Consider the following 144,179-nt stretch of genomic DNA (forward strand, 5'->3'; position numbering starts at 1 on the left):
ACAATGCTAGTCGATTTCACATTTTATGTTACCTACAGAAGGTGTGAATTATCCTTCATGCATACATCACTTTAGATCTGAAATCGACCAAGTAATAATGACACACGCACAATTCTTAAACAACATCTTTTGCACAGAATTCAATGGGATTTGAAAAGTAAAGTGGCAGTTGAAACTCTTGTGATAACACGTTTGCAGTGCATGATGGGGCTTCCTTAAATCATCCTCTGTTGCCATAGTAACATCGCATTTTGTATTTGCAGCTCTTAGTCAAAAGTCAAACACAATTCACTTAGATCTTATGACCATTATAGTCTTTCACTTCATTTTGTATGTATGATGGTTTTGTTTTTGTATTATGCCGTACATTGTGACAAGAAAAGAAAGAAATAGAACAGTTTTAGAAAGACAAAAATATTCTTACAACAACAAACAAAAAAGAAATTAGAAATTATTCTGCTGATTGGGACGTTTTAAGAATTAAATAATAACGATTTCATCCTAAATGATTATTACAACAAAATTGATTTTGTTTAGACTTTGGAGAATAGTTTGAAGATTGCTATATTTGCTAATATTCATCACACAAATGTATAAAATGTGATTAAATCCGAATTAACCATGTACCTTGAAGCTCTTAGATTTCATTTTAGACTGAAATATCATGCATGTCATTGCAGCTGATCCGTGTTTTTATATGACTGTCTTATAAAAGCTTATAGCTTATTATTTAAATGCTTCATGCTTTTTGAATAAACATCCAATATTATTGAATCGCTAGCTTGCCAAATGCAATAAAAACAGCAAATCCAGTGAAACATTTCCGAAAATTATATAGGCCTACACGTGACTTAATTTCAAAATATGATTCAATTCTTTGAGCATTGTATTTCTCTTTTATTCAGTGTTTTGTTTTTGTTACTTTTGATGGTAACATTTCTTTGTTAATATATATAAAGGGTGACTTCCTCTGGCCGTACTGGCTTTGGTTATCTCCTCAAGATTCGTTGCTGTCATTAATTTTTCTTTGTTTGTTTTTAGATTTATACTTGTGAGATTTATGTGAATTAATAAAATTATCTTAATTGTATCTTGTATTAAATAATATTACATAATGTATTATAGGTGTCAACGAAAATAAAGAAGAAAAAGCGTTTTTCTCGTTCTTTTTTTCCTCACAAACTTGTATACTTTCGTTTTCTAATTACAAATAGGTTTGAATGTTTCAGTGTAAAACACAATAGGCTTAATATAATATGGAACATGTGTCACGGTGAGGACAAGAAATGTAAGGTTCAAATCCAATAACTTTATCATATTGGACTGAAACTCATGCCTATATACATAGGCCTATCGTGACAAAATTGGAAGGTCATGTCAAGGTCATAGGCCATTTAGAGGTGAGATCTTCAACTCTATTCAATGGGTACATTAAAGTTAATTTAAAAATAATGATGTCGAAACTCATACCAAGACCGGCACGCCACCAGACCAAATATCGCCAATTATAGCCACCACTTGATTTTGTGTGTCTTGAAACACTGCAGCTCTAGTTATTTCATTTGAATCACGGCGGCGGCATACCGCGACAGAGGGGATTGGTTTTATGTGGAAAGCCGGAATAAGGAAATTTGCATTTTTCTAACGTAGGCCTACACGTTATTTTACTACAACAAAGAATTCGGGAAAACATGTTCCAAATATGGGCTATGCTTTTTTTACTAGAAAAAAAGCTGTTAAGTGCTATGCGCCCATTTTTTAGTTAGTTAGTTAGTTAGTTTAGTTAGTTAGTTAGTTAGTTAGTTAGTTAGTTAGTTAGTTAGTTAGTTAGTTAGTTAGTTAGTAATAGTTAGTTAGTTATAGAAAAAGAAAGAAAGAAATCGGAAAGAAAGAAAGAAAGGAAAGCCAAACCATTTAAAAATGTAACAAGTTAAATTAGTAAAAGAGAAGAGAAAAGAAAAGCAACAAAATTAATAGAGATAATGTGGCGAAAACTTGGAAAGATGAACAGATAAATACATAAAATAAGAAGAAGAAAAAGAGGAATAAAAAGAAACGAAAAGTTAAGTAATAAAATATCAAAATATCAAAAAATAGTAGGCCTATAATATTTTATTCATTGAGGAAAAAAAGAAGCCAAAGGAGAAATAATTATAGAAACGAATAAACTTTTACAGCATATGCCTCATATTTTGAAGGTTTATATGCAGAAACAAAGGAAGCATGATCGACTTTCGCCCTCTCGACTTAAAGGGTCACCTTATCGCTCCATACGTCATTTGCAATGAGTAATGCAATATAGCTGCGAACCTGCGAACTTTCACCCGCTTGATTTGCGCTTGAATAGAGTTGTTGCTTATCGAGGTGACGTTGTGTGCGACCTAAAATATTTGTCTATATATTTGCCCATATTTTCAGTATTTACGTACTAATAGCGAGAAGGATTGTATTGTACATGTACATAATTTTATACTGTGGTCCCGGGACTGTGGTAGTGGACTGTGCATATATTTTTGGAACGCGGATTGTGTCTGAAAGAAGGTAATGTAATGATTTTTGTCTCTTAATATTTTTATAATAATTTTTATTATAATATAATCCAGGTCTACCTCTTCTTTTTTTTAATATTTGGTAAATTATGTATTGTTTCTGGTTCTGGAATTCTGTTGAAGCATGATATATATTTAATTCATGTGCAGTATACGTATATGTATTAATATTTCTACAATATATAAATATCTAGACTATAATGTAGGCCTATGTCTTTTATAAAATATACATTTCTCATATATATCTTGATCTTGGATGATATAACCTCCTAAATACTCCTGCGGAGTTTAAACTGGAGGTGTACGTTCATTTCGATTGTTGAGATGAGAGCGTATTTTCATGATAGGATGATTCGGGGATGATTCCCGGTCCTATAGATTAAATTGCTTTAATTTAATGCTGATAGGCCCAACCAGTTATTTACTAAAAGCATATGCTAAGTAGCCTACATGTACATGTACATATCCGAGCCACGGTATCAACCTGGAATATCAACTTTGAGGCCTGCCTGCTTTGAGTGTACAGATTATGTGCGTGTTATACCGGAGTAAAGGGCGGGGCACCTCAACGTGCTAAGTAAAAGATGCGGCCTGTTGTCGGTCTTCTCTGGCGGCCGAGACCGCGCCAAGGTTTATTTCAGGTACTAGGTAGGGGCCTACTAGGTACTCAGGTAGGCTATAATCACAAATCTTTGTCCCTCCCCACCGTTGGCAAAAATTTGGGAAGCCATTTATTAGACAATTCAAAATGTTAAGGGCTGTGCAATAATTGTGAGCCCGGAAAGCTCCCCCTCCCCATCGGCCTGACAAAAATCGACCCCAGCACATGCTAACTTTTTGGGATTCCAATTTGCATGTTTACTTTTTTTTTAAACAGGAGATGAGTGTCAAACCCCCCCCCGCATGCAAAAAATGCTTGCCCTCCCCTCTTTCATGTTTCGAAATTCTTCTTCCATCCCATGTTAGGCCGTGTAAAATTAATATTTTGGTTCTCGTCACCTCCCTCCTCAATTTTTGGGATTTGTCAGATTTTTTTTTTTTTTTTAGATTTTTCAATTTTTTTAGACTTTGGAATGATTTATGAAATCTTAATAAATATAAATAAGTTTATTAGAGAACAAGCATCACTTTAAAAACTTTTTGTGGTACTCTAGGGGTTTATCCTCAGAATCTCACATTTGAAAAAAAAAAGGGCCTCATCGTTTCCTCTAGCACTGTTGGAGAAGACCGAAAACTACTGACAATGCTAATTTTACATTGAAAAAAAAAAAAAAAAAAAAACACCTCCCTCCCTCATCAATTCATGAAAATAATCTGGACGAGAACCAAAACATTAATTTTATACGGCCTAATATGTTAGCGTCCTCCCAGGGCTCATAAATTATTATATTATTATTGAATTAATGTTCTATGATACCCCGGGTCTATTACCTATAGGCCTAGACTAAAACGATGGTATTAAAACCCAAATTGCAAAAAACAAAACAAAATATTAAAACGTTTATTCAAAATGTTTTATTTAAATGTCGGGTTATATGAAAAATATGAATACGTTTTTAAAACGTTATTCTGTTTAATCTGTTAGAATATTTTGCTCAATCACGTTTTCAAAAGTGTTTTATGAATTATTATCATTCAAAATAGGTCCTATGACACAACATCCAATGGGGAATAACATAAACGTATAAAGTTAAAAACTATTTTAACTTTGTTTATACGTTTTGTGAATCGATGTTGTGTCATATTTTCCTGTTTTTAATTGTGAAGGGTTACTCATTCTTTCATTTTTCTTGACAATTTTTCATTTGCCCGCCCTATTCCTTTTAAAGGAATTTTTATTTTATATAAACCTGACATTTAAACATTTTCTGTAAAACGTTGTGTGTTTGCTGGGTAGTAGCAGAAATTCTGCATTATTTTAATGTTTCAGCGGTTTACTTGAAAAGTGCCCCATAAATGTGTGCCAAAAATTATTTCAAAATTGTATCAAAAATAGGCCTATGGTCCACACCCCGCCCCAAAACAAAAAATCCTAGCTACGAGCCTAAATTCAATATGTCCTCTTTAGTCTTATTATTTTGTCACCCTCCAAATGCTAGGAAAAAATGCTGGTGCCGCCACTCTATTATTTTTCACCGCACATTTTATTTGATAATAATCATAGTAAAATACCCGTATATGTACGGTTTATTAAACTGGATCCAAAAGCTATCTATATAATGTAATGTATAGACGTCATAGATGCGTTTGTTTTCATTTCGCTATTTATATATATCTATCGTCGAGATAATGGGTTTTTAAGATTATAGCAAAATACCCGTATGTACGGTGTATTAAAGGCCTTTACTGCAAGATACAAAAAAGTGAAGGATAAGTTATTAAAATTGTCATGGTATTTTAATTCAAATTTGGCAAAAAAAGGAAAACAGCAGTAGACCTATCGGCAAAGTAGAAGTCCCATTGCCATTATTATGTTTCTCTAAAAGGTCTATTATAAATACAAACTAACCAGGCAGAACGGAGTCAGTCGATGGCTAGTGTTAAACAAAAAACTTGCACTAAAAGACACAATTTCGTGCCCAATTTTAACACCATGATTTTTTGAAAAAGTATATATCCAGAGCTATATGTTTTTAAAATGACAACACGACAAATGTTAAAACATTTTTACACGCTACAAACGATGTTGAATGCACGGTCGTGCGGCCTGTTATGCATAGGCCTACTGGCTACATAATACGTACCTGCGCAGCATTTTCCAAGTCGGGTCAATCGATAGTCAAGATCCCAATATACCGTCTGATAAACCCCACAATCCGATTCTCACATCACTATAAAACTATGCCAAATATTTTATCTGATTAAAAAACTTGCATTGTTCTCAATATGAACAATATGGTCAAAAATATGTGCGGAAGTGGTCCTCCCAGAAGAAACCTTGTAGAGGGTTCTCTAAAGAATCAAACATGGTTCCAAAACCATCGAAAATGGCCCCAAAATGTGATATAGAACCGTTTTCGGATATTTAGAGAACCTGTAAGGGTTCTCTAAAATTAAAGAACCTTTTTAGAGGTTCAAGAGGGAGGGTTCTCCTGAGAGGACAAAAAAAGGTTCTATAGATCTAGACTAGAACTTTTATTTCAATAGAGTGTTAAGGTTCTGGGGAATGTCCACGGATCAATGAGGTATAAGGTTTTTATATAGCCATGGATTTAAAGATTATTTTATTTATTTATAACATTCGGCCGAAGCCAGGCTAAACCCAATGCTCAGAGCAATTCAAGGGATGTCATCCGGATATGACGGGACAGGGATATGGGAAGAGGTCCGATTTTAGATGCAGGAGGAAACCCGGAGCACCCGGAGAAAAACCTGCGAGGACGAGCATGGATCGGCAACCAAACTCACATGTGGCACACCGCGGGGAATTGAACCCCGGCTACAGTGGTGAGAAGCGAGTGAGAAGACCACTACACTAACCCGCCCTCCGGGTTATATCAGCTTCGCATTCCAGATCTTCGGAAACGAGTGAAATTATTTCGAAATTTTACATCTTCTAAATTATTTTAAATTCAAAATCTCTGAATATCCCTTTAATGGAAATAATATGGTATTATCATGATCATCACTGATCATTGACAGATGTGTTCTAATAAAACTGATAATAATATGATGTTATTATGATAGCAGAGCTTCACATTAATATTATAAATGTGGTATCGTTTACACTGATCCAATTTCCCATTATCATGATTATTTCCAATAATGTAGGCTACACTCTAAATAAAAGATATAAAAATTACTCAATGTTGAGTAAAAACGGAACATAGTGACAAAATTAGCCAAATGGAACTCAATAATCATTGATTAAATTTTTACTCAATTTGAGTACAATTTAATCAACATTAAGTTTATTTTGTTGCTTTGTTCCCTTTTGTATGCCTTTTTACTAAACATTGAGTATTTTTTATTTAGAGCGTAGATTACTATATATTATTGGACTGACACATTGAATTGAAATATTGGTTTCCATAGTAAATTTCAATATGTCTAACATCTATACAGACTTTACCAAAATGAGTGTTCTCCGTCCATTTTTGTGGTGTTTATAAAAAAATGCCTGCCTCTTCCTATTAAGCACCATTATCAACCTGAAATCAACAGATATTCAAATATTATGATAAAGCATCCAGTAATGGGCTATAATTCCAAAAATTAGATGCACACTCCCTATTTGAGGAGTTCGGAAATCTTTTTGTCCAGGCGTGATCGTTGAAAATCCTGACTTTTAAAGCGTTGAAAGGCGAAAAATCCAGCAAAAAATAGTTCAGAATCAGAAATCGTTAATTTGAGAACTCATTTTGATTTTAGACATTTCCGTGAGCTTTCATTTATTTAATTGCATTTCCAAGCTTTTTCAAGTAACACATATTAATCTGCAAGCCCTCTTTAGCAAAGCCATAGTTCATTGAATAATTTACAACCGTATGACAAAACAGGCGAAAATAGTAACTTTTTTCACAATATTTGCAATTTAAAGAGAATTGGCCATTGTTCATAAAATGAAGCTAGTACCTGGACAAATTATATCATATAAGTGTGCTCTTTCATTTAATGACATAAAATCTGAAAAATATTGTAAGGATCACTTGAGGTTTTGACTTTTAAAACCTACATTTTGGTCAAAAATCGTGCTTGAATATGTCGTTTTCAACAGATTTACCACATTCGCCTTGCTATAAACATTGAATTCCGTTCATGTTGATCTAATGAAAAAAAAAAAAAGTTATTAGGGGGAAGTGTTAGCTTTCGTTCGATATTAAAAAAAAATTCTGATTGGATGAAGGGAACACTTGAGGTTTTGACAAAAACCAATCACAGATGCCATTTTCCACTTAGAATCTCACACATCTCTTATGATGCTATACGCTGTGTAGCGTAATCAAAGACCGTGTAGGCCCTATGTAGAGACAATTCACTGCATGCTTGGAAGCTCTTGGACGAAATTGTGTGCTCACTGCTCAGGTGTATCGAGGTACAGTGGAAACTGTGCATAGCCTATAGATGGTTTATAAGAGAATCGTTTTTGTAGCCAAACCTACAAAAAATTTAAAAAATTCGATCTTTGCGCGAACTGGCCTGTTTATAGCAAAATTCAGCTTCAATTTGGGCTAAAATGTCACGCGCAAATGTCCTAGTAAAATCTAAAACTTGGCCACTTGAGTGCACATGCCTTTCTCCCGGTGCGCTTTGGGGTCTGGCCCAGGGCCCCCCAAAAGGTAAATCCGGCCCTGCAGAAAAATGGTCTTTTAGCGGAATTTTGATCACGTTTGGTTATGTTTCTGGAAGGAAGTGGGGGAAGGAAGGGTCGTCCGAGAAACGAAACTTGTTTCGTTTACATCTAGCATTGTTCCATTAATTTTTGTATACTTGATTCATTTATAGACAGATAAGTGACAGAATCTGATACAACACAGCTATGGCAGATCAGAAAGCTCAAGAAGCTAATCCCGCTTATCCCCCACAACAAGCTCAGGGGGCACCACCAGACTATCCGGGTCCTCCATCGGGACAACAAGGATATCCACCACAACAACAAGGATACCCACCACAACAAGGATATCCACCACAACAACAAGGATACCCACCTCAAGGTAAAGTGCATGGTCAAAAATTGGGAAAATTTATTTGTCCAAGCTCCCCTTCCTCCGCCAGAACTGTCTCAATTTTCGAAATTTCCGACTTTGGCGCGAGTGGATCAGATCGGGTCACGTTTTCATATCCTTCTGCTCTACAGACTGTACTGGGAAACTGATTACCACCCGCGAGTAGCAGTAGCGTAGTAGATTTCTTTTTGACATGGGGAGGGATGAGGCTGGGAAAATTTTCTTGAAGTCTAGTGAAAGCTAGTGAATGAAGCACCTTTTAGCGACAGAATAAGGTTATGATACACATGCGCTAGAAACTTTGGGGACCGTCCACGTGGACTTCTACTATAAATTGCAAAAATCCAGAACGTGTATACACGAAAAATGGTAGATGTAGCACGTGCAGCCTGGCGAGTCAAAATCGATATATTATTGTGCACGTATGAGAGGCCCATTTATTGTCGGATTTCTGTATGTAGAACAATCAACAATTGAGTGCTAATACACTTTAATGTTTTTAAGCAAATAAAATTCCAAAATATGGTACGTTTTCTGTCTTTGCTTGTCACGTGGTAGGCTCATACAGTATCTATGATAGCGGCGCGGCGTGAGTGCGAGTCCCACCTCTGCCGAATTTTATTTTCCTTTTTTTAAATTTCATATTAGGGAAATGTGGCTGGGAGAATTTATGTATGGCGAAAGTAGGAGTGGGCCTAACCAATATTCCTTATCATCCATGCAGGTCAGCCAGGTCCACCTCCAGCTGGCGTGACAGTACAACCAGCCGCTACCACGACGATCGTGACAACTCAAGTTGCCAGGTCACTCGGTGACCAGCCAGCAGTGATACAGTGCCCCAACTGTCATAATACGGTCACTACCAATGTATCCAGAGAAATGGGCTTATTGGTGTGGCTAATTGCTGGAGCCTTGTGCATCTTTATGTAAGAAAACCATTAGATATTTGCATAATTAGGGCCTATCTATAATAAATTACTGAGTTTGGCGAATTGGTAAGGCTAAAAACTTTTACGGTTTACATGATTTTGGAAAACGGACTTTTGCGATGCGAAGAACAAGGTCGTTCGCGCTTCAATAAAACGTCGAATTTTGTTTTTGTTTATGTTAAGGGGTCAAATTAAGTTAATTATTTTTAAAAGCACTGAAAGGGCCTTTCGGACTAAAATAAGGTTGTCATGTTTTTCACTCGCATATGACTTTTTGGTCTCATACTCCGGTCACTGCATCAACTACATCACACAGGAGAAACTCACAAGTAATTAACATGTATTGTTTTGTTTATTCAACTAATTTGTCAACTTTAGCATGTATTCAGTGTTCAAAGGGTGACTGTTTTTATGGAGAACCTATTGTCAACAGTCTAGTGTTAAAAACCTTTCTCATAAGTAGAGTGTTTGTTTATTGAATTAGTTCAAGTGTTTGATGCTTTTGTGTTGAAGGACAAATTAATCAGGGTTGCCAAACTCGTGGTTTGGTAGCCTAAATGGGTGACTTTTGAAGATTTTCTCTGAGACTTTCGACAATTTCCTGTCCCATATAACAGATGGTTAAGAAAAAAATGGGTGACTTTTCAGCAATGCAGGTGCAAGTCTGGTAAGGCTAAGCATTTGGATGTCTTGAAAGCCTACATTTATTGAACGAAGGGACTGTGCAATAAGTAATTATGAACCCTGCTCAGACCCTGGGAGAGGGTTTGTCTGATATCATACAGGAGTAGCTGACAGGTAATCTGTCTGTGAAAACTATTTAGGCCCATGTTGAACGTATTAAAGTGTCCTACAAAATTTATTTTGATTGTTCTGAGACTGCACTTCAAATTGCGCTGTATCAGGTGAGATTGCACCACAACTTTCAAAATGGGTGCACCTCATGCCCCATGACAAGGTAAACAAATAACTCAAACACTGAAATCGCACCTGACCTTCTCAATTGTAATTCTAAATAACAATATCCTTTCACATCACTAATCACATTAAGAACATTAAAAAATATATGATCAGTACCGCAAAAGACAGTGACCGCGAAAGACGGGTGACCGCTGTAATATTTTAGTTTAAAATAATGTTCATTTAAAATATAAACTGGGCGGTTGGCGCACCAACGGGCTATCGGCAGCCCGGGGGGGGTCTTCGAAAAAAAATTACGGGGATGTGCCACGCAGACTTTCAGATGCTGACTCCTACGTTTTGATTTTTTTGCTACCCATCAGCATGATCAGTATACCAATTTTTCACAAAAAGCACCCAAATTTGCCATAATTGGGCGCTTTTAGGGGCACTTTTGCCCAAATACCCATCGATATAGCAAAATTGCTGAAAAGGTACCCCAAAACCGTGGCACATCCCCGTATACCTTCAACCAGGGAGAATCCCCTCCGGGATCGGCAGTATCACACTGCAAGTGTTGAAACATTAAACATGTTCGATATAGAGTAGGCTACACGCTCTTTAAGTAAAAAATAGTAAAAATTACTCAGTAATTGAGTAAAAGGAAAATAGATCAACAAAATGAGTCAACTGGAACTCAATATTGAATGCTGTAATTGTTTACTCAATTTGAGTACAATTTCTAAACATTGAGTTCTATTCACTCATTTTGTTGCCCTGTGGTTGCCTTTCCTCAATTGAGTAATTTTGTATAGTGTATTGACGTATAGGCCTAATGTTTAGCTATTGAACTATTGACGTTTAGGAATGATATCGCTTAGTATATTTAGCTTATAACTCTAAAATGTGTTTTATATCGCCAATTTCAACAAATCAAAATTACTTTATAGCCTATCAAAAGGACATTCCTCGTATATTCAGATTGCAATTCGATTATGTCCGATGTGCACTCGATACTAGTACTCTGTGACTCATGACCATGTCCCACAAAACTATAGGCCCGAGCATATGTGTTTCAGGGTTATGGTTTGAGTAAGGGTTTAGAGTATAAGGTTAGAGTTTGGATCAAGGGTTTGATCCAAACTTACTTTATTTATTTATTTATTTATTTATTTATTTATTTATTTATTTATTTATTTATTTATTTATTTATTTATTTATTTATTTATTTATTTATTTATTTATTTATTTATTTATTTATTTATTTATTCTTACATACATTTATGTTTTTCTTTCTTTCTTATTTCTGCAGGATTTGGCCGTGTTGTTTGATTCCATTCTGTATTACTGATCTGTATGACGCTAAGCATACCTGCCCAGTCTGTAGCTACCATCTGGGCATACACAAAAAGCTCTCGTGATTTAATATACTGCAGGCTATGGACTATAATCTGATGCCATAAAAAGACATATATTAAAAAATTCATATTTGAAAACTCTATTTATTCAAACATATACCAAATGGTACATTTTTATATTTAATGTCTCTAACATTGTTCACCAGCATTGACCACATGAAGGATTTAAAGCGTTGGTCAATTACAAAGAAATGCTACAGTAAATATATATTTAAAGGGCTTCATTTTTATTTTATGCCTTTCTGTGTTTTCCTGCGATTGTTTTTGGACAGTCTAACCCCGGGGGGCACTTCCATAGTGGATACGCATCATGTGCCTCAGGAATGACCCCTTTTTCAAACCGGCTTGTACCCAATGACCCCCTTTTTGTGTTATGGTCCTACCTATTACCCAATGACCCCTTTAAAAAAATCCATGTACTCAATGACCCCCTTTTTCTATTTCCTGCTATACCCAATGACCCCCCTTTTAATTCCCAAATTTAGGTGGTATTTGTGTTCTCCTCCAGAAATAATGAGATTTTTCACATTTCCAAGGTGGCCAAGTTGTTTTTACGCAGTTTGACACTGATTTATGTGTACTTAATGATACTCTTTTGGCAATCCTGTACCCAATGACTCCCATTTTACTTTTTGTTACCCCAATGACCATCCTTTTTTCAAAGTTTCATACCGAATGACCCCATTTTTATTCAGGTTGTGTACTGAATGACCCCATATTTTTGTAATTGTACATTTGACCTGAATGCCCCCTACTTTTAACATGGCCGAGGCACATCCCTGCCATTTCAGATAGGGAGTGCCCCCCCGGGAGTCTAACTCTGCATGCTGGCCTCTCTGGCCCTGTCAGATAAAGCTCAGAGAATTGAGAAAGCATCCCAAACTCCGAGGTATACATTATACCTTAAGCCATTTATTTGAAATACGCACGTTTTTAAATTCTAGTTAACTATTACGTAAAAGGGATCTCTGACCAAAAAGAGATATACTCAAGTTATAATACTTCATAATATATAGTGTGAGACTGTCCGCCGGTTCCTCGAAGCATGCGCTATACAGTGGTCAGGCTTCCTATGTATATATAGTGCTTTACAATAACATGTCACATCCGCATCGTATAGGGAGATAAATCAATAAAATGGATCCACATTGGTAGGGCTTAGGAAGCCTGAACACTAGCCAAGCTTCGAGAAATTGGACCAAAAGGGAATAGACCGCTCAAGAAAAAACCCGACATTCGATGGTACCAGCCAGTATATTACTGATATATGCATATTGCATAGAACCAAAGTTCTTTTTAACCCGTGCACTGCAGAACCTTTAAAGCATTACATGTTTAGGTTTAACTGATAGGCCTATATATAACCCATACCTCATTATGGAGGGTTATGAATGATGTTCAATGAAACTGCTTTAAATTTTTAAACAAAATTAGTGTGATTGTTTTAGCAGCTGAAATAGTCGAAAATCCAAATAACCTTCTTCGGATTTGATTCTCGAAAATAACAGTATACAATATGTACATAAATTATTATTATATTAAGTATGGGGTCTACTCTGTATGGACGGATTTATACGCGACCAATCAGGGGCGGATCCAGATTTATATTTGGCATGCAATCAGGCGTAGATACTAGAATTGGCTGATTTGGCGTGATTTTTTCTCGATTTTTGATTAATTTCCTATAAGGTTTGTGGAATTTAAGTGGGGGAGGGGGGGGGGGCGCCGGATTCTCTCCTGCTTGGACCCGCCCCTGCTAAGGATAGAGTGATAAAACCAAAACAATCATCTTTTATTTGGGATATCAGCTAATGAATATTTATACACAATGTAATAAATATATAACAGTAATAGGCCTAATATAGCAACGCAGCAAATAAAATAATGTTTAACGTTTTGAACCTTTTGACAACATTAACATGTCTAGGCTCCTCCGCAGCTTAGTTCCGCTCCCTCCACATGTTTGTGTGGAGGGAGCGGAACCAACCTGGCTGCTGAGCAGTCGTTTTCGAAACGTGTTTCTTTTAATGAAAAACACTACAACAGAATGTTATACAGCAGGCTTTCACAAATGTTTTTGAATCTTATTAAAATGTACGCTTTTTTTTTGGGGGATTGGGCCTATAACCATGATAACCCGACATTAAACGACGTTTTCTGTCAAACCTTTTCTGTTTACTTTTATGTACAGTTACAAAATGTATGTATTATCCGATTACAGCACTGTAACATTATATGCTATACACTTGTTATTGCGAAAGTTCATTCATTTTAGAACTATTTATAATTGAAGTTATAGCTCAAATAGGGCAGACCTTTTATAGGATATGTTGGATGTAGAACATCTCCAGTAATATTTCCAGTAATGTTAAACTTCTAACGAATGTTTGATGACGATCATGACGTAAAATGTTATAATTCAGTGTCTGGTGGAAATTATAGGGGAAAACTAGTCATAAGTCATGACTGTATAAACTTGTCCGACAGGTAAGGGACTGTTCACAAACACTTGTTGGGGGGGGTCTGATGCAAAAAAAAGTTTCATCGCGAAAACCCCATAGAAAACCATCATATAAACTCAATTTTTCCCGGAAAATTTGTGGTCATTTTTTCAGGCCCCCTTAGGAGGGTCAAAACTTTTAAGCCCCCTCCCACCAATTTTGCACCAGCCCTCCTAACCCGCTAAAACTCACTAAATGGTCACTATAACTGCCAGTACAATAATTACCTAAGAATAGTCGCATTTTGGCTGTGATTATTATAATTTATAATAATTGAATAGACCTTGTATTTCTTAAACATGTGAACGCACACGTTATGTTATGACTGAATTTTTTATGAGCCGTAAATTGTGACAAAAAAAATAGAACAATTTTTACAAGAACAAAATATTGTTATAACAAAAAATAATTAAAAAGAAACTTTGTATACTCTTTTGGAACATTTTTAAACGCAAATTATTATCGTTGTTGTTTTTGTTGTTGTTGTAATATTTTATTTTTGTAAATATGTGCCTAACTAAAATGATTATCACAGCAACAGTTAATGCATTAATTTTGCCTTACGAATTATTGTTAATCGCTAATGCTCATCAAAAAAATGCGATTCAACATAATTATTTGCAATTGATGTTTTTATTATGAATTTCTTATGGTAGATCTAGATGCGGTGTATAATTTGAGCTTATAGAATTTGTAACAATATTGCCTTCATGCTCTTGAATAAACTTGTATACATTCGTTTTATAAATTACAAATAAGTTCGAGTGTTTCTGTATAATACGTATTGCGGAATATTTCAGCTAACTCTAACCCTATCCCTAATCCCAACCTATGCCCTAAATCATAACTCTTGATGAAAGCTGATGTAAAAGGATTCTACCATAGCAATAGGTTAAAACAATTTTTGAATATTTCGCACTGCACCAGAACCACTGTACACCAGAACGTTCACCTTAGCGGTACCTCTCTGCAAATATCGAACCATAGGTTTCAAAGATCAGGATAATCGTAATTCTACAATCTTCATAATCATGTTGATCACTCGCACCTGTATTAGATTAGTATGTTTAAAAAGAGCAGTTTTGTATTCAATCTATGATTGCCGACATGCATACACAGGTGACGAGTGCAACCTGCTTGGAGTGCAGGGCGATATATTCAAAAATTGTTTTAACCTACTAGTTAAGGGTATGAACGTTTGGACAGTATTTATTGTGGGACATTAGAGCACATCAGACATATCGAATTGCATTCTGAATACGAAGAATGTCCTTCTAATATCAAATAATTTTGATTTTTTGAAATTCGCAATGTAATACACATTTTATGGCAAATGATTAAAAATTGATATTTTTGATATTTAACAGTACTCGAAGTAAACGTTATAAATCTGATGATTTATACTTAAAGTGTATGTAGCCTGTAGGTGGGATGAAAAGCCGACCATCAATTGAATATTTTTACCTTTCGTATTGAAGATATGGATTTTTTTTCCCAAAACACAAAAAAAAAATTAGGTCGTTTTGGGAAAAAATCCATATCTTCAATATGAAAGGTCAAAATTTTCAATTGATCGTCGGCTTTTCCTCCCAGCTACATACACTTTAAGAACATGTCATTAGATTTATAAAATTTACTTCGAGGACTGTATCAAAAATGTGAAAAATATCAAATTTTAATAATTTGCCATAAAATTTGTATTATATCGTGAATTTCAAAAATTAAAATTATTTGATATCAGAAAGACATTCTTCGTATTCAGAATGCAATTCGATATGTCTGATGTGCTCTCATGTCCCACAAAAAACTGTCGAAACGCCCCGCGAAACGCTCAAAACGCTCATTCCAGATCCTTTAACCCTCAGATGATGCTTTAATAATTGATGTGCAGCAGATAAACGATGGCTAAAAATACGAATTTTCTCGAATTTTCTCTCCCATGTTCTTTTCTCGACAAAACAGGCAATTAGTATTTCTGATGAAAACCCTGGGATGCCTTTCATCATGCTTCGGTTGCATCAGCCATGCCAACTAATAAATCGTAAATAAAATCTCATTTACGTAAAACATGTCCCTTTAATCTTTTCAACCAATCAATTCCTGACAAAGTGACGTAGTGTCCAATTTAGTCAACCAATCACATAAAGCCACGACTCCCATTTATTCACATTGACGTAAAAATGTGTTGCCAAGTTGTAGTGTCGGACTAAATTGATTGTTATGAATTGTTTTCAGAATCAAAATACCGTTGGCAAAATTCTGTGTGCTAGCTTCATTTTGTTCTCTTATCACTTCATACACATACTGATAGGGTGAAAATATATTAATGTGGATTTGAATACAAATTCTTTACCTTTTTGAATATTTTTATGACCTAAATTTAAGGTAAAATTCATAAGTGAAAAAGCAAATAAATGCTTTTGTACATTTGCGTAAGTGACTACTAGTGTCATGAGGTAACATTAAACTGGCAACCATGCTACGTGGTATATTTTTCAGCTGATCAGGAAAACAAACGCAATGTAGTACGAAGATACGCGAGCAAAAACACGCAAAATTAGCCTGGAAAAGTGGCTGTCACCATTTTAGTGTGAAGGAAAAGCAAGATTTCAATCTTTAGAAGTCCATAATGGCTCCAACAAAGATTTACATTACATCTCTTGCAAGAACGCAGCCCGGGAAGCGTCCACTAACAGCTATAGCAATGCCGGTTACTACAACATCAGTAGATACCAAACCGGCGTATCTGGACGCACCGGCTCCACCGAGAAAACGACAGCGGCTGACACACTTATCACCAGAGGAAAAACTTATGAGAAGGTTGGTTTCTTCTTAAATATCATCAAGAGGATATATTTTCAACTTTTATTATGTTGATAACAGAACTTCAGATTTATGTACAATACTATGAAACAAGACAAGATCATATTGAGGAAGTGGAAAGTGACAATTGCACTCTGACATATGTTTCATAAAAATGCATGGCTCAAAGTTGGGATGATCGATACACAAATTGAATATGGACTGCAGTCAGTGTATCAAATTTATCTATTACTTTAACTTATAGCGTTGAATAAGACAAGTTTAAATTTGGAAAAAAAAAAAAATGGACAGGAGCAGAATAGTGGTGGAAGTGTTTTGGTACACACCCATCATGCCCATTGTATAAATACATGAAATAACAACCACACCCCCTATTGATTCATGGCTGTATGGCTTATTGTTCATTGACCCTCACCTTGTCCTTTTGGTTTCCCTTTTCAAGTCATAATATTCTCATTGTCATTTGCATGGTTGGTTAACCTCCATTTTGGCAACCAAGCTCATAAATTTGACCTCAAATGCAGTGGACTATACCTGGTATTCAATTACGAGTATGTTTCAAGTACATACAAACATACAGTAATTTTGTAGTTTTTATATGAACAATTATGAATTAAAATCGCAGGATGTGTTTGTAATATTATTTTTAAACATTTTTAATTGAACTTGAAGATATAAGGCCAAATAAAAAAATAAACATGTTTCACGTCCCCTCCCGCTTCCTTTTTTGAGGTTTTTCAATTTTATTTTTATTTTTTGAAATTCAATTATAACTTTTCAAAAAATATGTCTATGAAGTAGAGATGCTTTCTATAGCTTTGCTAATAAACAAAAAACACTTTTACAAGGTTTTGTGATAGTTAGAGGGGGCCTATCTCTCAGAACAACAAATAAAAAGAGGCCTCCTCCTTTTTCCAGGCATTATTGCATACGCTAAACAGCTCTAATTATGGGTATTTACACTGATTTTGTGATAAAAAAATAAAAAGCCCCTCTTCCTTTTTTTTTCAAAAACCGGACGTGAAACATGTTTTTTATTTTACTTGGCCTAATGCCTTATTTTTGTAATCCAGTAAAAATTGCACTTCTGAACTTTGTCCACTGACAAATTCTAGTTAAAAGAAGTATGCTTCCCAATACATTTTGAGGTCTTTGTGGTAGAATCTGGCATAAATGTGTTCATTGATGGATGGTTTCTGAATTTTTTTCCATTTGCAGAAAACTGAAAAATAGGGTAGCAGCACAGACAGCTCGAGATCGCAAGAAAACTTACATGGATGGCTTGGAAGATAGACTTGCAGCACTTGAAGAAAAGACCAAAAGAGTACAGCAAGAAAATCGGGAAATAAAACATCAGAATGCCCTCCTGGTTGAAGAAAACATTGAGCTGAAAAGAAGGCTGGGAATGGATGAAACTGAAATCCAAGCAACACAGGTAGGCATGCCTTGTGTTTAGATACAAATTTATATTAATTTCTTCATTCCTATTTATAGTCTGAGATGAATGGTTCCCTGGATTTCCTAACACATGAGTGATATGACTCAAACGGATATGATGTAGCAATTATTGTTTTCATTTCATCGAAGTCTAACTTTATTATTAAAATGTAAATTTATCAGTGGTGTTATTTCTCAATTTTTTTTAAAAATTTCAGTGAATATAATTTGTGTACAATATTTTTTGTTATGTTCTTTTGACCAATGTATACTTTGAAAATTGAGATACTGTTATGTATCATGAACATACAATACATGGTTTAAGTATCAAAGTAAATTGACTGAGTTTGTAATTGTTTTGTTATTTTCTTGTCTTTACAGATGACCAAAGTAGGAACCGTTACAAGTGTGAAGAAAGAGTCCAAATCACATGAGTCTGCAGCACTCGATGCCCCTCCGCAGCAGGGACAGGTTTGGGCCCTCTCAACATACCTAACGCTTCTAATGACTATGAGGTAAATATATATGTTTTTGTTTGTGCAACTATAAGTCATTGTAATTTGTAATCTCTTCTCCCCAGCTCCACTTCTGAGCCTAGATATGAGTGACACAAGTCTTCAATAAAATAGTTACTTAGATCATGACCTACCCTCTCTGAGGTGTACTCAACAGGCCAGTGAAACATGGTGGGCGGGCTCTAATGGCAGTCAATGGACTTGACAATCAGTGGATTTGCCCCATGGTTCATACCAGGAGAGGGCAGTTACATGACTTCAGTGATCAGAGGGTTTGCAAGCGATCGCTAAGGGACGCACCATTAGATTCTCAGGGTGGGGGTAGGAAGTTTTCAAAAAAAAAACTTCACCCACTACATGAGCAAAAAAACCCAACTTTCCCCACCAACACTAAAAAAAAAAACTTTCCCCACCTAACAGTGTATAATGCATGAAATTAAAAAAAAAAAATTCTTCCCCAACCCCATTGTCCTGCCCCCCCCCCCCCGAGTATCAAATGGTGCGTCCCTAATGTCATCTTATGAGGGCTTGGGTTAAGAGCTACCCCAGTCAAAAATATTTGTACAGTGGAAACTTGTTAACACAAAATTGACAAGCTGATAATTTTAGTTTGTGTTATCAGTGTGCTAATGTATAAACCAAATCTTCAAACTTACTTTCTGTTATCAGAACTTTGAACAGAGTTTGTGTTGACAAGTTTCTACTGTAAATCAATTTTAAATGCTCAACTCTTTCCTATTCATTCATTTTTGTAATCATTGCTCCGAAATAAAATAAGCAGAAGCAGCTGTTTAAATTTCTTTGCCAAATAAGATGCGTGATGGATAATTGAAGGTATTGCAATTTAATTACAAAGGTACAATGCTAATGCTGAATACTTTGTGTTTAGTTTTTGATCAATTTAAATTGCACTGAAAAGTTTAACGTTTGAGTGAAAAAATGCAAGTTGATGAAAGATAATTAATGATGAATTTTTATTCCGTTTGATTCTTTGCAGTCTGATGTGTTGCTTGGACTCCTCGATGGTCTCGAAGAGCAAATTGCCATCAAGTCTCAAAATGGAACTACCACAAATGGCACTTCCCGAATCCAACTCGGACAGGAGGTCGATGCCACCGTGGTGGGGCCCACAGCAGAAGAACTGGAATCCCTCAAAGAACTGATCAAATTTGACCATGAGTATGTGAAGAAACCCTCTGAGTTAGCCAAACAGACTCTCAATGTTATCACAACATGTAATAATGTCAACAAATTTGCAACAGGATTAACGAACACTCTAGTGAAAAGGGACACTGATAACGATGTGCTGTTAACCCCAGAAATTCAAATCCAAACCTTGGACACCACCGATTTGGTACCAAGTCTTATGGATACGACGGAAGGTAGCTTTGACTGTGACCTTGCGGACTTACTGTCACTTGATCTGAATAACTGCGATGCCAAGAGCGACAGCGGAAGGAGCGATAGCTCTGGTGGAGACTCTGCATTTGGAGATATGCCAAAGTCACCGTTCAGCGACGATGTGTCAATGTCGCCAGGGCTTGGGGATGGAACGTGGGAAGAATCATTTACGGAACTATTCCCATCCCTGGAGGACTTGTGTTAGCTAGCTGAAAGCTGACCTTGATGTATATTTTCAGACTGATATAAAGACTTTGTTCTGCCTTGAAATTTTAAGTTGAAAGTGTTGTTCAAAATGATCAAGATTTAATCCATCTTGGATGAGATGTCTTGTTTTATTTACTTAAAAGTTCAGTCAGTTTCATCTTATATCTTCAATAATCGTCACCTTGGCAGGGCCCATGTACATTGCCAGCAGTGCTATGCAAATTGAAATTTAAGTATGATGCACAGAACAAGAGTTTTACCTTGCCTAATTGTGTTGGCACTGCTTTTATACAAATGTGTAAAATTTAATTAGTTTACATGCAAGATAAAAAGCAGTAACTATACTAAGTAAATTCCAGAGTTCAAACATGCTTACTGTGCTGGCTTTGTACATGGATTAAAAATTGTAAATGCAGAGAATCCAAGATTTCATTCAGAGTTATTTTATTAATATATTGTACAGAGGTAACTATGTAATATGTTACGATTATTTGACAAGTAACAGAGTGTTTAAAATCAGAATATAATGGGTTATTCCAGTTGAAATCCACACACTCCCTACATGACCTTGCTCTTCCAGATAGATAGGTTGTGTGAATTTTAAATGGGGTTACCTGAATGGTTAACTCTAATTGAATCAACACCCCTTATATGGGAGATTAATGTCATGTATTCCATAGGGATATGGATTTTAACCAGAATAGACTAATGTATACTAAATCTGGTAAAAAGTATGGGGTTTTAAACATCGTGTTAAGCGTGCACCTTGTTGGTGTCCTATTCTGGAGTATTTGAGTCTGTTGCAAATTTGTAAATACAATATCATGTAGTTGTAACTATTGTGGGTATTTGTCTGGTAAACTAAAAATAAATATCTTCATGGATATATTATAGAGGGTATAATTCAATAATTTTGTTGTGTGATTTCTTTTAAATGAAGAGTTAGAAGATTCAGTACGTCCTACATTTTTTACTTCTGATATTCTTACAAAACGAACCGGTCTGTTAATCTTTTCCAAGATTTTGTATCTATTTACTAGCATCTAGTTTTTATGCCTTTTCTATACTTTGTCCCGTTCTAGTTTGATTGTCAAAGATACAGAATTGCTTGACTCGAACGACGGTTCAAGCAATGGAATGATCTCCACACATTGTTAAAATTTAAACCAGCCATGATAGGGTTAAGTTCCGTATAGGCCCAACTTTTTACAATATCCTGGAATGGCTAGGGTCAAACCCAGGGGTCAAGCAGCAGAGAAAAATTTACAGAAGCAATAGCCTAGGATAGGAAACTACCACATATTACCCACGGTCGGGATTAGGGATTTTCTAATGCACTACTTGACAAAAGATGTCAAAAACGTGGGTGGGCGTACATATGCATCCTGCAAAATCAGAAAAAAACGGCAAAAGCCTAGGAACGTCCAAGTATATTTTCGTATATATATATATACGCCGAATGGAACTGCTTAATTTGCATAAATCCAAAATGGTCAATTATCTTATCGGTCTTATTTTTGGCACACGTTTGGGGAGGTAGAAAGAAGAAACTGGCTCAACGAATAACGGAACCCATTCGCTAAAAGGCACCCTCTGTCTTAAAATAATAAGTGAATACACTGCCACCACTTTTCTTTATAGTGCTGGGCAATAATATTCTGCAATACCAGCTCACACAATCTGACATTTACATGGGGAAAAAGTGCAACTTGGACCCTTTTTGTATCCGTCAGTACCGTAAGCAATGTTTAAGTTCTATAAAGAACCTTGGCATAGAAGTTAGGGCACCGTTTCTCAATTCCACGCCCTAAAACGGTGATGTAGGAAAACGTTCAAATATGCAAGGTTTTTAATCTGGATTCACACAAATCTTGCAAGTGTAAAGGGGGAGGCAAATGTTTTTGCACGCTAAAAGGAGGTGGCAAAGGTTTTTTTTGGCGTGTCAAAGGGGAGGGGTGTTTTTTTTGCACTAATGCCCAAAGGGGGAGGGGCGATTTTTAGTGGCGGACCATTTTGATAATTCACCAAAAAGTCCTTGACATGCCTACATAAGGCTAATGAAATGAAATGATTAGTTTCCCGTCACTTTTTTTTCAGTGAAATATGAGGTCATGATTTCATCATTATTTGGGCAAATTTCATTATTGTCAAAACTTTCATTTATGGCTATTACCGTATTGGTCCGAGTATAGTCCCACCCGTTTTTTAGGTGAAAAATTTTCACAATTGGGGGGTGGGATTATACTCGAATTTCAAAAAAAAATAACAGTCTCTAATATGTATTGTATGATGCAACTGCAATTTTTTTCGTCTGTGCCCCAAAAATGTTATTTTGGCCCCCCCCCCCGACCAAGAAAGCTGGCTACGCCCCTTGGTGTAGGCCAAGTAGGCCTAAGGATCATGCCAAAAAACTGGTTCCACTAATCATGTGCTAATAATTATAGGAAAACTACTTTTTTAAGTAAATGGTCAAATAGTGCCCTAGTTTGGAATATAGGGGCTGTCATTTTCTTCGGAAGGGGGCGGGGTCATGAATATACTGGGGGGTCATAGAATCTTTACAATAAAAATTTTAATGCACTCCCAGTTTCTTCGCTCTGTGCACTCCTTGCCTTTGTCAGTTCCGGCATCGCAATGAATAGTTTGTCTTAAGTCTGTGTAGGTGGAAGGGAGGGAGGGGGTGGGGGTATAAAATTAAAGAAGGTGCGCGGAGGGCGTAAAATTTTTGCATAGATTGTGCGCACATTTCGATTGTCAAGTCAAAGAATGCGAGCACTGCGAGCGGGCGAAAATTTTGAGTCACCAGCCCTTAATAATATTTTGAGTGTTACAAAAATTATAACCCCCTATTTTTGGTCTGAAAATTCTATGACCCCCCCTGTATTTTTGGGACCCCCACTCTTCCGAAGAAAATGCCAGCCCCCATGTCCTTCTTCATAGAGCAACTCAACTAGGCTATTGGGATTCGATGTACCGTAATGCAGCATAATTATGATAACGCCCATCCCTATATTAAAAGTGCATTGAGCCTTGAATGTATGTTGCTGCAGGGATTTGCTTGCGCTTGCTCAAAGTTGATGCAGGACTGACAACATGCCAGGTACGTATTTTGTAAACAAAACATTTCCCATAATGTTAATTAATGATAATTACTGTCCATGCATGCATGACATCGATGTCGTACCCCTGATCATTTGTGATGGTAGCCCGACACATCATGGCCCTACGACTATACTAAAATGCAGCAAACCTTTTACGAGCGCGACTACCGTGATGTTGCAAATTCGGCGCTAACAACGCGTACGGCGCACAGTTCATTCATAAATTTCCACTCAGCAACAATATATCGCCTTAGCAGCCAATCAGAGACAAGTGCGTGCAACGCAGTATATACGCGATGTATCCTTACAATACGCGCTCGTCTAAGGTTTTCTGCATTTAGTATACGTTGCTCCTTCCTCACAGTAAGGCGGAGAAGGCCAGTGGAAATCGTAGTACAGAGGTGTGAGTACCTCGGGCTATTGTTGTGATGGTGCCGTATGTGTTAATAAATGCCCCGAAATGCCATTCTCTCTCGGTCGTGGTTGTTCTAATTGCTGCAAATCATGAAATGCAATTATTGGGTCTTTATAGTACTTAGTAGTACAGTTTCACGCAGGGCCGTAGCAAGGTTAAAAAATGTGGGGCGGCCATCACAAATGTGGGGCAGCCAAAATACAAATTTATGCCCAAATTGAAATAAGGATATAAAGAAAAACATAACAAATTTCACAAAAAGTGGGGCGGCCATGGCATCCCCGGCCGCCCCGCTTGCTACGGCCCTGACAGTGAATGAGTGATTTTTATGAGCAGCAGTTTTGAGGACGTTTGAGGACTTATTCTCAAGTTGTAGATACCCCCGCCCCTTAGGGTGCCTCCAGGGTTTTATTTTGACAAGTTTGCATTATCATTAGTCATGTTAGTATATCTAGTAAAAATAAAATACTCACTTTAGGCTAATGAAAGTCGATTCCTTGTTTCCCGTTACCCTACTCCGCTCAAAACCAATTGCTGGCCAAATATTTCATTATCGTGAATACAATGTTGATTTCTAACAAACTTTAACATGTACCAATAAATAATTGTGCTTTTAAATATATCATAAATCTCTTTCTGTTGATTTTCAGGGATTTTCTTTGCAGTAGGAGCATGGTATATGGTTAATAATGAATTAATAATGAATACCTACTCACTTCTCTGTCCCGCACTTTTTGATCTGCTCTGATCTCATCCCGTAAAAAATATTATGAACCTTTTGATAATAGTTGTACAATCACCTTCATGTGGTTGTAAACTACATCTGTAAACTACAAACTGTGATTTATCACATACTACATGGGTATTTATTGGTTTACAAGTGTGGCAGATGCAATAATGAAATGGTATGAAATAATGAATAATGAAAAATGAAATGGTCACCTACACAGTCATGAAAAATTGTGTAACGGGAAACAAGGAATTGACTTTCATTGGCCTTAGAAACCTGTGTCACTGATGTATTACAGTATGTCATCTGTGATTGCTCAAGTTATTCTACGCATCAGCTTTTGTCCAAAGAAATATTTAAAAAGATGATTTTTGAGTGATTTTTATGAGCAGCGAAAAGTCCACTCCACGACTATGTACAGTGGCGTAACCAGTGGGGAGGAGGGGGGCAAGCTTTGCCCCTGGACCCCACCAGGGGCCCTATGGCGGGTCCCTGGACCCGTCCCCACCCGTTTAACGCTTCGAGGCAAGGGAGCTATCGCTCGCACATAAATACTTTTGATCAAAAATTGGGACATTTTTCAGTCTTGCCCCGGAAGGTCAGGTCTGGTTACGCCCCTGACTATGTACATGTGAATATGGTGATGAATGCACCAATTATTGGAACTAACAGTACACCCATCGAATGTGTGTCATCGGCCTGGTCATCTGCCCTCACCCACACAGTGTCATCGACCCTATATCTTCATGGCAGGAATCGCCATGGTAGGTTAAATCCACAGCCACGATTAGCCATTTGGTTCAAACCTTTAAAGCTCTTTTAAACTAATAATTAGTCGAGGGACATAACTAAGGCTACTCACAATAGCCGGGTAATCGATCTTGGTTGTGCGTGATTAAGCTTGTATACCCCATTGAGGTCAATGGTCATCGACTTTTATACTGCCTACAGGGCCAGAGCCAAAATTCCCGTTTGTGGCGGGACGGAATTTTGATAGGCCTTTTAAATTGTAGCTCTGTGACTGTTTATTTTATGGATTCTTCATGTTCTTAATATAAACAAGTAAGTTACAGACTACATTCACACACAAGAAAAATAGTCTAAAGAATCAACATGTTGCCACGGTAACACAAATTCATTGATGTGGCGGGACGGAATGATAAACTTCATGTATTTGTGAACACAGTACATTTGTTGAATTTTTATCAAAAGTACTGGAATAAAACATTTGTTTCTAACATTGGTATTAACTTCAACTATCCTTCTTTTGTTATGGAAGGAATTATGAAATTTACCCCCTCTTTATAGTAATCACGTTCATCAATTTTAAAAATCATGTCAATGTGGCGGGACGGAATGTGGCGGGACGGAATTTTGTCCACCATGTCAAAATCAAGAAAAAAAACAATTGATTCACTTTAAAACTGACAAAATTGTCTTTTCTTTCACTTCCAATAAAAAATTATAGCAAAATATTGACTGAGAAAGAAATTTTTCATCCCTTCCTGAACTTAAAAAGATCATCTCAAAATGTGGCGGGGCCATGTTTTACACCATAGACCCTGAAAATAGAATTATTGCTGGCATCCTACCACAAAAGGCCTGAAATAAAAGAAGTTAAAATGGCTCTGAGTCTAGCAAAGTTGATGAATTCAATTTTTTTGTACTCAGGAATGTTTATTTCCATAATAGTTGATATTTTGGAAAGTTTTGACTAAAAATTTTTTTTTTCGTCCCTTCCGGAACGTAAAAAAATCACCTCAAAATGTGGCGGGACGGAATTTTACACATATTTTAATTTATTTCTTTATTTTTGCAAAGTCCACTGAAATTTTTTTTTAGTGCTGAAATTGTCTATACAGAAGACCATTATAATACCATAAACAAAAAAAACATATATTTTTTAAATATGTAGTAACATCAAATTTAACAATTCCGTCCCGCCACACCGAGAGGGCGCTACGTGTGTATTTTATTGCTTGCATTCCGAAAATTGACGAGCAAATTTTTCTTTTTTTTTTGCTGATTCATAATCTTTGGTTAGTAGCCCATTAAACCAGAGGAGAAATTCACTCCTGTGACAATTTCTAAATTTTAGGTTGAGTGATGACCATTTTTGGCTCTGGCCCTACAGTGAGTGCAGCTGTACTGCACGCTGTAGTCCATAACACGACCAACGCAATATAAAATGGTCAAATTTTGAGTTCAAAGCGCACGGCCAATTTTCAAAGCGCATTCTAGCGACTATCATATCTGTTCAACACGTATTTCCAAGTTTATGAGACCAAATCTGGTTTCTTGAGAAAAAAATCATGACGGGAGATATTCATCATTTTCTAACCCGTATCAGAAGATTTTCGTCTGATATCAAAATCGTGCATAGCAATTCACGTGTATCGATCCGTGTATTCATTTTAGTGTCCCTTCTGCACCAAATAATTATTAGCCAGGCGGTGTCGGTGTGACCCATGGATTCGATCCGCCATGTAAGTCTTTACCACATCCATCCATGCATCTGTCACTCAGGGATCTATTATACACAGGTATAACAGGCAAACCTTAGTTAACACATTTGCTAGTCAGTCAAATTCAGGTGGCGGATGACATGATCGAGCCGGCAACTTGTGAAACCGCCCGGCCGTATGTCATTTTCCAATATACTCGGTTAGTTTTGTGGGGTTCATTATCGAACCCCAATGGTTTTAGCTTGTATTTATATTATTTATCAACATAGGCCTATTTGTTTGTGATATTTCAAGCGTTTTAAAATTTCAAAATAATCCCTTAAATGCACATATCAAATGCAACCCCTGTCCCTGGGGACCCGGGGATGGCCGGGTCGTGGGCCGTGGATTTTGGGTTTAAAAGTTTAAGTCCCGGGTAAACACCTGGCCAGTCCCGGACCCACCGGGCAAAACTCTCAACCACTCCCGCCCCGGGCGTAACATCCGATGCAAACCCCGGTATTCCCGGCCCAAGTTCCCGCCCTGTGCATCATAGGCCTGGATCTTAATATGGTTTTAATATCGCGGCAATCTTGTCATGCGGGCTCAAAATTCGGCAGCTATGGACTGCCGAGCTCTGGACATGCTGGGTGGATTCAAACGCTTCAAATATAGGCCCGGGGGTCACTCACTACTTGACTTGCTACACACCCGTGTCCAAGAAAAACGTCTAAAAGGGTATGTTTTTCACCACACAGCAGCGTCGACGTATTTATGAAAAAGGGGTATTTTTTTCAAAAGGCATCGTCATTTAGGGGTCCTTTTTCAGCCAAATCCTTAGACGTTTAGGGTTAGTAATATTATTGTTTGAGTGAGTTTGCACTAATTTGATAAAAATCACCTTTTTTTAATTGATTCTTGTTACTTTTGTGCATGTTTTCTTCAGTATCTATATGTCTGCAACATCAAAAAGACACCTTGGGTATCAAATTAGCTCATTTCCCTGTTTACGCCACTTAGGGTATCAATATAGATATTTCCAAGTTGACGCCATTTAGGGTATGGTTTTGCATGTGCTACGCCATTTAGGGTAGGATTTTGCATGTGTTTCGCCATTAAGGGGTGCAATTTGGTTATGTGAAAATTCGACATTAAGGGTGCATTTCAGAGGTGTTCGGACGCGGGTTGGAGGCACTTTTGTGTGAGAGTGACCCCCCCCCGGGATATAGGCCTGCATGTATGTTCAAATACGTCAGTTACTCAGCTTGTTAAGGAACATCTAAAAACGATAAACGAAATTAGGCTACCTAGATTCTTGTCACTAGCGCAGAAAATAAAAACCAATACATTTGGCATAGATAAGCGTATAGCAGGCTCTCGTATGCATATCCAGACGCCAGTGTGGTCTGGTTAACCATGCTAACTTTAGAGCCCCGCTAAATAGCAGATACATGGTCTACTGCAAAATTTGGACACAACAGCCAAGACTTTGTTTTTGGAATGAATTATGAACAGTAACATTAATGTGGCGACTCAGTGGATTATTTATATAGGGGCCTACATCCACGGCTGAAGTACGGCCAAGTGCGGGATTCTCCGGCCCATAAATGCGGGCATCCGTACTATCAAACCACGGTCATGTTCACGGCCCATTTTACTGGTTGGAAACCCCGTGTAAGTTACGACATAATCCCGGCCCTCCCCGGGTAAAGTCCCAGCCCAATTTCCCGGGGTTTTGGCTGATGTCAATTCTTATACCAGTGCTGGCCAACACCGGCTCCCCCCAGGTACATTTTTAGTCAAATCCCGGGTCACATGATGTCAAATCCCGGACCATCCCCGGGTCCCCAGGGGCCGGGGTTGCATTTGATATGTGCATTACACTGTTGACGATGAAAATTTACTGAATTTAGAGAATGCAATGCGGCCACTGCCTGGTCAAATTGGTCCAAAAATACAATACAAATTTATACTTCACTTGACCCAATTTTATATAATTTATCTTTGTGTTATGACTGAATGGAAAGTGCTATGACAAAACGGTTTTCAGTTTTGGCTTTCTTTACTCAAGAGCTTTGATAGGAAATGATGTGGTTTGATGACCAATTTGATTTTCGCCTTTTATACCTATATTATACGATGATTTTTTAATTTTTTTGGGGTGTGCATCACCGGGGTGTATCATCGTATAGGCAAATGACGTTGAAAATACATGTCACCCAGACTCACCCTGTCATGTAACCCAATTCACCATGCAATTGAATAGTAGTTGCGAAACTCCACCGCCTAGGGCCCGGGCTTAGTTAGGGCTGTGCAATAATTATGTGATGATTCTCAAAGTGGTCTGCCAAAAATCGCTTGCCCCCCCTCCCTTTGGCCATGCCAAAAATCTTTGCCCCTCCCCATTTTTTTTTTGACATGCCAATAAACCTTTTGCCCCCTTTTGATGTGCCAAAAAATCTTTGCCCCCCCCCCCCTTTACACACTAAGTTTTTAAATGTTTGGTGTTACCAATTTGTCCGAACATGATAGTTAATTTTTGTATCAATTTTCTTTTTCTATGTTTGAAATTTTATTTGCACAGATGTCAATTTCAACAAACCCAGCCGAATTTGGTTGCTTTTTTAAATTTGGTTAAAATTAAGAGAAACACAGAATAAAAAATTGCTGAAAGCAAGGGAAAACTTAATAAGCATTTTAAGAAATGGACCCTTGATCTTGAAGCCTTTTAATTTGTTTTACTCCTCTAATATTTTTTTTTGTTATTGCTTTTTTAGACCACATCATTACACCATGTACATGTATGTTGTGTTGTGATTGTTGTTTTTGTTTGGTTTGAGTGTCCTCTGTTTTGTCTTGTTTGAGAACCCATATTTAAAACCTTTTAAGGGGGTACTACACCCCTTGATAAATTTGTGTCTATTTTTGCATTTTTCTCACAAACTAATAGCACAGTGGTAACAAAAGTTATGTATATTATTGGGGCAAGGAATCCAGTTACTACACTGGAAATTCAGTGACCCAAGACAAGCGGTTCGTTATTTATGATAAGAAAAGAGGTACCGCTAGAATGTACCTCTTTTCCTATCATAAATACTGAACCGCTTGTCTTGAGTCACTGGAATTTCAGTGTAGTAATTGGATTCCTTGCCCCAATAATATACATAACCTTTGTTACCAGTGTGTTATTATTTTTGAGAAAAATGCAAAAATAGTCACGAATTTACCACAGGGGTGTAGTACCCCCTTAAGGTTAAAATTGTCTTATCATATAATGCGAGTGTAGCGAGCAGGAAATTTTGCATTTGAATGTGTTCCTCATGTTTTCCTACACCTTTTTAGGGCGTTATAGAAACAGTGCCCAAAATATCTGTGTCAAAAATCGCTTGCCCCCCTTTCGACCCGACAAAAATTGCTTGACCCCCCCTTTCGACCTGCCAAAAAATGCCCGCTTGCCCCCCCTTTTGCCAAACCTGCAAATTGCAATCACACAAAATCAGTGGCGTACTAGACATTTTCATTTGGGGGGGGGGGGGGGAACGGGGGCAAACATAATAAATGAGGGGACAGGCTTTGTTCATGATTTTTGGGTTCGTAAGCTCATCAACACCTAAGTCGCACTGGGCTACATGGGGGGAGTCTTGGAATGTGTCCCCGGAACAGAGGCGTAGATTTCTTTTTGACATGGGGGCGGGGCGGGGTTGGAAAAGTTATCTTGAAGTATAGTGAATCCAGCACCTTTTGGCGACAAAAGAAGTTAATGGTACTGACAAATGCGCGCAACATTTTTTGGCATTTATATTGAAGCTAAACTGGTGACATCCCGGGGGTGACATGTTACAAAATTGGAATAAATGCGTGCGAGGTGCGCAAAAATTGGGGCTTTTTTAGGTTAAAATGACCAAATATGAGGTTAATTATAACTCTCAGAAGTAGGCCTACTTTACCTTTTTTCATTGTGGGGGGGGGCAAGCAGGGGATTATTGATAAAAACAATAAGAATGCTTCTCAGAAACATTCTCATATACCACCTTTATAGGAGTATATCATATACCACCTTTAAGGTGGTATATGAGAATGTTTCTGGAAATTAATTTGCATATTAAGATATGCAAAGTCTCTATTTACTCAATTTTATGATTTCAAATTTTTTTTGTGTGTGTGTGTGTAAGTCAACCATGATGAATGATACTCCCAAATAGGGTTGGGATTTTCAGGTAATTTCGTGCCCTGGTACCCGTTTATTTTATGGGCGGGTACCGGTAATTCTAAATTGCAAAAAAAAACAAAAACTTTTTTTTTAAGTTATTTTTTTTTTCGGCTTTGTAGTGTCCCTGGACCTAGTTCTATATGCTAGGATCATTCATGGTTGACTTAAAAAAAAAAAAAAAAAAAAAAAATGTTTTGTGTTTTTAATATGAAAATTGATATTTTGTATTCATGTCATACTCTATTAATGATATCAAAATGCATTCAAATTCAATGCAATTTTTTTTTTTTTTTTGAATTTCGGTATGCGGGCATGGATTTCTTGCCGGTACTAGGCTACAAGGCGGGACTTCGAATTCGGGACTCAGTCCCTACCTTACTCCCAAACCGGAAAAAATAAATAACTTAATTTTTTTCCCGGGTAGCTTGATGCTAACTCTCTTACCCGGATAGTGAAATCTTGGTCTTGTGAAATCTCGATCCTGTACCAAAAACCCGGCCATCGGCCAAGAATGCCTGCCTTAATGTCAGGCTGTGTTCATTCAATTGAAATTTCTACTGTAGTGTTAACATTTTGAGTCCATAGCAATGTAAAACTATCTATTTCCTTGTTACTTGGACCAAGCTAAATAATTTAAGATGATTTTTGCTTTAATCAGAGACTTTTGAAATTTGACCCCTGTGCTAAAGGTCACTGTTCTTTTACCTATTTTACCATCTAAGTCATTAACCAAGCATCCTAGATATGCCATTGACATTTTTGATAAGAGGAAACTTGAATATTTTTAAATTTTTATATTAAAATAGTTAAAGATGCACCATTAGATATAAAAGGGCTGGGTAGTTGAGGTTGTGATAATTTTTTTAGCACCTTGGTGAAGCACATTTTTTTAGCTCCTCGATGAAGCTAATTTTTTTTGTCTACCTCGGCGAGGCAATTTGTTTTACTCAGTGAGACTAATTTATTTATAATCATAAAGTTCTATATTTTCAACAATTTGTTTTTTGGAATTTGTGACAAAAATTTTGTTCATATTTCTTTCCAGTAACTTACATTTTGAAACACCTAAATTTGTGCAACGAAAAACATCAGTATTTTTACGTTAAAATGAGTTCACATCAGGGGCATAGCGACCTTTCTTCGTCGGGGAGGGGGGGGGGCAAAATAAAAATTCATCAATTTGACCCAGTTTTAATGGTGGGATACCGTGGTTTTTTTAAAAATAGAAACTGTATAATCTGTAAAATCTTAAGCTTCCAAAAAGGTCTCTATTGGGACCTATACACATGCAAAAAATTGGTATTTTACACTAATTTTGGTCCATGATTGGGGTGAATTTTGGTGGGAAATGGGCTCCCTACACCTTTTCTTTTCCTTTGCTTTCACAATTTTCACTTGCACTTTATGTTAGGCAGGCACTTTTCTCTTTCATTATCAGGGGGCACTCTGCCCCCTGACCGCTCCTCCCCAGCTTACTACACTACAGGTTCACATGGAGAGTTTCTAGCATGTAGCAGGGTTTTTGAAATTTTTCAAAGGAGTTCCATGTCTTTCTTAGTATGTATGTGAGGATTTCTCACCAAAAAACACATACCCAGATACATCCCCCACATATGGCTCCCATCAGTCATGTGGCATTTCTTTTTGACATTGGGGTGGACTTGGGTGAAAATCTGTGAAGTTGAGTGATTCACGGTCTTTTCGCTCACGGAATAACTTTTCATGAACAAATATGCACAAACTTACTAGTTAAAAGCTTAAATAAATATGTATGATAAAAAATGGAGCAAATAGTCTACAATAACATTTTGACAACATTTTAAAAATGTTGTTGTAGTATTTTGTCATAAACGTTTTCATGACTTTTGAATATTACCTGACATTTACATTTTATTTTAAGATATTTTGTGGTGACGTCACAGAGCAAACTTGTCAAAACCAAAACATGTTTATAACACATTTGTGACATGATCAAGGGGAATGAGTCACACTGTCGGCAATTTTCAATTAGAAGATTTTTACATCATTTTCTGGCTATATTTTGATGCAAACCCCACCAAAATCGGACATCTGGTTGCCGAGTTATGAGCAATTTATCAATGGCTGAAAACCAAATAAAACAAAAGAATTTGAACACTGTTTTTGCCAATATCTCAAAAACAACATTATAGCGACATCCGACTCATTCCTCTTGATCATGTCACATTTAATGTTTTAAAATATTTTTTGTGTTTGCTGGGTAAAATGTCAAATTGTATTCGTATTAGTCATGTTCATACTGAAAATTCCTTCACATTGAATTATTTGTTGCCTGAGCTTGTCTCTAAATCAGTGTATAGGCAGCTCAGATTTCTGGTTTTATTGATGAAAGCCTTGACATCAGTAGTAGAGTCCAATTTTTCATCTCATTTGTGTTATTCGTTATTCTGACAGCAGATTCTTTCATTAGCTGTGATTTCCCATGGCTTCTGGCCTTACAGAAATGCAGCAACATACATACATATATGCTTTGAATACTTGTGATTACAAAATGGAGAACTCCAAAGTTCTATTTTAAAGCTAATCTGAGGCTTCTTTAAAGGATTGGACAGCAATGATTGCACAGTATTTTTTATGGGACATGAGAGCACATCAGACATATCTGATAGGGGGCAGGAGGGGCAACCCCCCTGACAAAAAATGACAGAAAAAAGTGCCCCTCTGACAAAAATAAAAGGTGAAAATCTGGAGTGCAATGGAGAAAAAAAGGGGGCAAGGAGCCGCTTTTCCACCAAAATTCACCCTGATCATGGGCCAAAATATTGTAAAATACACAATTTTTGTGCACTACGCATATTCATGCACATTGTCACAATAAAGCCCTTTTCATCCTGATCATGGGTGAAATAGTGTAAAATACAATTTTTTTGCGCTATGCGTACACAACGCACAGTACATGCACAGTCTCTCTGAAAAATAAAACTGCAAATTTTTTTTCGTTTGTGCCCTGAAATATTTTTTGCCCCCCCCAACTAAGAAAGCTGGCTACGCCCCTGCTGAAATCCCATTAGGCTTTTTTAGCACGTCCATGTCAGCTGAAACAGAAAATTCATTTTTTATTTCCTTTTTTTTTAGTTTTTGCCGTAAAATCTTGAAATTCTGAGACAAATTTGGAAGATAAGTTACTTGATTCGATGACTTGCATTGTGTAGGTATAAAACAAGTAATATTTGTATTAAAATTGTTTAAATCAAGCACAATTTTATCTCATGTACATTGTACTTTAAGGGGGTATTACACCCCTGGCCAATTGTGTGCCTATTTTTGCATTTTTCTCAAAAATTATATTGCATTGGTGACAAGTAAGATATAACTACTGCACTGAAAATTCAGCAACTCAAGGCAAGTAGTTATTGATTTATTGATCAAATATTGGTTTTCCTCATTTTTGACTGTAACTCCACAACTGTTGTCTGTGTTGAAATAAAATTTCCAGTGCAGTAGTTGTAGTCCTTGCCCCTATAATATACACATCTTACTTGTCACCAATGCGCTATAATTTTCGAGAAAAATGCACAAATAGGCACAAAATTGGGCAGGGGTGTAGTACCCCCTTAACACTCAAAAATGACATCTTAATTCAAAATTTAGTTTTACAAATATCTTTAAAAAAAATAAAAATCTTAAAAAAAAACCAACCTCATTCCGCATTCGTTTTTGAAACTTCCATGGGCTTTGAGACATACAATTTTTTTAGCCTTACACTGAAAAACACTTTGGCCATCACAATGAGAATCAAAAAGCAACACTGCAAATCAGGGTTGTCAGTTTCTGAACCTTTAATGTTTTTAAAGTGTAATCACTTTGCCGATTGTCAGACAGGAAGAACTTGAGCCAGTCGGCCAGCCAGGGAGCTTTTAGTAAAATGAAGGTTAAATATATTACTGAATGATACTGATGAGAAGGAAATATATTTTTACACTTCGGTATTACTCACAATTTTTCTGATTTCTGAAATGTTCATGACTTGGTAAGAATGTTGGCAGCATGATGCACTTTTGTGAAGGGGGATTTGAGCGTTTGTTCAAGAAATGTTGTGTGCCCTCCAACTTATCTTCATTTTAACTTTTGTTTAAAAAGTTCGGTTTCTCCATTACAAAAAATGTTGTAAAATGTTTTTCTGATATGATCCAGTAATCTAATTTATAAAATTGCAAGTTACTTATCATTAGAATGTATCAAATAGCAGGTTAAGGGCTGGGGTATGAGCGTTTGGACAGTATTTATTGTGGGACATTAGAGCACATCAGACATGTCGATTGCATTCTGAATCTGAAGAATGTCATTCTGATATCAAATAATTTTGATTTTTTTGAAATTGCAATTTAATACACATTTTATGGCAAATCATTAAAATTGATATTTTTGATATTTAACAGTACTTGAAGTAAACTTTATAAATCTGATGATTTATACTTAAAGTGTATGTAGGTGGGATGAAAAGCCGACGATCAATTGAAAATTTTGACCTTTTCGTATTGAAGATATGGATTTTTTTTCCCAAAACACCAAAAAAAATTAGGTCTTTTTGGGAAAAAATCCATATCTTCAATATGAAAGGTCAAAATTTTCAATTGACCGTCGGCTTTTTCCTCCTGCTACATACACTTTAAGAATATGTCATTAGATTTATATAATTTACTTCGAGGACTGTTATATATCAAAAATTTGAAAAATATCAAATTTTTATAATTTGTCATAAAATTGGTATTATATTGTTATTTTCAAAAATGAAAATTATTTGATATCAGAAAGACATGCTTCAGATTCAGAATGCAATTCGATAGGTCTGAGGTGCTCTCATGTCCCACAAAAATACTGTCTAAAACGTTAATAAACGCTCATTTTAGATCCCTTAATTCAATTTCAAATTTTTGGACTACACAAATTTAACATTCTTGCTTGTAATTTTAAAGTTTCATTTTAGGCATTAATATCCGATGTTTTAAATTGATTTTCTTCTTAATTTCAAAAACGATTTCATAGTTTTGGGCATAATTAGACTTCATGCGACATTAGACATCAGCTAGACAACAACTTATACACAGGTGCATTCCTGCTGTACAGACAAGAATAACATATACGAGGGGGTATCAACAAGTTTTAGATATCGCCCAGAAGTGAAAGAGCTATATCAATGAAATTTTGTCTGTGCAATCACTGGTCCTTATGTACACTATGGTGCAAAAATGGTCTCATAAGTATGTTTACTTTTTTTTACAGGAGACTACCTGCCTATGTAACCGCATAACCAGCAAAATGGAGAAAATTGAGGTATGCAGCATGATTAAGTTCCATTTAAGGGATACAGAGCCCAGAAAATGTGTGATGAAATAAAAAAAAAAAAAAAAAAAAGCGACAGTGACATATCACAATCACCACCGAAGATAACTTTCATTTCATCATCAATTTTCTAGGCACTGCAACCCTTCAAAGGCAGGATCTTAATAATGCTGCTTGCCTCAATTTTCTCAATCTTGCAGTTTATGCGCAGTAACTGGGGCAGCAGGTTATTGGCATCTGGTGCCACCTGTAAAAAAAGTAAACATACCTATGAGACAATTTTTGGACCATAATGTACATAAGGACCAGTGATTGCACTGACAAAATTTCATTGATATAGCTCTTTCACTTCTGGGCATTTCTAAAACTTTTGATACCCCTCGATTTACTCTAGAGTGACACTTTTCTTTTCTGTAAGTGAAGACCCTGGGATATTTTCCTTTCATTTCCGATAAATAACACATACATGCAGATTGGGTTGGTTTTCAGCAGTGTTGTATGATTAAATCAACTATGTATAGTCGCGACTGTTACTACTTTTGTCGCGACTTTCGACTATTATCGTGACTTAATGGTGGGTGACCTGATTGACAGCCTCATCCCCAACTTTACCCTATCAAAATGCTGATTTTGGTATCAGGTGAACGCTCATATTTTTCTCATTAACATATTGAAATTACGCATTCCAAATCGGTATATTTCCGGAGAAATCGTCAAAAAACTGTCGAATTCGTCTCAAATATGGTATACCATATTTGAGACTAATTCGAGCAGTTTTTTGATGATATCTTCGGAAATACACTGACTTGGAACTCCTAATTTCAGTATGTTAATGAGAAAAATAGGATCTTTCATTTGATATCATAATTTGATTTACATAATTGTGATGATTATCATAAAAACACTGTAGACTACCAGTTTTACGCTGTATTAAAATATAAATGTCAGTAATTCCCTGAAGAATTAGTCGCATTTACAATGAACACTTACATGATCTTTTTGCATGAATGCTTGAAAGGGACAACAGTTTATGTATATACATAAGTTTTAAAGAATTTGATTTTTCAAATATATCAGGTCACCTTCCCTTAAAGATAGTCGACACTCTATTGTTATTTGTTTCCTCAAAAGCATAAATAGGGGAATATGTATATATAAAATGCAACTGAATTTTACATTTTATTCCACTATAAATTATTTTATATAGACCTGCGTAAATGTTGTTGAATATGTCTAAAAGTTATTTTAGAGCAGAATCTGAATTTAACAGTGTTTTGTGTTTTCAGGAGGACAGGTTAAAGCGATCTTCTTGCTCGCTTCTCACCACTGTGACCCAGGTTCAATTCCCTATGTTACCACATGTAACCACATTATGGCTAAAATTAACATTCTTATTCCAAGAAGTTAAATGTATCCAGCTTTTACATAATAAAATTATAGAAACAAAAAATGTGCATCAGTGTGGCCCACAGAACAGCTAGTTCATGATTTCTGGGTGATTACCACCAAACTACCATGTGTTTTGTTCATACTTGCCAAAGATCGCTGTTCATGGAGAAACATTATGGTCGCCTGCTCCGCAGCTTAGAATAAAACCAGAATGTGTTTAACATGTTTTAAAAACGTTTTTTTGTATCTGCTGGGCACACACATTTCCGGGATGACGGCTGCCTAGAATAAAATGAACAAAACATATTTTAGGTGTAAAATTTTGCTGGGTTGTGAGAAAAATATGAGCTCTCTCTCTCTCTCACCCATTACTAAAATCTGCATTTTGATTGGGTAAAGTAGCATGTGAGGCAGTCAATCGGGTTGCACTTTTTAGTACATACAAGAGATTTGCGGGGGATGTGCCATGCAGACTTTCAGTATACCAATTTTTCACAAAACGCATCCAAATTTGGACACTTTTGCACAAATGTGCCCAGTGGGTACATTGGTCTCCACTGATAACCCACCCATTGATACACTGAAATTGCTGAAAGGTACCCCAAAACCATGGCCACCTGGCCCCATTCATCTAATTGCAAAAAGCTACCCCTAAAATCATGGCACACCCTGTACACCTTTAACCAGAAGGACCCCCCCTTTCTCGGGAGAGATTGAACCCAATGCTGTGTTTGTGCATGCTTTAATACAGGCACTATTGCCTCTGGACGTGTGTCTAAGACACATCAATTTAATAAACCTCTCACACTAGTATTATGTAGGGTAATGAAATTGTTTGCCTCACCTAATCTGACTGACCTCAATTTGTCTAGTTGTCGGTGTACAAATAAACGCTAATGCAATAATGCTATTATTGGGTCATTCAATTATGCACATTGAATATAAGTGTAACTGTAAGATTGTGGGATGTTTTTAGATATTTTTATCGATAAAATTGCTAAAATGTTTCTGAGCAGGTAAGGAAGTATATAAACCCCCAAATTTCAAAATGGATAATTGATTTGACTAAATAGTGTTTGGCTTCCTCGAGAGAGTGACATCAGTGCTTGTCCAGTGCGAGTAGTATTAAATCATACATGTTGATTCATTTGGTGTGATTACACACGACATCATTTTCTCCCTCATTGGCTCGTTGGAAGAAAAATGTTGGTGCCAATTTCGTGTGAATAAATCTGTAAATAGCAGTGTACTTTATCTTTCCTTTTGTCAGACACTTCTTTCTTGTCTGTCATTGTGCCCTATGCAGATAAAGCTTTCCTCTCTGTAAATTGCTGGCTACTGGATGAAAGCCTTCAAGCTGTTTCACTTTTAGGAAATTGTGATTGTTAGTTGTCATAGTAACGGCACAGTTTATAACTTGCTACATCTGATGCATAATGTGTGGACACGATCTGTGAACATTTTATGCCCAGATATGAAGTGTTTTCTACTGGCTTGTTTACTGGCCATTTATAAGGACACCTTATGGAAGGAGGAAATTTGGACAAGTTAAGACCGTATAAAATTAATGTTTTGGTTCTTGTCCAGAGGATAATGAATTGATGAGGGAAATGATCCATGTTGTCTAAAATAAACTTATTTATATGTATAAAGTTTTCATAAAGTATTTGAAAGTCTATAAATTTTTTTTGAAAAATCTTAAAAAATAAAAATGGGACAAGTCCCAGAAATTGAGGAGGAGGGGCGAGAACCAAAACATTAATTTTATAATGGCCTAAGATATGCAGTGTGTTTCAAGATATTAATGCAACCTTTTTCAAGGACATTCCTGTATCCTGATACCATTGTAACATTGAATGTCAATGTTTAATTTTCTTAATTTTAGGCTAAAAAACAACAACCAAGTTTTTTGCATGAGAACCCAAATGCGAAATTTCTTTTTTAATATCCATATGCCTCATATAACAATACTGAATGTCATATCAGTTAAGTGTAGAGTCAGTTTTAATATAAAAATATAAGTTTTGGGATAATTATAGATGGTATTTCTTAGGATTTGTAATATGATATATTTACTTGTATATTAAAACAAAATGTACAAGAGAAAATCTTTTGCCAAATGTTGTTATACATTTTTTGCATGATTTTTTTCTGGATTTCTAACAACAACAAAAAAACAACAACTCAAAATGCTCCAAAAATGAAAAGCCAATTGTAGGCTTTATGAGAATTTTGCAAATTAAAGAGACTCAGGCAACATGATCTTTATTCTTTAAACCATGATGGTCAAATGAAACTTCATAATACTATAACAGTAATCGCCATTTGGATAGGTTTTAATCATTCTAGGACATTCTATTTGATTGTGAACTAAAACTGAAAAAGAAAAAATTGCAATGATTAATTACTAAAATGAACTCTAAGCTTTTAAAGATTAAAGTAAAGTGTAAAGTAAAAGTATATGAAGCCATCTGCAGTAAATCTTTCCCCGCGTATCTTTAAAGTTTCCTTCATTAAATTATGTCTTGTAGAAGGAATGATACCATCAGTTTAGTGCAGGAATACTGTATCTTGAGGCTACAGCTAACCTTTCTAGATTTAATTTGTATAAATAACTCGGATCTATTATGTGCTCTTGCCTGACGCAGAAATGTTTTGATATTTTCACTTATATCACGAAGTATGAGTAATAGGTGCTATATCAGAGAAACATAGCAGAATTTATTTACAGCAGGCCACTGAAAATTCAGTGGCCTATAATTGTGGCAAAAGTACTGAATTTTTATTTTTTTTTATTTGATTTTTAAAACAATTTGTAGAAGGTTGGATTTTGATACCTTTTGGGCTTTAATGATCAAATATTGATAGCCTGAGAGGGATTTCTTCCAGATATGAACAACATGGATCAGGCCTAACATGCTATCTACATTAGATAGCAGTAATGTTGAACTACTTGGACGGTCCTAACATGCTATCTACAGCAGACAGCAGTGACGTTTAACTATTTGGATAAGTCCTAACACCTAACATGCTATCTACAGTAGACAGCAGTAATGTTGAACGACTTGGATCAGTCATAACATGCTATCTACAGTAGACAGCAGTAATGTTGATCTACTTGGGTCAGTCCTAACATGCTATCTACAGTAGACAGCAATAATGTTGAAGTACTTGGATTAGTCCTAACATGCTATCTACAGTAGACAGCAATAATGTTGAAGTACTTGGATCAGTCCTAACATGTTATCTTCAGTAGACAGCAGTAATGTTGAACTACTTGGATCAGTCCTAACATGCTATCTACAGTAGACAGCAGTAATATTGAACTACTTGCATCAGCCCTAACATGCTATCTACTGTCAGTAGACAGCAGTAATGTTGAACTACTTGGATCAGTCCTAGCATGCTATCTACAGTAGACAGCAGTAATATTGAACTACTTGCATCAGCCCTAACATGCTATCTACTGTCAGTAGACAGCAGTAATGTTGAACTACTTGGATCAGTCCTAATATGCTATCTACAGTAGACAGCAGTAATGTTGAACTACTTGGATCAGTCCTAATATGCTATCTACAGTAGACAGCAGTAATGTTGAACTACTTGGATCAGTCCTAACATGCTATCTACAGTAGACAGCAGCAATATTGAACTACGTGCATCAGCCCTAACATGCTATCTACTGTCAGTAGACAGCAGTAATGTTGAACTACTTGGATCAGTCCTAACATGCTATCTACAGTAGACAGCAGTAATGTTGAACTACTTGGATCAGTCCTAACATGCTATCTACAGTAGACAGCAGCAATATTGAACTACTTGGATCAGTCCTAGCATGCTATCTACAGTAGACAGCAGTAATGTTGAAATACTTGGGTCAGCCATGACATGCTATCTACAGTAGAGAGCAGTAATGTTGAACTACTTGGGTCAGCCATATCATGCTATCTACAGTAGATAGCAGTAATGTTGAAATACTTGGGTCAGCCATAACATCCCAGCAAACACAAAAACGTTTTAAAAACGTTTTAAATAAGTTATATTTTGGCTTTTGGTTTAGGTAAAAACGTTTTAATAACATTAAAATGTCGGGTTATATAAAGGTCATGATAATGTTTTAAAACGTTTTGTATGAAAACACACTACAACAATATTTTTAAAATGTTTTCAAAAAATGTTATTGTAAACTATTTTTGCAAACATTTTGGCCAAATATTGTGTCAATACTTAAATAACATTATGTTAAAATGTTTGAACCCAGCAAACACAGAAATGTTCTTAAAATGTTTTTTCAAAACCTTTTAATAACATTTAAATGTCGGGTTATATAATACTTGGAACTGTCCTAACATGCTATCTACAGTAGACAGCAGTAATGTTGAACTACTTGCATCAGTCCTAATATGTTATCTACAGTAGACAGCAGTAATGTTGAACTACTTGGATCAGTCCTAACATGCTAACTACAGTAGACAGCAGTCATGTTATACTACTTGGATTATAACATGCTATCTACAGTAGACAGCAGTAATGTTGAACTACTTGGATTAGTCCTAACATGTTATCTGCAGTAGACAGCAGTAATGTTGAACTACTTGGATCAGTCCTAACATGTTATCTACAGTAGACAGCAGTAATGTTGAACTACTTGGATTGGTCCTAACATGCTATCTACAGTAGACAGCAGTAATGTTGAACTACTTGTATCAGTCCTAACATGTTATCTACAGTAGACAGCAGTAATGTTGAACTACTTGGATTAGTCCTAACATGCTATCTACAGTAGACAGCAGTAATGTTGAACTACTTGTATCAGTCCTAACATGCTATCTACAGTAGACAGCAGTAATGTTGAACTACTTGGATCAGTCCTAACATGCTATCTACAGTAGACAGCAGTAATGTTGAACCACTTGTATCAGTCCTAACATGCTATCTATAGTAGACAGCAGCAATGTTGAACTACTTGGATCAGCCCTAATATGCTATCTACAGTAGACAGCTGTAATGTTGAACTACTTGGATCAGTCCTAACATGCTATCTACTGTCAGTAGACAGCAGTAATGTTGAATTACTTGGATCAGTCCTAACATGCTATCTACTGTCAGTAGACAGCAGTAATGTTGAACTTGCTTAGATCTACAGTAGACAGTAATGTTGAACTACTTAGATCAGTCCCAACAACCAACATGCTATCTACTGAACTACTTGGATCAGTCCTATCATGCTTTTTACAGTAGACAGCAATTATTTGAAATTAAATAAAAAGTCAAAATGTTTTCAGACATAAATAAGTAAAAAAAAAAAAGAAGATGTAGTATGTAATATGTTCCAAGGAGGCACTTGTAAAATTGAGACTATAGCCAAAATAGGGAGCAAAAAACAATTGAAAACATAAAAAAAATTGGGATTAGGCAACAAAAAAAAGTTTCATGGGCCTTTTCAACCCAGATTTTCCATTTTGGGATTTTTTTTGTTTTAGAATTTATTGTATGCATGTAAATTCAGCAGTTTTCCGCAAGAAGTAGATTTATTTTGACTGAAAAAATGCGAGCGAATGGAGAAGATATTGTGTAAAAAAAGCAATTTATTTGCAGAGTTTGGTGATTTTTAAAGTCATTTGCAAAACAAACAAAAAATGCCTGACTGGCTGACTCTGCTTGAAAGGTTTTTTTCTGTGTGTATAAGAGGGTTTTTGTTGTTGTCTTGTATATAAACCTTTTAACTTTGAAAATAAATATGCTACATGTAGGTTGTAAGGATTTCGGTGAAAGCATGAAAGTTACAGGGCAAGTTGATAAACCCAATTGCCAAAATTGCCTCCATTGGCTTGATTTGATCAAATCAAACTGCACACATCAAATTAAAACACTTGTACAAAATAATCAAAGGTGTCAAATGACTGATGCATATCCTCATTAAGAGAATGGCATAAAAGCAATGCATTAAATATAACCTTTTAAATAATTCATGAATAACTATGTCTATTTATCAAGTGTCTCCATCGTATCTTGTTTGTAACTACAGGTACTTATCACCATAGAAACGGGCAAAGGTCAACTGATGAGAAGTGACGGCGCCGAAGCCTGGGAGTAGCTAATGTCTTCAGTGTGTATGCTGCTAATGGATGAGACGGTAGTGGTCTGTATGAGTCTGCAGATGATGACTGGATATGCGTGTATGCTGGTGGGATGTACGTGTGTGTACGCACATGTGTTACAACTTCCAAGATTTATGATTACGACAAGTGGTTGATTGCTGCCAGGATCTTGATATCAGCATGCAGGTAATTATGTAACTTAATTGAGTGTTTAATTGGCAGCATTATGCTTTCAGTGTTGAATGATAGGAAAGTGTTAAGCACAGCAGCAAGTGTTGATGTTTATACCATGCTGAGCTTGTTTGGTACCCACATGAATGAATGTCTTATCCCATTTATAATGGGCAACACTGGTGACTTCACTTAGGCTGATCAATTTATTTTTTAAATAATGAAGAAGGAGGTGGCCTATATGCTTCACCCTAGCAGGGCGTAAGACAATGCGAAACACAAATTAATATATGCGAGGTTCGGAAAATAAACGATGCAAGCCCGAGAAATTATAATTTAAATGGCGTGATTGGGGCTCGAGCAAACTGGCATATGAAAATATTGACAGAGAAAAAATCAGGACTGAGCGGGGATTGAACCCTGGTCGCTGGATTACCGGTCCAGAGCTTTACCACTGTACAACCTGAGTTCACAGTCGGTACTCGGGCAATCTCAACTTAAGTCCCCATGATAACTCTCTCATTGTGTCTCAAGCGGCCAATTATATATTAAATAATGAAGAAGGAGGTGGCCTATATGCTTCACCCTGGCAGGGCGTAAGACAATGCGAAACACAAATTAATATATCACGAGGTTAGGAAAATAAACGATGCAAGCCCGAGAAATTATAATTTAAATGGCGTGATTGGGGCTCGAGCAAACTGGCATATGAAAATATTGACAGAGAAAAAATCAGGACTCAGCGGGGATTGAACCCCGGTCGCTTTTAACCGGTCGCTTTTGTAATCTAACAAAAAATTTATTTTTTGTTAGATTTAAACAGTACAGTTACTGATTTATTTTAAAAATCAATAATGCATGCCACTTCGCTGTTTTTACACTTTCATTTGACACCAACCATCTTTATTTTGGCTTATTAATATTTGCAATGTGATGAATTTAGCGATGTTGAACTTCAAACTAAAATTGCCAAAAGAAATTCTCAGCTCAATTCTGTTATTTATGCCCATGCTACAAGCCAACTGGTGATCATAGTGTCATGCTGATAGTGGCGGCACCATTAATTGTTCCGCATATTGCTGTGGAAATTGGAAATGTTGGATTTTTGTTTGTTTTTATGGTGTGGAGGTAACTGCAGGGGTAATATCTCTGACTATGGAGGCATTTCCCACCATACCCTATGCCACTAGCAGATCTCTGAGAAGGGTACTCATCAAGCAGCGTGCTGCTCAGAGGCAGTGGCATCACCATTCACTTGACTTGACTCATTGGTCTAAAATTGTGTCATGTGTCACATGCAGCTCCCAAGTTGACTTGAAAGTCAACTCCCAGCAATTTGTTGATGTGGGTAAAGCGATCGAGTGATCAATGTATTTGTAAAATGTTGCTTGCCTATGGTCACCTAGTGTTGCTTGCCGGATAGCATATGTAAAAAAAACAGTAGCAAAGCGGTAAGCAGTATAACACTCTGAAACCAGCATAAAATAATATAACTTCAGATTTGGTTACTTTTTGGAATGTCAAGTAGGCCTGTATACTATACTACATGTTCTACTGCTAACTGTGCAATGGAAAATGTAAAATCAAAATAACAAAGACAAAATAGCTGCTTATTTTACTCAGCAATTTTTGCTCTTACAATTTTGCCATTGGCAAGTAGTGTATTTGTGAGTGTAACTAAATTATGATCTTAAATGGCTATACAAGTAGAAAGGTGATGTTCCCCCCGGGGGGGGTACTCAAATTTTTTTTGGGTAGGGGTGTGCCTCCGAAGATTTTGAAGTAGTACCCATGTCTATACCACTTCAAACCCGATTTTTACTACCGATGCATATACCAACATAGAATAGACACCCATGACTATACCAGTTGAAAAGACAAAAATACCACCCATTGATATACCAACCCCATATACTGACCCATCCATATACCACTATACTTTTAGAATACCGTAAAAAATTTTCAGATCACATTTTTTATTTCTTGTTTAGGCTACTGTATTTTGTATTTTTTCATTCTATTTATCAAGGGTCTATCATTTATTGATTATTATTATTTTGTTTGTTAGGGGCGTTAATTATGTGTACCCCCGGGTGGTGAATTATAGGGGCAAAGATTTTTGGCAGGCCAAAGGGGGGGAGCGATTTTGGCAGAACATTTTGAGAATTCACCACCCCACGTACACAATTGTTGCACCGCCCTTATTTTGTAATGAACTCATACAAATCCAAAATATATTTATTGTTGTTTTGTTTTCTCAGTTTCCCAATTTATGTTCGTTTGTCTTGTAGGGGCCGATATCTAGCCTAGTTTGTAACAAGTATTGTGTAGGGAAAGATGATTCTTGCACTTATTTATATTTTATTTAACAACATACAAAAACCACGAAACAGTGGCGCAGCCAGTGTCCACCCCCCCCCGCTCATCATTGCCTTTGGTTCATGCAAGTAAGTCGATTGACGGAAGATGTCTGTGAAAAAAATTGGATGAGCAATCATAAAATGTGTACCCTGCATGGTGAAAGAAGACGGAAAAATATTAAAAAATAAAAAATCAATAGAAGAAATTTTTTTTTTATTTATATTTTTTTGTACGGTACCTTTTTTCTTTCTACTCATGATTTAATGAAATTTTAAACGAATTTAATATTTGTTCAATGCAATTGCAATTATCATTGAATTATCGAACCAAAACAACATCAATTTGACCCATGCACATCGATCGTGTATGATTTTGGCAGTGCTGTGACTCGCGTGTCATGTCAGCTGAATTCGGCACCAAAAATAATACTCAACTTTACACTAAAAACTTACCCGATTGTTGAAAAAACCTATTTATATGATTCGATGCATTTAAAAATCGGCAGTTAATTTACTTTAGTTTTGCGATCCCGAGTTCTGAGAGGCAAAACTGACTTAAAAACAGCGATGAAAAAATTGCTGTTGCAACTTCGATACCGATTAATTTCAGTGATTTATCAAAACTGGGTAAACAGAAGTAGTGCTGGGCTCGCATATACTACACCGGAAGAATGTCGCCATCTGTTTGCAATGACAACTCAACGTTTGCTAATCGGACTATCAATTGATTTGCCCAGCTCTGAATTTATGGTTCTGATTTGCCTTATTTGGATAGCGATGTACCTTATTTGGAGACGATCAGACAATTTATTTTCGTGAAATTTATGCAAGTGAGTTTAAAGATTTTCGACCCATTGATATACCAAAATCTGATTTAGACCCCATTTGAATACCAATTTTAACTTACTACCCATGCGTATACCACAAAAGCGGAAAAATAAGGGGTCATTGATATACCAAGCGGCGAAAATCGACCCATGTTTGCGGCACATCCCGATATGGCCATTTGTACTGAGTACCCCCCCCCGGGATGTTCCCACAGCAGGTCAAACCAATACATATGCTTTAAGGTGAATAGGATGGCAGGTGCCATATTTGTCTAGTTTTAACCATTTAACTAAAATTCTTTTATGAATACATTGATCTTAAAAAGGAAATGAGTCAAGGAAATTAATAATCAAATTTATATTTCTATATGTCACAATTTTCTTAGGCTTGGCCAGTAATACTTCAAAATGCAGGTGTTGGGCATTTCCTCCACCCAAGAAAAATCATACACATGGCCATTCAAGTTAGCTCAATCGATAAGGCGTTCGACTATGGTGCGAGAGGTTGCGAGTTCGAACCCTGGTGGTGCCTAGTATGCTCTCGTGGAAAAATTGAGTTAGCTTGAAATTCCCTTGGACAAGGAACTCACTGCTAATTTGTCTCGTTGTAACCCGTCTGAAACTCGGGAGCTGATCCTGGTTGCGATGGTTATTTGTGGAATGTCTAGGGTGTGCGCTCTTGAAGCAGCAAAGTCCCTGAATTGTTGTTTAATGGTTTATGGAATGAGAGCAGAGATTACACCCCTTATATCAAGCCTTGGGATCTCCTTTATAGAACCCATACCACTCCTCTTGTATGTCAGCTTTATTTGTCTCAATATTTGAGTTCAAACACCGCTAAAAGTCATACTCCCACCTCCGACCTGCTTTAAAACTGAAGCTGGGTGAAATTTGTCAAATTTCCCAAGGAGGACAAATATGCAAAATTTTCCTACTGAATGAATGTACTGGGATAAATATATCCAAAATGTTGACTTTGCCATTATTAAATGGCCCATCTTAGTTTGTTTTTACTTGTTGGTGTTAGTGTGGTTTGTAGGCATATTTGTGATGCGATCAAGCAAAATCAGTCAGAGCTCGGAAATATTGATTTTGAGATAGCCAAACAAAGTATTTCCTTTTGTTTCCTGTTGAATTTGGAAACTCTTTAACTGCTCATATCTTTCAATTTCAATGGTGTTTTCTGCAAACTTCAGCTTTGTAAATGCTTTTTTACTATCCTAAGAAACTGAAAATTTAATATTTCCGAGTTCCGACTGATTTTGCTTGATCACATCACATTTGTGGATTAATCATGCACCAATGTTACTCCCAATGTCAATTTCAACAAACTATATATAATCTGTTCCAAAGCTCCTTTTATGCGTTAACCATCGCATATATGCGCTCGACGCCAAGCGTGTGCATAGGAAGTTGTGGAAAATAATACGCTGGACGGTTAGCAGTATGCTTAATTTGCAAAAGGAATTCTGCAAAAAATTATAGTCATGCCACAAATTACAGTCACTTCTGGTATCAATAGATAAAATTCAATTGGTATTAGCTTTTTTCCCTCTTTAATTAACTACACTATAGCATCCGAAGTTTTCCTTCTTCATACGAAGCTAGTACAGCAGATGTGTGCTGCACTGATCACGCTATGTTACTGCACTGATCACGCTATGTTGTTTACATAGGGAATTGATGTCGTGAAAATGGATTTTTAAATGCGGCCATCACAAACGCGTAGCTTGAATCTTTGTATCTCATCTGTGTTATTGATTTTAATTTTGTAGTACAGGTTTCAGTAATATGTAGTGCTCACATTGGGTAAATTATGCTTAAAATTATATTTGTATAGAAAAATCTAAATTATTGTGATGTGCCCTATTTATTGTTTTGTGAGTCCATTCATTGATAGCTTGATATCATTAGCATGTCTGTTAGTACATTGACATGTATTTTTCAAAACTGATCAAAAAAATTTGAATTTCAATGAACTTTTGATCTGGATTAGCAAATCACAGATAGTTTCCCTTAAAATTTGTGATCAACAGCATCATCACCCCACTTTTCTATAAAAAAAAGTTGAGATTTTTATACCACTGGAAACCTTTGGCTACATAATGTTTATGTACAAAACATCTCTTGCCAATTTATTCATTTAGCAAAAATATTGTGAAATTTGAATTATGTTCTGGTACACCAGAACGAAATTACAAGGTATTGTCTATGGAGAGGGTAGAGTAATACACATAATCATGCATAACTCGCAAACGCAAATCAGAATCAACTGACATTTCGGGAATAAGCTATGATATCTACTGAAAAATGTCATAAAAAGAGAATACTAGGATCACAGGATACTCCTTTAAGGGATCCAAAATGAGCGTTTATTGCGTTTCGACAGTATTTTTTGTGGGACATGAGAGCATCTCAGACCTATCGAATTGCATTCTGAATACGAAGCATGTCTTTCTGATATCAAATAATTTTCATTTTTTAAAATCACAATATAATACAAATTTTATGACAAATTATAAAATTTGATATTTTTCAAATTTTGATATACAACAGTCCTCGAAGTAAATTATATAAATCTAATGATATATTCTTAAAGTGTATGTAGCAGGGAGGAAAAGCCGGACGGTCAATTGAAAATTTTGACCTTTCATATTGAAGATATGGATTTTTTCCCAAAAGACCTAATTTTTTTTTGTGTTTTGGGAAAAAATCCATATCTTCAATCTTAAAGGTCAAAATTTTCAATTGATCGTCGGGCTTTTCATCCCACCTACATACACTTTAAGTATAAATCATCAGATTTATAAAGTTTACTTCAAGTACTGTTAAATATCAAAAATATCAATTTTTTAATGATTTGCCATAAAATGTGTATTAAATTGCTAATTTCAAAAATCAAAATTATTTGATATCAGAATGACATTCTTCGTATTCAGAATGCAATTCGATATGTCTGATGTGCTCTAATCTCCCAAAATAAATACTGTCCAAACGTTCATACCCCAGCCCTTAATATTAGCTTATGAAATATATTCTTAACAGTTTATTATAATTTGAATTACTAATTTCCAAGTAAACAGTCTTGACTACATGGCGGTATATTTAATACTATTTGATGAATACTAGGAGACAGCTAGACAGTGGTCTGATCGCATCCTGTGTCTATTGATTCACATTCATTTGGCAGGAAATTGAAGTGAAGTTCATCTATGATGCTTGAATGCAAGAAGGTTGTAAGTGCTTTGTTATTACTGTGCACTTACGATCTTCTTGAATTTAACTGATGTCTTCATCTATTGATATCAGTTTGGATTCTCATGTCTACGTGTGGTAATTAACTGAAGACAGTTTTACCAGTTTTGATGCATGCTTTGGCTCCTTTGATTTTTACAAGAATGATGATGGTTATTTGGTGAAATGAAATGAAATGAAATGAAATGAAAAGAAATGAAATGAAATGAAATGAAATGAAATGAAATGAAATGAAATGAAATGAAATGAAATGAAATTTGTTTTATTTCATTTTACTGTGTTGTATTTTATTTGAGAGGAGGTCGGAACCAACAAGAATCAGTCTCAAATGAGAAAGTAACAGCCAAAACATGCATCATTATAAACCACAAAATCCCTCCTACAGGTGCTCAAAAGGACACAGGCTTGATAAACTGCCGACTACCCTACTTCAGGCCTCCTCCCATACATGCAACCTGGTACCTCTATGCCTTCTTGCCAGTATATTTGGGATATATTTGCCCATCTTTATCTTGATATCAGCATGCTAGCCATATAGGCTTCAACATAAGAAGCTGAAGGTTTGAAATATTTCTCAAAATATCAAGAGCTATCTGAAGAACCACTGAACCAATACTATGCTTATTTGTACTCATTTTAATGCATTTTTCATGCTGATTCCAAATAAGGTTATTAAAATGTAATATTCCAAAAATGTGAACTTTTAAAGAATATTTGGAACTTATCGTTGGCAGTCAACATCCGCATGGAGAGGGTTAAGTACCACGGAAATACTAATGCAGGTGTCTGTGTCCACATTGGGGGAGGGAAAAAATGGTGTATTATACATTTGACCATTCTGTGTTACAATTTGGCATTGAACAAATTTGAGGTTGTGAAATTTGATTAAAATGGTCAAAATGGGCTAAAAAGTACAAAAAGGCTTAAATATCTTAAATATCAGGATGACCAGCATCCCACAGGGGGAAGGAGGGGGTGGGCAACAGGGCTCTCCCCTTTGCACCCCTGGCTATGCCACTGCTCCTAAAACCTAACCCTAAACAAACCTCTTATGGCAGAGTTAATTATTTGCTTTTTTTCCCCAAGAAACCAGAACAGGAACCTTAGTTTAGGAACTGTCAAGTGATTTAGGGTTAGCATGGTTACTTGGTTAGGATTAGGGATACAAGTTGCCATGTTACTGTGTATGTTCATGTTAATGATTCAAGAGTAAAACTACATTATACATGTTTTTGTGAGTGCATAGATGCAGGAAACTCAGACTAAATACACAATATCCAACTCCGACATGAGTGTGTCTTCCCCAATCCACTCACCCTATCTACTTGCATGTGTGTATTTTTCTATATGAAAGCAAATACTAGATGCAATTCTTTCTCAATTTCAATGCACATTATTCATGGATCTTTGTCCACATTTACATTTGTAGGACGCTTAAAGAAAATGTTACAGCATTAACATGATTTAAATTTGTAAATTTAATGCAAAAATCTATTTTTATGAAATTTTGGATGCAAGTAATTTATTATTTAGTACTTTCGATGTTCATGCAATACACTAGAGGTCAGGCTTTGAATAATAGATCTATAAGCTTGTAAAATGGAAATGTGAACTTCCCTAGCTTGTATTATAATGTGAAAAAGACTCTTGTACAGTCATTGAAAACACTTTTGTTTTCTCTACATTTTGTGACAATTGATTTATCTCATGTTTTCATTGTTCATTTACATCACATGCACAAAATGTATGTAGGTTGTATTGTGTAGGTATTGTTCATTATTTGTTTTTCATGTTTAAGCGCTAAGGGACTTGAATGTAAAGTGCTATACAAGAGTCGTATTATTATTATTATCATTATTATTATTATTATTATCATTATCATTATTATTATTATTATTATTATTATTATTGAGTAATATCATTGTGTACTTCTGAATATTAGTACATTTGTTTCAGAAAATAAATACTTATTTGCTCGTAATAGTCATAAGGGGGCAAGACTTCTCATGGGGGGGGGGGCTGGCCCTTTTGCGCTCCGGCTTTGCCACTGCACCCTAAACTTAGCCCTAATCCAACCACTTATGGGGGAGGTAGTAATTTAGTTGTAATAGATCTTGCATTTTTTTTAAACAGGAAATAACGGTAAAGCAGAACATAATAACCAGATACAATTGTATTGAGTCAGAATGTACATGTATCAGTTTCAAGACAGTGAATTTCATGTGAGATGGTGTTCACACTATTTCGGTTCATCTGTGTAGCTAATAAGATTTGCTTCACAGATTGATAACAGTGAATTTTTCACTGCTGTTTATTTTTACATTTTTGTTGAAGTGATAAATAAAGCTTTTGAATATGCTGTCACTTGAGATATTTCTATAGTACCATATTACTCTTAATTAATCCAAATTATTTATAACATACCCAGTCTCAAAAATATTGGTAACAATTATGAAAAATTGAAAATCATGAAAATGAGATGTTTAGATTGTTCATATTTTGTATCAGGTTTATTAGTTGCATATCAATAATCCCCAGAGCCCGGCCAGAAATTAATGTCTACCTATGAACCTCGGGGTACCACTCATATCTATGCATTTGGGTTACCACCTATCTACTGCTGATATTGGCGTCAACTGATGAAGTAGCTACATATTGCTGAAAATGGTGTTGATGAAGAAATGAAGTAGCTATCACCTGCTGACACTGATGTTGATGAAGTAGCTATCTTCTGCTGTTATTGGTTTTTTTTAGTAAAGTAGGCACCGCTACTTCTGGTGTTGATAACATAGCTATCTGCCACTGATATTGGTGTTAATGAAGTAGGTATCTACTGCTGATATTGCTACTGATGAAGTAGCTATCTACCGCTGGTGTAATAGCTATTAGGAATTCATGAAGTACATGGGCTACTGGAGTACTGCTGATATTAGCATTGGTTGATTGAAGTATTAGCTGTCTACTTCTGATATTGGCGTTGATGAAGTAGCTATCTACTGCTGATATTGGTAATAATGAGGTAGCTTTCATTTGCGGATATTGGTGTTGATGAAGTAGCTGTCTACTTCTGATATTTATGTTTATTACATAGAGCTATTTACTGCTGACATTACTGTTGATGTAGTAACCATCAGCTGCTGATATTGGCATTGATGAAGTAGTTTTGAGGAAGCAACTATCTACTGCTGATATCAGCATTGATGAAATTGCTATATACTGCTGATATTGGTGTTAAAAAATTAGAGATATATCTTGTAATATCCTTCAGGGCTGTGCCCCTCAGGATATTCCTTGCTTAGATTTTCACAATACCCTCAAAACAACTGATGCACAGTTAATCTCTAATCAATCTAATTCCTGACATCGGTATAATGAAGTTGTTTTTTACGTACTGTTCAACTGCTGATATTGGTGTTGATTAAGTAGCTTTCTACTTCAGATAATATCAGTGAGCTATTACTAGTACTACCGATATTGGTGTTAATTAATTAACCTTTCCACTACTGGTATTGGCATTTACAAAGTATCAATCTACTGCTGATATTGGTGTTGATGAAGTCATTATGTACTGTTATACCGAATACAGATACTGATGAAGTACTTAGTCATTTACAAACTAATTGATATCATCTGCTTATTATGGTACAGACAAAAGGCTTTCTTATTAATATGGAAGCTATCTACATACATTACTAATACTTGGGACATGTTTTGCATTACGCAGTTGGCACCTTATCCAGTACCTGATGGTGATATTGATCTTGATGAGGGCCGGCCATGCTGACACTAAATTTAAGGCAAGTGGGATGGCAGGGCCCATATTTTTTCAGTTATAGAGTTTTATTGTACTTCTTAATATTGTAACGGGACCGAGCTTGCCCCTAATACTTTTGTAAATGACTGGTGGAGAAGACTAGCCTTATAAACATACAAGTGGTAGCGTAGTATCAAAGACTAGAATTCTACTCAAGATATGTGGAATCAGTGATGCATGAAAGGAGAAGTAACAGGTAAAAATGAGACTTGACAATTCTGTTTTATATTTGCTTCTTTTGTTATATCTTGTATTGTTATTTTGCTTTCATATTTGTCTTATCACATCACAATTCATAAATACAAGTAAACCCTGGTAAATACACAATCTCTGTTGTTGATCATGACGATATTTCCTTATTTATCTCTTTTTTAAATCCAAATAAATTACCAATACATGCTGCCGAAAAGTATATACTATCTGCTTGAATAATCGAGAAGCATAAAAATACAATTTAATCAACAGAATCTCTCATCACATGACAAAGTCATAGGCAAGGCCTAGGCTATGAGTATCCATGCCTATACACACAATACGAGCTTGCCATGCCGTAGTGCACAAAACACAGTGCCTTTTCGTTGAACTTTGGGGATATTTCACGCCCAAGCTTGCGTCCAAGCTGCAATGCAATTTTAGAGCCTAGCCTAGATTACTCCGGCTGTTGCATAGCCCTTGCATGCATGGGTGGGACTGAGCCCACCCGGCAAACTGAAATTTCTTGCGTCGTACATGGCCTTTTATACTCTCCTGAACGCGTTCATGGAACCTTTTGGCGGCTGCGTTCAAAGCGTAAGCTCGTTACTATGGATATCGCGCGCAGTCACTCCGCGTCAGGCGCTCACTTTCAAAAGATTTGAACATGACGAAATCAACAATTTAATAACTAGAACAATTGCTAAAGTGTTTTTAAATCAGGAATCAAACTGATGACCCCTTTTGACCATGTAAAACATTAAAATACTCAAAAATATCTTAAAATTCTACATTCTTAAACAATTACATCTTAAATAATCCAAAGTTTGATCAACAAAAGTCGTTTTTAAGGAAATTTACAATTTTTAGGAAAACTTGTTTACGTCTCCAGACGACTAATGGCCGGGAAGTTTCAAAATGACACCTAAATTCCTTTTTTTTTTTTTTCTTTTTTTTTGCTCACTTTTTCCGACCGTGAAAAAAATTGGGTCAACCTTTTCGGGCTGTTAAGGAAGGGGCGGCAAAATTGTTTCTTCTTCAGCCCCCCGGGGTTGGGGCGGCCACGGTATGCCACTGATATTATAAGATCTCAGTACAATACTAGCGGAAATAGTGAAATTTGAGGCCAATTTCGCACGCACTTTATGACAAAATTTTCTCTGCCGTATTTTCAACCCACGGCGACAACAGACGATCGGCAGGTAAACAAATCCAAATTTTTACAAAAATATACCTTGTGCAGAGCCATGCAATCATTTTTATATTCATAATAACAATCCAAAACTACCACGAACACGTGAGCATCGTGACTTTTCTCTAAATATGAATTTGACAAGAGCTAAATTCGGCCATTGACAACACACGGGCGCCGGGCGGTAAGCTTAAAAACAGGCCAAAAATCTGAAATCGCATCTTGGCTCTCCGTTTCAATATTAGTACATTGATCTTACAAGAAAAGAGTTAAAAAAGTGAAGTATCACATTTATATTTCCATAGGGCTTCCGGTTCTTGAGTTAAGGCCAATAAAATAACAATAAAATAACAATGTCATGCTCCCCTCCGATATGCCTTAAGTGATAGCAAAGCATGCAATACGAGTACAGCAATTAGCTGATTTGGATTTCTGGAGTATAGCTACCTACTTCACAGGTCAGGGTATTATCCAGGGGTATTATGAACAAATGAAGTGCTGCTTCCATTAAATGCTGTATTAACTGATCTCTGCAACTTAATTATGATCTAGACTCAACAAAGGATGCACCATATTTATGTGTATGAGAGGTTTTGTGTATCATGTACAGTGTTTTCATGTTTATGAATAGACCCTTTCAAAATAAACCAACCAGAAGGGTATAACAATTGAAATGGCAGCCATGTTGATAGAACAGGCTTCAAGTATTTCTGAATGACAATAAAATCACCTGCTTGAATCATGTATGATGCATTGTTCTCTGAAATCCATGTTGGTCTGATGTCAAAGTCATTTCAAAACAACAATATCAGCAGTAGAAAGCTACTTCATCAACAACAATATCAGCAGTAGATAGCTACTTCATCAACAACAATATCAGTAGTGCATAGCTACTTCATCAACAACAATATCAGCAGTAGATAGCTATTTCATCAACAACAATATCAGTAGTACATAGCTACTTCATCAACAACAATATCAGCAGTAGATAGCTACTTCATCAACAACAATATCAGCAGTAGATAGCTACTTCATCAACAACAATATCAGCAGTAGATAGCTACTTCATCAACAACAATATCAGCAGTAGATAGCTACTTCATCAACAACAATATCAGTAGTGCATAGCTACTTCATCAACTACAATATCAGTAGTGCATAGGCACACAGCATAGCTACTTCATCAACAACAATATCAGCATTAGATGGCAACTTCATCAACAACAATATCAGCAGTAGATAGCTACTTCATCAACAACAATATTAGCAGTAGATAGCTACATCATCAACAACAATATCAGCAGTAGATAGCTACTTCATCAACAACAATATTAGCAGTAGATAGCTACATCATCAACAACATTATTATGTTTTTAGGGTTATTAAGAGTTAAGAAAACCTAATAATGATAATATTGGATGGCTTATTTTGCATGATACCATAACATATCGGATTCGTCATACAAATATCGAACTCGCCGTTGGCTCGTCCGATATTTTTATGACTCATCCGATATGTTATGGTATCATGCTCAGCCATCCAATATTATATCAATATCAGCAGTAGATAGCTACTTCATCAACAACAATATTAGCAGTAGATAGCTACATCATCAACAACAATATCAGCAGTAGATAGCTACTTCATCAACAACAATATTAGCAGTATATAGCTATGTTATCACCACCAACACCAGAGAGTAATAGTGCATCATCAATAACTGGTTTATAAACATCCGTAGCAACAGATAGGCACTTCAAAATGTCAATATTGGCATAATGTACAAATGTAGCTGCTTTATCAACACCAATTTCAGTAAGATCAGTTTGTAAGGACTATCATTAGTTGTAGAGAGGAACTTCCATCATCAATACTTATATATAGTAACTCAGCAAGTATACTCATATATATAGGGCAAATGTGTTTTTATCATTACTAGACTATCAATTATCAGCAATAGCACTCCCATAACAAACAAATCTAAGTCTGCATCATGAATAAAAGTAGACACAAAAATATTCATCATCATAATAAAAAACTAGTGATAGTTTCATATTTTGTTGATATTAATATAGCGGCAGCTTCATGGTTTTGAAGCCATCTCTAGGAACAAATTGTAAAAGCATTCTACATCTGTACTCAATCACACCTGCCATTTCTAATATCACTCATACATGTATGTATTGCATACATGTGTGTATTTTCTTACATACCTTGAAGTAAAATAGCAAATATTTTCTTATCATTTTGGGAACAGGATATTGAACTTCCTTACATGTGCGATACATTTACATGGTGAAGTTTATGCCTTAACTTTTTATGTACTCTTGCATTGTGACTGGCATGATTATAACGGTTTTGCCCCAAAGCCCTGCTGTATTATAGTGTCTATAGATGCTTACCTATTAAATGCCACAGAGCGTATACACGCCCATAGAACAGCGACTATGAACTGATTTGAATCTTCTACTGTGAAAACCAATGTGACATTATTTTAAACTTGAGACACAATATAGAGCCCATAGTAAAGCATGATAAGTAAACGCCATAAATGCAGATAGGACCTTGTGGAACTAAGCCCTCAAGTTGTACTTGCAATGTTATCTTTCATATTTGTACACTACATCATATTTGGATGACTAAGTTTCAGTCGGGGGCTTTTCCGAAAAGCCTTGATGTATGGTAGAGTGGGTGTACTCAGTATTACTCCCTGTTATGTACTTTTGAATTATGTGCCGTCTACAAGGTGTCTCTCAGAAAATTTTAATTCCAAAAATTGTAATTGGTCCCCGCACACATATGTGGGGCTTTATAATGTTATCATCCAAATATTTGGCTGCCTGGTTGTCCGGGCAGAAGCAAATTCATTAATCCACTGTGGAGCTCAAACGCAACAACCAATCAACTTCATTATTATGTCTTCAGAATCTTGGCTCTATACTTTTGTATACTTTAAAAAGTGATAAAATTGCGTATATTTGAAAACTCTAGCTCGACCGATAAATTCAGGTATCACGCTCAATCCGCCCAATTTTATATCAAACTTGGTATGGTGATAGGATATCATGGCCTGATGTGCTGTATAATTTTGTGTTATGTTATTTGCATATATGAATATTAATGAGCTGATTTGTATATTGTGCCAACATTTACATTGATCCACTCTGCAGCTTAAAAGACGTTATAATTGGTCAACGTTGTATTGCAATAGTATGGTGGCCTGATGTGCTGGATAGTTTTGTGCCATGTTATTTGCATATTTGTGACACGATCAAGGGAGATGAGTCGGATGTCGCTTATATTGATTTTGAGATATTGGCAAAGAAAGTGTTAAAATTCTTTTATTTTATATTGTTTTCAGTGATTGATAAATGACGTCACTTCACAAAGAAAAGTCTTATCAACATGGGGTTTTCAGTTTCTGAAAGCTCTAAATGTCCTCTTTAGAAACATGTCTTAAACTCATTTTCGACAAGGGCCGACATGCGACTCATTTCCCTTGATCATGTCACATCGTTCGCCAAGTCGCAAAGCTAAAAATGAAGTAATTAATTTGTAATTAAATAATGAAATTTCCATAAACATACAAAAAAGGTATCACACGGTGGTGTATCATATAGGATATGTTAAAAGCATTTTTGTGTTTCATATACATACTTATGTATTATATCCCTCATTAATATATTTTCGTTCATTAATTGGTTAAACGAGTATCATGTGACCAAAAATAGTTTTGCTATTTTGCAAACTTGTTAAAAAGCCGATTGAGGAGGAGCGGGTACTATTCAAAGTACTATCTCCCGGGAAATAGTTTTACTATCTCCTCTGGCCGCGTCCCGGATCGCGTATGACGTCATAACCGCGTCGCAGTTCCTAGTGGTCAGTGCAACTCGCCACATACACGGGATTTCAGTACCGGTTCCGGGGTATTATGTGTAGCAATTCGTTTTGTCTTGCGAAGCACACACAATGCACAAGCAGCACAGAAGTGCAGCTAAAATACGGCGGTTTAATGGCATAAATCTGAGTTACATCAGGATCAATATCTTATTGATGGTGAAATAACAAAGAACATGGTTACTCCTTTTCGCGGCGGTATTGTAGAGGTTACAACAGCTATACAACGTTTTCACGGTAAGCTTTAGTCACTCAACTGTGTGCGTGCTTTGTGCATTCAATCAAAACAAAGCAAGGCCAGCGTAGCCTTGACTAGGCAATGCTAGGCCTAGGCCTAGCCTACATTTATGCCTAGGCCTATGCCTTATGTTTAATGAACAAAGAATATATTAATGAAGGATATAAAACAAATATTTACTGCTCATTCTGGATCTGGTGGAATCTATTGGTCCCCTCGGTTAACTGGATACCGTGAGCCTACTATTTTCCCTCGACCTGGCGGTCTCGGGAAAATAGTAGGCTCACGGTCTCCAGTTCACCTCGGGACCAATAGATTCCACCAGATCCCTCATGAGCAGTAAATATTTGTATACTGACATATAACTTCTACTTTTTTTACCAATTTTATAAAAGGCTAAAATTTCAAGTTAAAAATATTAGTACAAGAGGGTGCTTTGGATATGTCACTTCTAAGGAACAATTTTCATGTGACAACAACATAAACCTATTACAAATCAGCATTTTTTTTTTTCAAACTTGTTTTTCTCTGCAGTTTTCCTTATGATACGTCACTATGTGATGAAACCCGAGGAAATTGCACGAGACCAGTTCTATTCCATTTTCTCAGTCTACCCCACAATGTACTATTCTAAACATAGAATTAGGCTAGGCGGCGAGTGGCATGATGGTCAGAGAGAGCTGGCAAAACCGCTCGGCTGTATGGCATTTTCCATATAGTCGGTTAGTTTTGTGGGCTTCATTATTGAACCCTAACGGTTTTAGCTTGTATTTCTATTATTTATTAACATAGGCCTATTTCTTTGTGATATTTCAAGTGTTTTAATAATCCCATTCAATTACACTGTTGACGATGGAAATTTACTGAATTTAGAGAATGCACAGCGCATACCACCTGAATTAGGCTAGACATTTTACCCTCATCTGGATCCTAGCGCAAATAATAGTATTAGTGAATTGTCAAATTGAATCAGTGAGTTAACATAGCAGCAAGGAAACTATTGAGCTGATGCTAGTTGAGGCTCTTATATTGGATTGCAATATTGGATGGCTGCTTACATGGGATCAATAGGCTATTCTAGTTGATATCCATGCCCCCCCCCCATGGAAGACATGACCTATAAACATATAAAAAAAGGTATCACATTGTGCTGTACTTATGTACAGACATATAACTTCTGAATTTTTTTTTACCCATTTTTTAAAAGGCTAAAATTTCAAGTAAAAAAATAGTACAAAAGGGTGCTTTGGAAATGTTAATTCTAAGGAACATTTTCATGCAGTGACACCAACATCAACACAACCCTGTTACAAATCAGCATTTTTTCAAACTTGCTTTTCTCCAAAATACTTAACAGTTTTCCTCATGATACGTCACTATGTGATGAACCCCGACGCAATTGCCCCAGACTAGTTCTATTCCATTTTCTCAGTCTACCCACCAATGTACTATTCTAAACATAGAATTAGGCTAGACATTTTACCCTCATTTGGATCTCAGCACAAATAATAGTATTAGGGAATTGTCAAATTGAATCAGTGAGTTAACATAGCAGCAAGGAAACTATCGAGCTGATGCTAGTTGAGGCTCTTATTTTGAATTGTAATATTGGATGGCTGCTTGGGATCAATACGCTATTCTAGTTGATATCCATGCCCCCCCCCATGGAAAACATGACCTATAAACATACAAAAAAGGATATCACATTGTGCTGTACTTATGTACAGACATATAACTTCTGAATTTTTTTTACCCATTTTTTAAAAGGCTAAAATTTCAAGTAAAAAAATAGTACAAAAGGGTGCTTTGGAAATGTTAATTCTAAGGAACATTTTCATGCAGTGACACCAACATCAACACAACCCTGTTACAAATCAGCATTTTTTCAAACTTGCTTTTCTCCAAAATACTTAACAGTTTTCCTTATGATATGTCACTATGTGAACCCGACGAAATCACACTATTCCATTTTCTCAGTCTACCCACCAATGTACTATCCTAAACATAGACTTAGGCTAGACATTTTACCCTCATCTGGATCTCAGCGCAAATAATAGTATTAGTGAATTGTCAAATTGAATCAGTGAGATAACATACCAGCAAGGAAACTATCGAGCTGATGCTAGTTGAGGCTCTTATATTGAATTGCAATATTGGATGGCTGCTTGGGATCAATACGCTATTCCAGTTGAAATCCATGCCCCCCATGGAAGATATGACTATAACATGGCTGTGCACATTCAGAAATGCATTAATCAAAAGTGCTGTAACTTCATAACTAATTTCATGCAAGATGTTTTTAATAAAGTATACATTTTTGGAATGGAAATTAGCCAAGGAATTTAAATAGAAATACAGATTTGGTGCAAAAACTCACATATTGGAGACAGTCGCAGAAAAGCCTTGTTTTTGCCTCTTTTTCTAGAGCATTTACAAAAACATTTCTGTGATTTTCTCCAAAATTTATGTTTTTGCACCAAATCTTTGTTCATATTTACATTCTGTGACTGATTTCCTTTCCAAAAATGTTTACCCCCAGATGAAATAAAGCACATTTTACTCAAAAGTTTTGCTAGGCATATCCGTCAGGAGTATCTCCATTTATTTGTAATCCAGAATTGGATATAAACACGGACCAAAAGGGTCCGTTCAATACATCAAACGTAGCCTAACTTCTCAAGAGAAAATTTCTCAAGAGAAATTTACATACATTTATTGAGTCAATCCTTTAATATAAATACCTTAGAAAAGTGCATAACATTAATCCTACTTTCCTGAAGCCGGGAACATTCAGGAAAGTAATCTGAATATTTGACATAATTTCGTTCAACTTCTCATGCACTATTTCTCAAATATATTAGTAACAAATTATTACTATTTGTAAACACTTATGCAATTACCTATGGTGATCAAATTATTTTCAATTAAATTGGCTTTAAGATGAAATTTTGTGGCCATGTCCTTTTTACCGCCACCTTTTTAACCATCTAAAACACAGTGTGCCTGCGCAGCGGTAAGATACAGCCCTCTCGGGAATTTCCCGAGCCCATGCTTAAATTACTTACCCGTAAGGTACGGGGCCTCTCAACAACAAGGTGTGGCCCAACTTCTCACAGAGAAGTTAACCCAAATTAATTCCTTATGAGATACGGGGCCCTCCAGGGAATTTCCCCGAGCCCTTTAATTTGCACACACACAAGTGTGGCCTAATTTTCCCTCTCGCAGAGAAGTTAACCCAAATTAAATCCATGTAAGGTACATAAATGAATGAAATGAAGAAATGAATGATTGCATTAATAAATGAATGAAACATGAATGACCATGGTGCCCTCCAGGAAATTTCCCACAAACCCCTTTTGCTGATACACAAGTGTGGCCCAACTTCTCGGAGAGAAGTTAACCCGAATTAAGTCCTAGAAAGATACATAAATGAATGAAAGAAATGACTACATGAATGAATAAATAAAAAATGAATGAATGAATGAATATGGGGCACACCATGACTTTAAGCGAGACCTTTTGCACACACACTTGTGGCCCAACTTCTCGCAGAGAAGTTAACCCAAATTAATTCCTCGTAAGCTACGGGGCCCCCAGGAAATTTGCTCAACCCTTTTGCACACACACAAGTGTGGACCAACTTCTCTTTTTGCAGAGAAGTTAACCCAAATTAATTTATTGTAACTAACGGGACCTCCAGGAAATTTCAAACATGCTCAAAGTGTGGCCCAACTTCTTAAAAAGAAGTTAACAGCAATGTATTAACCAGCAAGTTACAACAAAGCCCTTTTCAGGGATTTCCTGAACCCCTAGATCTGTGTACCCAAATGAGGACTACCTCCCAAAAGAAGTTCATAACTTGTGAACTTATTGAATCCAACCCCTTGGTCCATTAACACCCTCTCTTCCTGGCAGTTTGCCATTACCTAGAGGCTACCATTAAAAACTCATATTTCAATACACTTTTGGTATGTGATCCTCGATATCCCCTACAATATGGGGCCTCCCAGTCGACTACTGCTCCCCGATAAAATTGAATACTGGAATATGAAAAAATAACATTTTGGGTGTGGTGGGTGGGAAAATTTTTTCATTACCAAATTCCAGAAACATCTTACTCCTTTCACGACAGATATCCTTATGGCCTTATCATGGAAAACTAGGCGGGGCAAGAATGTCATTGACCGCTTCCCATTGGCCACCGCAAACAATAGATCCTAAAGATCACTGGCCCTTGGATAATGCCATTCCTAGGCAACCAATCAATAAATCAATCAATTGGATTTGTCCAGGCACTGGTTTTGGACTAGTCTATTCCACAGGAGGTAAATCTGTTTATTGTATATAGATACAATAAACTTTATTACCCCAGATGAAATAAAGCACATTTTACTCAAAAGTTTTGCTAGGCATATCCGTCAGGAGTATCTCCATTTATTTGTAATCCAGAATTGGATATAAACACGGACCAAAAGGGTCCGTTCAATACATCAAACGTAGCCTAACTTCTCAAGAGAAAATTTCTCAAGAGAAATTTACATACATTTATTGAGTCAATCCTTTAATATAAATACCTTAGAAAAGTGCATAACATTAATCCTACTTTCCTGAAGCCGGGAACATTCAGGAAAGTAATCTGATATTTGACATAATTTCGTTCAACTTCTCATGCACTATTTCTCAAATATATTAGTAACAAATTATTACTATTTGTAAACACTTATGCAATTACCTATGGTGATCAAATTATTTTCAATTAAATTGGCTTTAAGATGAAATTTTTGTGGCCATGTCCCTTTTTACCGCTAAACAAGTTTATGGCACAGAAACTTGCCCAACCCCCCTTTTTTTTTTTTTTTTTTTGTTTTGTTTTTGTTTTTACCTTCCAATTTTGAGTAAGAGACTTAATATGAACCACCCTTTTCCTTTGATCACCTGTAAACCCCAGGCCTATTAACATCTGTAAAGGCCCTTACAGAAAATGCACACCCTTGATTGGGGGCGGGGGGTCATTGACACAACACAAAGATACTAGTATTTGAGATAATTTATCTCAACCTTAAGCCCCAATGTTTTGTCATTTACATCTGACCAAGAACGTGTCTGACCCCCTTCCCCCGTACTATACTTGTGCATTTCAGACTTACTCTTGTATACCAAATTGTTCACATTGTTAAGGCTTTGAGCCTAAAGAAAACAATCCTGGTAGCAGCGGGCTACGAAAACTCGAAAACTCCTCTATTTATTATCATTATTTATTTTTTAGGAGAAAATTGAGAACGTAGGATGACCCTTGGCTTACTACCCCATGGCACCCTGGTGATTGAATTCTTCCTACTAGGAAACGACACCCGGTTCCCTGCCCTGGACCACCGACACCCTTATAGAAGGCAACTTGAAAGCCGACACAAAAGCTTTCCTCAAGTTGATGTTTTTATTTGTACTGTTTAAATTGGTTCCCGGCATTGGTTAGTCTGCTCTGAAGTGCAAACCGACCTGAATTGACCACTGTCACTTTGACCATGTATCAGAGCCCCACACAACCCATTTCTAATGATGTAACAAAGCTTAACAAGCCAATTACCTTTACCGCCAATTCGCTCCAAATGGATATATTTTTATCCACTAATTATAAAATTCTGAAGTGAGCAGACTGACTACAATTTAGCTGGACAATTATAATACTGCCCAGGATTTAAAGCGACTTTGGTAAAAGTAAATTAACTCATGTCACCAAAACCCTGTGACTGTTGTGTAGAGCATTCATGCATAATAGTCATATAATAAAAGAAAGAAACGGTAAGAAACATAGCAAGTTAGGCTACCTGCGGTGCCTAACTCGATAATTACAACACCAATATGGCACCACCTGGCTTTGCTCTGGTTGTCAATCTGACCCATCTTGCATACATATCTATCATTTGTTCCCAAGGAACGATGTTGTCAGACAAATTATTGGCAATTAAACCATATAATGTTAATTAACCCATATTGACCACATACAAATAAAAGTGCTTGCATCCCACTTTGTCTTGTCCTGCCATAGGCTTGCTTTGAATATACAATGTACTGGGCGAATATATCATTAGATATATTATATAGGCTCCTTCTATCCCTGTCTATATTCAATATTTTTAATCGCCAAACATGTTCATTGTTTATATCACCCACGACTATTAGTCCGACGGGTTCCCGAACCCACCAGGGCTCCAGTTGCTAACTGCCAGCATCAACATGTTGATTCAACCTTAAATGCAATTTAAAACCAGATTCGTGAAAATCCAATGGTTGGAGTCATCATATATGATATAAATTTAATTCATGCATCCCACTTTGTCTCCACCTGCATGCCATAAGTTCTCTGCTATCATTTCGTTTGACGTGGGAGAAATTGTCGAAATAATGCTCCAAACATATTATATATCTTTCTATCCCAAGTTTTTAATCGCCAGACGTGTTCATTATTTATACCGCTCACGTCTAGTAGTCCACGTGTTAGTCGTCCAGGACCTGCCCGGCCTTCGTTTATCACTACCAGCATCAATGTGTCTATTCAACCTGAAATGAATCAGAAAAAGAAAACAGAAAAAGGGAAGCAACTCGACAGTACAGCAAAGCCTACCACTCCGGAAAATTCCTATTTCATTACTATTTACACATTCACGACTTGTAGAAATCACTGATAAAACACAATCCTCATCCACCCCAGATAAACAGGAATGTTGTTGCTGCTTTAGTTGACCACACGTAAATTAGGAATTTTATTTCTATTTATTTATTACGGTACTTGATGAAGATACAACGTGTGCTTCCGACTTCCCGAATTTCGTGCCGGAATTGATCTTATAAATTTTTGCTACCATCCAATGCTGATCATACCCAAGCCTCATGAATTTTCTAACATCGAATGATCCGGGCGAATGATCTCCCAATAATCCCCTAAATGACTATCCTTGCAATTACTTATATTTTCCCAATCACGCCTATCTCGTTCACTTCCAATTTCCTTGGCTTACATGCTGGTCTCGAAAATGCCTTTGAAGAAAGCTAAAAGTTCTAACATCTATAACTTCTCATGCTACCTCTTTTGACCAAGCTCCACAAACCTATGATATGTATCCCTTTATGTTAGACTCTGTTGAATCCCATTACACTGAGTTGCATACCAATCTGAACATGATCACTATTTGACTTCCAGTGACCTGATAACCAGATATGACCCTGAGAAATTTTGACTTGGTTGCTCCTCCAATTCCCCAAAAATCCATGAAAATCCCACTCTTACCTTATAAACTTCCACTTTTTTTTTTTTTTTTTGTTTTTTTTTTTTTTTTTTTTTTTTTTTTTTTTTTTTTTTTTTTTTTTTTTTTTTTTTTTTTTTTTTCTTTTTTTTTTTTTTTTCTTTTTTTTTCTATCCAACGATCCAACCTTGATTGCCAGGCCAGACGGACCCATAAGACCTTGAAATTACCCATAAATATTGAAACAAAGAAAGTGGCAAAACTACACCTCACCCTGACTGAACGTAAAAACATAACGAGGGTGATGAAAACCCAACCTAAAAAGTTACCCTTGAAAAACATCTTGTAAATTATAACCAGTCTCGCACCGTTTCCAATCTTTTTTGAAATCCAGAGTTAGATGACCGATACCAATAACTTCCTAATTACGATCCCACTTTTGGATACGCAACCAACAATCCATGAGGTTTGCCCCTGAATGACCCCAAATTGACCTTGAAAATTTTGTTTCCTCCTTAAGATGGTCGCCCAACCTAATTTGATGAACCTGGATGACTCGAAATTGACTTTGACATTTTTGTCCCATTTCTGTGGTCACCCCATCAAACTTCATGAACCAAGCGACACTATGGCATTTGACCCCAAATGACCTCACATTCACCTTGCCCTCGTTATCTTGTTTCGATGTTTGCTTATTTTGAATTGATTTGTAAAAATATAAAATTTCCCTTGAAAAGATGTTAACATGATCACATCGTCCCGTAGATCACATGAATGCATCTAATTACCTACAAATTCGCAAATTTTTGGTAAACATCATCACCGTGGTGGTGGCACCCCTGTACATTTTGCCTTGCCCAGTTCTGTAAAGCCCAGGCTCCAAGGCACCCCATTAACTGAAGCTGTTAACCACGCTAAAATTACCAAACAATATAAAATCTTACTTAATATGGTCCGAGTGACCTCATGCACATACCATGTCCAATACTTGACTGCCTCACAAACTATCCCTACCTGACATTATGAATTAACATAACAATTTGCCCAATATTTTATTTTGTTATCTCATTTTTTCTTCAAAAAACAACAATGTCATGATCACATGATTGCAACTAATTAAATATTCACAAATTGTGATACACAAATATCACAGCAGCAGTGACACCATCATTTCCCAATTTGCCAAGCCCATTTCTCCAAAGCCTCGCCCTAGCCAAATTGTTTAATTACCCGACCAATTCTCCCTATCTAACCATCTGAATTATTCATGATACTAATTACATGTAATTAATGTATTTATTTATTTATTTTTTTTTTTTCATTTGTGATAAATTTATATCTCCTGTAAACGTTAAACATGGTAAAAGGAGATGTTATGATCACATGATTGCAACTAATTAATCAATCATGAAATCGAAATTTGATCAATCGTAGAACCTAGTTTATTCCCGCAAGTAGTGAAGTTTTAAAATTCTAGTTGATGTTTATTTTTTATTGTAATGTAAGCTTACTTAAAACTTGCTCACCCTGTATTGTTGTCCATGTCCTAGTAAGTATCCACGTACGTAATCAGATGTTCCGCCGGTTTTTACTCGGCTGGCCTTCCCAAATTGCAATACTCCTTTTCCCAATACGCAGATTTCGCCATCAGACTGTGACAAATCCCACTCGTTGCTGTGATTTTTGCTGCTATGGATGCTCGACCAGGTTTTTATTTACACTTCCATATACTCCATTTCTGCCCAAAGCTTCAGCATCCAGTATTAAATTTATAACCACCTTGACTGCTGCAGCTTTTTGACTGATGAGCGATGCCTTGCATTCCTGTAATGGTTCAAAATTCTGCACCCTTCAGAGTATATAGGCCTACCAATGATATGGCACAATACACCAGGGTCGTATTTCGCTGACATAAATATATATCTTCCTTTCACTTTTCCGTGTGCTATAGCTTTCTACACTCATTGTAACACCTGAAGCTTACATCCTGTCTTACCTCCATGGTATTACCAATGTGGTGTTTTGGTGTCTCTCATGACAGCCGCCATTAATGTCATTGGTGTTTCTAGACACTAGTTGCCGACATATTTTGTGATCATGCTTCCATCGCTTCTTCTTCGACGAACCATTCTCTTCTTTCCCGTAATAATACTTCAGACGAATTCTCACTACAGTCAAACTTCAAATCAAGTAAAGTACTCGATATCAGCCGACAGTAAAACTCAGAAAATTTCTAAGTGACCAAAAATTTTTTCATTACCAAATTCCAGAAACATCTTACTCCTTTCACGACAGATATCCTTATGGCCTTATCCTGGAAAACTAGGCGGGGCAAGAATGTCATTGACCGCTTCCCATTGGCCACCGCAAACAATAGATCCTAAAGATCACTGGCCCTTGGATAATGCCATTCCTAGGCAACCAATCAATAAATCAATCAATTGGATTTGTCCAGGCACTGGTTTTGGACTAGTCTATTCCACAGGAGGTAAATCTGTTTATTGTATATAGATACAATAAACTTTAATATCAATAATTTTTTCTAAAAATATTTTTTTTAAATATATATCTTGCATGATACAGCACTTTTATTACATTTTTGAGAGTGCACATTTTTCAAATGGGGTTACTTGAATGGGTTACTCCATTTCAAATCTACACTCCTGTGGTGGAGATTAAGATTACATCTTCCATTATAGGGGATCATGGGGATGTATGAATTTCAAACAGAATAGCCCAATTTATTTATTTGCTGCTAGTGATCAATACACATACATCAATTCCTGTCAGCGGCATATCTAAACCACAGGCATATTTTCTTTCCTTCTTTCTTCAACCGCTTATTTGGCATCATTCTATTTTGGGAATGTGGACTGTTATTTGTTTAACATAGATTTGGAATAACCTGTATTTTTCGTACAGGTGGTATTATCAATTGAGGCACACTGTTAATTACGCCATACTATGCATTAGGTGTGCTGCTGAGTAGAAATCAATAATACTTAGTTTTCAGTTTCCTATTTTGAGCAATGGTCGAAATCCAATGCCCTTTAACCTTTTCCCGAAAGTGCCAAGATTATTTTGAATCCAACTGTATAAACACACACCTTGGGGCATGTTTCTTATCTCTTGAAGTGCTTGTTTTGCAATATTCTATTCTAAGAATCTGTTCCAATACTTGTCTTTTTCTGTGTCAGGTGGCACTATGGAACACGGATGTGGACTTTACAAGAGTATGTCGTATAGGTTCAGCACTTGTTTTGTCACTTTAGCTCATAACCTGTGCGTTGTGGTTTGTTAAAACACAAAAGTGGGGTTCTGATTGGCTGATTGAATCACGTCATGAAAATCTTGAAAACTGTTCTTTTTTTGCACCATAAACATAAACATAAAATTCCACTACCCTACACAGAAATTCCATAGGCATGGCTCCATGTTTTGAAAAATGGTCCAAACACTGCAAAGATGGGGTACATGAAATCCTTACACATGGGTCCATGTTTCGAAACAATTGCTCTAAAAGAGCATTTTGCTATTTTGTGATTTTGTGAGTAAGTTACAACAGGCTATTCCAATTGAAATCCATAAACCCCTGTTAGAAGACACAATCTTAAAGCCATATTGTAACATTTGTTAAGGAGGACACCCTCAATATTTTTCAATTTTTTTTTTTTTTTACACGATTATATTAATGTACTTTAAAAATTAAACTAACATACCTTGCAGAAATCAAGACTCTATGTACTGTAGTTTTGTCAAAATCCAAGATTTTGAATAAAATGCAGGAACCGTTGTTTATTTATTATGATGGAAATATTAGTTGAATGTGTACACAATGTTCATAACACAGCACATACCATAGCACAACCAACTGAATGACACACATTGACGATATTGGCATTGGTAGTAAATTCCAATTTTCTTTGCTTTACCTCAGTTGTTCAGCTCATAAATAAAAGGGGACATATATGACAGTATAAGCTAACATTTTATGGAAAAGAAATGCTCATCTATTTTTTATGGAAATGTTACAATATGGCTTTAATATCCCACACAGGGAGCATGAATTTCAAATGGATTAACTGAATAGGTGACTCCATACTACACCCCTGTGTGGGAGATTAAGGTCATGTCTTCCATAGGGTGTATGAATTTCAACTGGAATAGCCCTATCAAAGAAATCATGTAAGCCTTTGTAAATAGCACATGGCAGAGTAGGAAACCATAAATCAGTTTGAATTTACTACATGATTAATTCTATGATATGCAAGCCTTCAACTTATTGAAATGTGCACAGTGATATGCCATTTACATTTATATTAACAATAAGGAATGTTTTCTCTTAAAACACGAAACAAGAATGTGTAGAAAGCGCGCAAGTTAGAAATATGAACAAAAGTGTTGTCAATGAGTATAGAACAGGTTTTTGCTTGACAAAATACGCAGTATTGACATGTCTATAAAAGAGGTAGTAGAAAGACGTAATCATACTTGCAATTGGGAATAAGATTTAGAAATTTTGTGTAAAAAATTAGGAGGAATGCATTTAAAGCTAAAGCCGTAGAGATTAGGGGAATAATTAAGTGTGGGAGGAATTCCTTGCAACAGAAGAACAGAGAAAGAGAAGAGCTTTTGCTGAGCAGCAGAAAATTTGATTTAATCAAAACTCTCTGACATTTAAAAATGTCGGAGAGCAATATTTGTAAGCTAAGAAATCCAAATTGCAGTTCATACTAATGCTCGTGCTATGTAGATCATATTGGGCTATAATTTCCAGTTGAAATCCATACACCCCTGTAGAAAAGATGACCTTAATCTCCCACACAGGGGCATATATATATTTCAAATTGAGCCACCCATTTAGGTAACCCCATTTGAAATTCACACTCCCTGTGTAGAAGATTAAGGTCATGTCTTCCATGGGGGGGGGTATGGATTTCATCTCGAATAGCCCATAGAAGCTTATTAATGACAAATTATGAGACAAGCTACAACCCTTCAGGCCATGATGATCAATTTACCATCAACCCAACATGAATTCTAGAGGCTGGATTTCCATGTTCAAAAGGCTCAGGTTATTCAAAAATTTGGAAGTCTATCCAAGAGCCACTGATGTTGACTTCAAATATGATATGGAAATGTCTCAATTATCAATTTATTCAATTTTTGGATGAGATATACAAGTATATACTTTGTTTATCATGTAAATGGCAAAAATTATATGGTTTTTCGTATTGCATATGCACCAGTAAAGTCCAACTTATTCATGCCAATCATGCATTAAAGCGAAGCAACTAGTTACAGTGCTGCACCCCGAGTCCTGCCATTTACAAGTTGAACAAAGTATATGCTGGTACTTCAGTAATCACTGACACAGACTAAAGATGCACTTGAAGAATGTCCCTGTGGGGAAGTACTAATTGCTAATTTTTTACAAAGAATTCTGAGATTGTGTCGTCTGCTTAGATGCACTGCTTTTAGGGGGAATGTACTCATTTGAATGCAGCATACATTTAGCTTTCAAGTTTGGGCATGAATATTTAAAAATATGTTTTAAAATTATGGATTTTTTTGACAGAAGTTGTCTGTGTGGAGTGGATTCTAAGACATTATTTAACCAAGATTTTTGGAGAATATCTTGTCTGATTTGATTGCTTCCAGGGGGAATGTACCCATTTGAAAGCATATCCTATGTAGCTTTGAAGTGTGCTTATGAAAATTGATTATGTAAAAATACTGTGAAAATGTATAGATATTTTGACAGAAGTCATCTGTGGAGAGGATTTCTAACACAATTTTTTATGAAGATTTCTAGAGAAATTTTTGTATGCTTTGATTTCTGCTTCAAGGGGGAGTGCACTCATTTGAGTGCATATCCACAGGTACTGTGCCATATCCCATGTTAGCTTTGAAATATAGTCATGAAAATTTAACATGTTGAGCTATTTTGAAAAATTTTTGAAAGTAGGCATATTTGCGGACTCAAAAATGCCACGGTAATAGGTCCAAGTCACTGCAAAGATGAACAGCAGCTAATTTAGGAACACTTACTCCTTCAGGAATGAACATTGATATTCCTGCTTTCCGTTGTTAGGCCCTTTGTGTTTTTTGCTTGTGTGTTTTTTGTGCTTTCCCCAATTGTGCTTTCATCCCTCGCTTACACGAATGCGTGTTTATCAACGTTCTTTTTTTGTGGATGTATTGTTTTGTTTTCACAAGCAATGAAAAAGGCCAATGGCCGAAAGCCCGTCAAACTTTGTATATGGTCATTTTCACGGTAAAGGGTGTAACTTTGGATTTTTAACATTTTGATCCGTAGTTTTCTAATAAAGCCACAGAATTCCATGATTTTTGGCCACATAAGTCATCTAGTTAGCAGCTACCTTGGGTAGCATAATCATCTTCAGGAGTTACTGCGTTCAGTTTTAGCAGGCTTAAATGTACCTAATATTGCCATTTTGAAAAACTGTAAAAACAGTAACATTTTTTGTAAAACCCTGTGTTTTCTTCAGTTAGTTCATGGATAATTTTTCTTATCCTGAAAGTGCGGTCATATGTTCAGTAAACACTGCCACATTAGATTTAATTGTGAACAGCCCTGTATTGTGGAGAACAGGACTTCTAGATTGGTCGTTTCGGAGGCTTCATTTTCCGTTAACAATTGTTAACAAACTTTGTGGGTATAGCTTTGGTTCATAATTCTTGGTTATTTCTTCACTTCTTCTTGATTCATAACAGTTGATATCTTAACTTGAAATGGGTAACAAAAATTAGTTGATTTGCAAGCTTTTAAAATTTTTATAAAATCTTGACTTCAAAGAGCCGATTTTCCGTTAACTTTTTGAAGCCTCGAAACAAACTGTTCAGCAAGCTTGGGCAAATATAAATAAAAGAGCTCATCCAATCTATTTATCAAAATGTAGCAAAGTAGATCCTCAAGTCACTTGTTTTTAAATCATGGAGATATATATCACCGTTTGAAAATGGGACCCAATACAAACTTTCCGTTAACAATTGAAGCCTCCGAAACAAATGAAGCCTCCGAAACAACAGTAAACTTAATTATCATCTATGCATATCTAAATTGGTATGTTCCATATTGATATCTGCATTGTAATTGTTGCATGATATGTGCAGAATGTCATAAATTTTAAAAAAAATTGATATTATGGTTAATGTTTGAAAAATATACTGATATCCAAGAAAGCCCGTTTCGGAGGCTTCACATGCAAATAACACCATACTTAACGAATGGGTGAAAAAATTATCATGTTATAAATCTGCAGTATCTGCCGCATAGAATCATTGATTCAATACACACAAGAAAATAACAGCTTAGATGATCCCAACAGTGTTGTTTTCAAAAAAACTACTTCTGCCATGTTTAACCATTGTAAACATGAAGCCTCCGAAAAAAAAAAAATGACTTGCTGTGATAATTTAATTTTTGTCACAACTGAAATTCAATACTTAGAAGCAAAGCATGAAAATTGGTAATTGTGATATTTTTTACCTATTTTTTCATGTCAACTTGTAGTAGTTAGCCAAATATTTTACTTTTATGATCACCTGTGTTGTTAACTGAAGCCTCCGAAACACAAATCGCTTGAATTGCCAATTCTAAAAAATAACTCCAATTTCTGTGAAACTTGGCTGGGAGGTTCCTTTCATCAAGTAGTATTTGTACATGAAGTTAGACATTTAAATTATTTTAGGAACCCAATTAAAACTTAAAAAATATGTTTAAGGTTGGGAAATTTCCATTGCAAATGACCCTTGATGTTAAAAATTTTCAAAATTGCAATTACAAACATAGCAAAACATGGTATAAAATTTAACTTATATCTGTTGACTTACTTTGGAATGGGATTTCACATGTATTCCAGCTTTCATGTCATAATTTTCTGAGCTTATGTAAAATACATTTTTTCTTAGATTTTAACCAAAATGTTATGGAAATGTCAAATTTTTTATCAGAAATCAAAAGGTTTAAGCCTTGAAACACTATTTTACTGGAATTTAAGTTGCTTCTATGCATGATTACAGTAAACAGAAACATATTTAAGTGGTTTGAAATTTTGACCTAAATATCAAAGTTTACACCCTTTACCGTGAAAATGACCATATTTTACGGCAGTATCGTACTTTTTACCTTCATATTATATTTGTGGAGAGGATTTCTAACACATTTTCTGGAGAATATTACTTTGATTGTTTTCAAGAGGAATGTACACATAATTAAATGCATCAGCCTATGTCAGTTTCAAGTATGGTCATGAAAATTGAATATTTACAAATATTGTGAGCATTTATAGATTGACAGAAGTCACCTGTGTGGAGAGTTTTTCTTACACAATTTTTACCAACATTTCTATAGATTATGTACAATGTTGTCTGCTTTCATGTATAAAAGGGGAATTGCAGAGAGGATTTCATGTTTACCGTCTGCTTTGACACTCTGCTTCAGGGAAGTACATACTCATTTGAATGCATAACCACATATACTTGAAGTATATAGTAGAAGTACTTAGTGTGGCATACCCCATGTAGCTTTGAAGTATGGTCTTGAAATTTAACATGTTGAACTATTTTTTTAAAGGAGAGGATTTCCAACATATTTGTTACCAATATTAGTATTTCTAGAGAATATGTTTGTTGTCTACTTTGATTGTTTCCAGGGGAATATACACATTCAAATTCATATTCAATATAGCTTTGAATATACTCTCTTAAATTGCCCGATTGAATATTCAATTAAATAGATTGAATTTTCAATCTCGCCATCCCGAATTAGGGACAAATCGTTTGTATATTCAGTTGGGTGATTTGAATTTTTCAAACTTTTTTTCAATCAAAAGGAGTGATTCTCAATCTTACAATCTTTTAGCGATTTAGGGGCAAATTTTTTCGATTGCATTTTTAGGTAGAAAGGATTGATTTTCATTGTTTTTCAATCTTAAGCTGTCCCAAATTAGGGACAAATCCTTTCCAGTTGAAAAAAGGATTGAAAATGTTCACTCTAAAACTGTTTGAAATCTCATTCCAAATATATGCAACACATGTCATTTGGCAGTACATTAGGAGTAACACTTGATTAAATAGTGAAATCAGTCTACAAAGAGAGTTAGAGTGAAAACAAAAAAACTTTTCAATCTATTTTTCAATCTATTTAGAAAGATTGACATATTTCAATCGGTCAATTTAAGAGAGTGGTCATGAAAATTGAATATGTCAAAATACTGTGAAAATTTATGGAATTTTTGACAGGATTTTTATACAAAGTTAATCTTTTACCGAGATTTCATAGAATATGTATCTTGTCTACTTTGATGTTGGCTTCCAGGGGGAATGCACTAATTTGAATGCATATCCCATGTAGGTTTGAAGTATTCATGAAAGTTTAATGTAATATACTTGAAATATTGTTAAGATTTGTTAACATTTGCAGAAATCATATGAATGGAAAAGATTTTAAACAGGTCCGTCAAACCAATTTTGGTTAGCGAAGCGAGCATGAATTTGTTGATGTTCCATAATAATGGCTGGTCACATCAAAATTTTTCCATGCCGGACACTACTGGTCATCTAACAGCAATTCTGATTGGGTGATAATTTGAAATGCTCATTTCAATTGCCAATTATGACAAGGCTTTAACTATTCATGGTCAAACTTGCATTTGCAGATGATCTTATTAACACCATCCTTGATTGGTTTAAAATTGGACACAATATTCATTTTGGCCAATCGGCAGGTAGTTCTCATGGGGTTAACCAGCCAGTCTACCGTTCCCATGGCAGATACTGGTACATTATGCATCATGATGTTGATCCATGAAAGATGCATCAACATAAGAAATGTATTACATTATAAATTATGATCTTATCTCATACTCTCACTCTCTCTCTCTCTCTCTCTCTCTCTCTCTCTCTCTCTCTCTCTTAGCGCCATGATGTCGTTGCTCTTTGCGACTTGCTTCAAATAAGTCGAATCAGCATAGTGCAATGCATTGTGGGTCAGTATTTGCAGTTTTGGGACACTTTGCCCTCTGACCTATCGGTAAAATTGTTTTTTGTGCATACATGTTATTGAAAATGTTTTACTATAAAAAACAAAAACATGGTTATTAATTATTTAAACTATTTTTAATGATAACATTATTATAATGATAAATGAATGAATAATAGTTAAAGCAATTTCCCTGATAGGTCAGAGTTCAAAGTGGCCCAAAACTGCTCAGTGAAAACTGGAAGTTACAATATTCTACATGCATCTCCTGGAGGCACCTGACATAACAAGGGGGTATCATCGGTGAATATGGCTTCCATAAAGCACCCTAAACATGTAAATTAGCATGTAACTGAAAATGCACCCCTATACAAGTATCCTGAGTATGACCCATGTTATTCCTATACCCTAAACAAGCATTGGCGTTATGTTACTCCTAAAGTCAGCAAATTATCAATTTTTGTGATTCTAAATTCTGCTTTATATTCTGTCGGTCGGACATCCGGGCTATCTCTAGTCTCGGGCCCAAACTGCATGTGGCTCACGGTTTGTTGTGAACAACAGAAACCGGCTGTGAAGGAGGCTACATAGCGATGTTGCTGGAGTGGCTTTCAATTTCGGAAAAAACCAAAATCGACCATGGGATTTAATTTTAACTTTGTCAGTATATAAACGCTAAATCAAGTAAGATTCTTTCACTCTGAAGACTTAGAAACGGTTGTTTGATTCCACTGACTATTTGCGATCGAAATTTACATAACACCAATGACAGAAATCATCAACAAAAATCAAATTAGGGACTTGTTTTCACTCGAACATCATCAACCGGAAGTGACGTGACACGGACCGACAGAATACTGTACAACTGAGAAATCACTTAAACTCATTTATATAAGTAAGTCAGAAACTTCATCTGATTTCATACAACTTTTTTTCTCACAAGGACCCTGTTATGTTATTACCAAGGTACCCCTTTTTCTCACATTTCCTTGTTTTAGATACCCTATTCATGTTCATTGTCATTTCAACAACTCTACCTATACCTTTATACATAAGCCAAACGTTGTTGATCGGTGATGAATCCACACTTTTCCAGTCACATGTGACACAAACGCAAGTTAATGGAAGCGGGCATACGTGTGAGCACGTAAAATTCGTCATGCCTGGAAGTTGGTTTACATATTGGAGAGATAGCGGCTAAACATTGCCATATTATTTTGTAGTTTCATTGCTCAGTGATATCAACAGAGAAATGCCGATCTTCTTAAAGGCCTAAGGTTGCAATGACTACCTGAAATTCCTCATGAAATAATATGGTGAATTACAGGATTTTTAGCTTGTTTTTGTTGTTGAAAGGATTCAACCATGTTTCACCATTGTTCAACACTGTTTAACAACTTGCATCTGGCGCGTCTGCGTGGTTTACTTTGATGATTGAATCCCTAAACGTAGTGCATTGATTTTCCAAATGACACTTTTAATGTAAATCTCTTCACAGATGATATCCACTGGTCAATGACCAGTGGCCCCACTGTGGTTATATCTGATACCATCAGACTTGTCCAAGCAACTGCGTTAAACTTTGAATATTTTAACGCAGTATCGTTCTTTTTACCTTCATATTATATTTGTGGAGAGGATTTCTAACACATTTTCTGGAGAATATTTTGTCTACTTTGATTGTATTCAAGAGGAAAGTACACATTTAAATGCATATAGCCTATGTCAATTTCAAGTATGGTCATGAAAATTGAATATTTACAAATATTGTGTCATCTGTGTGGAGAGAATTTCTAACACAATTTTTACCAAAATGTCTATAGATTTTGTACAATGTTGCCTGCTTTCATGTACTGCTTCAAAGGGGGAACAATAATTTTGTGGAGAGGATTTCATGTTCACAGTCTGCTTTGGCGCTCTGCTTCAGGGTAGTACATACTCATTTGAATGCATAACCACATATACTTGAAGTATAGTAGAAGTACTTATAGTGTGGCATACCCCATGTAGCTTTGACGTATGGTCTTGAAATCTAACATGTTGAACTATTTTTTTTTTTAAAGGAGAGGATTTCCAACATATTATTTTACCAATATTTCTAGAGAATATGTTGTCTACTTTGATTGTTTCCAGGGGAATATACACATTCAAATTCATATTCAATATAGCTTTGAATATACTCTCTTAAATTGCCCGATTGAATATTCAATCAAATAGATTGAATTTTCAATCTCGCCATCCCGAATTAGGGACAAATCGTTTTCGACTGTCAGTCGGGTGATTTGAATTTTTCGAACTTTTTTTTTCAATCAAAAGGGGTGATTCTCAATCTTTTACAATCTTTTAGCGATTAAAGTTAGGGGCGAATCTTTTTCGATTGCATTTTCAGTAGAAAGGATTGATTTTCATTGTTTTTCAATCTTTTGCCATCCCAAATTAGGGACAAATCCTTTCCAGTTGAAAAAAGAATTGAAAATGTTCACTCTAAAACAGTTTGAAATCTCATTCCAAACATATGCAACACATGTCATTTGGCAGTACATTAGGAGTAACACTTGATTAAATAGTGAAATCAGTCTACAAAGAGAGTTAGAGTGAAAACAAAAAAACTTTTCAATCTATTTACAAAGATTGACATTTTTCAATTGATCAATTTCAGAGAGTGGTCATGAAAATTGAATATGTCAAAATACTGTGAAAATTTATGGAATTTTTGACAAGATTTTTATCATAAGGTTAATCTTTTACCGAGATTTCATAGTATCTTGTCTACTTTGATGTTGGCTTCCAGGGGGAATGTACTAATTTGAATACATATCCCATGTAGGTTTGGCGTATGGTCATGAAAGTTTAATGTAATATACTTGAAATATTGTTACGATTTATTAACAGAATTGCAGAAATCATTTGTATGGAAAAGTTTCTAAATGGGTCCGTCATACCAATTTTGGCTAGCGAAGCAAGTGTGAATTTGTTGATGTTCCAGAATAATGGCTGGTCACATCAAAATTTTTCCATGCCGGTATATAACCCCTTGGACACTACTGGTCATCTAACAGCAATTCTGATTGGGTGATAATTTGAAATGCTCATTTCAATTGCCAATTATGACAAGGCTTTAACTATTCATGGTCAAACTTGCATTTGCAGATGATCTTATTAACACCATCCTTGATTGGTTTAAAATTGGACACAATATTCATTTTGGCCAATCGGCAGGTAGTTCTCATGGGGTTAACCAGCCAGTCTACCGTATCCCTGGCAGATACTGGTACATTATGCATCATGATGTTGATCCATGAAAGATGCATCAGCATAAGAAATTTATTACATTATAAATTATGATCTTATCTCATACTCAGTCTCTCTCACTCTCTGAGCGCCTTGATGTCGTTGCTCTTTGTGACTTGCTTCAAATAAGGCGAGTCAGCATTAAAATATGCAATGCATTGTGGGACAGTTTTTGCTTTGCAGTTTTGGGACACTTTACCCTCTGACCTTTCGGTAAAATTGTTTTTTGTGCATACAAAATGTTATTGAAAATGTTTTTGGTTATTTCATAAATTAATTATTTAAACTATTTTTAATGATAACATTAAAAAAAGGGGAAACAATATTTAAAAAAATTAAAAACTGCAATTTTGAACTTTTTGGGGAAATGTGCACATAGTGGGAATATTATGGACAAATCATGCAAATCCCAAATTTTCCAAAACTGTCGCGCGAAATGTGCTCTCAAAATTTGTGCATTTTCCTGGTGCTTAGCTACATTGCATGGGGCACCTGACATTGACAAGGGGGTATTATCCATAAACACAGCTTCCAAAAAGCACCCTGAACATGCATAAGCATGTAACTGAAATGCACCCCTATACAAGTATCCTGAGTATGACCCATGTTATTCCTCTACCCTAAACAAGCATTGGCTTTATGTTACTCCCAAAGTCAGTACATTATCAATTTTCTTGATTCTAAATTCTGCTTTATATAATGTACAACTGGGAAAGCACTTTAATGTTATTCCTATACCCTAAACAAGCATTGGCTTTATGTTACTCCCAAAGTCAGTACATTATCAATTTTCTTGATTCTAAATTCTGCTTTATATAATGTACAACTGGGAAAGCACTTTAATGTTATTCCTATACCCTAAACAAGCATTGGCTTTATGTTACTCCCAAAGTCAGTACATTATCAATTTTCTTGATTCTAAATTCTGCTTTATATAATGTACAACTGGGAAAGCACTTTAATGTTATTCCTATACCCTAAACAAGCATTGGCTTTATGTTACTCCCAAAGTCAGTACATTATCAATTTTCTTGATTCTAAATTCTGCTTTATATAATGTACAACTGGGAAAGCACTTTAATGTTATTCCTCTACCCTAAACAAGCATTGGCTTTATGTTACTCCCAAAGTCAGTACATTATCAATTTTCTTGATTCTAAATTCTGCTTTATATAATGTACAACTGGGAAAGCACTTTAATGTTATTCCTATACCCTAAACAAGCATTGGCTTTATGTTACTCCCAAAGTCAGTACATTATCAATTTTCTTGATTCTAAATTCTGCTTTATATAATGTACAACTGGGAAAGCACTTTAATGTTATTCCTATACCCTAAACAAGCATTGGCTTTATGTTACTCCCAAAGTCAGTACATTATCAATTTTCTTGATTCTAAATTCTGCTTTATATAATGTACAACTGGGAAAGCACTTTAATGTTATTCCTATACCCTAAACAAGCATTGGCTTTATGTTACTCCCAAAGTCAGTACATTATCAATTTTCTTGATTCTAAATTCTGCTTTATATAATGTACAACTGGGAAAGCACTTTAATGTTATTCCTCTACCCTAAACAAGCATTGGCTTTATGTTACTCCCAAAGTCAGTACATTATCAATTTTCTTGATTCTAATTTCTGCTTTATATAATGTACAACTGGGAAAGCACTTTAATGTTATTCCTATACCCTAAACAAGCATTGGCTTTATGTTACTCCCAAAGTCAGTACATTATCAATTTTCTTGATTCTAAATTCTGCTTTATATAATGTACAACTGGGAAAGCACTTTAATGTTATTCCTCTACCCTAAACAAGCATTGGCTTTATGTTACTCCCAAAGTCAGTACATTATCAATTTTCTTGATTCTAAATTCTGCTTTATATAATGTACAACTGGGAAAGCACTTTAATGTTATTCCTATACCCTAAACAAGCATTGGCTTTATGTTACTCCCAAAGTCAGTACATTATCAATTTTCTTGATTCTAAATTTTGCTTTATATAATGTACAACTGGGAAAGCACTTTAATGTTATTCCTCTACCCTAAACAAGCATTGGCTTTATGTTACTCCCAAAGTCAGTACATTATCAATTTTCTTGATTCTAAATTCTGCTTTATATAATGTACAACTGGGAAAGCACTTTAATGTTATTCCTATACCTCAACAAGCATTGGCTTTATGTTACTCCCAAAGTCAGTACATTATCAATTTTCTTGATTCTAAATTCTGCTTTATATAATGTACAACTGGGAAAGCACTTTAATGTTATTCCTATACCCTAAACAAGCATTGGCTTTATGTTACTCCCAAAGTCAGTACATTATCAATTTTCTTGATTCTAAATTCTGCTTTATATAATGTACAACTGGGAAAGCACTTTAATGTTATTCCTCTACCCTAAACAAGCATTGGCTTTATGTTACTCCCAAAGTCAGTACATTATCAATTTTCTTGATTCTAAATTCTGCTTTATATAATGTACAACTGGGAAAGCACTTTAATGTTATTCCTCTACCCTAAACAAGCATTGGCTTTATGTTACTCCCAAAGTCAGTACATTATCAATTTTCTTGACTCTAAATTCTGCTTTATATAATGTACAACTGGGAAAGCACTTTAATGTTATTCCTCTACCCTAAACAAGCATTGGCTTTATGTTACTCCCAAAGTCAGTACATTATCAATTTTCTTGATTCTAAATTCTGCTTTATATAATGTACAACTGGGAAAGCACTTTAATGTTATTCCTATACCCTAAACAAGCATTGGCTTTATGTTACTCCCAAAGTCAGTACATTATCAATTTTCTTGATTCTAAATTCTGCTTTATATATGTACAACTGGGAAAGCACTTTAACTCATTTATATAAAAAAGTCAGAAACCTCATCTGATTTCATGCAACATTTTTTCAAAGGACCCTAAATACATTATTAGCAAAATACCCCTTTTTTCTCACATTTCCTTGTTTTAGATATCCAATGCATGTTCATTGTCGTACATAGTGTTTTGATTTTGCAAATGACACTTTTAATGTAAATCTGTTCACAGTTGATACCCACCGGTCAATGACCAGTGGTCCCATACATTGTATCTGATACCATTAGTCTTGTCCAAGCAACTGACTCGCTGGGTTGGTCATGTGATACTTAAAGACGGCTAGGGATTTGGTAGAATGTACATTGAGGGTTCAGAACCAGAAAGCCGTAACTCACTATGACCAGCTCTCACAAAATGAGCACAAAGGTATCTTGTCTTCAAAAATCAGTATTTTCTTCACATGATTAAGGGGTGGAGTATGAACGTTTGGACAGTATCTATTGTGGGACATTAGAGCACATCAGACATATCGAATTACATTCTGAATACTGAAGAATGTCCTTCTGATATCAAATAATTTTGATTTTTGAAATTAGCAATGTAATACACATTTTATGGCAAATGATTAAAAATTGATATTTTTGATATTTAACAGTACTCGAAGTAAACTTTATAAATCTGATGATTTATACTTAAAGTGTATGTAGGTGGAATGAAAAGGCGACGATCAATTGAAAATTTTGACCTTTCATATTGAATATATGGATTTTTTTTCCCAAAACACCAAAAATAATTAGGTCTTTTTGGGAAAAAAATCCATATCTTCAATATGAAAGCTCAAAATTTTCAATTGATCATCGGCTTTTCCTCCCAGCTACTTACACTTTAAGAATAATGTCATTAGATTTATAAAATTTACTTTGAGGACTGTTATATATCAAAAATGTGTCATAAAATTTGTCTTATATCGTGAATTTTAAAAAATGAAAATTATTTGATATAAGAAAGACATTCTTCGTAATCAGAATGCAATTCGATATGTCTGATGTGCTCTCATGTCCCACAAAAAAATACTGTCGAAACGCTCAAAACGTTCATTCCAGATCCCTTAATGGACTGTATTTTCTATAGTGCCCTGTCGACATTTGTGGTAGCATGTGATTGTGAGTTGTGGATTTCTGGCTCTCAACCCTCGATATCATATACTCTATCTTACCTGCATGTTAAAATGCGAGGAGGCCAAACTTTTTCTCATGGGAAAAGCATTGCCCTACCAAATCATTGAGATGTTATTTTGGTTCACATTAGTGTGACTAAATTTATGTAGATTTCACCAAATTTACATATGGAAGCTATCAGTTTTTTACAATCCTTGATTTTTATCACTGATGTTGATGAGATACATTCTTATCATTATTGCTTGTTTTCTTTGTGTCTTTCCAGGAGTTTTGACCATATATTTGTGATTTTATGGCTGTAAGAAAAAGGTAGGTGCACACTTTTAGAAGGAAACATCTCACACACACAAATGATGTTTTAGAATTTGAGGTCAAAACCAAAAATGAGGCAAAAACAGGCAATTTTCACAAAATTCAAAGGCTCGGCACAATTTTAAGCGTCAAAAATGTTTTGTATAGCCTGTAAGTTTTGCTCATAATTCTAATATTTTATTTTAAGTTTGGTTATAAAACATATTTTTCCAAAAATTAGAATGCATAACCTGGAACAGGGAGTACTTCTTGTGATGTGTGTAAGGTACTTGTGAATGGCATTTAAACTTCAAATTGAAGAGTATGGACCTGCCTTTCTTTCCATGCTCACTTGAAAAAAGAAGGAAAACAGTACCAGGAAAGTGTCTGCTTGTAATTGCATAGAGTAAGTAATTGAAAATGGATTTGGTGTTTTGTTAGTCATACCCATAGGTATTGGGCCTGGCTTATTTAGCACAGTCTTTGGCATATTAACTGGGACATGCAGAGAATTGTTGTGACAACCTAACTTTTGACACACTTACCACTTTTTCATGTTAAAGTAACAGGTCTTAGAACATATACAGTAATGGGGGAACTAATTAGGTTAAGTGCATATATTTTGTATTGAATACATAATGTTTAAAAGCAAACAAAACATGATGCCAACAGTAAATAGTAAACAGTAAATAGCTCTTTCATCAGCTGTAGATAGCTTTACGTCATCAACACTAAAATCAGCAGTAAATAACACTACTTCATCAATACCAATATCAGCAGAAAGCTGCACCAATATCAACAGTATGTAGCTACTTGAATAACACTGATATCAGCAGTAGATAGCTACTTCATCTATACCAATATCAGAAGTGGGCGGCTGCTTTATCAATACCAATATCAGCAGTAGATAGCTACTTCATCAATACCAATATCAGCAGTTGATAACTCTACTTCATCAATACCAATATCAGCAGTAGATAGCTCTACTTCATCAATACAAATATCAGAAGTATATAGCTACTTAAATAACACTGATATCAGGATTACGTAGCTACTTCATCAGCAGGGTTTACTTTAATGCACAAAACATGCGTATTTACGTGTTCAAGCACTTTTCTGACTCCTTCAAATCCATAGTCCCCAAGTCCAATGCGTACAAAACAAGATTTGAATAGAGAAACACCCGATATTGTGCATTTATTCTCGGCTTTTGGCATTTAGGACCTACTCCCGATATATAGGGCCCATCACATTTTGTCAGCATCTATCCATGTATGTTTTAGTGATTGCGAGTCTCTAAAGTTGCATAGTGTCAGTTTGAAATCTTGCAAATTGGGTTCGGGTCCTTTTTTTCTGTTTAAATGATGCACCAAATATGTCTTCAATTGGACTTTAATTTTGCAAAATTTTCCCTCTCAGGGGGGAACATCTCCCCCAGACACCCCCATGCGTAGTGGATAAACAAGTGACCATTTTCGCTTCTGCTTTCGACATTTGCCAATTTAGGCCCTATGTTTAACACAATTTATAGGTCCAATGGGGAAAACGTGACAACGAAAGGCTTTATGGACCGTCATTTCACAATTTTCGGCTTTTCAACTGTTCAAACTTAAATTTTACACAGTAATAGTGCCAAAATGGTCCACCAAATTGCTTCAATTAGGTCTTTTGACAACTTGCTGTCCACGAAAGACTCCATGGACTGCTCATTTCACGTCGTCAATTGTTCGGATTTTTAAACAAAAATTTTACACATTAATAAGTGCCAAAATGATCCACCAAATTGCTTCAATTAGGTCTTCATTTTGCAAAAGTTTCTTACTTCTCAGGGGGCATTTTTAAATATTATTATTTTCTTCTAAAATTGCCCCACCCTTTTGTGACTGCTCTAGATCAGCCACTGCTCCAAACAGATTTCTTTTTGACTCTGGGGGGGGGGGGGTGAAAAAAATGTCTTGACGTATAGCACCTTATAGCACCAGCACCTTTTGGAAAAAGAATAAGTTTATGATACAAAAAATTTTGCCATTTTGAAGCTAAACTGTTGAAATATGGTGCAAAAGTGAAATAAATTCGCGCGAAGCGCGCAAATTTGTTCACTTTTGGGGCTAAAATGGCCAAATATAAGGTTAACTTGGTCAGAAACCCACATACAGGCGTCAACATTGGGGGATGATTGTATGGACCATCCCCCTGGCAAAATATTGGGGGAGATTCCCCCACCCCCTCCGGATCTACGCCTATGGCTCCAAAAACACACATATTGTTAAAAATGTCTTCAAAAATAATATTATAAAAATACCCCTTGGGCAATGTTTTTGACTCCTTCAGAGGAAAAATTCACAATTGAAAGGGTCAAAAAAAATTGAAAATACCCCTTCAGCAAAATGCTTAAAGAAAACCCTGTTCATCAGTACCAATATCAACAGTATATAGCTACTTAAGTAACACAGATATCAGCAGTAGATAGCTACTTCATCAATACCAATATCAGCAGTAGATAGCTACCTCATCAATACCAATATCAGTAGTAGACAGCTACATCATCAATACCAATATCAGCAGTAGATAGCTGTTTCATGAATACCAATATCAGCAGTAGATAGCTACTTCATCAATACCAATATCAGCAGTAGATAGATCTGCTTCATCAATACCAATATCAGCTGTAGATATCTCTACTTCATCAATACCAATATCAGCAGTAGATAGCTGTTTCATGAATACCAATATCAGCAGTAGATAGCTACTTCATCAATACCAATATCAGCAGTAGATAGCTCTACTTCATCAATACCAATATCTGCAGTAGATATCTACTTCCTCCATCCCAATATCAGCAGTAGATAGCTACTTAATCAATACCAATATCAGCAGTAGAAACAAAAGAAAGCTCTACTTCATCAATACCAATATCAGGAGTAGATAGCTACTTCATCAATACCAATATCAGCAGTAGATAGCTACTTCATCAATACCAATATCAGCAGTAGATAGCTACTTCATCAATACCAATATCAGCAGTAGAAACAAAAGAAAGCTCTACTTCATCAATACCAATATCAGGAGTAGATAGCTACTTCATCAATACCAGTAGTAGACAGCTGCTTCATCAATACCAATAACAGCAGTAGATTGTTACTTCATCAACACCAATATCAGCAGTAGATAGCTATTTATTATCAACACGATATCAGTAGCATACAGCTACTTTATCAACACACTTCTTATTTTGCTAGTTTCATTATCATTTTACCTGCCTCCTTACATTTCTAGTCTACAGCTATAGTTTGCTGTCAAATTTCAAAATGAATCATTAATTTATGATACTAAAACTGGTATTACCTGGCTGACATGACACCTGAGACAGATTATAATATATTGATAATTGATATTTTATTTATTAGTTCATAATCTAGCTGAGAGAGTAAGACTCTAATTTTATAACCAGTGTTCTTACTTGCTGCATTTCAAATCATGTCTGCCATGCTTGTCACAGTTTTCAGAAAATGGGAATTGTAATGTCATGGTTCTGTTTCACAAGAGAGCTTGGATTTCACTTTTGATTGTTATTATTAGGCTATTCCTGTTGAAATACATACACCCTGTATGGAAGACATGATCCACATATGGAGTGTGAATTTCAAATGGGGTTACCTGAATGAGTGACTCCGTTTGAAAATTTGCAGTATCGCCATGGAAGTAACATGGTACGACACATTTGTTTTCATGAATTAAAAGCCTGAACTGACCACCTCGCACCTACCTACCTGAGATAGGAAGTTCCCGTCAGTATTACCCAATGAATTTTAAAGCTCTATAGCCACATAATCTATAGCCTGCAGCGAATGTGCTTTAGTATGGTAAACCTAATGCAGTAGGTTAATATGGTAGGGACTGGGAAAATGCACGGTTAAAAAAAAAAAAAAACACAAGTGTCAAATGTTGTAGGAAAGAATGTTGAAGGAGGTAATGATAGGAAAATGCACACATTGACTCATCCAAAAACACAGTTTTAAATTTTGAAGGAGGTTATAGTAGGTGCTGAAGAAATGATGCTTGGATGAGCCACAAAAATTTCATGTGAGTGTTATTTCTACTTGTTTGTGTGAATCAGTTAAAATCTTAATACTAATCACGCTGTGTCCGTCCGTCCGTCCCTCTGTCCGCGCTGGCTATCGCATTCAAGCGCGGTTCGCGTTCACGCTGTGCACTATCGCGATGCTCACGGTGCGCTATCGCAGAAGTATCAGCGGGAGTGTGCGCTTGGAGTACAGTGCGCGTATCGGAAAAGCATTACAGTGTGACTAACAGAGCTTAACAGGTGCATCTCATCGGACCAATAATTATAGGCCTTATTTTCAACACATATTTCAATACCGAACACGTGCACACACCAAACACGTGCATATAGGCCTATTTCAGCAGAACATGACTATTTCCGGAATCCTCCAGAATGGTTAACATAAAAATTATCCGTTGTGGTAAGGCCTATAACCGTTTTTTGCGTTCATGTTTCTCGCGATTGATTTCATTACTTTAGTAACGGCCTATATCCACGTCCAGATACTACTTTCGGTTTCTCTAAATGTGGTAACAGGGTAGGGCTTGGAAGAGGCGAATGATGGGTTTCCAGATTATCGGTAGGCCTACCCAACTACCGAAATAAGCATCACACCTATAAAACAAACAGAGTTGATTAAGTTGTGTCAAGTTGGGTCTTGATCATTGAGAGACGCATTTCATAGTAGTTTAAAAAGTCAGGGCAGGTATATGGGTAACGGGTTTGGGTAATTAGAAATAGGCCTATTACGAGAAGCGCCCAACCCGAGAACCGCGAAATCTATACACTAATATTAGGTTATGGTAAGGAGTGGGAAAATGCATAATCTTCTATGAACCCTTTTCAAGTGCACATGTCTGTAAAATTTGAACTCGTGAACTAATAAGTAACATCATGAAATTGACAATCAGAAAAGTAAAGAAAAAATATCCTATCTTTGGCAAAAAGCACAATCAAAGCCAAAAAGCGTTATTGTGCATTCTGGCAGTCATGGGGATATGCTTTATAGCAAGATATTTTCAAGATATTAATTTTGTGTGATTTCAACAATTCTGAATAGTTTCTGCATTATGTCTTTTATTCACAGGTTCAAACAGTTACACATTAAGGCTTATGTATCAAAATATTTCACAGGCTTTTAACCATGTTAAAGGAGGATTTCGTGATCCTAGCATCCTCTTTTTATGACATTTTTCAGTAGATATCCACGAAAAAAGCTTATTTCCAAAATTTCAGTTGATTCCGATTTTGCGTTTGCGAGTTATGCATGATTATGTGTATTACACTGCTCCATAGACAATGTGTTGTAATTTCGTTCTGGTGCACCAGAACGAAATTCAAATTTGGCGATATTTTTGCTAAACGAATTAATCTGCAAGAAATATTTGGTACATAAACATTATGTAGCCAGAGGTATCCAGTGGTGTAAAAATCTCAACTTTTTTTTGAAAAGTGGGGGATGAGGTTGTGGATCACGAAATGCCCCTTTAAGATGCTGTGTGTTGATTTTAATTTTGTATGACTTGATCCACTGTAGTCTCTAACCAGACGATCATACACACAGCTGCTGGGATCCCAGAGAGCAACATGCGGTAGAGCCTAACTTTTGTACCTGAGTATGTGCATGCGAGTCTAAGGGCAGGCTGCTGGGATTCTCCAGAAAAGCAGGTTTTTCACTGGCTGTCGGGGGTATTCCCTGTGGTAGAAATAGTACCGGTAGTCTTTCATCACATCTTCGAATTTTCTCAATACGTCACTTTGTTCCATTCATACGGTTCTATCAATTCTATCAATTTCATCACCGAATGTCACCCAGTTTTAAGCACTAAAATATTCGTCGTAGATATAAAATCAGCTAAAATCTGTGTAATTTAAATCTCCATTAGAAATGTTGTTACAAAAAATCTTAATTTTCCTCACTTTTGAGGGTAGATGTAGAGTGATTGTCGAACGCATATAAAAACAGCCGAAATTACTGAATACAGCGAGCCACAGGGCAAGCAGAGATTTTTACCCCGGACCTTTACACGATTGCTCAAAGGAGATTTTAAGTTATAAGAGGTGTAATTTTCAGGGTTTTATTACTTTTCATAAAACATCGCAATTAAAATAATGCAATAAGAAATTCTTTCTTGTTGAATGTTGATATAAATTCAGGCCTATTCCTATATAAATAGACATCATTCATGAGTTGAAAACTGGTGTTGAATGATTGACAGCTCTCGTGCGGGCAATCCCAGAAATTGATGAGGGAGGGGACGAGAGTCAAGAAAAAAAAAAATGATTGTATGTGGTCTTAGATCATAGTTCTTCTAAAAAAATACCCAAAAATCTGAAATATAACTTGTAGGCCTATGTTTTCCAAAAGAAAAAACCAATTCTACATTCCATGGTATGGTATCACAAGTGGTGCATCAGTAAGTGTGTGTGACGTGCCTGGACACCACCTGTAGTCATACGCTCGCAGAAAATATTCCAAACAGCAGTTCACGTTCCCAGAAAGGAAATTATTTTTAGCTGCCCTGGAGTCAGCATTAAAATATGCAATGCATTGTGGGACAGTTTTTGCAGTTTTGGGACACTTTACCCTCTGACCTTTCGGTAAAATTGTTTTTTGTGCACACAAAATGTTATTGAAAATGTTTTTGGTTATTTCATAAATTAATAATTTAAACTATTTTTAATGATAACATTAAAAAAAAAAGGAGAAACAATATTTTTAAAAATTAAAAACTGAAATTTTGAACTTTTTGGGGAAATGTGCACATAGTGTGAATATTATGGACAAATCATGCAAATCCCGAATTTTCCAAAACTGTCGCGCGAAATGTGCTCTCAAAATTCCCGGTGCTTAGCTACATTGCATGGGGCACCTGACATTGACAAGGGGGTATTATCCATAAACACAGCTTCGAAAAAGCACCCTGAACATGCATAAGCGTGTAACTGAAAATGCACCCCTATACAAGTATCCTGAGTATGACCCATGTTATTCCTATACCCTAAACAAGCATTGGCTTTATGTTACTCCCAAAGTCAGTACATTATCAATTTTCTTGACTTATTGTTTATATAATGTACAACTGGGAAAGCACTTTAACTCATTTATATAAAAAAAGTCAGAAACTTCATCTGATTTCATGCAATATTTTTTCAAAGGACCCTAAATACATTATTAGCAAAATACCCCTTTTTTCTCAAATTTCCTTGTTTTAGATATCCAATGCATGTTCATTGTCATACATAGTGTTTTGATTTTGCAAATGACACTTTTAATGTAAATCTGTTCACAGTTGATACCTACCGGTCAATGACCAGTGGTCCCATGACTGTGGTTATACATTGTATCTGATACCATCAGACTTGTTCAAGCAACTGACTCGCTGGATTGGTCATGTGATACTTAAAGACGGCTAGGGATTTGGTAGAATGTATATGGAGGGTTCAGAACCAGAAAGCCGTATCTCACTATGACCATCTCTCACAAAATGAGCACAAAGGTGGCTCCTTGCTTTGGTCTTCTCCACATGATTAATATATCTTCTATAGTGCCCTGGCGACTTTATGCTCATTTTGTGGGAGCAGGTGATTGTGAGTTGTGGATTTCTGGCTCTCAACCCTCTATATCATATACTCTATTTTACCTGCATGTTAACATGCGAGAAGCCAAACTTTTTCTCATGGGAAAAGCATTGCCCTGCCAAATCATTGAGATGTTATTTTGGTTCACATTAGTGTGACTAAATTTAAGTAGATTTCACCAAATTTACATACAGAAGCTATCGGTGTGAGTTTTCTCTCCGCTTTTTTGACAATCCTTGGTTTTTATCACTGATGTTGATGAGATACATTCTTATCATTATTGCTTGTTTTCTTTCTCTCTTTCCAGGATTTGTGACCATATATTTGTGATTTTATGGCTGTAAGAAAAAGGTAAGTGCACACTTTTAGAAGGAAACATCTCACACACACAAAATGATGTTTTAGAATTTGAGGTCAAAACCAAAAATGAGGCAAAAACAGGCAATTTTCACAAAATTCAAAGGCTCGGCACAATTCTAAGCATCAAAAATGTTTTTTATAGCCTATAAGTTTTGCTCATAATTCTAATATTTTATTTTAAGTTTGGTTATAAAACATATTTTTCTATAAATTAGAATGCATAACCTGGAACAGGGAGTACTTCTTGTGATGTGTGTGTGGTACTTGTGAATAGCATTTGAAGAGTACGGACCTGCCTTTCTTTTCATGCTCACTTGAAAAAAGAAGGAAAACAATACCAGGAAAGGTGTCTGCTGGTAATTGCATAGAGTAAGTAATTGAAAATGGATTTGTTGTTTTGTTAGTCATACCCATAGGTATTGGGCCTGGCTTATTTAGCACAGTCTTTGGCATATTAACTGGGACATGCAGAGAATTGTTGTGACAACCTAAATTTTGACACACGTGCTACTTTTTTTCATTTGCCTTTATTTTCATGTTAAATAATAGGTCTTAGAACATATATGTGACACGATCAAGGGAAATGAGTCGGATGTTGCTAATATTGATTTTGAGATATTGGCAAAGAAAGTGCTAAAATTCTTTTGTTTTATATTGTTTTCAGCAATTGATAAATTGATGTAACTTCACAAACAAAAGTCATATCAACATGGGGTTTTCAGTTTCTGAAAGCTCTAAATGTCCCTTTTAGAAACATGTGTAAAACTCATTTTCGACCAGGGCCGACATGTAACTCATTCCCCTTGCTCATGTCACATACAGTAATGGGGGAACTAATTAGGTTAAGTACATATATTTTGTATTGAATACATATGTTTAAAAGCAAACAAAACATGATGCCAACAGTAAATAGCTCTTTCATCAACACCAATATCAGCAGCAGATAGCTCTACTTCATCAACACTAAAATCAGCAGTAGATAGCGCTACTTCATCAATACCAATAGCAGCAGAAAGCAGCACCAATATCAACAGTATGTAGCTACTTGAATAACACTGATATCAGCAGTAGATAGCTACTTCATCAATACCAATATCAGCAGTTGATAACTGTCATAATTGGAGTTGATCCCTTAAAATAAAAGTGGATTGTTTTCTGGGTATTTCACCTTAATGTCATGATCCCTTAAATCTAGTTACAGGTATGTGCACTGAAGCTTGTAATCTAGATGTGGTGTGTGTATTGTATGTAGTGGTCAGACCTGGATCCTAGGTCAGCCCATTTCTTTTGTGGACAATTCTTGAGGTATTGTCAATATTCAGATTTTTTGTGTGTCATGTAAATTAGTTTCTGGCTTGGTGGATGCATGTTCACAGAAAATCTGGGCATTCAATTTTAACATCCGATTGAGATAAGATCTGCTGCCCATTTCACTGAGGAAGTGAAATGTTGTTTTATTCAGCATGATGGATATTTCTCTATACTAACATCGTATGGCTAAAAAGGCTTTACCAGTTTGCGATGCTTCATACAGAAAGATATACCAGGTCTTATGGAAGCTAGAATCAGCAATAGAAGCTAATTTGTGCCTTGTGTTTGAGTCGGGTTTGGCGAAGTTTAAAATGGTCGTCGTGGTTGAAGCTGACACTTTAACTTTTCCAACTTTGTGAGAACCATGCTGGTTTAAGACATTGTTCGTCCGTACATGGGTGTGTATACTCTACTCTTGGACTTGGACGTTGGGAACTGTTGTTTTAAATCGACATTCTGCATTCCATGTAATTAACTGTTGGTTGAACTAGGCGTGGCTACGTGTGTGGTATCATTGAGAATGGATTCAACGCACTGTATAACTGCCAACGTTGTGATGGAACTCTAGTCATGTAACGACGTTTAAAACGTATCCTTTCCAAGTGCACTTGGTATATTTTTTTATCGCAAGCGATTGATTAAATTGAGTATACTCATTATTTAGTTTCATCTAACTGACTAGTCATAATATATTTAACCATTATTGCCTTTGTGATATTTATTTATTTTTCATGCGTATAAGAGAACTTTTTTTTGAAGTATTTATTATAATCTTTTTGTTGCGTGACATTATTCCGTCTCTTTGTTGTTCACATTATTGCTGCGTGGCTTTGCTTAGCGTCGGTTGGGAATTTCAGTCCAATCCTGACATTTGTGGGGGCTCGGCCGGGAAATATAAAAACAAAGCGAATAGCAAAAGTTACCAGTGATTTTGTGAACAAGATTGATGACTATTTTGTCCGTATTTTTGCGCATTGTTGGAAGAGTGTTTGGTTGTGTCAAATTAGTGTCAGTAAGGTATTCAAGTTCAATAGGCTCATTTGCAATTCTGCTTCTATATACGATTTGTGCATTGAATTTCTGGTTGCGCTCTATTGCATTCATTGTTCCCAATCATGGATACTGATAAATTAACTTTGTCAGGAGAAAAGATGGGTTATACAGGGGAGGACCTAAAACAATTTCTCAAGACGCAGCGTGACCTTGCACGAGATGAACGGGCAGCACAGAGCGAATATGAGAAAGAGGCACTTGTATTGCAATTAAGAATTGAGGAACTAAGGAAAGAAAATGCAGCTAAGGGCATTAAAACAGAACATGCATCTGCAGGCAAAAATTCCCAAATTACCAGAATTCCGTGAGGATAAGGATGACATTGATGCTTACTTACAAAGATTTGAAAGGTACGCGGAATCAAATAAATGGGAAAGGGATGACTGGGCTTTAAATCTTAGTGCATTGTTATATGGGAAGGGTTTAGATACTTATGCTAGGCTTGCACCAACTGATACTTATGATGTTCTAAAATCTCAATTACTCAAAGCGTATCAAATGACCGAAGATGGATTTAGAAGTAAGTTCCGCTCAGCTAAACCCGAACAAACAGAAAGTGCTCCACAGTTCGCGACAAGATTGGAGAACTATCTGATTAGGTGGGTAGAACTGGCTGCTGTAACCAAGAATTTTGCTGGGTTATCGGACTTGTTAATACGTGAGCAATTTGTCGCTGGCTGTAACAAAGACATGGCGTTGTTCTTAAAAGAAAGGAAACCTAAAAATGTTGCCGAAATGACTCAATTGGCTGAACAGTACATAGAGGCGAGAGGTGGATGGAATGCTTCCTTTGGAGGTAAGTTACCACATCAAAGAGGTCAACAATCCTCGGGTAAGAAGACTAACACTACCCCTCCCACTCATGGTACTAATCCAAAGCAGAGTACGAATACTGGAGCTAACCAACGTAGGTGTTTTATTTGTGACAAAGTAGGACACATAGCTAAAGACTGTTATCGCCGCACTAGACCTACTTTGAAAGCTGCTAGTTTACAAGGAAGTGCATCACATGGACACAAATCAGGTAAACAAGGTAAGAGGTTAAATCAGACTGATACTTCATCTTCTCTTTGCACTGCATGTAGTTGCGAGTCTTGTGGACAGAACAGAGTGCAGACTGCATCTGCTTGTTTGCTGGTCTCAAATGAAATGTATGGTGAAGGTGTGAAATCAGACGATGCGTATGTAAGGATGTCTTGTGGTCATAAACTTCCTCTAGCGAGTGCTGCGTGTAGTGATAATTTAGTAGAGGATATGCCGGTTGTTCAAGGTTTTCTTGGTAGTAAGGAGGTTCAGGTGATGAGAGATTCTGGGTGTGACGCGGTAGCTGTAAGGAAGAGACTTGTGCCAGAAGAGAAATTTACTGGAGTATATGACAAATGTCGTCTTATTGATGGTACGGTGAGAACTTTTCCTGTTGCATGTCTGGATGTTGATACACCATATTTCACTGGTCATGTTCATGCTCTGGTGATGAATGATCCTGTATATGACTTGATTTTGGGTAATAATCTTCGTGGGGTACGTGAACCTAAGGATCCTGATCCTGATTGGAAACCATGTTGTCAGTCAAGTGTAAACACAGATGTCGAGGGCCATGGTGAAGTTAGTAATGTGATGAACGCTGTACAAACTCGTAGTCAAAAGGTGGCAAGTGAGAAACTCAAGAAAGCTCTTAAGGTACCAAAGGTAGTTACTGAGATTATTTCTGCTGATGAGTTGCAAAAGGCTCAGGCTGATGATTCAAGTTTGAATAAGATTCGCGAGTTAGCAGAATCGGGTGAAGTAAAGGTGAGTCGTTGTGGTGGTACATCAAAGTTTGTGTGTAAGGATGGTATTTTGTTCCGTGAATTTCAGTCTCCATCTGTCAACTTTGGTGAAAGTCTCAACCAAGTTGTTGTTCCTCAACCATTTCAGTATGCAAGTTATGAAGTTGGCTCATGAAATGCTCTTAGGAGGACATGCTGGTGTGAATAAAACCACTCTCAAGGTCTTGAAACATTTCTTTTGGCCTGGTGCACAAGCAGACATTGGTAGATTGTGTAGATCATGTGATATCTGTCAGCGAACATTTCCCAAAGGTAGAGTAACAAAGGTTCCTCTTGGTAGTATGCCGATCATCGATGTTCCCTTCAGTCGTATAGCGATGGATCTTGTTGGTCCTATTTTTCCGTCTACAGAGCGAGGTCATCGTTTTATCTTACAGTAGTGGATTACGCTACTCGGTTTCCTGAGGCAGTTCCGCTTCAGTAACATAGATTCGATATCAGTAGCAGAGGCACTGCTGGATATTTATTCCAGAGTTGGTTTTCCCGTGAGGTACTTAGTGATCAAGGTAGGCAATTCACGTCTGAAGTGATGGCTGAAGTCAATAGATTGTTATCTATCCGTCAGTTAACCACAACTGCTTGGCATCCGATGACAAATGGGATGTGTGAAAGGTTCAATGGTGTGTTGAAAGCTTCTTTGAGAAAGATGTGCGAAGAACGTCCTCGTGATTGGGATAGGTATATCAATGCATTACTTTTTGCGTACAGAGAAACCCCTCATGCTAGTACTGGGTTTTCTCCGTTTGATCTTTGTACGGTCGATCTGTGAGAGGTCCTCTTGGTATGTTAAAGGAGTTCTGGACAGGTCAGATAGAAGAACCAGAAACCAAGACCACATTTGAGTATGTTCTGGATCTGCAGGATAGGTTGCAGAAAACATGTGATCTTGCTAGGGAAGAGATGAAGAAGTCTCAAGGTAAGTACAAGATGTACTATGACAGAAAGGCTAAGGCTCGGAAATTTGATGTCGGAGATGAGGTATTGTTGTTGCTCCTACAGACCATAACAAACTTCTATTACATTGGAAGGGTCCATTTCCTGTGGTAGGTAAAGTAGGTAGTATGGATTACAAGGTGGATTTCGGTACCAAGGTGAAGACATTTCATGCAAATTTACTGAAGAAGTATTTTCAGAGAGATACTGATCAACCATCCAAGGTAGTGGCTGGTCTTTTACAGATTGCGTGTAGTGCCATCATTGAAAGTGAAGTACAAGAAGAGTCAGAAATGTCAGAGGAAGATGATGTGTCTTTGACAAATGAAGATCTTCTACAGATTCCATCTTTTCAGGCTGAAGAAACCATAGCTGATGTACATATCAACCAAGACTTGACAGAAGAGCAGAGTTTGGAAGGGAAGAGATTGCTAGGTAACTATAGTAGCGTACTAACCGACAAACCAGGGTTTACGCATCTAGGTTCGCATGATATCAAACTTACGGATAGTACACCGGTTCGTACGAAGCCATATCCTATTCCATATGCCTTACGAGACTCGGTGAAGGAGGAAATCAAAACAATGTTGGAGTTGGATGTGATCGAACCATCAACTAGTCCATATGCATCGCCACTGGTTGTCGTCAAGAAAGCAGATGGTAAGAATCGAATATGTTGTGACACTCGCAAAATTAATGCGATTACAGAATTTGACGCAGAGGGGATTCCTTCTCCTCAAGAAATCTTTGATCAACTGGGAGATGCACAGTATTTCTCAAAGTTAGACCTCAGTAAGGGTTATTGACAAGTTCCACTGACTGAGAATGCCAAACCGCTTACTGCGTTCCTTGCTTTTGATCAGTTGTATCAATACCGGAGAATGCCGTTCGGGCTCGTCAACGCTCCTGCGACATTTTCTAGGATTATGAGGAAGCTGTTGAACAATCTTGACAAAGTAGTAAACTACATAGATGACATATTAGTGTATACAGTCACTTGGGAAGAACACTTGGAGAAATTGAATGAACTTATGAAGAGGCTTAGAGATGCGAACTTGACTGCTAAACCTTCAAAGTGCTATATCGGCTTTGAACGTGTCGAATTCCTAGGTCATACTGTTGAGAAGGGATGTCGTCATCCAAATCTAGATAAGTTGGAGGTCATACAGAAGGCTCCACGTCCTGTGACCAAAACACAGCTGAAGCCATAGCGGTACCATTGACAGACAAGACGAAAGCTGGTGAACCAACAAAAATCAACTGGGAGAGAAGCCAAGAAGTAGCATTTCAGACCCTCAAGAGTATGCTTGGAAAAGCACCCATTCTACATCTACCAGACTTCCATCGTCAATTCATTCTACGCACAGATGCAAGTGATGTAGCGATCGGAGCTGTCCTGTTCCAGGAGTTCGACGGTGTCAAATTTCCACTTGCATATTTAAGTAAGAAGTTGAACAAAGCACAGAGAGGATATGCGATAATGGAGAAAGAATGTCTTGCCGTTGTATGGGCAATTCGCAAGTTAGAACTTTATTTGTACGGACGAGACTTTGTCTTAGAAACAGATCATCAACCACTGCTATGTGTAAAGCGTTCCAAAGTTGCAAATGGTCGGATAATGCGCTGGGCATTGTCATTGCAACCATATCACTACAGGATTGAGGCAATCAAGGGAAGTGACAACATTGGCGCAGACTACATGAGCAGGATTTCACATGAATAAGGTGATGTGTATTTTTGTGTAGCATTGGAAATTCAAAGGTAGAATTTGTGCAATGTACATTGGAGAAGGTAAGAGTCATGTGAAAAGTAATTTTGAGTATATATCTTCTTGGTGAAGACGGGTCACAGTTACAACTGTAAATCCGCTTAAGGTTAAGTGGTAGATGGTAAGTTGTGGAAAATGTAAATCCACTTATTTTTAAGTGGTGATTGTGTGTTATATGAAAATTGTGTAGCCACAATTTGTTTAAGGGGGGACGTAAATGTCATAATTGGAGTTGATCCCTTAAAATAAAAGTGGATTGTTTTCTGGGTATTTCACCTTAATGTCATGATCCCTTAAATCTAGTTACAGGTATGTGCACTGAAGCTTGTAATCTAGATGTGGTGTGTGTATTGTATGTAGTGGTCAGACCTGGATCCTAGGTCAGCCCATTTCTTTTGTGGACAATTCTTGAGGTATTGTCAATATTCAGATTTTTTGTGTGTCATGTAAATTAGTTTCTGGCTTGGTGGATGCATGTTCACAGAAAATCTGGGCATTCAATTTTAACATCCGATTGAGATAAGATCTGCTGCCCATTTCACTGAGGAAGTGAAATGTTGTTTTATTCAGCATGATGGATATTTCTCTATACTAACATCGTATGGCTAAAAAGGCTTTACCAGTTTGCGATGCTTCATACAGAAAGATATACCAGGTCTTATGGAAGCTAGAATCAGCAATAGAAGCTAATTTGTGCCTTGTGTTTGAGTCGGGTTTGGCGAAGTTTAAAATGGTCATCGTGGTTGAAGCTGACACTTTAACTTTTCCAACTTTGTGAGAACCATGCTGGTTTAAGACATTGTTCGTCCGTACATGGGTGTGTATACTCTACTCTTGGACTTGGACGTTGGGAACTGTTGTTTTCGTCGACATTCTGCATTCCATGTAATTAACTGTTGGTTGAACTAGGCGTGGCTACGTGTGTGGTATCATTGAGAATGGATTCAACGCACTGTATAACTGCCAACGTTGTGATGGAACTCTAGTCATGTAACGACGTTTAAAACGTATCCTTTCCAAGTCCACTTGGTATATTTTTTTTATCGCAAGCGATTGATTAAATTGAGTATACTCATTATTTAGTTTCATCTAACTGACTAGTCATAATATATTTAACCATTATTGCCTTTGTGATATTTATTTATTTTTCATGCGTATAAGAGAACTTTTTTTTGAAGTTTTTATTATAATCCTTTTGTTGCGTGACATTATTCCGTCTCTTTGTTGTTCACATTATTGCTGCGTGGCTTTGCTTAGCGTCGGTTGGGAATTTCAGTCCAATCCTGACAATAACTCTACTTCATCAATACCAATATCAGCAGTAACATAACATAACATAACATAAATTTCATTTATAAAGCGCATAAGACTGAAGTTTCGATGCGCTGTACATCAAATAAAAAGCACAGGAAGATATACAATGTGCTAGCATAAAGTTTCAAAAAATACATCGAGATAAAAAGTATACAATAACATTATAGAAACATTATAAAATACAATATTATAACATAATTGAGATAAAAGGTAGAATGACATTATAGATATATTATAAAATACAATATTATATCATAGCACAGAATATGAACATTGTCCTCCAACAAGCAAAGAAGAGATGCATGGTGCTATAAATTCAGATTAAATAGATGAGTTTTGAGTTTGTTTTTGAACTCCGATGCAGTAGTGGCATTGCGAATAGAGTCTGGTAATTTATTCCATTGATACGAGCAGCGACAGAGAAGGCTCTGTCACCATAAGTCGCGGTGTTTGTACGCGGACCGGGTTTGAGAAGAGTCTGTTTTGAAGATCTGAGAGAGATTGTTGTGGTAGGAGCATAGTCTGAAATGAGTTCAATAATGTATTTTGGAGCGAGACCGTGTTTAGCTTTGAAAGTTAGCAGCAAGATCTTGAACAGTACACGATGTTTAACTGGTAACCAATGTAGCTTCCGGAGGACAGGTGTAATGTGGTCACGGCGCTTGGTGAGAGTAACAAGTAGATAGCTCTACTTCATCAATACAAATATCAGAAGTATATAGCTACTTAAATAACACTGATATCAGGATTACGTAGCTACTTCATCAGCAGGGTTTACTTTAACGCACAAAACATGCATATTTACGCGTTCAAGCACTTTTCTGACTCCTTCAAATCCATAGTCCCCAAGTCCAATGTGTACAAAATCTTGAAAACGTACGCGTTCAGATATTGCAAGATTTGAATAGAGAAACACCCGATATTGTGCATTTATTCTCGGCTTTTGGCATTTAGGACCTACTCCCGATATATAGGGCCCATCACATTTTGTCAGCATCGATCCATGTATGTTTTAGTGATTGCGAGTCTCTAAAGTTGCATAGTGTCAGTTTGAAATCTTGCAAATTGGGTTCGGGTCCTTTTTTCTGTTTAAATGATGCACCAAATATGTCTTCAATTGGACTTTAATTTTGCAAAAATTTTCCCTCTCAGGGGGGAACATCCCCCTCAGACACCCCCATGCGTAGTGGATAAACAAGTGACCATTTTCGCTTCTGCTTTCGACATTTGCCAATTTAGGCCCTATGTTTAACACAATTTATAGGTCTAATGGGGAAAACGTGACAACGAAAGGCTTTATGGACCGTCATTTCACAATTTTCGGCTTTTCAACTGCTCAAACTTTAATTTTACACAGTAATAGTGCCAAAATGGTCCACCAAATTGCTTCAATTAGGTCTTCATTTTGCAACATTTTCCAAGTTCTAAGGGGGACCATCACCCTGCGTAGTTGATAAACAAATGGCCACTTTCACTTCTGCTTTCGACAACTTGCTGTCCATGAAAGACTCCATGGACTGCTCATTTCACATCGTCAAATGTTCGGCTTTTTAAACTAAAATTTTACACATTAATAAGTGCCAAAATGATCCACCAAATTGCTTCAATTAGGTCTTCATTTTGCAAAAGTTTCTTACTTCTCAGGGGGCATTTTTAAATATTATTATTTTCTTCTAAAATTGCCCCACCCTTTTGTGACTGCTCTAGATCAGCCACTGCTCCAAACAGATTTCTTTTTTGACTCGGGGTGAAAAAATGTCTTGAAGTATAGCACCTTATAGCACCAGCACCTTTTGGAAAAAGAATAAGTTTATGATACAACATTTTTGCCATTTTGAAGCTAAACTATTGAAATATGGTGCAAAAGTGGAATAAATTCGCGCGAAGTGCGCAAATTTGTTCACTTTTGGGGCTAAAATGGCCAAATGTGAGGTTAACTTGGTCAGAAACCCACATACAGGCATCAACATTGGGGGATGATTGTATGGACCATCCCCCTGGCAACATATTGGGGGAGATTCCCCCACCCCCTCCGGATCTACGCCTATGGCTCCAAAAACACACATATTGTTGAAAATGTCTTCAAAAATAATATTATAAAAATACCCCTTGGGCAATGTTTTTGACTCCTTCAGAGGAAAAATTCGCAATTGAAAGGGTAAAAAAAAATTGAAAATACCCCTTCAGCAAAATGCTTAAAGAAAACCCTGTTCATCAGTACCAATATCAACAGTATATAGCTACTTAAGTAACACAGATATCAGCAGTAGATAGCTACTTCATCAATACCAATATCAGCAGTAGATAGCTACTTCATCTTTACCAATATCAGTAGTGGACGACTACTTCATCAATACCAATATCAGCAGTAGATAGCTACCTCATCAATACCAATATCAGTAGTAGACAGCTACATCATCAATACCAATATCAGCAGTAGATAGATGTTTCATCAATACCAATATCAGCAGTAGATAGCTACTTCATCAATATCAATATCAGCAGTAGATAGATCTGCTTCATCAATACCAATATCAGCTGTAGATAGCTATTTATTACCAATATCAGCAGTAGAAACAAAAGAAAGCTCTACTTCATCAATACCAATATCAGGAGTAGATAGCTACTTCATCAATACCAATATCAGCAGTAGATAGCTACTTCATCAATACCAATATCAGCAGTAGATAGCTACTTCATCAATACCAATATCAGCAGTAGAAACAAAAGAAAGCTCTACTTCATCAATATCAATATCAGGAGTAGATAGCTACTTCATCAATACCAATACCAGTAGTAGACAGCTGCTTCATCAATACCAATAACAGCAGTAGATTGTTACTTCATCAACACCAATATCAGCAGTAGATAGCTATTTATTATCAACACGATATCAGTAGCATACAGCTACTTTATCAACACACTTCTTATTTTGCTAGTTTCATTATCATTTTACCTGCCTCCTTACATTTCTAGTCTACAGCTATAGTTTGCTGTCAAATTTCAAAATGAATCATTAATTTATGATACTAAAACTGGTATTACCTGGCTGACATGACACCTGAGACAGATTATAATATATTGATAATTGATATTTTATTTATTAGTTCATAATCTAGCTGAGAGAGTAAGACTCTAATTTTATAACCAGTGTTCTTACTTGCTGCATTTCAAATCATGTCTGCCATGCTTGTCACAGTTTTCAGAAAATGGGAATTGTAATGTCATGGTTCTGTTTCACAAGAGAGCTTGGATTTCACTTTCGATTGTTATTATTAGGCTATTCCTGTTGAAATACATACACCCTGTATGGAAGACATGATCCACATATGGAGTGTGAATTTCAAATGGGGTTACCTGAATGAGTGACTCCGTTTGAAAATTTGCAGTATCGCCATGGAAGTAACATGGTACTACACATTTGTTTTCATGAATTAAAAGCCTGAACTGACCACCTCGCACCTACCTACCTGAGATAGGAAGTTCCCGTCAGTATTACCCAATGAATTTTAAAGCTCTATAGCCACATAATCTATAGCCTGCAGCGAATGTGCTTTAGTATGGTAAACCTAATGCAGTAGGTTAATATGGTAGGGACTGGGAAAATGCACGGTTTGGCTCATCCAAAAACACAAGTGTCAAATGTTGTAGGAAAGAATGTTGAAGGAGGTAATGATAGGGAAAATGCACACATTGACTCATCCAAAAACACAGTTTTAAATTTTGAAGGAGGTTATAGTAGGTGCTGAAGAAATGATGCTTGGATGAGCCACAAAAATTTCATGTGAGTGTTATTTCTACTTATATCTATGAATATTCTCAATCATCCAGGTAGTTGAATAAAGTTAGATTAGGTTATAAATCTTTGCAACTGGACTTACTGTTTTTGTTGACTACAGTATCACGTCATATCTCTGACGCTTCATCAGGCCTAGTGATGTGAATTGGCTCTGTGTTAATGACCTGTGACGCCACGGTGGTAGGAGTGACGTCACACTGGAGTCGCCGAGGAATTTTCCTGATCGTTGGTTCGTAGCTGTGAGACAGGTTGTGGCGTAGTCCCCCTCCGCGATTCAAAGTTGGTTCCTCCCTGCGAACATATATTGCTTCCTTTACCCCTCTTTCGAACCACCTATGTTCTTTGTCGAGCACAATAACGTCTTTATCCTCAAAAGTATGCTTAGCTGCTTTGAGGTGCGTATAAACGGATGAATCGTTTAACCCTGTTGAGCTGTTGAGTGACGTCACTCCTACCACCGTGACGTCACAGGTCATTAACACAGAGCCAATTCACATCACTAGGCCTGATGAAGCGTCAGAGATATGACGTGATACTGTAGTCAACAAAAACAGTAAGTCCAGTTGCAAAGATTTATAACCTAATCTAACGTTATTTCTACTTGTTTGTATGAATCAGTTAAAATCTTAATACTAATCACGGCGTGTCCGTCCGTCCGTCCCTCTGTCCGCGCGCTATCGCGTTCGCGCGGTTCGCGTTCACGCGGTGCACTGTCGCGTGCTCGCGGTGCGCTATCGCGGAGTATCAACGGGAGTGTGCGCGGAGTACAGTGCGCGCATCGGAAAAGCATTACAGTGTGACTAACAGAGCTTAACAGGTGCATCTCATCGGACCAATAATTATAGGCCTTATTTTCAACACATATTTCAATACCGAACACGTGCATATAGGCCTATTTCAGCAGAACATGACTATTTAGTATCCTCCAGAATGGTTAACATAAAAATTATCCGTTGTGGTAAGGCCTATAACCGCTTTTTTGCGTTCACGTTTCTACTTAATTGATTTCATTACTTTAGTAACGGCCTATATCCACGTCCAGATACTACTTTCGGTTTCTCTAAATGTGGTAACAGGGTAGGGCTTGGAAGAGGCGAATGATGGGTTTCCAAATTATCGGTAGGCCTACCCAACTACCGAAATAAGCATCACACCTATAAAACAAACAGAGTTGATTAAGTTGTGTCAAGTTGGGTCTTGATCATTGAGAGACGCATTTCATAGTAGTTTAAAAAGTCAGGGCAGGTATATGGGTAACGGGTTTGGGTAATTAGAAATAGGCCTATTACGAGAAGCGCCCAACCCGAGAACCGCGAAATCTAGTTTACACTAATATTAGGTTATGGTAAGGAGTGGGAAAATGCATAATCTTCTATGAACCCTTTTCAAGTGCACATGTCTGTAAAATTTGAACTCGTGAACTAATAAGTAACATCATGAAATTGACAATCAGAAAAGTAAAGAAAAAAAAATCCTATCTTTGGCAAAAAGCACAATCAAAGCCAAAAAGCGCTATTGTGCTTTCTGGCAGTCATGGGGATATGCTTTATAGCAAGATATTTTCAAGATATTAATTTTGTGTGATTTCAACAATTCTGAATAGTTTGCTGCATATGTCTTTTATTCACAGGTTCAAACAGTCACACGTTAAAGCTTATGTATCAAAATATTTCACAGGCTTTTAACCATGTTAACTTAGCGGTTCTGAAATTAAGAACAGCACAAAAATAACATCTCTGTAAAATTGACCCTTATACAGTAGAGCTTTTCAATAAGCTTCTTTTGCTTTGACATTTAGTACTCAACTAGGGCTTGAAATCTCCCTGATAAATACTAAACCACCTTTCTAAGGCTCAGTTGTACTTCAAATGCACTTGCCATGATGCAGATTTCAAAATGCAAAATTCTTCTGTTTTAAATTATATAGGAAAACTGACTTGGGTGATGCATGTGTGTGGATGACAAGATGAGAAACATGTGATGTGATGTGATGTGATCAGATCAACAGACTCATATCCTGTTTTCCAAAGTTTGAATTTCACTTTCTTCAGGTTGTGTTTTAAGATTTAATTCAAAACCACAAATTTAAAAATCTGTGAAAATATCTTTGGGTTGATGTGCAGAAATAATACCTCTAAAATATTGTGCTATGTACAGTATGTAAATCTTGTTTGGGAGCAAGTATAGATCATTGACCTGGGATCATTGAATTACCTTCAGTACAGAATTCAGCAATCTAGGATCCAGTTTCTGATACTTTATACTCTTTTAATCAAGTTATGTTTACAAGGTAGTCAGTGACGGTGGATTTTAAAACCTGAGAAGTTGCAAGCAGTGTGGTTGAATAATGACAGTGTTCTGTGCTGGATTTTAGAGTTGCATGACTCTAGTCATCTGTAGTGGCAGCTGAGACTATACAGTGTTAGTTGTGACTTTTGACATTGTCTTTTGAAATGTATCAGTTTTGAAATAACCCAATTCACAGTGACACCTATCTAAAGTAGCGTCTAGAAAAGTATGGAACTCTGATCTCTTGCTCTGAATGCGCAGTTGCGCACCTTGTTAATGTATCACATACGCCGGGCTTTGTGCTCGCTTCATGAGTGCCGTTAAAACTGTTCATTATGTTATTGGCAGCAGAAACAAATTTGTTGGAAGCTGCTTTGATGCTTGTTATTAATGAACTAAGGACTAATCAGAATTAATGGTATGTTTATACTTTTCAATATCAATGCAGGCAAAGATTTATATGTTATCAGAATTTATAATGGTCAATTGATTAATTTCATAAATAACAAGGATCGACCAAGCATCAATGGTCAATCGAAAGATCGCACTTTGTTTCTATTGCCTTATTTTGCATTTGTTGAAATAACTGATAATATAACTTTTTTCTTTTTGGTTTTGTTTGCTGTTTAACAGGTGATGAAGATTGGACCAATCAAGATACAATAGTACTATAACCAATTTGTCTGTCCACAAATATCCCACCATAAGTGCAGCAATGGCAGTCATACTGTTCATCTTAGCTGTGTTAGCATTCCTTGCCTTATATTATCTCTATCAACCGTCCGCAGCTCAACAGTCCAAAGGAAACGGCATCATTCGACGAGAAATCAAATTCTTCGAAACAAGCGTCTTCGAAGCGCTAGGTCTGACAGTCGACGAGTGCAACACATTTGTGTCATTTATAGACCGGTTTTCAAACTATAGCGAAGTTGCTGAAGCAGTTAAACATGCCGGCCTTGAGAAGAGTGATATAATTGTGGGGATTGATTTTAGTGCAAGTAACGAATGGCAAGGACGCAAGACGTATAATTCCAAATGTTTACATGATGTAACCAACAACAAGAGTTTTAATCCTTACCAACGTGTGCTATCGATATTAGGAGCTACTATGGAGCAGTTTGACTCCGATCATCTTATACCGGTGTACGGGTTCGGGGATAAGAACACAAAAAGTGCCGGAGTGTTTTGCATCAAAGATCACGATAAACCGTGCTACGGATTTGTGGATGTATTAGAAAGTTATTCGAAAATGTGTCAACATGTGACTATGAGTGGACCTACGAGTCTTGCACCTGTTATTATGAAAGCAATTAACATAGTGAAGCTTAAATGGTCCTATCATATCCTGCTTGTGATCACAGATGGACAACTTAACAATGATAATACATCAGTGGAAGCCATTGTCAACGCTTCAAACTATCCCATCAGTATTATAGTCGTAGGCGTCGGAGATGGACCATGGGACAATATGGAGAATTATGACGATAATTTACCGATGAGGAAATTTGATAATTTTCAGTTTGTGAATTTTCATCAAGTGTGTCAGAAGGCTAAGTATGCGAGGCAGGTTTTGCCCTTAACGCACTCATGGAGATTCCTGATCAGTACAAAGCTATATGCTCATTAGGGTACTTAAAACAAAGAGCCAAAAAGGAGCTTTGAAATGTTTTATATTTAGCCGGTTTTGCCCTTAATGCACTCATGGAGATTCTTGGTCTGTACAAAGCTATATGCTCATTAGGGTACTTAAGGTTGTTCTGAACCCTGGAATTATGGAAACTTGTGGGCCTCATAACTGCTAAATTGTTGGTCTAAAGAATATAAAAGTATACATTTTTAGAATGACTAAGACTTGATGAGTTCATCTGTGAGGTCAAAATGGGGCCAAAATGCTCATTTTTTGGAGAAAATCCAAAAAACTTCTTGTAATTAATTTTTAAAAACTAGATAATTTTATCTTTTTTAAAATTTTGACCAACTTTGAGAATTTGCACCAAATATGGTAAAAATGCTAAATTTTCAAAAAAATCATAAAAAAGCCTGATATTCGCCCAAATTCCAAATATTTTTGGTGAAAAAATTGACCTCACAGATGAATTTATGAAGTCTGCCATTGTAAATATGCTTAAGACCAACAATTTAGCAGCTATGAGGCCTGAAAGTTTCCATAATTCCAGGGTTAATACCACCCTTAAAACAAAAAGCCAAAAAGGAGCTTGAGATGTTTTGTATATGGCCGGTTTTGCCCTTAATGCACTCATGGAGAATCCTTATCAGTACAAAGCTATATACTCACTTGGGTACATTAAACAAAAAGCCAAAAAGGAGCTTTGAGATGTTTTGTATATACCATTATATATATTATATTTTATCCAACTGAATATTTATAGAGCTGTATAGTGTGCTTGTAATATGAGTATGGTGTTCCAAAGAAGTATAGGCCCTATATACAAATCATGGTATGTACTTTGGGCTATTCAAGTTGAAATCTATATACACCCCCTATACCATATTGAAGACATGACCTTAATCTTCCACACAGAGATTGTGAGATTACTTATGGGTGACTGCATTTGGAATCTTCATGCCCCCTGTGTTGGAGATTAAGGTCATGGAATAGCCCATTTTTTGACAGCTCTGTACTTAAATGCAAAACAAATTTTGTAAAATTTTATAATATTTAGGTGACATAAACAAGTGCATTGAGTCCTTCGTCATATCATTCTTTTTTAAGCTGCAGTAAGCAATGTTTAGTTGCAGAATTTGGAGGCTATTTGCCGTAGAAGTGATGATGTAACAGGATTAACTACCATAGCAATAGGTTAAAAACAATTTTTGAATATACCGCACTGCACTAGTAGGTTCACATGGTACCTCTGCATTGAACTATAGATGTCAAAGAACATGGATAAAGACCTGGATTGTAATTTTATCCATATCATGCTGATAACTCACACATGTAAGATTAGTATCTTTGGAAATAGCAGTAATTTACTCAATCTATGATTGCAGACATAGACAGGTGATGAATGCAACCTGCTTGTAAGTTGTAGTGCAAGGCAATATATTACAAAATTGTTTTAACCTATTGCTATGGTAGTTAATCCTGTTACATCATCACTTCTATGGCAAATACCTCAGCATGTTAGTCATCACCAAAAAGAAAAGACAACTCACAAACCTTTGTAACGATTAGGCTATAGGTTAATAAATGCATATCACTTGTTGGGAGTGAAATTGTACAAAATAATGCATGCATACTGAGATGTTGATGCGTCTAATGCACGAACCCCGAAGGGGGGAATTCATCAGACACATTGTACAATTTCTTGAGCAAGAAATGACACACATTTATTAATCTATTTCATACACAGGGAAAAAATCCTGGATTTTGGTTATTTTTATAACAAAATTGTCAGTAAAGTGTTGGAAAATACAAGCAAATATAAATGCATCAACCCGCAAGAAAAATAAACGCCTCCGAAAGCACTACGCAGTGTGCGCGCCCATGCATATATTCACAATCAATGCATTGTTTGCAGTTTTCTAACGCTTGCTCGGATTGGTTCAATGAGAACCAATTTTAAAAACGCATATGTGACCAGATCTGATCCAATTGGGCTATAGTCGGCAACAATGAAACTGAGATATAAGCAAAAATTGAGGAGAAAAAGACAATAAAAAACAAAAGAAAATGTACATATTAAAGATTCATTACTTTGCAACCAGGTCAGAACTGGGGATTCAAAATCAGTAAATGTAGGTACTGAGCAAGTTGGTAATGGTAGTTACTCAATTTTCAAAATATCCGACTTCAGCCTGAGTGAATCAGATTGGGTCACATTATCATTCATTACTGTTCTCAGCTGCAGACTGCCTCTGATAAATCTTTGGAATAGACAAGTTAAGTGTCTTTGCATCTCAAGTTGATAGTCAGTCAGCATGCATAAGTGGTGCTTTAGGCTAACCATGGGTGTCAAAGTGCACTAAGCTTTATATCCACCATGACTGGGAATCCTTACTGATTGTTAATTATAACATGTGGATTTGCATAGTCTACAGACATAAAATGAAATAGGCTATTCCAGTTGAAATCCATACACCCCCTATGAAAGACATAACTTAAAACTCCCACACAGGGGTATTTCAAATGGAGTCCCTTTAATTCACACTCCCTGTGTGGGAGATGAAGGCCCTCTTCCATAGAGGGTGTGTGGATTTCAACTGGAATAGCCCAATGCAAATGCTCAGTGGCCAATGTCTATTCATTTGCAGGGAATGGATTTGTTTCCCACTTATATACCTGCTAAAAAAAACTGTGAGAGTTATTTTTTTTATGCGAAATTTAAGTCCTGTATATTGTAGAATACTATGTGATATCACTAGTCAGCCTTTTCCAAAATTCAACATTGATGGCAAGACTTACCTGCAATCTTGTACGAAAATCGTTGGTGTACTTGATGTTTTGAAGATCAAATTCCTGTGAATTGAACATGAGATTGAAAATATATGATACATTTCATAGCTTATGTTACATACTTGCATACTCCCCTTCCCTCCCCTGGAAACAATGTTGGAGCCCAACCACCTAATTCATTATTTTTCAGCATTCAAGATTGATTAAGGGGAGCGGAGATGCACAAAATAAACAAACTGTCTCAACATTTTCGCAACCAGATTGTAGGAACTCCAGTCATCCAACATTGTTTGAAGGGGATTGAGGAAAGGGGATTAACTTTGCATATGCAGATTACCTGTGAGGATTTCCAGTATATTGTCAAATGTATTTTACCAATCATTACCATAGCTACCAACTATACTGATTTCCAGTACTTAAATATACTGATTTTACTAAAGAATAGTACTAAAGAATATTCTGAAAATGTTAAAGAATACTGTCAATACGTATGTATGTGAAAGTGAAAATACTGACTTGAAGGCTTTTTTAAACTGTTTAAGCTGATACCTTGTCTCAGGGTTTAGAAGGCTGGTAGATCTGCATTTCTTTTTGTTGATTGAACAACTCACTCTCTAGTGGATATGTATTTTTTTGTGTGCAAGCTAAGCTACTACATGTACGTGTGCTGTACAATATGCCATTTTTTGTTGGCAAATTTTACAGTTATTAAGATTTTTTGTAACTTTGTAACTATGAACCTTCCAGCTGAAGCCTTCCTATTATGTTTTATAAAATAGATTTTCTTCTGTTCATAGAAAGAACATGAACACAGAACACAGCTGATTTACATGATTTGAGACCAGATTATATATATTGAGGGCTCATTGCAGAACAGCCTCATCGGCTTCATTTTGGACATTTTGTCTCATGTCCCACTTGAGTCTGCAACTTAGTCCCATTGGAGATAAATAAGGTTATGGTTTATTGGTTTGCAGCTGAATTTGGGTTAGAAATGGACACAAGTCTCTGTTACCACTGGAAATTTCAATTTTTCTGAAAATATCATTTTTGCTAATAATCGATACGAAGCATTCATGAACATTTGTTGGAGCCTGTTCAAAAATCTTTTTTGTGTGCATTTTCCTGTTGCAATCAATGCTGCATATTCTGCTCTCTGTTGTGAGTTTTGGTTCCTCAGTTGCATTTTCAGTTCTGCGCTGTGTTGATCCACTCAAATAAATCGCAGGGTCAGTGCAGAATATACTCTGATCAGCTCGTAATATGCGGCGCGGGAATTATTTGGTGTGTGTTACTGTGCAAGTCAATAAAGTCTAAATTTACGCTCGTGTAAATTTACAAAAGCGTGCGTCATTGCTGCACCCAGCTGTGTGTATGCAATTCCATATCAATCCACGATGTTATGAATGCCGCCTATTACGAGCTGATCATAGTATAGTTGTATCAAATATAGTGGTCAGTTTGTATAAGATTTCGCCAAAAATGGTGCGTACGACTATGTTGCACTAACCTGTCGAATAAATTGTTTGGGGCTGTGTTCTTCTCTGCATTAAGCACATTGTGAACTGTTAAAATGATGAAACATATTGGTGAACATTTTGAATCATGTTATATGTTACATATAAGGCCTAAAAAACATGTTTGATTGGCATAACCCTAGACTTTTTTTCTTATTTTTTACAAATTTTGGATAAAAAATTTTTAAAAATGATTAAAATTTAAAAAAAAGAAGAAAAATTCATGATTTTCAGCTTAAAATGTGTGTAAAAAAAAATGCCGGCCGACCTACCCTAATTTTTGTTTCATGTTACGCCAATCAAACAATTTTTTTTAGGCCTAATACTAGAGATTTGAATAAGTACAGCTCATTATTAAAATATATAAAGTGTGGGGGCTAAAGGTGTAAATACCATGTGCTGCTGGCTGCCTTGTGTGATATCTTTTCTGAATGGATGTTTGCTTTCAACATCCTATTCCATGTACCGTATTCGTTCCAATAAGCGCCCATGCCCCAATAAGTGCCCACCCAGGGTATTTTCAATTTGCTAAAGGGTACTACTATAGTGTTGAAGTGACGGATAGACGTTGATACAGTGAAATAGCTGGGAATAGAAGTCCTGTGTAAACTTGCAATACATTTTCTGCATCAGAAAAGCTACTTAGTATGTCTCCGGACCCTTTTATAAGGAGAAAATTAGGTAAACCATATAAAAAATAAGTGCCCATCTAAAATGACTTTGTTAAGCACCCTGGGCGCTTATTGGAATGAATACGGTATTTAGGATACCTCTCTAATTAGTCAAATCAATATTAAAGGCCTATTCAGTGATCCCAGCGCAAATGTAAAAAGAATTAAAAATGTTTAAAAATTACTTTAAAGTAAAGGGTAAGTCATTCAAATTGTCATTTGGTATTTTTGAATTGAAAAATATGGCAAAAAATAAAGAATACAGCAGTATTGACGATGTTGAAGCCCCCATTCAAATACATGTATCTAATTTATTATACTGTCAGTATATAAATTACAGATTCATGTAAAATGTCTTATTTTGTCTTTCATACATGGCTTTCAGCTGATATTAACAGGCTATGTTAGTACATCTATGACAATGACAACGGTACCAAAATCTGAATTTGGATGATTTTTACGATCATCCGGATGAGCAGATCACTGAATGGGCCTTTAATACATACCGTATTTCGTCGAATAAACGCCCCCGGGGGCGTTACATCTTCCCAAGGGGGGGCGTTTATTAGAGGTCATTTTAGCACGAAAATTCCCGTTAAAATCATTAGGTAAGCTTAAAAGTCACGCTAAAATGACGAACTATGACCTTTTGACACTGACTTTTGGTTCACTTCCGGGTTCGGATGCAGATTTTCTCTGCTACTCGCGACCATGTGAGCAACTTGGTAAGCTTACTACACAAGATAGCATGGAAATATCGGAATTTTTGAAACATCTTGGTTGAAAAAAAGTGGTGGGGGCGTTTATTTGAGGCGACTATTCGACGAAATACGGTAAAATGCACAGGGCAGTCTTTAAAATGTATTATGATTTGTATACAAATTCTTCAAATGAACATTCCTCTATGCTAACCAACTGACTTGCCAAATATAATATTATGTCAAAATTGGTAGTGTGCTAACAGTGGGCTATTTTATTTAAAATCCACACTCCTGCTGTGGAAGATTTTGGAAATATCTTCCACAGGAGGAGCATGAATTTTGATTGGACACAAGGCAGCTCCATTTGAATTTCATACATCTCTGTGAAAGATTCAATCCGAATCGTCCACAGGGGGAGGATGAGTTTCAAATAAAGTTGATTATTGTGCTACTGCCAATTCATACTCCCCCTGTGGAAGATAATTCTGAAATATTCCACAGGGGGAGTATGGACTTTAAATTGAAGAGCCCATTGTTGTTATATTAATCTATACAACTTATGTGTACTGATCAGAATGCAATATGATATAAAGTTGATATTTTTATTTGTATATAACTAAATAGCAAGACAATCAGCTTTCCAAACAAGGTATATCCAGCCAAATATAAGTTCTTGTACTTTGAACATAAAGTAAATATGATTTTTATCGTGTTGTAAATATACGATTCAATATACTGTGTATTCATGCATAATCATCAGAGCTGTAAACTAAGTCATTATTTAGACACATATATATTTTGTTTTATGATTATTTAGACACATGTACATTTTGTTATTGTATTATTATCTAGACACTTGTACATGATTATTTTAACAAATACAATTAAGTTTTGGGTTAAACATAATGAGCAAAGCTGTTCTTACAATGATCATGAAATGCTCCTTTAACATATTGGGGCCATTTCACTAAACTTTTAACCCTTCATAACTCAAGTAACCATTCGTAAAGATATGAATACCCAATACTAGACGTAACTTTACGAAGGGTACCTGTAATAAATCCCTATTACTTGCTAAGGGTGCCATTTGTAAGTAAGTTATGTGAAATGGAACTTACGACTCGTCATAAGTTACAAAGGATTTTGAGACTTAAAAAGCTTCCTAAAGTTTAGTGAAATGGACCGCAGGTATTAAAACATAGAGCACCTACATTAACCACCAAAGCTTTTCATTTGCATATATTTTAAGTTATAATAAACATATCTTTATCAAATTAATATTTAAGTAATGTTTAATTGGTTTAATTCTTCAACAGCTCAAATAACAACAGGGTTGTAGCTACAGTGGGCGGTGGAGCCCACCACTCGCTTCTGGAGCCCACCATGCACTGAAGGTTCATTTTGATGCCAGAGCCCACCACTCAAACTAAAAAAACATGTGTATTTTACCAAATGTATCTGTAAAAGTGTCCACTTTTGTTGAAATCTTACTAAATCAAGCAAATTGTGTAAATTGCCACCCTGCACTTAAATTCTGCTAGCTACAACCCTGAATGACATTGTCATCAAATGATGGTTTGTGAATGTTGGCATTAAAAGTACATATAATTTTATCCTACATATTGACTGTCAGATTTTGCCTGTATCAGATTGCATTTCCTGTCATGTTTCTCCATTTGTTTGGTTCATTAGCCGATTAGCACATTTCAACTGCTTAGTCAGTGCCAGAGGTGGGTAAGTGCAGTGGCTGCCATGTGTAGATGAGTACAATTATATACTGTGTGTAAATTGCCAAATGTTCACAGGGCAGCTATTGCACTTACCCAAGTTTCTGTCACTGAGGACATCCACGGTTGTAAGACAGCAGCAGAGAGTGCTATACAGCATACCTTTGCGTATGGGGTAGGGTCCTCTATTGTAGGTGTAATACCAGGTCCACGGTTAGTCAATTAACTTTCATAATTTAACACAGAAGTCCATGTTTGGATTATGATATGTCTGTGTGCGTGGGTCCACGGTTGTCAGTGAACAACCACACACACAATATGTGCCCATCCACCACAAACTGGTCGTAAAGTAGGCATTTTCCATTTTGAGATACAATCAAAAACAGTATATGGATTTCTATGTAAAATATAGTAGGAATTTGACCTTTGATGAACCATAACTTCACTTCCAGATGTCAGATGAAGCTGGTTGAGGTGTCATTTTAAAGATGAAAGTGAATTCTTTCAAAATCTGCAATAAACAGAAAATGATCTAGAGCCGACTTTACTACCACTTCGTGGTGGATGGTCACATATGGGTCCACAGTTGTTGGTGAAAAAATGCAGAAAGTTTAATTTTGATGAATTTTAGGATGTTCTAGTTTGGCTTATCACTGAGAGTCCATTTCAACATGTTTTTTTTTTTTTTAAATTGTCACCCCATAGATTATACCAGTGATATGATCCAGATAATTTTTTGCCTTACCTTTAAATATAATAACCTCTTACACATAATTTACTATTAATACTGCGTGCCCTGATGATGGGCTTTTACCAGGAGATTATGATGGATTGACCCATTACTATCACTTCATTAAAGAGAGGAAGGGGAAGTAGATTAATGAGGAAAATACTATAACGGGTTAACTTTTTGTGCTACATTTATTTTTGCGCTTTTCGCATTCCAAGCTGCTACTGCAAAAATAACATGTGTGAATATATTCCTTTTGTGTATAAGTCAATGTAAGGAAACATAGAATTGGGAATTTAAAAACAAGGGAAACAGTTCATTTTTGACAAAGCGTAAAAATTAATCGTGCAAAATTTTCCACTTTTAGAGTTTAAATTTAATGCATGCATGGGAAGTTTAGATGATAAATATTTTCTGCTGAAATCATATTGAAACATAAAATTGATGCTTGTGAGGTATAACCATAGCCTTATATTGCTTTGATATGTCGACATTTGCAGCAGTTAGGGCCCATGTCATCTAACCCTAGTCTTTTGGTAAAAAATTATGTTCTTTACCTAATGACTCCCTACGCCATATTTTTTTAAGGTCCAAAAAACCCCGGGAAAAAACCCATCTCGTACTCAAAGATACCATTTTATGCAACATCATTTGAAAGTAAAAAATTCTTACAAATGCAAAGAGAGAAATTTTGTTAAATTTGTATTTTTCTTGTCATGCAGTCATCATCATAAAAATCAAAAATGAAATCAAAAACAATTTGTAGTTCTACTGTGCCACAAGTATGAATATGCTTTGTTTATTAAAACAAACTACTGATTTTCAGTATATCCATTTCATATGTGAAAGCAATAGAAGCCATCTAACACATAACCTAATACCAATATTATGTAGTCGGGCGTAGCATGGTATTAGCTTTCAAAGTGACATGGATTTTCATAATACTTTTAACTATATTACTTAGTCTAACTGCATATGATGCATGTTTTACTGAATTGAAAATGAGTACAATCATTAATCAGTAAGTTTCTATGATTTGTAAAATTGGGTGACTGCACTTTTCAGTGCAGTGCTCAGTAGTGAGTGATCTTTGGCCAGTCATCCAAACAAAGTTGCTATAATCAGTGCCAGATAAAAAATTACTAGTTTGTATCTAACATCACCTGTCAATCAAACTCGGAAACAATTTTTACGAGTTGTTGTTATGATTGCGATTCTGAATTCAGGGTGTAAAACAGCGTGTCTTATGGATAAATTATTTTTTGAAGGCACTATGTTAACAATGCCTAGAAAAGATTCTTTTTAGTTTGTAAAGTAGAGTAATTTTTCACCATTTTCTGTGATTCCTTTTTTCCGTTGATGGCGCATGAATCAACCTTCCTCTCATGTGGTACTAACCAAACAAGGGTCGAGGGGAGTTTTCCAGTGATGACAGATGCAAACTAGTCTTTTGAATTCAGTATCAGATTACAGTGCTCTGCACAACAAGTTTACCATCCTAGAGGAAGCCTGTATACCTGGGTCACTCCATATCAAATCAAGGAGGCGCCCCACCTGACCCCCTCAGATTAGCTTTACATTTTAGTCATATGTTGTACCTGTAAAAATATTAAAAACCTGCAAATTTGTGGTCTGTAGCTCTTACGGATTTTCTGTGGCAGCCATTTAAAGTTGGAGTAGGGGGGTCTAAATTTGGACCCAAAAGTTGCCCTTTAAATAAATTTCATCTTTGGGCGTTTGTGCCTTCTTTATAAAAAGAAAGAGAGGTCTGAAACTTTGCATACACACTAACTGCATGCCCAATTTGTCAAAAAATGAAAAACATTACATTTTTTCTTGCATATTTAATGAGCCCGTGACACAACGCATAATTACATAATTTTTTATTTTTATTTTTTGACAAATTGGGCATGCAGTTAGTGTGTATGCAAAGTTTCAGACCTCTCTTTCTTTTTTATAAAGAAGGCACAGACTCCCAAAGATGAAATTTATTTAAGGGTAACTTTTGGGTCCAAATTTAGACCTCCCTACTCCAACTTTAAATGCCTGCCACAGAAAATCCGTAAGAGCTACAGACTTCAAATTTGCAGGTTTTTAATATTTTTACAGGTACAACATATGACTACAATATAAAGCAAATCTGAGGGGGTCAGGTGGGGCGCCTCCTTGATTTGATATGGAGTGACCCACCTATGCAAGAATGGAGAGTAATGAATCAGGGCAATCAGAGTCAAGTGTCTCGATCAAGGACGCAATATACAGGCTGGGTCGGGACTTGAACTCATGATTTGATATTTTCGGAAGTCCTACATGTATGCACTATCACTAGACCAATCATGCTTGCAAAAAAAGTTACCTAATGGGGTCTTTAGGGTTACAGCGTGGTAGAAACTGGAAAATTTGTGTTTTGGGTTTTGACAAACACTGATAGGCCTGTGCAAAAAAATCCCACATCCTGTAGTGTAGGGAAGGTAGAAAATTGTGTCCTACTCTGTAGGACTAAAATTTACGATGCATATCGGACCATACTGAAATCTCATCATGGATGGAAAAGTCACAGTTGAATGGATTGAACTTAAATTCCCAGGGACTTGCTTGATCCAGAGTCCATTTTAATGAATGAAAATATAAAATTGGAGATTAATTTTAATTTTGAAATTAATTTGTGGTCATCATTTTGAAGATTATGATGTGTTGACACTGTTTTAATTTGTAATGTAAAAAATCTACACTTAACATTTGTAATATGTGATGAAATCAAGCAAAATGAGTTATTTGTCAAGCAAAATCAAAATCCAGTTTTGAAGTTCATTTATTTGATGCACATTGCATCACAATTGGACTTACAGTTCCAGAGATATATGGTAATTTTAGTGTTACTACTCGGAACTATAAAACACAAAGGAAGATTTACCACTTACTAAAAATCATTATACATTTGATTAAATATAACTCAGCCCCCTGGGCTCAGCCCCTTTAATCATTTTATATAAAGAAATACATAATTATTAAATGTTAACAGCCATTCCAAGGTGCTACAAATGTAGTGTAAGAATTCTGTAGTCCATTTGGATTCCCCGAGATACTTCCTTTTTGTGCTGTGTTTGATGAGGTTTGTAGTTTAACCAAGTTTTTGGTTTTCCAAATTAATAAATAAATGAAGCAATTGGTTTAATTATCAGTTTGAAAAGCTGAGTTTTTGGAGAGCTTAATGGTATTGCCTGAGAAAAACATGGTTCCTCAAAGTGAGAAACTTTGCTTGTGTTTTACTTGAAAAACTAGTAAACAAATGGGCTCTTTCATTGAGAAAACAAGTTTCTTTGCAAAAAATGACAACATGGGTCTTTTTCTTTTATTGTGTAATAACTTACCTTCTTGTTGTGTAACTTTTGTTCTTCATGTTATCAGCAGTGAACAGGAATCTCGGGGTTGTGCATTATACTTCCGGGGGTGTCACTCCCATTGTGGCCTGTACACCATCCGCGATAATAAAACATGTAAGGCCAAAAAAATAATTGTTTGTCTCAAAACTCACGAGTGATTTGAAAACAAATGCAAAATGCAATTTGTTTTTTTATTTCCACAACTTTTTTCATGGTATTTTGAATTAAAAAAAATTCTGTAGGCACGATACGCGCATACCGTGTTTAGGGTGTCAAAAACATGAAAATTTGAAAAAAAAAGGGTAGCAAAATTGCAATTGCTAATACGCGGAAAAGAAATTTAGGGTATGAAATTTGATGCAAGGAATAAAATCCATGTTTACGGTGTCAAAACAGGTGTGTGTTACCTGTTTAGGGTATCGTTTTAGCCCAGGGTTAAATCCTTGTCTAGGGTGCTTTTCAAAAGTTGATTATCGCGGATGGTGTACAGGCCACAATGGGAGTGCCCCCCGTCCCCCCGGATTATATTCATATTGTTGTTAAGTACACTAATTGTAATATAAAACTTGTAACCAATTACAGCAGTAAACACAATTTGTAATCCAGATCATGATATTGGAATTTGATGCTGTAATGTGTACTACTTTGGTAATATGGTTTAAGGTCATTAGTATGTATTTCATTATGATTATACTATGTCCAGTGAAATATAGATGATCCTTGAAAGACCCGCTCTAGTAAAGGGCCACTGCACTATCCACAAGCCATCAACACAACTGTTTATGCTGAGGTGGTGAGCAGATCCTTGGCCTTCGCCCCTGGTATCTTCGCACTTCTTTTGCGCTAACGCCCTTACTGTTTGGACATCACAATCTGATGGAACTAATCAAGTTCTATTACAAACATGTCATCAGTGCAGTGTGTATTATTTTGAATCTGTGCGATTTTGACCTCACAATAATTTTGACCCATTTCACAATCTACACATTTTTTTACTAGGCCTATGTGTTGTAAAATCCAAATTATGAATAATTGTGACACCTTCTGATTGACATAAATTTTGTCTTGGGGGCCCCTTTACACTAAGAGAAAGCCGCAAGTCAATTTTCAGGCATGAAAATTGTCTGCGTTTACAAGGATTTCAGTGTTTTTATTTTTCATGTTAAAAAAATCCTTTCTTTTTTGAAAAAACATTTGCCAACATAGGCGTTGATAAGTGGTGGTGTTTTTTTTATGTATCATTTTTAAACTTATTTCTCGTAAAATTTATCTCCCAGAAAGGCTTATACCGGCTGTGGCTTCACCCCCTTGTACCCCCATAACCCCCAGGCATTGCCCCTAGACCCGCTGTGATCTGCACCAGCTATGTTTCGGTGGTTTGTTTTTTTTTTTGAAGACCAGTTTTCATGCCTGAATAATTTTGACTGATTTTTATTGTAATAGAGGCTTAAATACCATAAATTAATTATAGGGAAAATTAATTTGCATAATTGGTTAATTGCAATATTACCATATGAATGTAAAATTATAATTCCTTATTTAAAAAAAAAACTGTAATATACATTAGCTTTGTGACAAGACCACCCTAGTGCACATTCTGAGCAAACAGCTTTAATATGAATAATTATTATAATAATTAATATGAATAATGAATAAAAATAATCTGAATAAAATGATGCAATTAATGAATTCATATTATAATGTCAATAAATTGATTATAACCCATTGTATGAACTTCTATGGGTGCTTTTACCTTTGCATTTATTTGCATTCTTGTGTTTACCAATTCCTTGTTATCATGTGCATGATCTATTTACATTATAGATATGAAATATAACAATATTCCCCCAATATAGCGTATGTTATCTGTTGATATTGCGACAGAGTTTGTAAGTGTTAGCTACGTACACGTAGGTATATTAAAGTAGTACTTCACTGTTTCAGTGATTAGCAGTGTTTTTTAAATGAGATCGATAAAAACCTCAACATGTTCAGTTAAGGGATCTAGAATGAGCGTTTATATCGTTTCGACAGTATTTTTTTGTGGGACATGAGAGCACCTCAGGCGTGTCGAATTGCATTCTGAATACTGAAGCATGTCTTTCTGATATCAAATAATTTTCATTTTTGAAATTCACGATATAATACAAATTTTATGACAAATTATTAAAATTTGATATTTTTCAAATTTTGATATATAACAGTCCTCGAAATAAATTTTATAAATCTAATGATTTATTCTTAAAGTGTATGTAGCTGGGAGAAAAAGCAGACGATCAATTGAAAATTTTGACCTTTTATATTGAAGATGTGGATTTTTTCCCAAAAAGACCTATTTTTTTTTGGTGTTTTGGAAAAAAATCCATATCTTCAATACGAAAGGTCAAAATTTTCAATTGATCGTCGGCTTTTCATCCCTTCTACATACACTTTAAGTATAAGTCATCAGATTTATAAAGTTTACTTCAAGTACTGTTAAATATCAAAAATATCAATTTTTCATGATTTGCCATAAAATGTGTATTACATTGCGAATTCAAAATTATTTGATATCAGAAGGACATTATTCAGTATTCAGAATGCAATTGATATGTCTGATGTGCTCTAATGTCCCACAATAAATACTGTCCAAACGTTCATACCCCTTCCTTAAGAGAAAACACATTATGTACATAATATTAGTAAGTCTAATATTTTGTTGAGAGAGCTGTTTAAATCTTTGTTCAACATAATTATGTCCATGAATCCAATTCATATTTCGCAACAATATAAGTTACATTAAAGCAATTAAAATATGTGGACAACCGTTGAAACTTTTCAGCACTACTTTAATTCTAATATTGGCTAATGACATCATTGAAGTTACTTATTAACTATAGACTGCTGGGCGATCATATGATGAAAACGCCTTTCTAGCTGACGCAGTAGTTATTAGCAGGTCTAAGTTTCAGCGGTACGGTACTTATAAAGTTGGACAATTTCATCCAAAACTCCAGCAATATATGTCTTCTTTGGGAAGGTAAGAGGCCAGTTTTAATATTAATATGGATTTATGAAGGGTTTCAAATGTCATACCGATAAATGACACGTCTGTTTTGCCCGGTTTTTTTAAGTTTGCCTTGCGAACTAGTTTCAACACTTTTGAGCAATAGCATCCCAGCACGCTAGTGGTATGTTAAACCTTTTATGCCGTGAGGGGTTCTAGTGCAGTGGGCAGTGGGGTGGGGGGGCAGGCGGTGCCCCGCTCGTCAAGGCAGTCGGTTCATGTAAGGCCGTCGGTAGACTGTAGGCGTTGGTGGAAAAAAATTGGGTTAACAATAGACTATTTTATACCCAGGGTGACAGAAAAAAGAGGAGAATTATAAAAAATTGATGACAAAAATTTTGTGTTTTTATGTTGGTACCACCTAATATCCTAATTTTTTTTTTCTTTTTTTTTTTGCTCTTCACTTTTTCAAACAATGCAAAAAAAATTTGGGTCAACAAATCACAACTTCCGTCGGCAAAAATATTTCCGTCGGTACATTTACAAGTTGTGCCCCTCTGTTCCAAAATCCTGGCTACGCCACTGTTCTAGTGGCCAGGTTGGTGTATAGTAGGAGTCGGGGAAGGGTGACCGAGAAGGGTAGCATTTCAGGTTGTCGGGAATAGCATAGGATCACAAATTTCAAAACAGATTCAGAGAAGAGAAGTTTTTACAACACCCTTTAAAAACATTTGACAATTTCAAAATATTTACCTTTATATTTACGCATCTCTAAATTAAGAACCAGGAATGCATTGCATGGGTTTGAGCCAGGCCCGTACGCAGAATTTTTTTTGGTGGGGTGCTGATTTTGAAAAAGTGGACTTTTTTCCCAAGGGGGGGGGGGCAATTTCGTGAAAAGTGGACTTTCGTCCCAAATATTGGACTATTTTTGACCAAAAAAGCGTAAAAAACCTGGGGGGTGCGACGCACCCTCCTGCGTACAGGCCTGGCTTGCGCTCGGGTTTATCCACCTTTCGATCATTCTCTACAGTGGATGAATTCAAATTCAACTTTGTTCAGCAAAGATCTGTCAGGCCATCAAACTAGTGTTTTATGGATACCTGCAAATCTGAGAAATTATGCATTCAGTACTCGGTGACTTTGATACAGCCTCCTTGCTCATGATTATGGGTAAATTCAAAGAGTTTCACCTTGGGGATCGGTCTGTGTTTGATAATATTCAGATGGTAAAAGATATTATTTTGTGTATTATATTTGTGTGTAAGTTTCATTTGTTTTCTATAAATCAGCAAGTAAGATAACAATGGACCTCAGGCAGGTTTTTGGTTTTGGATTCTGAGTCTTAAGCCAAATGTAACGAAAGTGGACTTTAAACAGACCCAAAAGTGGTCAAACATACTCTGTGCCGAGATAATAGATATCGATGACAAATATACAAACAAACTAAAAAGCAAAACAATGCCATGTAATACCTTTGGGCCTACATGGGAGCCTTAATTCCCAGGAATATCCTCATCAGGACTGAATGCCCAAGGACAGCGCTACATGTCTTGCCCCAAATTTATGACATTTTTGTAACATTGTTTATAGGCATTTATCTATATTTTTTTAGCTGTGTGTTCTTTTTTTTTTCTTTCTTTCTTTCTTTCTTTCTTTCTTTCTTTCTTTCTTTCTTTCTTTCTTTCTTTCTTTCTTTCTTTCTTTCTTTCTTTCTTTCTTTCTTTCTTTCTTTCTTTCTTTCTTTCTTTCTTTCTTTCTTTCTTTCTTTCTTTCTTTCTTTCTTTCTTTCTTTCTTTCTTTCTTTCTTTCTTTCTTTCTTTCTTTCTTTCTTTCTTTCTTTCTTTCTTTCTTTCTTTCTTTCTTTCTTTCTTTCTTTCTTTCTTTCTTTCTTTCTTTCTTTCTTTCTTTCTTTCTTTCTTTCTTTCTTTCTTTCTTTCTTTCTTTTTCTTTCTTTCTTTCTTTCTTCCTTTCTTTCTAAGACTTCTTTATTTATTTATCTATCTATTTTTATTTATTTAATTAATTTGGCACAAAGGTAGGTACACTTTTTGGTTACATGTTTATATTATCACCGATGTTGCGCCCAAAACCTTTGGCCTTCAGCTGGGTGGATGATTTAGGTCAACCGATGAGGAAGTTGCTTGAAGGCCAAAGGTTTTGGCCGCAATGTCGGTGATAACATCTAACCAAAAAGTGAGTTTTTTCTGGTTGACAAGATTGAATTAATCACAATTTAAACATTTCCCAGATGACTGCGAGTATTCACAGTGTTAAAGCCATATTATAACATTTCTGTAAAAATAGATTAGTATTCATTTTCCATAAAATGTTAGCTTTTACTGTTAGAAATGTCCCCTTTTAATTTTGAGCCGAACAAGTGCGGTAAAGCATAGGAAAATTGGAATTTACTCCAGCGGTTGTAATACGGTACGAGCATTGGGGGGGGGGGGTGTGTGTATGTGTATCCCGCACGCCGTGTACGTACTGTGCATACGTGTTCAACTAATATTTCCATCGTAATAATAAAATGCCGGTTCCATCGTTTTATTCAAAATCTCGGATTTTGACAAAGCTACAGCACCTAAAGTCTTAATTTTTGCAGAGTATCTTTATTGACCAAAGTACATTACAATCGTGTAAAACGAGAATTAAAAAAAAATTTGTCATTCTCGTCAGCAAATGTTATAATTATGGCTTTAAAGTCATAATGTACGATCTTATAATATGAATTTGGTTAATTTTTTTCAAACCTGATTTTTTTGCATATTTGTAATGTTTACACATGTCACAACTTGCACCTAAATGGAATCAGCCAAATTTGTTGTGTTTGTAGGTAAACAGAGCGAAGTTTGACATAAAGTCATAATTCAAGAAATGACTTTATATGTCCGCCCATCGAACTGCATGTTAAACGGCCAAAATAACAATATATAGCATATAATGACAAATTTAAAATTTGAAGGAAATCAAACATAATTAAGTCAATATTATGGTATAAAATCATGTTACCTTGTCATTGCATACCATCTAGCTCATACCTGCAACTCTCGCCTAAAACACAGCAGCAACTAGTTGATAACCAAATGTTCAACAACTACTATTTACAAACCTCCATCAGTGGGCCTTGCCAGGCCTAGGACACGGCCACTACCATGACTACTTCCCACAGACGACAGCACAGGAATTGATCAAGTAAATGAGGTAAGTCTGTAGATATTTCAAACCTTAATTGCCAGCAGTTTATATACCAGAACTTTAAAGCCGTGGCCCTGTTTCTCCAACAGTGGTAAAACATAGGTGTATAAATGACAAATATACAAATAAACAATAAAAGGAAAACAATGCTACCCTTAGAACCTTCTCAGGAATATCCTCAGAACTGAATGCTATACTGTTGCCAGTGCTACCATGTCTTGCCCCAAGTTTATTGTAATATTGTTTATAGGCATTTATTTCTTTGATGTATGTTATTATGGTATTAAATCATGTTATGGAATCATTTCACACCAGGTAGCCCAAATCCACAACTCTCTTGCTCACATTTCATAGGATGGCAACCTCCATCGCAGTGGCGTAGCGTGGGTCATCATATTGGGGGGGGGGGGTGCATGTTTTTCCAATATGGTACCTAAAATTTCATTATATTGATTTCCAAGTCCAGATAGATCAGTCTTGGGGTTTGTGATGAGCTGACCCTGAACCTCCAGCAAAACTGTCAATGGGTATGACCTATATAGTTTGATCAGCTCATAATCGGCGGGCCTTATAACGTCGCGAATTAATTTCAATATATTTTTTACACTGAATTCCCGCCGAGCTGATCAAAGTACAATTTATAGTCAAAATTTACCCTCCTGTGTTACTCTCATGACTATGATGCATGTTCAATCTTCATCATTTTCAGACCAAAGACCAATCTATACCACCAAGCATACAACAGGAATCTTTAAAGCCTTTAGTAGTACTCAATGGTCACTCAAGTCTTTTCGGGATAACATGGATAAGCTCAAGACAGCACAAGGTGAGGATATTACTTCTTTCCCATCCTCAACTGTAGACACTCATTTACAACTTCGTTATTTCTTAACTATATTACAGCGTGGTCACCAAAATAATTCAACAAATTGCTGAAAACTATAGCTATTTTGCTAACCAAAACTTAATGGTCTTTCGGTGCAGATTTATTTAAGAGACTAGAATCTTTGAGTAAAAAATTTCCAAAAGATGTAGATGGGAGCAAGCAGTACTGGCTGCACCCCTTTCCAACTAAGCCAAACTATTTTAGGTTCCTTAGATGGTATCAAAACTTATTCAAGATGTTCCCAAAATTAAAAAGTGGCCCTTAGCGCATAGGGGTCAATCAAAGGTCAGCACAGGAGGCAGTAGTATAGTCAGCAGGGGAGGGGGAGGAGCAGAGTGCCCCCGACAAAAAATGAAATAGGAAAGTGCCCCTCTGAAAAAAAAAAAAAAAAAAAAAAATGAAAGAGAAAATCGGGAAGGGAAAGAAATGGCGGCCAGGAGTCAGTTTTCCACCAAAATCACCCCAATCATGGGGCGAAACAGTGTAAAAATACAAACAACAATTGTGCGATATGCGTGCACATTGTCCAAATAAAGCCCTTTTAACCCTGATCATGGGCCAAAATAGTGCAAAATACAAAAATAAAGCCTTTTTTGGAAGCTGGAAGACTTAACATGTACAGTCTCTCTAAAAAACGGGTACCGGTATATGTACATTGCCCACTTGTAATACCGGGTCAAAATGATGCAACCGTGAAATTTGTTTTTCTTTGTTCCGAATTTTTATTTTTTCCCCACCCCCCCCCCAAGAAAGCTGGTTACGCAGGGGTCAAATTTCAAAATTGCTCAAATTTTGTTAAAAGCCATACCAAAGTATTTGTCTCATCTCAAGGATTACATATATTGCCCCATATCATTCTTGGGAAAAAAAGTCAAAGCCGGGGGTAGTCAACTTTTTTTTTGCCACACAGAGGTCAAATTTTTTTATTCCCCCAAAAGCTGGCTATGCCCTTGCACAGAGGTCAAATTTCAAAATTGCTCAAATTATGTTAAAAGTCATACCAAAGTATTCCTCTCATCTCAAGGATGACCTACAGTGGTGTAGATTTATTTTTGACATGGGGGGATGGGGTTGGAAAATATATCTTGAAGTAATGTGAATCCAGCGCCTTTTGCCGACAAAATAAGTTTATGGTAAAAATGCGCAAAATATTTTGCCATATTGGTGAAATATGGTGCAAAAGTGGAATAAATGCACACAAAGCGTGCAAAATTTGGCATTTTCGGGATTTATCCCCCTATCCCCCTGGGATCTACCCGTATGACGACCTATTTGCCCCATGTCATTCTTAAAAAAAAGTCAAAGCTGGGGGTAGTCAGGTTGTTTTGCCATGCAGAAGTCAAAAACTAAAAGTGCTCTGATTTTCAACGAAAATGCATTACAAATTATTTGTCATGTAAGCTAAAATTGTCATTGATTTGGCTGTAGCATAGCTGTTAAACGTAACTTGTGGGGTTTTTTTTTCATGTTAATGTTTTACTCTACTTATATAGTTGTGTTGGTCATCTTTGTATTTTAATTTAAAGATAAGGCATCAGATGTTGACTTTGGTCATGTTACACAACTTCTTGAATCGGATGACCTCCAAAACTTATTCCTTCAACTTGACATCAGTCAAAAAGACATTGAGAATGCAGAGAAAAATGCAGATTCCAATGATGTTGATATTAAAGCAAGATTTGTCTTAATATCCGCATGGAGAAGAATGAATGGACAGGCGGCTACACGGCAAGCTATACTTGATGCATTAGGGAGGTGTGGTTACATTGAAGCCAAAGAAAACCTGGAGGATTTTTGGAGTGGAACAGGTAATAATATTAATTAATATAAAGTATGACAAACATTACGTAATACAAAATGACTATGACAAAACAGTGGTATAGCCAGGTTTTGGAATGGCAGGGGGTATAAACATATGTGGGTGCAAAAGTGCCAACAAAAGCATGACTTCAAAATTTCCACTAAAAATGTTGGAAAATACAAACAAATGTAAATGCATCAACCTGCAAGAAAAATGAACGCGTCCGACATTTCTGCGCATATTACGCGGAGTGTGCACCATGTGCAGAGTAATTATACACAATTAATGCATGGCTTGCATTTTGTTGACGTTTGCTCTGATTGGTTCTCGCTATCTAAGAGTGTATGAAATTCACTTAACATGACTGTTTGCTAATGGAGTTTGCTTTTGGAACTCCAATAGTAGTGGCTTCATAATGATAATATGTTTTAATTGTGCACTAACATGAAATCATGTTTTCTTGATCAGCAATTAAACGGAGCCATTCAGTTTTGTATATATTTTATGGTAGTTTCGTCATACAATGATATTGTAATAAATGCTATCATGTTGTTTGGTTAATCTTTGTTGCAGTTGCAAATGTCAAAAAAGATATCAGACGCAAACTTTTATGAAATCATTGAACCACTTGGATCAGAAGAACTATGCAGATTATACCAAGAAATTGGTTTGACGCTAACAGATGTTGAGAGAGCAGAAAAAAGAACTCAAAGTAGCGATGTACAACTTAAGGCAAGATCAGTCATCAGATGGTGGAAGAAAACAAATGGAAGGAAGGCAACTGCTGAAGTACTTCTTGAAGCACGCGAGAGTTGTAGAAATGCACAAACTCACATGCAAGCAATGAAAGGTATTAAAATATGAATGTGAAACTATATTTATTTATATTCCCATTGATGTCAGAAAGTATTTATTTCTTGGTTATTAGGAGAAGATGCAAAATCGACCAGCGATACATGTATAATTCACTCCACCGGCCACCCCACTTTTTCATCATGCAGAATATAGAGACTGGTCATTTATTAGTGTGGGTAGATGGAATGTCATTTTGACACATTAAAATGTTCAATTTCCAAGTTTTGTGTATTATTGGAACAAAATCCAAATGTTTGATATATTTCTCTCTTGAGAATTGACTCTTTGGCCACATGATACAAATTCTGTCATTTGATCATCATTATTTAGGCATGTCATTGTTTTGGACCGAGATAGCCAAAACTAAAATTTCTAAGGGATGGGGCTTCTGTCCTGAAAATTTCTAAGGGATGGGGCTTCTGTCCTGAAAGATCCTATTACTTCTATTATTAATTTGTCTATTTTAACCAATTCAGTTCCTGTTGAATTGAAGTGTACACGTGTCACCCCAAGGTAGTAGATCAATGGTTGGTAACTATAGGCCCATCAGCATACTAAGTGTGATCTCAAAGATTCTTGAGAAGTCTGTGCACAATCAACTTTACCAGTATTTAACTGACCATCATCTTCTTTATTCCCATCAATTTGGTTTTAGAGGTACTTACTCTACTGACACTTGCCTTATTCACCTCACTGATCACGTGCGTACACAGATTTCTCAAGGCAATTACACTGGTATGGTGATGTTGGACCTACAGAAAGCCTTTGACACGGTCAACCACGATATTTTGTGCAATAAGCTCCGTGCAATGGGGATTGAATCAGTAGATTGGTTTAGGTCTTACCTAAGTGAGAGACAGCAGATAGTCTGTGTTAATAAATCCAACTCCAAACCTATGGCAATTACATGCGGTGTGCCCCAAGGCAGTGTCCTGGGGCCACTTTTATTTCTCTGCTACGTCAGCGACATGCCGATTAGTGTTGACTGTAAGCTTTTACTTTATGCAGACGATAGTGCATTGCTTATTGACGGCAAAGATCCAAAGGAAATTTCTTCCAAGCTCAGCAAGGAATTGGAGTCTTGTCAACAGTGACTTATTGACAATAAGCTGTCTCTTCACTTGGGTAAGACTGAGGCCATTCTGTTTGGTTCACACAGGAAATTGAAGAAACAATGTGATTTTAATGTCATGTGCAATAATGAACCTATCCAATCTACCCAATCTGTAAATATTTGGGTATCACATTAGATCAGTACTTATCAGGTGAATCAATTGCTAATATGGTTCTAAAAAAAGGCTGGTGCAAGACTCAATTTTTTATTCAGACCAAGCTCAGTTTCTTGATCAAAAAACTCGCAAAACTTTAGTGTCTGCTTTGATTCAGTGCTATTTTGATTATTCTTGTTCTTCTTGGTTCTCTGGTCTTTCTAAAAAACTCCAAAATAAACTTCAAGTCATGCAAAATAAAATTGTTAGGTTCATTCTTGGTCTGGACTCACGGACACATGTTGGCCAGACTGAACTTGATAGGCTTGAGTTTTTAAATATTGTTGATAGAGTTAAACAATTGAAGCTTAACCATGCTTTTAAAATTTTTAATAACATGTCTCCAGATTATCTGAGTGACCATTTTATAAAAGTAACTGAAAGACACCGGTATAATACCAGGGATAGCCACCTCAATTTTGTTGTTCCAAAGTTTCATGGGCAAATTAGTAGTACCACCTTCCAATACACTACAGTCAAGGCCTGGAACTGTCTCCCAAGCAATATTAAATCCATCAATGGCTATGCCAACCCTTACCAAACTTGAATGCATTCATGTTGTATTTGGAATGCATTCGGCAGCATTGTGGTAGAATGCATTATGAATTCAAACAACCACAACCTATATAACCACAACCATAAGGTCACAAGCTTAGTTTTTGTTGTCGAATGCATTCCGAATGCAAAATAGCATTCGAAAGTTGCCCTCAATATGCACGAAATATTTAAATGAGTTCGAATGCATTCTGAATGCATTAAGCTGAATGCATTCTGAATGCATTCGCTGAATGCAGCGAATGCATTCTGAATGCATTCGGATGCAAATGCTAATACATTGTTTCCTGTTGCATTCGTTTTCAAACGAATGCATTCAGATTCAAACGAATGCATTCAAATCAATCGAATGCATTCAAACAATGTAATGCAATTGGAGCAATGGGCATGCATGTCTGATGATTCTTTTATGCTGCAGCTACTTGTTTTTCCAATGAGGTTTTGCATAAATGATGGGAACTTTCATGGGTCAATCTTACCTTGTTTCATGTGGTTGTTTGACGCTTTAAAAACACTCAAGATCTACTATATTTGTTGATCGTACGGGTGGTGATCCTCCGAGCCTTAATGGGATTCCCGCACACTGTGTGGCAATCCTCCGCTGTGGGAGGTTTAATTGCCAAACACTGTATGGTGATCCTCCGAGCCCTCGTCCGTCGCAACACTGTGTGGCAATCACACATATAAATGGAGGCCGTACGTACATTATCTACAAAATGTATTAGTAAGGGGCTGTGCAATAATTACGAGCCCCCAGGGGGTAAAATTCCAAACAGCGCTCCAAAAATTGCTTGCTCCCCCCCCTTTCGTCCTGCAAAAAATTGCTTCCCCCCCCCCCTCAGCCTGCCAAAAAATCTTTGCCCCTCCTTGCACATCATGCCAAATTTTTGGGATCCCAATTTGCAAACCTTATTAATGGTCGAGCACAGCTAGCAGGAAAATTTGCATATTTAAGGGAAGGGATATGAACGTTTGGACAGTATTTATTGTGGGACATTAGAGCACATCAGACATATCGAATTGCGTTCTGAATACTGAAGAATGTCCTTCTGATATCAAATAATTTTGATTTTTGAAATTAGCAATGTAATACACATTTTATGGCAAATCATTAAAATTGATATTTAACAGTACTCGAAGTAAACTTTATAAATCTGATGATTTATACTTAGCGATATATGTAGGTGGGATGAAAAGCCGACGATCAATTGAAAATTTTGACCTTTCGTATTGAAGATATGGATTTTTTTTCCCAAAACACCAAAAAAAAAAGGTTTTTAGGAAAAAAATCCATATCTTCAATATGAAAGGTCAAAATTTTCAATTGATCGTCGGCTTTTCCTCCCAGCTACATACACTTTAAGAATATATCATTAGATTTATAAAATTTACTTCGAGGACTGTTATATATCAAAATTTGAAAAATATCAAATTTGTATAATTTGTCATAAAATTTGTATTAATATATATCGTGATTTTCAAAAAATGAAAATTATTTGATATCAGAAAGACATGCTTCGTATTCAGAATGCAATTCGATACGTCTGAGGTGCTCTCATGTTACATAAAACATACTGTTGAAACGTTCAAAACGCTCATTCCAGATCCCTTAAGCGTTTCCAAGCGTTTTATTCAAAAGGCACCCCATAAATGTGTGCCAAAAATTGCTCCCCCCTTTGCTTGTCCTCCCCCCTCTTGCTTACGTACGCCCCTCTTTCAGCTCGCCAAAACTTTCTTGCCCCCCATTTTACCCTCCACCAGGGCTCATAATTATATTGCACAGCCCCAAAGAACTATAAAGTGTACAAATTCTCACTTACTTGCTTGTACTACGTACGTTATGTATACGTATTTACGTACATAATAAAAAAATAAAACAATTTTGGCTAAATAATATTCAGCATTTAGTAACTAGTAGTTTCACGCCTCACGGCGATCGTCAGACTATTGCTCTGTTGTTGTTATGATCCTTGATTACGGAACCGAAAAAAATATACGCAAAGTAGGCCTACGCGGATAGGCCTACGCATAAAGACGCGTGGATATGAAACATACGCAAAGTCGACCCACGCGGATAGGCCTACGCGAAATAGATGTGAATTTCGCGCGAAAATTTAATGGCACCGCAAATCAAAAATCAAAACAACAACTTAATTGCGCCTATCCGCGTGGGTCGACTTTGCGTATGTTTCATATCCACGCGTCTTTATGCGTAGGCCTATCCGCGTAGGCCTACTTTGCGTATATTTTTTCGGTTCCGTAATCAAGGATCATAACAACAACAGAGCAATAGTCTGACGATCGCCATGAGGCGTGAAACTACTAGTTACTAAATGCTGAATATTATTTAGCCAAAATTGTTTTATTAAATTAGCTCTACCTTGTTAAAAATTGGTATTGAGCACTGTGAAACGACTATCGAGTGACTATTTATGTTATTTACGTACATATGTACTTTATGTACAGCATACGTCAGAGATACATACATGTAGAACATACACCTGGATTACATCTGGCATAATATTACAAAACTGTAAATTTCAACAGGAACCCATAGCTATATGCCACAATGACCATTTATATAAGCTTATAAGCTTACCTTAATTGTTAGATTCATGAATATTCTCCTCTTGGAGTACTGTTGCAATTAATACCATTTCCTATACTAATACTGCACATTGATCTAAATATAGTCCAGAGCCTTGGTATGTATTTTATTCACAAAAAAACAAACATTTCCTGTGGTAATATCACAATACCAGCAGCTCACATCCATACAACCAGGAAGCTAGTGGAGACTATAACTGCCAGTATCAACTGCCACTTTTGTAGAATAAAATGAAAAAAACATGTGATGATCATGTGATCATCATTTGTGGTTGGATTAGAATGCAACCAAATGCAACACGAATGCAAAGATTTTTGTTGAAAAAAGTCTAAGTCCTTAGTTGTCAGATCCGAATGCAAAAATACCACAAAAATGTATATATTGCATTCGAAAGGATTAAAAAAATTTGTGGTCTTGCATTCGAATGCATTCAAATGCAAAATACCACAAAATGCCACATCACTACCACAATGGTAAGATACGAATGCATTCCGAATGCATTCTGAATGCAATAATTGCATTCGGGTTTGGTAAGGGAACTTCAAAAAAGAAGTAAAAGCTCATCTTGCTACAAAAGCAAGATCACAAGAAGGGGGTAGTTCTAGTACTTGACTGTTTCGTTTGTTTCCTTCTTTTGTCATTGATGTTGTCCCCTTTTAAAGGACCCCAATGGAAATAAGCTTCCATGGCTTTTTGGGCTATCCTTGGTCTTAACAACGTGCTTTCTATAAATATGTGCTGTTTATATTCTTATTCTGTTTTTATAAAATGTATTTAAGTATTTTCTATATGTGCCTTTTAAAATGTAAATTGTTGATGTTGATAAGACTAAATAAATATGAAATGAAATGAAATGAAATGAAACTTACCAAAATAATTGGCCAAAATAGTGCAAGTGCATTATCACAGGTGATAATGGGCAAATTAATGGCAACTTGTGTTTTGAAGTAAATTTCTTGTACATAAGAATGAAATAGCATATTTGTGACCTGTCACGGCGAATGAGCTGTAAATTCCTCCCCCGGTCAAAATTGTTTTATACAAAATATACATCATATGCTTTAAAATGGTATATTATTTGACTTAAAACGATATCCAGTAGCAGGGTTATTATGGTTTGTTGAACTTTGCTCCTTCAGTAAAAAGGTACATTATTTTGGTGCTACAATATATCTCTTTTTCTACATTGCTGGTCATAATTGGCGGTCACTTCAAATCATCCCCAAGTCAACGAGGTTCAGAAATGTCCTCTCATTGTTAATTGTTGGTTAACCCACCACTTGAACAGGATTTAGCCAAAGCAAACAAAGACTAAAGCTATTTACTATAAGTATAAGCTTATTATCCTCTTCAACAATAAAATTAAAGATTGTATTTGACTGGACTGAAATGAGACACTTGTAGGACAATTATTAGGTAGATTATGAATACAAGCTTTATGCACATTTTGGACTGTAACTCTGAATACAATTTAGGGAATTAACGGCTCATTCGAGCTGTACGGTCACATTTGTACATAGGTGAACTTATTTTCTGTACAAACAGACCAGTTTCAGACAAAAATCTCAACATTTTGGCACTTAAATCTCGATTTATGCAGGTATCCATCCATATAGCCCTATTATACTACATCTTTGGAAGGAGCAGAAAATAAATCTTCCAATTGAAAAGAAAAAGTGAATTTATTTTTCTACCCCAATTGGCAATATTTTGAAAGTTTCAATTGCGGATTTCCTTTGTTGAGTATAATTGATGAAATTGTCTAAATATTGTGATTTTTGATATATTTCTATATTAACTTTTAAGAGACGAGCACATCACATCACCTTATTTTCAGCCTGCATGAATGCTTCACCATTTCTGCCCTTGGATAGTTTTGATGGCCCAAGTTTTGACCAGAACAAGATGCAACATGTTGTGATATTCTGAACACCGGTCAATTGCAAATCAATAAATTGTTTTAATCACAAACAGTCCTAGCTAATCATCTTGCTCCCAAGGAGACAACCATGTATGTTTAGTATGGATCTATGTATTTTGGGAACTCTCAAGGGCTGCAGTATGTGGTTGCACGAAATGCTGTAGGCAGTGGCGTAGATTTCTTTTTGACATTGGGGGGGATGAAGTTGGAAAAATATCTTGAAGTATAGTCAATCCAGCACCCTTTGGCGACAAAATAAGTTTATGATATAAATGCTTGCTTGCAAGCGCGTGAAAATTTTGCTTTTATTTTGAAGCTAAACTGATGAAATATGGTGTAAAAGTAGATTAAATCTTGCGAAAATGTGCACTTTTGGGGCTAAAATGTGCAAATATGAGGTTAATTTGGTCAGAAACCCATTATCAGGCGTCAACATTGGGGGGGGGATGATTGTATGGACCATCCCCCCCTGGCAAAATATTAGGATCTACGCCTATGGCTGTAGGATATGGTGGTACTCCTACTAGTCTAGTATATCCATTATTTAGAGAATAAATGATAGGATTTTGTCTTTTGCCTATCCAATATCGTGTCATAATGGATGGGCTGGCCAATATTTTGAGTAGTGGATGCCGGCTACGATAAAAATACTTGGCCAGCCCATCCATTATGATACGATATTGGATAGGCAAAAGACAAAATCCTATCTTTTATTCTCATTCTTATTCAGTTTTAATGTAATTTTTGCGAGAAAAACTGCCTTTTTTCAGAATAAAATAAAGTTACTTTTGTGAGGACATCCCTGTTGTTTTAAATGAACGAAACCATCATGAACATCTAAGCCGCCGAATCGGGTTCTTAGTTGTCGCACGTGTATTACGCAAACGCATTATCACGCGATCATTGAGGAGCAACAAGCGTGCCGCCGTTGCGTGGCGGTGCGCGCCCTGACTAATATCACTATCAAATATTGTGAGATATTATACACCAGAAAACCAATCAAATTACGTGAATTCTTTAAAAGACGCACCCATTGAATAAGAATGTAATATGTGTGTTAACGAAGGTAATATTTTTAATGATAAAAATAAAATAAAACGGGATGTGGGTGTGTGTGCGTGGAGTGGTCCTGGAAGTGGAAAATGCACATTACTGCCAACTTTATACTTATTTTGGTCACTGGATAGAGAAGACCCATATTATCAGGAATTTTAATAATAGAATTAGAGAATAAAAGATAGGATTTTGTCTTTTGCCTATCCAATATCGTGTCATAATGGATGGGCTGGCCTATATTTTGAGTAGTGGATGCCGGCGCAAGACAAAATCCTATCTTTTATTCTCATTCTTATTCAGTTTTAATGTAATTTTTGCGAGAAAATAAACTGCCTTTTTTCACTGAAATAAAGTTACTTTTGTGAGGACATCCCCGTTGTTTTAAATGAACGAAACCATCACGAACATCTAAGCCGCCCGAATATGCGTTCTTAGTTCTCTCACGTGTATTACGCGAACGCATTATCGCGCGATCATTGAGGAGCAACAAGTGTGCCGCCGTTGTGTGGCGGCGCGCGCCCTGACTAATATCACTATCAACTATTGTGAGATATTATACACCCGAAAACCAATCAAATTACGTGAATTCTTTACAAGACGCACCCACTGAATAAGAATACTCAATTTAGAAAGGAAAAGCTTAATACCCCATGTCCCTTTTCCAATATCTTGAAAATGTGGAGCTGGTTCTTTTTATGTAGTCTTGATGTCATTTTTTCCACAATATAATACTGAGCAAAGTAAATCCCAATTATACTCTACACAAACAGTGAAAATAAGAACACCTTTTCATAATGGTCTTTTGTACTTTCCATTTGTAAAATGGATTTTGGTTTGCTTACATTTGTGTTTTGTTATCCAGGAGAGCCAGCAGATCAATTGTGGCAGAAAAAGCTGAAAAATAACTACAGAAGTAAAAGAAGAGGGATAGGATTTCTACCAGGGTTTCCAAAAGAATTTTCATCAGATGAGTTTTTTGTAGATTTACACTTAGTTAAAGAGCAGAAATCACCAACTAAAGTTAAACAAGTAAAATTAGAAACATATGCTGATTTGGTAAACTTGCAAGATGTATCTGGTCAGAGTATAAATCATGTAGTAGTATCAGGATTAGGGGGTACAGGGAAGAGTACAATGGTTTCAAGACTTGCTTATCAATGGTCAAAAGTAAATAAGAAATCTAACGAAGAATGCCTAAACAACTTTGATCAAGTTTTCCTTCTGGACATTCGCAAATTTAAACCAGAAATGGACTTAGCAGATGCCATTAAATGTCAACTTCTTACCCATGTACATGTACCTAAACATCACATAGAAGCATATCTAAGTGCAAATGCAGACAAATGTATGTTTCTATTTGATGGGTATGATGAATTGAGTGCAGGTGAAAGAGTGCTTCAGAGTGATCTTCTTTGTGGTGGTTTGGTGATTGTGACAACACGGCCACACAAAGTTGACAAATTTTATGACGCCCATAAAGAGTTCATGTATGTCCAAGTACATTTACAAGGGTTTTCTGATAAAAGTGTTCAACAATTTGTAGAAAGATTCTTTGAAGCTGAGAAAGATAAACAGAGAAAACAAAATCTACAAGACATTATCAGACGCAATAATGAATTAAGAGATCTTTCACACTTCCCACTCTTGCTAGGAATGATATGTCTAATATGGAAAGACAAGGACGAGCTTCCAAAAACAATATCAGGATTGTATCAACAAGTTTCAGAATTTTTGGCAAGGCACTGGAAAGCTCGTGAACCGCACTTTGAGTCATTGTCATATCTTAAGTTTAAAGATCAGGTTGAACTGAATCAAACATTGTCCCTCATAGGCAAGACTGCATTGCAAGGTTTAACAGATAACTCAAGATTAATATTCCAAGAAGATGAATTTGATTCACAACAAATTGTAGAACATGGCTGCTCTCTTGGTTACATGTCATCTGAGAGCAAAATCACTGGCTTTGATAAGGTCACATACATTTCATTCATCCACAAAACATTCCAAGAATATTGTGCCACGTTATATTTGTCAAGCTTAGCTGATACAGATGTGAACTTGTTGCAGTCTCATTTGTCTCAGATGGATGTTGATGATATGGAGTATGTGCTCAGGTTTTGTTGCGGTACTAGTCAGAAAGCAGCAGAGATTATATTGACTCATGTTGTAGAGTTGACCAATGTAGAAGCAGAGATAAAAGCATTAGCAAATAATGCAAGGGAGATTATGGATTCTGGTAGGCGGGATTCTTGTAGGCTACCATTAATTTTAATTTTTGAATGTGAGTCCACATTTGGTGTGCAGAACACTTTACACAATATTCTAAGACCTGCAATTAACAAAATAACTATGTATGTGAGTGAGTGGAACCATGATCCTGTTTACTTTGCTGCCCTTCAGTACTTAGTTGATGTGTTTGAGACTCAGCATGAATGGACTACCCATGTTAAGATGGTCATGCTTAAGTGCAATTTTAGTATCTATACCACACCGGCACAAAACACTCCAAATGAATTATGTAAGAAGCAATGGGAATTTTTAAACAAAATACAACACATAAATAAGGAACTAGCCATATTCCATATACGTTTTTTGCCCCAAAAGGAAAAGTGCGAATTTGTGCGCGCTTCGCGCGCATTTATTCCAAGTATACACAGTGTGGTAAATAAGCAAAAAATGTTCTTGAATCTTTAGGGGCCCTCACAAACTTTTGCGGGCCCGAATAAATTTAGAGTGGAAAATAAACACATTTTTTGAAAAAATCAGCATTTAAAATGAATCTCCATTATGAATTAGTGTAGTAACTAGTATGGACGATGTCTTGGAAGATTTTTTATATTTTCAGTCCCGTTTTTCAGTAAGCTTAAATTTATTTATTTATTTACTTATTTTTTTCATGGGCCAGTCGGACCCTCATGGCACATTTTCATTGGGCCCGCATTGATTTTCACGGGCTATGGGCCCCCGGCCCGCCTTATTTACCACGCTGCGTATACACCATTCCCTTACCAAAATGTAAGCCATATTTAAGCAATATACCTAGCAATATATTAGGCTTCAAAGCCTTAATATCCATATGCCTTATAAGCAATATTTAAGGCATACGTACCTTAGGCATACTTAAGCAATATTTTAAGGCTTCGTTTCTGATATTTAGGCATATATTGCTTACACAAAAAGCAATATATTAATTGCTTACAAAAATAGGCAATATATTGCTTACACTAAGAAGCAATATACATGTATTGCTTTTGTGATCCAACACATGTTTTAGATCGAGTCAAGAGAATATAGTGTTTTAGTTACCTTCTGACTTTGAGCAACATAGTTTGCGCAAACATCAGATGATATAATACTTTTTTGTAAATTAAATGGCATCTATTTAAACATAAAATATAATTATTAATGCAAAACTGGTAATTATGTTATAGAAGTCTTAACAGTGTGTTGTACGTTTTTCTACCACAGTATTAAGCTAGCATAAAGACACTATAGACATTAAGTTATGATGTACTGAATACGCCCCTTGTACTTAGTCATTCCATGTTTCAAGAAATGCATGCTAGCTTTCACAGCACCTGAATACTTAAATCAATCGTGTATATTTTTAAGCTTACCTATATATTAGGGTGGGCCGAAAAACACCTTTTTTCTCGGATCGTCTTAGAACTCTCGGAGAATTTTACTAGGGTACATACTACCTGATACCAAAATCTGCATTTTGATGGGGTAAAGTGAGGCGATTAGGCTGTCAATCAGGTTACCCACCTTTAATAACATGAATATCACTTTAAGTCTTGTGCTGTAAATCTACCTAGAAAACCTTCATAAAAAAGTGCAATCATACCTATGTCATTTATGTAGACCTATTTAACAAAGATCCAACACAGCAATCGGATGTGCTCAAACATATTTGATCTGATCAAGTCATACAGCAGAGACCAAGCAGGTCAGCATTGAAAATTTTACTATTTGGGCTAAAATTACCAAAGTTAAGGAAAATTTCTGGTGCTGCCGATACATTATTTTCTTTGTGGAATTGGCTCCGAGTTCTCAGGTCGTTATATCTTATTACAGTATAATTATGTGCAATACATTTTTTTATTTCAATACTATGTATATAGAGTTGCTTGTATTATTTTGTGGATCATTGTCTTTTTAAATAATATTAAACTTCAATTTGGTTAAAATGCTGAAAGCATCGTGTCATCTTGGAAAGTCTGCTATATCCATTTATTTGCACTAAATCGGGATTTATTATATTTTTGCATATTTCATTTCCTGTATTTCTGATTTCAAAGTCCCATGTTTATTGATTATTATATTTTGTTGAATCCAAGTCAAGTGTATTTATATATTGGATCCCAAACATAATAATACAGGGTGTCCCAAAAAAGAGGTCCCTCATTGCGCCTCTTTTTCTCCTATTTCTGAAAAGTTGATCAAATATATTTTGGTATGTAAAGAAACCTTGAGTCATTAGCTTTAATAAACCAAAACAATTATATCAATCGGATCACAACTTTTGAAGATATGCTCTTTTAAAGAAATGTACCCGTTTTTCACTCTGTCCACGGAGAAGGTTTGGCTACTTCAAAGATTGAAAAGGAGTACAGGAGTACACATACCATGCATGAATAGCAAACATTCCTCAATGATTACTTTATAAAATAACTTTATTTATGGAATGGGCTTTACCGGTGGGTTTATGGGCAAAGGATTTTGTTAATAGTGTCATTAATTTGTGGGTAAAATGGATGCCGAATGAGACTTCTTTTGCTTTACTTGCAATTACTTATTTTTTCTTGGTTATTTATCAGGTTATTTATGCCTTTTTGTTTTATTATGTTTCTTACTTTCTTACTTTGTTGTTTCTTGCTTTCTCTTTTTTTATTTACAGTATAAGTCATTTCTCTTTTTAGGATAAAAGGTGGCCCTAAAAGGCTGTTTGGTTTGTCTTTGGTTCTTCTGAAGTGAGTTTACTGTGCTGCTCTGCCCTCTACCTAGTTGCCCCCTTGGCGAATACAGGTTTCAGCCCTGGTCCTCATTGCATCAATTGCGTTGCGTACCATCCGTGTGCACCGGATACTTGCGAATGCATTCAGTTATACATTTACCAAGATCTTGGATTTTGCCACAAAGGAAAAAAATCAAGTGGTGTGAGATCTGATGATCGTACAGGCCACTCCACAGCATGAGCCATCCCAACCACTCTGTTTGCTATCCGTGGACAGAGTGAAAAACGGGTACTTTTATTCAAAAGGGCATATCTTCAAAAGTTGTGAGCCGATTGAAATAATTGTTTCGGTTTATTAAAGCTAACGATTGAAGGTTTCTTTACATACCAAAATATATTTAATCAACTTTTCAGAAATAGGAGAGAGGGGCCTCTTTTTTGGGACACCCTGTATAAGTATATTTATTGGTCTCGCTATGAGTTTTAAAATATTGGACTCGACTACGTCTCATCTAATATTTTAAAACTCATAGCTCGAGCAATAAGTATGAGCTCAATCGATCCAATTCTATATCAATATGTGACCATCAAGAAACATAGCATTAACGTGCCAATCAATAAGGCTGCTGATAATTTACATGTACTTAATATTATAACTAACCAGAAGCAGCTTAAGGTTAAATTTTGGTGTAACCTAAAGCACATCTCGTTTACCTAGTGTATGTATTTCAAGTCTCGCATTATGCCTATACCGGTACCAGTGCTTTCGACCATTGTCTTTTTAAGCTAAAATAATATCAAACTTCGATTTGGTTAAAATGCTGAAAGCATCGTGTCATCTTAAAAAGTCAGCTGTATCCATTTGTCTGTGTTGAACATTTTTCCACTAATTCGGGATTTATTATATTTTTGCAGATTTCATTTCCTGTATTTCTGATTTCAAAGTGCCCTGTTTATTGATTATTATATTTTGTTAAATCCAAGTGTGTGAAATATTGGGTCCAAAACATAATAATATAACAATATTTATTGGTCTCGCTATGAGTTTTAAAATATTGGACTCGACTACGTCTCATCTAATATTAAAACTCATAGCTCGACCAATAAATAATATGGGCTCAATCGATCCAATTCTATATCATTATTATGTTTTGATGAATCCAAGTGTGTGAAAATATTGGATCCAAAACATAATAATGATAAAATAATGCTTTACACCCAATATTTATTGGTCTTGCTTTAAGTTTTAAAATATTGGACTTGACTACGTCTTATCTAATATTTTAAAACTCATAACCCGACCAATAAATATGGTCTCAATCAATCCAATTTTTTATATCAATATGTGACCATCTAGAAACACAGCATTAACGTGTCAATAAGGCTGCTGATATATGTTAAATGTAGTTAATATTATATAAACAAAATAGAGGCAACTTATAGTTAATATTTGGTGCAACCTAACCCCATCTCTTTTACGTATTTCAAGTCGCACATATGTGATGCGATCAAGCAAAATCAGTCTGAAGTAGGCCCAGACCAATTTTGGGATTCTTACATTTTCATTTTTAGCGTATTCAAAGCTCCACATTAGTGAAAACCCCATGGCAATATGACCTTTGGTTACAAAGTTACAACGATTTGAACATCGGTACATTAAAAGAAACGGAAAAGATAACGTTTTAAGTTAGAGTACTTTTTAGCACATTTTTAGCACATCTAAGTACATGTAAATACATAGTCAACTTAGCAACGATACCTTTGGTTAAAGATATGGCTACGAAATTTGGCATAACAAAACGCTA

At 36.1% G+C, this 144,179-nt stretch overlaps 3 protein-coding genes across 4 annotated transcripts; all 3 read left to right on the forward strand.

The window, feature by feature from the left end:
• Positions 1 to 2,312: 2,312 nt before the first annotated feature.
• LOC140164261 (lipopolysaccharide-induced tumor necrosis factor-alpha factor homolog) lies at positions 2,313 to 11,734 on the forward strand. Of its 2 annotated transcripts, none has more exons than XM_072187530.1 (4): positions 2,313 to 2,541; positions 7,999 to 8,203; positions 8,940 to 9,141; positions 11,357 to 11,734. In XM_072187530.1, the coding sequence occupies exons 2-4, from the start codon at positions 8,029 to 8,031 to the stop codon at positions 11,463 to 11,465; spliced, it is 486 nt and encodes a 161-aa protein (XP_072043631.1). In that variant the 5' UTR covers positions 2,313 to 2,541; positions 7,999 to 8,028; the 3' UTR covers positions 11,466 to 11,734. The 2 variants fall into 2 exon arrangements, with proteins under 2 accessions (XP_072043631.1, XP_072043630.1); XM_072187529.1 differs by having other exon boundaries at positions 2,314 to 2,541; positions 7,995 to 8,203.
• A 4,703-nt stretch (positions 11,735 to 16,437) lies between these two features.
• LOC140164263 (X-box-binding protein 1-like) lies at positions 16,438 to 21,257 on the forward strand. The gene is made up of 4 exons (XM_072187532.1): positions 16,438 to 16,783; positions 18,005 to 18,221; positions 18,605 to 18,738; positions 19,736 to 21,257. Exons 1-4 carry the CDS (start codon positions 16,593 to 16,595, stop codon positions 19,899 to 19,901), a joined length of 708 nt encoding a protein of 235 aa, XP_072043633.1. The 5' UTR covers positions 16,438 to 16,592; the 3' UTR covers positions 19,902 to 21,257.
• A 2,151-nt stretch (positions 21,258 to 23,408) lies between these two features.
• On the forward strand, positions 23,409 to 108,887 carry LOC140164266 (uncharacterized). The gene is given in 5 exon segments (XM_072187534.1): positions 23,409 to 23,446; positions 43,986 to 44,244; positions 92,789 to 92,832; positions 107,771 to 108,693; positions 108,696 to 108,887. Coding segments are annotated over 2 exon segments (945 nt in total). The 5' UTR covers positions 23,409 to 23,446; positions 43,986 to 44,244; positions 92,789 to 92,832; positions 107,771 to 107,852; the 3' UTR covers positions 108,800 to 108,887.
• Positions 108,888 to 144,179: the final 35,292 nt, after the last annotated feature.

The sequence above is a fragment of the Amphiura filiformis genome, chromosome 11, assembly GCF_039555335.1.
Source record: "Amphiura filiformis chromosome 11, Afil_fr2py, whole genome shotgun sequence".
In the NCBI taxonomy this organism is placed as follows: domain Eukaryota; kingdom Metazoa; phylum Echinodermata; class Ophiuroidea; order Amphilepidida; family Amphiuridae; genus Amphiura; species Amphiura filiformis.

Coding starts and splice junctions, on each gene's coding strand:
- LOC140164261 (XM_072187530.1), top strand. CDS start 8,029: ATGGCAGATCAGAAAGCTCAAGAAGCTAATCCCGCTTATCCCCCACAA. Junction 8,204..8,939: donor ACAAGGATACCCACCTCAAG/GTAAAGTGCATG, acceptor TCATCCATGCAG/GTCAGCCAGGTCCACCTCCA. Junction 9,142..11,356: donor GGAGCCTTGTGCATCTTTAT/GTAAGAAAACCA, acceptor TTATTTCTGCAG/GATTTGGCCGTGTTGTTTGA.
- LOC140164263 (XM_072187532.1), top strand. CDS start 16,593: ATGGCTCCAACAAAGATTTACATTACATCTCTTGCAAGAACGCAGCCC. Junction 16,784..18,004: donor GAGGAAAAACTTATGAGAAG/GTTGGTTTCTTC, acceptor TTCCATTTGCAG/AAAACTGAAAAATAGGGTAG. Junction 18,222..18,604: donor CTGAAATCCAAGCAACACAG/GTAGGCATGCCT, acceptor TTGTCTTTACAG/ATGACCAAAGTAGGAACCGT.